Below are 110,167 nucleotides of genomic sequence, written 5' to 3' on the forward strand. Positions count from 1 at the left end.
TAAAGATATAGACGTAATGAGAATTTGAATAAAAATTCTTTAAAATTGATTTTTAGCCATATCCTGAAAACTGTTAAGCATAGAGCAAAATTGATGATTCCTACGTTTTTTTCACCCTTCAATTAGCGACATATGATAGTTTCAGCTAATTTGGAGATCTGAAATATTTTGGCTTTTTTTCCATATATATACTCAGGAAAAATCGCGATTTTTGGCCATTTTTACACTTTTCCATATAACTCTAGTTGAAACTAAGATGGCTTGATGAAAGTGTCATGATATATGTAAAAATGGATGCTAAATAACGTGGTGTAATTATTATTTCGATAATGAAACATGTTTTAAAGATATAGACGTAATGAGAATTTGAATAAAAATTCTTTAAAATTGATTTTTAGCCATATCCTGAAAACTGTTAAGCATAGAGCAAAATTGATGATTCCTACGTTTTTTTCACCCTTTAATTAGCGACATATGATAGTTTCAGCTCATTTGGAGATCTGAAATATTTTGGCTTTTTTTCCATATATATACTCAGGAAAAATCGCGATTTTTGGCCATTTTTACACTTTTCCATATAACTCTAGTCGAAACTAAGATGGCTTGATGAAAGTGTCATGATATATGTAAAAATGGATGCTAAATAACGTGGTGTAATTATTATTTCGATAATGAAACATGTTTTAAAGATATAGACGTAATGAGAATTTGAATAAAAATTCTTTAAAATTGATTTTTAGCCATATCCTGAAAACTGTTAAGCATAGAGCAAAATTGATGATTCCTACGTTTTTTTCACCCTTTAATTAGCGACATATGATAGTTTCAGCTAATTTGGAGATCTGAAATATTTTGGCTTTTTTTCAATATATATACTCAGGAAAAATCGCGATTTTTGGCCATTTTTACACTTTTCCATATAACTCTAGTTGAAACTAAGATGGCTTGATGAAAGTGTCATGATATATGTAAAAATGGATGCTAAATAACGTGGTGTAATTATTATTTCGATAATGAAACATGTTTTAAAGGTATAGACGTAATGAGAATTTGAATAAAAATTCTTTAAAATTGATTTTTAGCCATATCCTGAAAACTGTTAAGCATAGAGCAAAATTGATGATTCCTACGTTTTTTTCACCCTTTAATTAGCGACATATGATAGTTTCAGCTCATTTGGAGATCTGAAATATTTTGGCTTTTTTTCCATATATATACTCAGGAAAAATCGCGATTTTTGGCCATTTTTACACTTTTCCATATAACTCTAGTTGAAACTAAGATGGCTTGATGAAAGTGTCATGGTATATGTAAAAATGGATGCTAAATAACGTGGTGTAATTATTATTTCGATAATGAAACATGTTTTAAAGATATAGACGTAATGAGAATTTGAATAAAAATTCTTTAAAACTGATTTTTAGCCATATCCTGAAAACTGTTAAGCATAGAGCAAAATTGATGATTCCTACGTTTTTTTCACCCCTTAATTAGCGACATATGATAGTTTCAGCTCATTTGGAGATCTGAAATATTTTGGCCTTTTTTCCATATATATACTCAGGAAAAATCGCGATTTTTGGCCATTTTTACACTTTTCCTTATAACTCTTGTTGAAACTAAGATGGCTTGATGAAAGTGTCATGGTATATGTAAAAATGGATGCTAAATAACGTGGTGTAATTATTATTTCGATAATGAAACATGTTTTAAAGATAAGGACGTAATGAGAATTTGAATAAAAATTCTTTAAAACTGATTTTTAGCCATATCCTGAAAACTGTTAAGCATAGAGCAAAATTGATGATTCCTACGTTTTTTTCACCCCTTAATTAGCGACATATGATAGTTTCAGCTCATTTGGAGATCTGAAATATTTTGGCCTTTTTTCCATATATATACTCAGGAAAAATCGCGATTTTTGGCCATTTTTACACTTTTCCATATAACTCTAGTTGAAACTAAGATGGCTTGATGAAAGTGTCATGGTATATGTAAAAATGGATGCTAAATAACGTGGTGTAATTATTATTTCGATAATGAAACATGTTTTAAAGATATAGACGTAATGAGAATTTTAATAAAAATTCTTTACAACTGATTTTTAGCCATATCCTGAAAACAGTTAACTATAGAGTAAAACTGATGATTTCTACGCTTTTTTAGACCCATAATTAACGACATACGGAAGTTTCAGCTCATTTGGAGATCTGGAATATTTTGGCCTTTTTTCCATATATATAGTCAGGAAAAATCGAGATTTTTGGCCATTTTCAGGCTTTTCCATATAACTCTAGTTGAAACTAAGATGGCTTGATGAAAGTGTCATGGTATATGTAAAAATGGATGCTAAATAACGTGGTGTAATTATTATTTCGATAATGAAACATGTTTTAAAGATATAGACGTAATGAGAATTTTAATAAAAATTCTTTACAACTGATTTTTAGCCATATCCTGAAAACAGTTAACTATAGAGTAAAACTGATGATTTCTACGCTTTTTTAGACCCATAATTAACGACATACGGAAGTTTCAGCTCATTTGGAGATCTGGAATATTTTGGCCTTTTTTCCATATATATACTCAGGAAAAATCGAGATTTTTGGCCATTTTCAGGCTTTTCCATATAACTCTAGTTGAAACTAAGATGGCTTGATGAAAGTGTCATGGTATATGTAAAAATGGATGCTAAATAACGTGGTGTAATTATTATTTCGATAATGAAACATGTTTTAAAGATATAGACGTAATGAGAATTTGGATAAAAATTCTTTAGAACTGATTTTTAGCCATATCTCGAAAACAGTTAAGTATAAAGCAAAATTGATGATTTCTACGTTTTTTTCACTCCTTAATTAACGACATATGATAGCTTCAGCTCATTTGGAGATCTGAAATATTTTAGCCTTTTTTCCATATATATACTCAGGTAAAATCGCGATTTTTCGGCAATTTCAGACTTTTCCATATAACTCTAGTTGAAACTAAAATGGCTTAATGAAAGTGTCATGGTATATGTAAAATTGGATGCTAAATAACGTGGTGTAATTATTATTTCGATAATGAAACATGTTTTAAAGATATAGACGTAATGAGAATTTGAATAAAAATTCTTTAAAACTGATTTTTAGCCATATCCTGAAAATAGTTAACTATAGAGTAAAATTGATGATTTCTACGCTTTTTTAGACCCATAATTAACGACATATGGAAGTTTCAGCTCATTTGGAGATCTGAAATATTTTGGCTTTTTTTCCATATATATACTCAGGAAAAATCGCGATTTTTGGCCATTTTTACACTTTTCCTTATAACTCTTGTTCAAACTAAGATGGCTTGATGAAAGTGTCATGGTATATGTAAAAATGGATGCTAAATAACGTGGTGTAATTATTATTTCGATAATGAAACATGTTTTAAAGATATAGACGTAATGAGAATTTGAATAAAAATTCTTTAAAACTGATTTTTAGCCATATCCTGAAAACTGTTAAGCATAGAGCAAAATTGATGATTCCTACGTTTTTTTCACCCCTTAATTAGCGACATATGATAGTTTTAGCTCATTTGGAGATCTGAAATATTTTGGCTTTTTTTCCATATACTCAGCAAAAATCGCGATTTTTGGCCATTTTTACACTTTTCCTTATAACTCTTGTTCAAACTAAGATGGCTTGATGAAAGTGTCATGGTATATGTAAAAATGGATGCTAAATAACGTGGTGTAATTATTATTTCGATAATGAAACATGTTTTAAAGATATAGACGTAATGAGAATTTGAATAAAAATTCTTTAAAACTGATTTTTAGCCATATCCTGAAAACAGTTAACTATAGAGTAAAACTGATGATTTCTACGCTTTTTTAGACCCATAATTAACGACATATGGAAGTTTCAGCTCATTTGGAGATCTGAAATATTTTGGCTTTTTTTCCATATCAGGAAAAATCACGATTTTTGGCCATTTTTACACTTTTCCTTATAACTCTTGTTCAAACTAAGATGGCTTGATGAAAGTGTCATGGTATATGTAAAAATGGATGCTAAATAACGTGGTGTAATTATTATTTCGATAATGAAACATGTTTTAAAGATATAGACGTAATGAGAATTTGGATAAAAATTCTTTAAAACTGATTTTTAGCCATATCCTGAAAACAGTTAACTATAGAGTAAAACTGATGATTTCTACGTTTTTTTAGACCCATAATTAACAAAATATGGAAGTTTCAGCTCATTTGGAGATCTGAAATATTTTGGCTTTTTTTCCATATATATACTCAGGAAAAATCGCGATTTTTGGTTATTTTCAGACTTTTCCTTATAACTCTGGTTCAAACTAAGATGGCTTGATGAAAGTGTCAGGGTATATGTAAAATTGGATGCTCAACAACGTGGTGTAATTGTTATTTCGATAACGAAAGGTGTTTTGAAGATAACGACGTAATGAGAACTTGGGTAAAAATTCTTTAAAACTGATTTTTAGCCATATCTTGACAAATATTAAGTATAGAGCAAAATTGATGATTCCTACATTTTTTTCACCGTTCAATTAACGACATGTGATAGTTTCAGCTCATTTGGAAATCTGAAATATTTTGGCCCTTTTTACATATATATACTCAGGAAAAATCGCGATTTTTGACCATTTTCAGACTTTTCCTTATAACTCTGGTTCAAACTAAGATGGCTTGATGAAAGTGTCAGGGTATATGTAAAATTGGATGCTCAACAACGTGGTGTAATTGTTATTTCGATAACGAAAGATGTTTTGAAGATAACGACGTAATGAGAACTTGGGTAAAAATTCTTTAAAACTGATTTTTAGCCATATCTTGACAAATATTAAGTATAGAGCAAAATTGATGATTCCTACATTTTTTTCACCGTTCAATTAACGACATGTGATAGTTTCAGCTCATTTGGAGATCTGAAATATTTTGGCCCTTTTTACATATATATACTCAGGAAAAATCGCGATTTTTGACCATTTTCAGACTTTTCCTTATAACTCTTGTTCAAACTAAGATGGCTTGATGAAAGTGTCATGGTATATGTAAAAATGGATGCTAAATAACGTGGTGTAATTATTATTTCGATAATGAAACATGTTTTAAAGATATAGACGTAATGAGAATTTGGATAAAAATTCTTTAAAACTGATTTTTAGCCATATCCTGAAAACAGTTAACTATAGAGTAAAACTGATGATTTCTACGTTTTTTTAGACCCATAATTAACAACATATGGAAGTTTCAGCTCATTTGGAGATCTGAAATATTTTGGCCCTTTTTACATATATATATACTCAGGAAAAATCGCGATTTTTGACCATTTTCAGACTTTTCCTTATAACTCTTGTTCAAACTAAGATGGCTTGATGAAAGTGTCATGGTATATGTAAAAATGGATGCTAAATAACGTGGTGTAATTATTATTTCGATAATGAAACATGTTTTAAAGATATAGACGTAATGAGAATTTGGATAAAAATTCTTTAAAACTGATTTTTAGCCATATCCTGAAAACAGTTAACTATAGAGTAAAACTGATGATTTCTACGTTTTTTTAGACCCATAATTAACAACATATGGAAGTTTCAGCTCATTTGGAGATCTGAAATATTTTGGCCTTTTTTCCATATATATACTCAGGAAAAATCGCGATTTTTGGTTATTTTCAGACTTTTCCTTATAACTCTGGTTCAAACTAAGATGGCTTGATGAAAGTGTCAGGGTATATGTAAAATTGGATGCTCAACAACGTGGTGTAATTGTTATTTCGATAACGAAAGATGTTTTGAAGATAACGACGTAATGAGAACTTGGGTAAAAATTCTTTAAAACTGATTTTTAGCCATATCTTGACAAATATTAAGTATAGAGCAAAATTGATGATTCCTACATTTTTTTCACCGTTCAATTAACGACATGTGATAGTTTCAGCTCATTTGGAGATCTGAAATATTTTGGCCCTTTTTACATATATATACTCAGGAGAAATCGCGATTTTTGTACATGTTATTGACGTATGAAGACTTTTCCTTATAACTGTAGTTCAAACTAAGATGGCTTGACGAAAATGTCAAAACCGTTAACTATAGAGCAAAGTCGAGGATTTCTACGTTTTTCTAGTCTTGTTGTTTCTGTGGTTATTCTACATCTTTATTTTTTAGGTTTTGTTTAGGTTCTATTGCATTGTCTATATTTATTATAGTATGTTATTTAAAAATACCAATTAACATAATAAAATACGACAAAACATTTGTGGAGAATTACTTCATTCCATAAAAAAAAATCCACTCCTTTTTACAGATCCGCAGGACATTCAAATGCCAAAGTTATTCTACTTCGTTTAGAATGAAATTATTATTTGCATGTTAATAGTTTTCACTAATTATTTTCTTCCTTTTCTTTCTTAAAGTTAGTATGTGAAGGAATATGTACATCTCCATCTCATATAATATTAACTGCTCTTAGCAATTATCTCCGTCCTTTCCTTTCTCACAATTTATGCAGGTAAGGATTCATACATCTTCGTCTGACATCACGAATTGAACAAAACAGTCGAACCGTGCATTTGACTGAAAATAGTAATTACTATTTTCAGTCGGTAGTTTTTTGACTATCGACTGTTTCGACTGTTTTCAGTCGATAGTTCCCAACGCTAGTCTCTAAAAATGCTAGAGGATTAGAAAGAGTTATTATACTACCAAAATAAAAATTATTATACCACCATTCGATTCAGCGTAACATTTTCTATAATCTCTGAAATTTTCATTAACCTGCGATTATTTCATTTGAAGTAACAACGAAAAATTACTGCCACGAGATTGTTGTAGTTATTATCTTAGTTAATTATTCAGCTCTGTAATTGTCTACATCATTCAGTTTATATTATAACCCAACAATTAAATATTAGCGAAAAATCTAATAACACTTTATTTAAAGCCAAACATCAAAAAGAGAGATTGTAATAATGATACAACTACTTTAATATTTGCCTCTTCCGAGAAATAACATTAACAACTAATTTAACCAAAAGTCGTTAAAGTAAATGTACCTCTTTACCTGTTCCAGACGAAGTAATGGTATTGGAGATTGTAAAATAATTACAGTTTCCATAAAGTGGATTTCTTTGGACGAAGTGGCATTCAATATATACGGCAAAAAGGTGTTTTACGATTAGATTTTGTGAAATTTTTTGACTTGTAGCCTAGACAGTTAATGTATTGAACATGCTAATCTACCTGTAAAGGAGAAATTACACTTAACCTTATACTTATATTATAATTACCTTAATATAACTCGATAAGACTCTCTAATAAATATCGTCTACTAAATATTCATTTAACTTGTGATAGATATTTAAATAAAAGAATATTTTACCAAATTCTGGATGAAAATTAAATATTTCACATATTCAATGACAGATAATAAAATAACAATGACAGAATTGACGGAGCTGTCAACGATATTCATTTGTTCTTGTCAAATACGTATCTTTGACATTTAAATTGAATTTTAACTTAACTTCATTTTGTATTGTCATATATTATCAATAGTTTTTATTACATTTGGAACCTAAATACTTCACTAACACTAAAAAAATATTTTACCAAATTCTGGAAAAAAATTAAATAATATTTCACATAATAAGTGATAAATTACATTATTAGAACGAAAATATGAACGACATTCATTTATTCTTGTCGGATACATGTTATTGACGTATGAATTGTTTTTTGACTGTCTTATATTTTCAACGGTTTTCTTTATTTTTTAGGACTGAAACGCTTTGCTAACACCAAGAAAATACTTTACTAAACTGTGGAAAAATATTGAAACAGTACTTTACATAATAAATGGCTGCTAACTTTATTGTCGATAAAGTATTGTAATTGTTAAATGTTATTTGACGTTATAAGAGTGAAAATGTCAACGATATTCATTTGTTCTTGTCAAATACGTATCTTTGACGTTTGAATTGAATTTTAACTTAACCTCATTTAGTGTTGTCATATATTATCAATAGTTTTTATTACATTTGGAAACTAAATACTTCACTAACACTAAAAAAATATTTTACCAAATTCTGGAAAAAAAATCAAATAATATTTCACATAGTAAGTGATAAATTACATTATAAGAACGAAAATATCAACGACGTTCATTTATTCTTGTCTTATACACGTTATTGACGTATGAATTGTTTTTTGACTGTCTTATATTTTCAACGGTTTTCTTTATATTTTAGGACTGAAAAGCTTTGCTAACACCATGAAAATATTTTACTAAACTGTGGAAAATATTGAAACAGTACTTCACATAACAAATGGCTGCTAACTTTATTGTCGATAAAGTATTGTAATTGTTAAATGTTATTTGACGTTATAAGAGTGAAAATGTCAACGATATTCATTTGTTCTTGTCAAATACGTAATATTGACGTTTTTTAAGCTCGTTTTAAATACTGTTGATATTTTAAAAACTGTTTTATTACTTGTTAGATGTAAACACGATTAATTAACTCTAAAAAATTAGTTAAATGCTTCTAGACGAAAACAAAATAGAAATTCTCGTATTTAAACACCAAATATCACTATTTCAGATAATATATTAGAGACAGTCTTGACGGACAATCAAATATGACGTTTGTGTGTGTTGCATATATATTTTTAGCGTTTAGACAATGATTTAACCCTATTTTAAGATTATCTTTTAAGATTTTAACTATTTTCTTACTTGTTTCAAACAAGTACATAACAAAAATTATCGTATTTAAACAGCAAATAATATTATGGATGTCAACATAATGTCGTGACATAAATGTCAACGATATTCATCTATTGTGGTCAGATTTGACGTTCGGAATATTGTTTTTAAACTTATCGTAAAATTTCAACCGTTGTATTCATAGTTAAAAGTGAAAATGCTTACCTAACGCCACAAATTGAATTTCATATTAAAAATGGACGCTTTTTCTATTGTATGTAACGCAATTTGACCCGACCCCAGCGACCTTCTGGGTTAAGCAGGCTATGGATGACGTTCGGTTGTTTTTTTTTTAAATATGTTTCCACGGCTCTACTGTTTATTCAAAATGGCAATTAATCGACGTCTCCTTGGCCACGACATGTCCCATCATTATCGTTATTTTTCTACAGGGTAATTAAGTTGTTTGGCTCGTACGTCGTTTAGACGTTACCCAAAAAACAACGGTCAAGGTCGGAAGGGTTTCTAAATTATATTACACCGAACATATTTATATGTGTTATAGTTTTTTGATCGTAAATATATTTTTAAGTCAGATTTCTATTAGCAACTCTATCCAATAACACAGTGATCCCGCGTCATCAAAATTTATAAAATCAATATTTTGGCTGTTTTCAAATATAATTTATTTTAACGTTATGGTACTTCTACTGCATATATTATCGAAGGACTTAAACTAGAATTAATTACACAGACAATAGTTTGTAGGTTAGAGTTATTTTATTATATTTACACTGAACTCTTTTTCCACACCCCTATGAGGTGGAGTTCTATATTCTATCCAAGATGTTTAATGTGTTGCCTGCCGAAATGAAAACGTTCGTTTTAACATCAAACAATATTTTCCTACTCATTCTATTCTCATTTAATAGAAAGAGATAGAATGCCATCTGATAAGTTCGAAGATGTAACCGAATCAGGCCTCAAAAATCGTTTTGTTGTCAAATATTTGTAAAATTCTTCAAAATATTAGTGATAATAACAGGTTATAAACCGGTAAAAGTTGTTTTTGCGCTTTGCTTGTTCTAATACGTTTCAAATTGCTACTTAATATTTGTGATAATACTGAAAAAGAAATTTGCAAATGGTGGATTTGTAAACGAGTGTTAGATTGAAAATTAACAGTACAGCCAAATATATTTCGCTGTACTTTTGATGTTAAAATCAAGTGGAAGTCATGTTAAGAGGTCGAGCTAGAATAAATCCTTTGTAATTTTAAAACCGTGGTAAATTATAATAAAAATAAATAGCGTACTATCGCTAATTTTCTAGAATTTTATAACAAGTAATAAAAAACAAATCGGCTCAACTATCTGGGAGAAGTCCAACTGCACACACACGGGCAAAAGATTTATATTTTAGGTATTATTATTATATTTATACCCTTTCTTTGTCAAAACATTGTTGTTAGCATTTAAACAAAACGCAAGATTGCCATGAAACTTTGACGTGTATCATTTTAGGGTTAGGTTTAGAAAGATTCGATATATATATATATATATATATATATATATATAGAGTTTGATGTTAAGCACATTTTGTATGAAATTTAATAAATGTTACTATCGTCACTCAAATATATTAAGAGTGACATTTAATCATAAATTATTTCTATAGCTACCACTATTAAAACTGAAATTCAACGTCCATATAGTTCTCTCGCATTGTTAAATTATACGCGGACCTTTGAAATCGAAGCAGTCGTTTAAAAAAAAGACAAACGCTATGCAAGTCAAATTAAGGCGAAATTTCAAATTCAAATCGCGACGAAACGTCCGAAAAACAACAGTCGTCGGCGACCAAATACGAAATCAGGTTCAAGGCAAGATCAGGGTGCAGGTCAGCACACATTCTGAAAATTATGTGCATAAAAATCATCGAAAAATATTGTAACATCATCCATCCATACGGTAGTACATCGCACGTGTTCGTTTAATACGTAAATAATTTCGTAACAAAGCAGGGGAATCGTTTGTTTGTCAATGTGACAGACGGCTTTGACAGTATTTTTTTAGGTTAAGATTTCGTTTATTGTTAATATATAAGACCAATTCGATACATAATATTTACTAGCAAATATGTTAATGTTATGTAATGAGTAAATGATAACTTTGACAGATGACAAGTTTGACACATCTCGGTTTCATTGTATAGTCTAGTCAAAGTTTCCTTCTATATGCGTCGTCAAGATGTTTTATGTATTGCCGGTCGCAATTTGTATATTCGTTTTAGAATCAGACAATATTATCCTTTGCATTTTATTCTAGTTAAACAAAGACACAATGCTTTCTTATTAGTTCGAAAGGGTAAACAAATGAGCCTGCCAAAGTCGTCCGGTTGTCAGACGTGTGCAATATTCTTGATGAAAGCAATAGTGATAATAGGTTATAACTCTAACCTATAAACTGTTGTGACTGTATAATTAACTCTAGTTTTTAGATGTACTATAATTTCAAAATAAATTATATGTGATAACATTTTTGTTCAGTTATTTTATTTCGATTAGAATATTGTTTTATGTCAGAGCCAAACTCAAGTAAAACTCAGAGTTGATGCGGCAACATTGCGACGTTTTGACGTCACAAATTTAGATGATGTATGTACAAAATTACTTTGAATAGACTATATATTAAATGTGATATAGTTCGTTCACTAAAACGGCCAATGCATGTCACCAAAATGTATAATACAACGTTGCCGCACCAAATTTAAGTTTTCTTTAAACAGGATTCAAACTACAGTCAATTAAACAACCACAATAGTTTATAGGTTAGAGTTCTTTTATTATATTTACATTGTCATATGACAACGGTGTCGACCAGTACCAACATAAATCGCATTTTATAATTTGGTTACATGTTCGGTCGCATCGGACTTCATTTTATCTCTTTTTAACTAGAGTAATGCTAATTAGTAAAATGCAAAAGAAAAATGCTCCAAATTCAAAATGGATTTACGTTTTTATAAAGTGAATTTGGCAATACGTTCGACGGTGTTGATGACGTGCATTGTCAGTTTTATTGGAAAGACTACATGGTAATATTTATGATTTTCTCAAATTATTTAAATTTGCTAAGACGCTATTCATATTATAGAAGATACATTATAATTATTCAAAATTATTTTAAGTTATAACAAAAAAATATATTTCTGATATTTTCTTTTTTTAAGTTATTTTAAACTCTCGTTGTCATTTCTTCACTCTGCTATCAATGGTTTTTTTCGACTGTCACATTTGACATTTGTTCGAGAGCATTTTCATCACTAAAGAAGAAGCATCGCCTAGATTTTGTAACTATGACAACTGTACTTCTCTGTTCTTGTCATATGACAATTTTTGACGTTGAACGTTTGTTTCTAACCTCTTTTTAAATTAACGGAATGTTTTTAATGGTTTTATTCACCTTAGAAGAAAACTAAACAGTATATATCACATTTAAATAGCAAATTGAGAATGTTAGAAATTATCTGTCAATACAGGCAGACGTTGGTGACGCATTTTTTTAGGTTATGATATTTTTTGTCACAAAATTTACATATTTTGACAGGGTAATGATATATCGAAAAAAAAAACAACTGCATAAAACATAGATTTGAACTGTAAAATGTATAATGTTATTCTCTAGGACAGTTATGTTCTTTTATGGAATGATAGACACCCTAGGTGAGTGGAACTCCCCCGAAAACCGCAGAAGGCCGCGAAACCAACAAACGAAGAACGTACCAGTGAGTTGTCAAGGAGGCAACGACCTCGTTCGGCCGTTCGTTGAACTTTAGCCAGTGGCGTAACAAACGGCAGGGACATGGTGGGGAAGCTCTCGTGTCTTCGGCGAGCCGTTGCGGTGAAAGTGAACCAACAACTAGAAAATGGTCAATAGTGCTGGCAGAAGGCCCGCTCGGTACGCACATCAATGACAATGTACCGTTTTCTTCGAGTCCGATCATTAACTATGCATAATTATACGTTTTTTTATCCATCATTATAATTTTTCATATAGAATCGTTGCTCAGCAAGATATTTCAACAGTCAGTCGTTGAAATACGCCAAAAAATAAACATCTCTTAATAAAAATTCACAATATTGTTGGCGAATGTCTTCAAGACAAAAAGACGAATGCGCCTTAATATATTGAAAATATACCTAAACTAAATTCTGACAAATTAATCTATATTTACCTTTTCCCCATCAAAATATTTCAAAATCTTGTAGTCTTGCAAATTTTATGAACAACTATACAAAACAATTTGCTCACAATTGTTATTTTGAAATAATCATTCAATCAATTGTTATAAAATGGCGAATGCCCTTAATGAATAAAACCATTCAATAGTCAATAGCACTTTAATCTTTACATAAAATCGAAATAAAACAAATCTTGTATGTCATCATCAATCTGAGTCTGAACTGGAATCTTTTTTAGCATCATCTTTCTCTTCTTGTTCTACCTGTTTCAGCTTGGCTATCAAATTTCTGGCAGGATTCAGGGTGGTTACCTGCTCGTTGCATACAAAACACCTCATGGTTTTCTTGTACCGGCTTAAAGCGCATTTTTCACAAAAATAGTGTTTACATCTGGAACACGTAAAGAATAGTATGCTAATACACTTGAAAATATAGAAGAAACAACTTACTTTGTCACAACAGGATCGACAAAGCTCTGCCTGCATATAACGCATTTGAAAGGCAGCTCTTCTTCATCTGAATCAATCTCATACTTTTTATCCTCATCACTGTCGGCTCCATATCTATTACCATCAAAGGAGTATTAAAATATACACATATAGGTGCTCATTTGATTTTAAACAAACCTGCCTTCCTCCCATTCCCTCTCCAGTTGCCAACCATGTTTGTAATCACTCCGGTCATGCAGAAACTTACAGCTATCTCCGAAACCACAAAATCCAGTTTCTTTATAATCCTTACATATATCTGGTTGATAATCCCATCTAACTGTGGCCCTTAAGTTGGCTGGTGCCCTTATAGGACCTTTCCTTACCATCCCTTTTGAAAATCAACTGTTACAGAACACCAAGCCAGCCCTAAAAATAAACTTACCTGAACTTGCATTTCCTGCAGCTGTGTCTTTCGGTTTATAGTATTGGGCATAATTATTTAAACCCCTATAGACCTTATCATCCTCCTTGCCTTCCAGTTCCTTGTTTACCTCCAGCCTTCTTTCAAAAATAGCTTGGGCATCCCTGTCCTTTTCTGTTTCAATTTCCTAAAAGAACTTATTGTTTTCTGCAATTCATTTATTTTTATTAACCTACTAAAGTAGCTGTTGCACCCTGATCTTGAGGCCCCAAGGGCATAGCGGATTTCGTCGATTTATAACTAACCAACACCTCATCACTATCTGAACCACTGTTATTTCCATCCTGTTTTTGTTTCTTTTCTAGCCGTTTTGATAGTTGTACGTTAGGATTTGATTTAGTTTTTCTCTTTGTCGGACGCACAACAGTCTGCTGCTCTTCCTCGCTACTGGCCGCTTTATCTAAAGGGCCCAAGTAATAATTGAAATAACAATATACAGTGTTGTACCGAATCCTATTACCATCGTCTGAATTCGATTGTCTCCGTTTCCTAACAGCTTTTCCTTTAAGTGTTCGCTTTTTAAAAATAAAGTTACATCCGCTACCTTCAACAGTTTTCTCATTTTCATTCATTGCTCTTTACAATAATATATTTACAAACTTTTATTTATATGTATTACAAAGCTTCATTTAGTTTTTTTAAAGGTTATAGTGTTAATTAGGAATGTCGAAAATATTTCAATATTTTTGGCCGATATATCGATATTTTTAAAAATAAAATATTTCTTAAACATTATAATTAACCTATGAAGTTGGTGAATAGCTTTAAAGGTGTGTTAATAATAATCGTTAATAATAATAATATTTAAAAGATATCGATAATTTTTTGGCCCAATATATATTTTTCTCGGTGAACGACTTGATAAAGTTTTTAAAAACATATAATAAATTGAACTTAAAATATATCAAATATTTTATATACTTATTCGTAAAATACAAAAAAAGTTTGATCAAATATTTTCAATAATGAGAAACTGCCATACTAAAAATATTTATTCTGTGGTACAAACGATTTCGGACGATCTTAATCGAATTAATTTTATATATATTTTCAGAGATCGCAGCACCAGCAGTTGAATTTTGATATTCGCGACTGATACTAGTGTCAGTGATAACAGATTCTAAACTTATTTACTTGGTTTTCTTTCATTTTTGATTTTTAACATTTTTAGTTTCTATCATGTTAAATATTACGATGCCTAGTTGTATTAATAGTAAAAATATACCATCCCAGATGTCGTATAATCAGGTCGTATCGTAAGTACCATACATTTTGCCACCATTTTTGTAGTTAATTCGTTACAATTCATCAGTGAATAATCGCTTGCTTAAACTGTTAATTCTTCCAATTTGTTCTATACGTCATAGCATATAGGTAAAATAACGTTAACATATGTTTTATGGATTATTTTTTTTGTATCCAAGTACAGTAAGTCAACAAATGTATGTCAACAATAATGAACTGGCTTACTGTATTCCGTTTCAATGAAATTCTTGTTAGGTCGTCGTTCAAGATAAAAATAATATCGATTTACAATCGTTTTGTTTACACATCGAACGGGTACTTTTCCATTAGAATTAAGTGCTTTTAATTGATAGAAATAAACAGATAACATTGTCGTCAATGAAAAAGATATGCATCATGTGGGGTGAGGAACGAGGGGGGGACCGTGGCGAGGTTGAGGGACACGTTCTCTATTTTTATATGTTTTCCGCCTATTTTTATAGGATTCTTGCGCAGTTGGCATGCTGTCCGAGTTATACGGAGAAAGCGTGAACGTATTATGAAATTTCGCTAAAGTAAACTTTATTTGTTTATAACCTGTTATAAAGTCACGTGATATGTATTTTTTGTTGTAAATGAGGAAGAGAACTAACAAAGAAGAAAAAACTACTGTAGTGTACCGACCAGGATGCATTTGGTTTTGCTAGAAACTTTGATGTTCTAATGACTAAAACAAATAGCGCCGAGATTTTGCACGTTATTGTTTCATTTGTTTTTGATCTTTTGGGTCACGGGATTTAAGTAGACTTGATTTTGTTTTGATAAACAGTTGCCGTATTTATATTTCGTTTTTTTGGCAATAACGAGGTGGCCGAATGGTTTTTTCTCACCGAATCGGCTGTGGATATAAACACGTGCCGTCAGTTTGGGTTTTCAATTATTTCCTTGCGTCAGACCAGGTTATTTTAGTTCGATTTATCGATGCAGTCAGTCGTGGATATGAAAATCCCAGAACGGTTCGGTGTTTTTTTTTCTCGACTCCACCGTCACCGGTGCTAATTATGTCTCTCGTTTTCAGCTCGAAGAGTAGCTCCATCGCGTCCGCGGCTTCCAGCACCTCGTCCACCATGACTCGGGGTGCGGGGCCTCTGTGGTGCTCCTGATGCCCCTGGGAACCATGCCAGGGGACCACCCGGGGAGGACGGCGGCCCGGCCGTCGCCACTCCCCACCCGTCTTCCGCCCCTAAACGGTTGACGTTCATGACCGTAGGGGGCTCGAAGATAGCCGAACAGCCCTGGGACGCCGTGCTCAAGGGTGACATCCTGTTCATCAGCCCGCCGGATCGTCTGTTGGAGGGCAGCAAGGAGGCGTTTGTGGCCCTGTTGGAAGCCGCCGAAGAACAGAATTGCAACTATGTAATGATGGTAGGTGTTTGTTTAGACTTTGACTAGACAGAAATGAACGAGGTGTAGTAACATATGATTGGCTAACGAATAAAGGCTAAGCATTCATAGCTCATAACTGATGTATTAGGACATTAATGAAAATGAAGAAAGCAAAACAAAGATGATGTCAATTGTGGAATCTGGAGTCTTCTCTTGTCATTTCACATTTTTCATTTAGTAGCTTCTAACATATGACCTGAAAAGTCCTGGTCATAACAAAGAAAACGCTATTTTTTGTTTGAAATTGGCTTTATTCATCAATGTAATCTCCATCAAGAGCCATACAATCATTCCGTCGCCGCTCTTACATTTCAATACCACTTTTGTAGCATGATTTATCTATTGCCTCAAAATTATCATCATCTGAGGGGACATCAACCCTCAGATGATGATATTTTTGATTCCAGAGTGAAATGATGGATCCATGTTTCATCCATCGTCACATAACGACGCAAGAATTCCGGTTTTACGCTTAAAAATGGCCAAACGCTGCTCAAAATCATCAAAACGTTCTTGTTTTTGGTCAACAGTAAGCAAATGCGGCACCCACCTTGAATAGAGCTTTCTCATAATCAAATGCTCATGCAATATAAAACCAACACGTTCTTTTGATGTCGTTACGATGTTAGCTAACTCACGCAACTTCACTTCTCGATTACCACTTCATTTGGACGTTCTGTATCATTGGTGTCCCTACGACCACATTTTAGGTCGACAAACCAACGCTTTATTGTTGTTTCTGATGGAGCAGAGTCCTTATAACACTTTTCAAGCTATTGCTTCGTTTGAACTGTATTTTTTCCCATCAAAAAAGACTATAATTGTAAAATACGAAATTGTTTTAAATATAATAAAAGTAGTGATATTCTTAGCACAATAACTCACAAACTTATGAGTAGAATATCATTCAATTTTAACAGCTTTCTTTTGAACCTTAGTACTAACTGAAAAAGCGGTGCATGCAATAAAACTAACTCTTTTCTTACTCCAAACATGTACAATATTGTCGGCAACAGAATCAGTAAACATTTATTATATATTCAGTGATAGTAATATTGATATAAACAATGGATTCTTCTCTTGTAATTAGCACTGCTTTTGTTACATAGTCACTGATATGATATTGATATAAAATACAAATTTAACATACCCAAGCAGTGTTAGATAACGAATTACATTTTACATTATCTATCATAATGTGAGTTTTGACTGTTACCTTATTCTGGTTAATCTGGTTGATCATCACAGTTGATCACCTCTAAAATATATTAAAATTTTTATTCATATTTTAATTTTAGTTACATTTATACCAGTAATATTAGGTATACTTATATATACTCACCAATGAAACTAGTTTAGTTATAATTCTTGTATAATTCTAATACATTTATACCATATATATATATATATATATATATATATATATATATATATATATATATATATATATATATATTAACAAATTAATACAAACGTGAAACACGCATGCGCAGTTCGAGCCAATCATAAGGAACATCTCGTTCACTTGACTAATCTGGAATCTTAAATAGTTAACCGTTGTTCGTCTTTTGTTCGACAGATAATTCGAAAGAATCGTCAAGGTCATGACGAGCTCGTCAGGAGCTTTAAGTTTATCGGTTTCGACATCATGGACCCCAGGTCGCCTCTTATCCCTGCCTCCTTCAGCACGGAACCCATTACCTGTATGCTATATAACGTTAAGTAGTGTTTAGTTTTAAGGGATTATTTTATATACTTTAAATCATAAAAATTATTTCATATTAAGATCAAATCTTTTTCAAAACGTATTCATTAAAAATGTAAAAAACATAGATCTTTTTTCAGATCGGAAAACTAAAAAAAAAATAAAAAAATAAAATTAATAATCAAGCCCTGCGTTTTGGTTCTTTCTAATTTTCCAGACGTATTCCTTATCCATTTATCCACCGAAAAATTTAAGACCTTATGTAAAATTCTTCATTTGATATTAAGAGCTCTGCAAATTTGAATTCATGTAACACAGGACACTGTAGATCCTGAAAAATTGGATAAAAAACCTTTCAGATGAATTAGCTGATGAGTCTACAGTTTGTATTTACGTATTTTTTGCGATTATAAAATTACATTTAGCAGAAGTTATAACATTTTTATTTATTTTCTGTTAATTTAAAAATCAGAAAAATGGTCTTGAAATAATTTTGGTGTATTTTCCGAGATTACAAATCCAGTAGCTGGAAAGAAGAAAAATTTGAACCAAATAACAACAAGTGTTTATTAATTTGGCTATCTAATAATAAAGGTTAAATCTTTTAATCGTTTCCAGTGGTCGGAACAAAAACAAATCTGGACAAAAAAGATTTTATTAGTTTCGCTATCTAATAACAAAGATTATCTGGACGTTTTTAATCGTTTAGTATATTGTCGCCTATGTTACACGTCATTCAATTTTTATAAAATTACAAGTATTTCGTTTTCGTTATCAGGCAAATATGATTTTTCGACTTAGTTAAGAATCAGGGGAGAAGTATTGAACTACCCGGATTGTTTTTGTTATTTTCTCGATTTCTCTCCATCTACCACTGACCCAGCGGTCTAAACCAATGAGAAAGATCCTCAGTAGTAGGGATTTTTTCGGAAACACGGTATCGTCACTTGCAATACGCCGAATCCCACTTCGGTGAAGGCTAGCATCACCGTCAGCGAGTTGAGGATGTGCTCCAGTTTCAGCACTGGGTTCTGGTAGAAGAACGTGTACACCAACCCCGAGATTGTGATGCAGGTGAAGAGTACAGCGATGCCCGTCACCAAATCTACAAGAAAAAAACATAATTTCAATGTCAAGTGCGAATCAATAGTCGCATTTTCATAGCCTACTTTATCATTACAAATTTAAATGCTCTAAAATAAAGTTTAAATTACAGTGTGTGATAAATTTTTTTATTGCATAAGATGAAAAAAAATTGTCAGGCATCATTTTAAAACGTATTTATTTATTTGTATTATTAGTTTTATAAAAAAATAGTAATATATATCTACAAATAGATTTTTTTTAAATTTAATAATTACATTATTGCTAGTCGTTTCGGACTAACCTACAATTTATCTTTATGATAACTTAAATCTAGGTATATAACTAGGAGGACCCGCATCGGCCCTATCTCAGTCTCTGGTGAAATAATGTTTATACATGTCACTACTGTATTTTTTATTACAAGCACCTCACTACACAAGATCAGATGGTTTGATTCTTTTGACTCTGTATCCTGCTCTGTCTCCGACAGCTACAATCGCAGTATCATCAACAAATGTAGCCACCGTACTATTATCCAGTACCTTTACTTGTGGTACACCTACTTTAGCTTCTTTTATTGTAGAGTAAGCTTCTTCTTGTTTAACTCTAAACATTCTGGCTGTAATGTACGATTTTAGTAGATCGGTGTGTTGCTTTGGTAACATTTTATGTAGTTTATGAAAAAGGCCTTCATGCCAAACCTTATCAAAGGCTTGTGCTACATCTAAGAATATGGCTGAGCATACTTTTTTGCTTTCGTAAACACAAATAGAAAATTAATCAAAATAGCTCAGGTTTAAGTGGTTAAATATTAACTTCCTCTTGTGAGCTGTTAAATCCTCTTTCAGTACAAATCAGCAGTAATCCAAAATTTGCAATTGATATCGGCTGCCATTGTAGAGTAATAGAGCTTTTAAGTGTAAATAATATTCACACTATTACTAAGGAACGTGACATGATACAGGATCATATCAATACAGAGTATTTTTAATAATTGAATAAAGCATTTAAAACACGTAGCCTTATTTATGTTACAAAAATTATGTCACACAGTGTTTATTGCTTCTTCCGAAATAAATATAGTTCGTCCAATAAAACAGACAATGCACATCGTCAAATTTTACATTTGCATTACAACGTTGCCGCTTTCGAACTTCTGATCATCACTAATGTTTTAAAGAATTTTGGGGACCTTTGGCAATACGAACCACATGTTATTTATGTCGTTTATTTGATGGGTTCTAGCAAAAGCTCAACAAACTCTGATCTATTTAAATACCAAATTTAACAATAGGAAGATTTCACCTTTTAATGTCTCAGATAAACCGTCTTTTACTCAAGAATGTCCTTCATCATTATCCAGCCAGATATTAAAGGTCAACCATCAGAAAGATTGTATTAATAATAATATCCACTGAATAAAATTTTAATTAGTTAAAAAAAGTCGGACAAAATATAAAAACTAGTTATTTTCAATAAATACGCTCATAAAAATGAAACTATACAGACATACTGCTGGCGATAACAATATTTTACGCGTATCCTACATTATATTGTAATCGTACATGATAAAATTTAAGCAAACTAAGCTGATAATTAATCTAGTCCGTCATACAACGTTAAAAATAATACATGAAATATGAGTAATTTTATCAAGCTTTACCACATATTTGTTTAAGGGTCATACAATTACTCCTACTTTTTTCAGGAAATCCTTGACACTTGAAAATTTATGTTATTCCCCCTGTAATGTTACTACACAGACGCCGCTGTACTGAACAATTGTAATTATTTAGACTACAATATGAAAACTATTTACAAATCGGGATGATGTACGCCAGTGACATTGACAACGAAAATCCTAGTACGTATGTTTGGTTGCGGCTATATCCGAAAAGCCGCGTATTCATATAAAAAGCTAACAAGTGCGACTTACTTCGATTTTCCTCCTTGAACTTGCGATAGAGGAGGATCTTGGTCAGTTCGCAGGATATCCTGGTGAAGACGACGGCGGCGTCGCGTCCTATCATGGGCGTCGGTATGATGCTCTGGTACTTGGCGATGGTCATTATGGTCTCGCAGATGGCGAACACGGGGAAATAGAACATGTTCAGGTAGATCAGGCATTCGAACATGAGGTCCGCATCCAGGTTCATGGCGAGCGCGGTCCGCCGGACTGAGTGATGCCGCCCGGTTCCAGTTCCACGCGGGCCTATTAATAAGACGCGAATTTTATGGGATGTATTTTTAGAGTAGGCGGGTGGATGAGATGAGGTCTGTTTATGTCTCTGTTTTGGTTACGCATCGCCGAATACATTCCAGCAAGAGTTTAGTTCTTGAGACTCCCGACACTCGACGTTGTCAGCTCTCGTAAATTATACGTATATTTGAAGAATTTAGGTAAGATAAATTACCTTGGATAAACAAATTAACCTATAATTTCCTTTGAAACTCTAGTTAACCTTTTTTGGTACAATTTTGATCTCCTATAAAATATGTAATATGGAGAACAATATTTAATTTTAAAAGAAAAAAAAAAGAGAAATAAAACATTATCCAAATAACAAATATAATTCATAACTATAGTTATATATCAATATATAAACATTACAACAAACAAGGGTCCTGTTCTGGAAGATCCAAGTGTGCGCACAATAATTTGAATTTGCGACGTTGCCAGTTCTCGCAAATTATACGTATATTTGAAGAAATACGTTGGATTCACAAATTAACCCATAATTTCCCATGAACCTCAAGTTATTTTCAGAGTTTTATCTTAACAATTGGCACCCGTTTTCTTCCAAAGCAGAGAAATGTTGTTTGTTTTAAAGCTAATATAAATAATGTTCTTATCAATAGATTGCCCATGAATCACAGCATACTTGTTTGTTTTTGAATAATATTAATCATCAGTAAACAAAGAGATACAATATCTGATCTGATAATAAATAAATAACTGATATATAATATATATCAGGCTAACAAAGCATGACCAAAAGGTAATACGGGTTAGGTTTTAGGCAAAATGTTGAATTGCTAGTAATTCGGTTGAGCTAAAGACGCAGGAGGAACCGGTTAGGCCGCTGAGTCAATGCTCGATAGCAAATTTTTAATAATAGATAAAGACAACTTTTTTTAATTCGCGTTTATTAATAAAAAATAAAGTACAATACGGAGTAATCTCGTTCATTCAGTTGTTGATGGACAGGTCGAACTGTAGACTCAACAGGGCGTTGTTCGTCTCTTCGGCCGACAGCGACTGGTGAATCCTGCGAAAAAAAAGTGAACGTCAGCTTCATCATCATATACATACCAGTTTGATAATGTAGTTGATCAACAGCAACAATCATTCAACAATTAATCAGGTGGTATACTATAAAGGTAAAAAGTTATGTTCAGCTATATTCTTAGATGTGGTCTTTATTATAATATGGCTTTATTATAACATACTGAAACAACAGGAGGGAGACTGCTCTATAATAAAAGAAACTAAAGCAGGTGTAGGAGGTATATTGGGACGAGCTCTTTACCAACTCTACATATGACAGTGCGATTCTTGCTGTCAGAGACAATGGCGAAGAAACCACACGAACATTATAAGCAAGTGACAATATAAATAATTCGATCCAAACCAATATAATGGACATACGGAATTCAATTATGGGGATGTTCCGCGAAAACTAATAATATAAAGACAGTACAAGTTTTCCAGAACAAAGTTCTGGCAAGTATTGTAGACACACCCAGGTACTACAGGGCTGATTACTTACACCGAGACCGTCAGATATCACCAATCACTCAGGAAATCAAGAGATTTGCCAGGAAGCATCATCTCATGTCAATACCGAGATGTTACAACTCTCGGATAACACCAGAATAGGATACAGACCCAAAAGAATCAAATCATTTGATTGTACTGTAGTGTAGTGCTAATACTAAATTAAACATTATTACTAAGATAGGGTCGATGGGCCTTCCTAGATATATACTTAGATGTAGGTTATTGTAAAGACAAATTGGAGATTAGTTGGCAACCTCACCGTTTGATGTGTGTCTTTAAACTGTGCTCCTCACCAAAGCTGTTGGGGCAGTGCGGACAGTAATACGGCCTAAGACCCGTGTGGTTCTTCTTCAGGTGGTTGTTCAGTTCCTTGAAATCGCCATAACCTGCGGACAAAGCCCATAATTAGCTGAGTTTAGCTCGAGTGAGACGAGGACGCGTACTTTTATCGCATTTTATGCAGGGGAACTTGTTGGACCCGTGGATTTTTTTCTTGTGTTTCCGAAGCACGTCCTTGGACGAGTACATCTTGTTGCAGACGTCGCACTGCACCTTCGGCGGCCTGGAGGCCGTAGCTTGATCCGCCACGGGGCTGGGGTCGCCCAATACCCCTCCCAACTCGGGACCTTGTCCGTCCTCGGCGTACTCGAGCAGGTTGATGCCGCCATTCTGGATCTGCAGCAGAAAATCCAACGGCAACATCGCCGGTTCGGTGCCGGTGACCGTCTCCTGCTGGCGGAGGCTGTTCGCGACCTCGTCCGCTACATTCTTCAGCAGCTTGACGCCCTTCGGGGAGCTGGGCGGACGGGTGCTGTTCAGGTGGATGTTCTTCTCGTGGGCCTTCCGGATGGCCGACGTTCGGAACGTCTGCTCGCAGAAATTGCAAGCGTGCGGTCTGGCTCCTGCGAGAACAAACAAAGAGCATCAAGAAAGGGCCAGAGAAGACGGATGACAATGTAGACACCTGTATGCAAGAGCATGTGCACCTTCAGGCTAGATTTGGTGGTGAAGTTGGCGTTGCACACGTCGCAGGAGACGTTCTTCTGCGAGCCGTCATGGGTCCTCTTGTGGGACTCCAGCGTTGATTTCAGGGTGAACTTCTTCTTGCACTGGGAGCATTCGAACGGTCTTTCCCCGGTGTGGGTGCGTAGATGCCTCACCTGATTAGAAAAATACTTGAAATTTGTTCGCTTTTAAGATGTTCGTAAATATCGTCTTTGTTATTATCGGAATTTTAAGTGCATTTTTATCTACTTCCACGTGCGTCACTCTGTCCTCCAAAAATTCTATAAAACTCGTACGTAATGATCCAACAACAATTCCAACGTCAAAAATGTAGTTTTTCTTAGATATTAAAAATGATTATCATTATTTCAACTTGAAATCGATGTTGCCGGACCTGTCAACTTTTCGGAAGATCTATCTGTTCTGCCCCCAATCTGTACGAATAAAACAGTCAATGCACGTCATCAACACCGTTGAACGTATTGCCAACTTCAATTTGTAAAAACGTAAAATCCCTTTTAAATTCGGAGCATTTTTCTTTCTCATTTTCATAGATAACTTTGTTTTAGTTAAAAAGAGACATAATGAAGTCTGATGCGTCTGAACATGTAACCAAAGCGGTCTAATAGAATTTGATTTGTGTTGGTACTGGTCGACACCGTTGTCATATATTAATGTAAATATAATAGAACAACTCTAACCTACAAACTATTGTGGCTGCTTAATTAACTGTAATAACCTAACTGTGTAAAAACCTTCAGTAAATATGCATTAGATGTGCTGTAATGTCTAATAAATTATATTTTATAAGTTATATTAGTATTTTGTTGTCAATGTCAAAATAAAGTAAAAGTTAAATTTGATGTGGCAACGTTGCCTTATAAAATTTGATGACATGCATTGGCTGTTATTTTGAAAGGACAATCAAATTTTATGACGTCATAACGTCGCAATGTTGCCGTCGTTTGCCGGTTTGTAACTTCCCATTATTATTGCTGTTTCGAAGAATCTTGTAGATATTTGACAACAGTGTCGACCCGTACTAACACAAATTGAATTTTTAGGACTGATTCGGTTACGTGTTAGAACTCACCAGGCAGTATTTGTCTCATCTTAACTGGGGTAAAATATTATGTCATCTATGTCATCTATGACGTGCATTGGTTGTTTTATTGGAAAGACTATATGTTCCTAGGGGACTGCCTAGTAGCCTAGCATTTTAATTAGTCATCAAGGATATGAAGTTTTCGGTTCAGAAGCACTTAAGATAATAGAAAGGTGGGAACGCTCTGAATGTCAAGCGGTGAGATAGTCACAACATGCCCCATTGTCGAGGAGGAGTTATGGACAGGACATTGTGATGGAATTCATTGTGATGGGTGTTGAAATGTTCAATCACTTAAAAGCAAGCTGTCATCGAATAAAAATAAACTATGAAATGGAGCAAGAGATATTACATAGAAAATAAATAGAAAGTAAAGTGGTTGAGATATTTGATGAGAATTAATCGCAGAGGAATTACAGAGATAAAAATAATAGAGGATGAAATAATAATAAAAAAGACTTTTTCAATTCAAATAATGTAGAAAATGGGCGATACTCCTTCATGGAGTTATAAGACACTGATTGTGCAAGGTTAACTAGTTAATGTTGTTCTATGCGCAAAGGAACAAAAAAAAAACTAGAGATAGTAAGACAAATCGATACCAACCAAATCGGACCGCTTCTTGAAGTCCTTGAAGCAATATTTACACACATTGTCGGTAGCCAAAAGCACCTCGTCTTGTTTGTGCAGCGGCATGTACGGTCCGAGGTCGTACTTGACCGTTTCCGGTTGGTCCGATACGGCGGCGGCCGCAATTTCGGTGACAGCCGGTGCCTGAGTGATGGACGGCGCGGAGCAAGCGTGTCCTTGAAACACCGCCATGTCCGAGAACATCTTGTGACAGTTGACGCAGAAGACCTGAGCGTTCAACAGATCCACGCCGGCTTTTCCGTCTAAACGACGACAGAGATATGAGATAACATCCAATGAAGAACTTCGCCGTATCACTCACCGTCCTCGGCTATGATATTTATCGGCATGCTGTTCAGGCACATCTCCACGTCACTCAGAGGCTCGGCGACCTCTTTGTGCTGCTCGTAGCCGACGCTATTGATGACGACGTTCGGATCCACCATGGTGGGCTGCTCCTTGGCCGGTCCCACGTCGAACAAGACCGAAGCCTCCTGAGTCGCCGAGTCGAAGAGCAATGTGTCGCTCTGCAAAAGGTCCCAAAAGGTCTCCCACTGATATTAAAACAGTTTACTTGAGGACTCACCGGCAAGGCATTGTTATTTACCGTCGATTCGTTGAGCAATGGGTTGATACTCACGTAAACCAACGGATAATCTGGATTCAAATCCAGCTGGCCTTGCTCTCCGTTCGTGACCGTCAGAACCACCGGATCGGCTGTCATCGGCTCACCGACTTCGGTCGTAGCAACCTAAAACGTCAAATTTGAACTCGATTTCGAACAAAAATCAACACTCACCATTTCTTGTGATGTTTCCGGGCGACTCCCCGTGGATTTCTCGACCTTCAAACACCAAGTAACGAGAATTACAGTCTATCCCAAGTAGCAGTGAACTTACGGCATCAAGACGTATAATGTATTGAACATTGCAGTTTGTAAACTCGTTTTAATAGCAGACTATATTTTCCTTCTCATTTTATTCAAGTAAAAATGAGATACAATGCTGTCTAATTGGTTCGAAGATGTAACCGAATTAGTAAGCAAAAGAAAAAAAACCTTAGTGATAAGGCAAAACAGGCAGACGTTGTTTGTGTTGTTCAAACGCTAAATGCGGCAACATTGCAACGCGATGACGTGAGTTTACTGTTACTTTGGGCGGACTATGGGTTAGATTTGATTCTCAGACATAGACCTACCTCATCGTTCTGTGATTCGTCGGAGTTGTGAAAGTACCTAATATGGGCGCGAAGTGACAATGTCGTTTTAAAAGTTCCCTTGCAATATTGACAACAGTATAGTTTGAGGGTGTTGTGAACCGTCATGTGACGCTTCAGCATCGAAGATGTGACGAAATTCTTGCCGCATACTTGACAGGAATAGTTTCTGATATTTTTGTGATAATTCACGTGTTCCGTCAGCCGGTACTTCGTTATAAATGTCCTAGAACCGAGATGTGTATATAGGAAGCGCGCTAGCACCGATATATACCGATCATAGACTCTCGGGAATAGTCGGTTTTTTTGATGGGCATAGTCTAATTTACTTGTTTCTGTTTATATTTAACTTTCCTGTGGTTTAAGAAGAACTGCTATGATTGGAAACAAATATATATAAATGCCTGTTAATGGTAAAAACGTATCAAACCTGTATAAATTAAAATTCTCGAAAATTAGACTCCGCCCAGTGACAACCGATCATAACCGAATGCTACAGATCGGCACAAATCGACATTACAACTAATTTATATTATATATGTTATAAAATAGCTAGAAAATTTGAACATTTTTTTTTGGAATGTAGAAAAAAAACCTACTTGGTGCACAGTGGGCATTTGTGTTTTTTCTCTCCGGTGTGGTACATCATGTGTTTTTTCAAATTGATGAGTCGAGAAAAGCGTGCGTTACACGTTTTGCATTGGTACGGATTTTCTGTTGGACAAAACATTCGATCGTGGACGGTTTCTTGAACGAATGCTTCTATGATGTTCTCAGTGCTTTTGATTTCATGTTGGTGAACGCTCTTATGCTGTTGGCTCTCGGCCAATGACCCAAAAACCTTGTCGCACAACACACACATGTAACTAATATAGTTTTTCTCATCATGGGGCCTGAACAAAAGGAAATGCGATAAAATTCCATAGATGCTGCAGCGTTATCAGTGTTCTTATAACTTATAATAAGCTTACAATTAGTTTTTCATTTCCAAATGGTTTAAAGTTTAATTTTTTAGTTGCTCTATATTCCACAAATATGCCCACAACTTGGATTGTATAATACTACAGAATGTAGAATAATAGAAAAAAAAGGATAATTTGCTCAGCAACATTAATGTACTTATCGATAAAATATAAAAAATGAGCATAAAAAATTACTAAAAACATTAATAAGTTAAATGGCAGTCTTTCACTTCAAGACAGTTTAAAAGAATTCTAAGGAATTCCCCATATATACATACAACTTGTAGAAACTGGCAACACTGAGATACACTTCTTGTTTGTGAAGGCATCTAGAATCCTTCCATTAAAACAGCCAATACACGTTGTCAACAACGTCGAAGGTATTGCTAAGTTCAGTTCATAAAAACGTAAAATCCCTTTTAAACTCTGAGCATTTTTCTTTCTCATTTTCCTAATTAGCATTGTTTTAGTTAAAAAGAGACAGAACGAAATCTGATGCCTCCGAATATGCAACCAAATCGGTCTATACAATTCGATTAGTGTTGGTACTGATTGACACCATTGACATATGTTAATATAAATATAATAAACCAGCTCTAACCTACAAACTATTATGCTTGTTCAATTAACTGCAGTTTAAACCTTTCAATAAATATGTAATATACTTTTAAGCCAGTCTAGTACTATTTTAAAATTTGTGTCAGCGGCAACGTTGCTTTATAAATTTTGATGAAGCGCATTGGATATTTTATTGGAAGGACTACAGCCTATGCAATAAAACAGTGAATTCACGTCAACTAAATGTCTGAGGTCAAAACGACGTTATGTTATCGCATTTGACATTGAGTGCCAGTTCATTATGGTTTTGACATAAAATTCTAATATAAATAAAATAATGGAAAGAAATTGTTATCAAATTTTAACATTATAGTGCATCCGAATAACAATAAACGGTAATTTGAAATTTATCGAAACTTGTTTATAACATGTAATTACGAGGGTCATGTTTTATATTTCGGGAATGGGAAAAAAACAAATAGTTAAGTAGCGAATATATTTTTATTGCTTTTCAAAGTACTCGCCACTATGATCGATTCACTTTTGCATACGCTTAAACCAATTTTCAAAGTATTTATTCCATTCTGAAACACGATTTTTGGACGCTTCACAATAGCTTCTTCGGGCGACGAAAATCGTTGACCACGCAGTTTCACGGATGACAACAAAAAGAAGTCATTGGGTGCCAAATCAGGGCTGTACGGCGGATAACCCATCAATTCGATGTTTTGAGTGCTTAAATAGTCTCTTGTTTGAGCCGATGTGTGAGAGCTCTCATTGTCATGATGAAGAAGAATCCGTCATATCTTGTTTGTTTTCCTTATTTCATAGAAGACTTCTGGCAAACAAATGGTTGTGTACCAATCAGAATTTACTGTTCTACGATCCTCTAGAGGCACTGTTGCAATATGACCAGTTTTCCTGAAGAAACAGGCCACCATTTCCTTTGAAGTGCTTCGTGCGTGAACAGCTTTTGTTGGATTTGGTTCATCTTGGAACACCCATACAGTCGACTGCTGCTTACTTTCGGACTCATACGAATATATCCATGATTCGTCACCTGTCACGATTTTATAAACGTCCTTCGAAGCACCGCGATTGAATTTCTTAAGCATTTCTTTGCACCAATCGACACGAGTCTTTTTTTGAGCGATTGTCAAATTGTGTGGAATCCAACGCGAACATAACTTTCGCACAGCTAAGTGTTCATGTAAAATCGCATATATGCTGGTGGAACTAAGGCTTGGCGATGCCACAATCTCACAGTAGGTAACATGACGATCTTGCTTAATCATTTCGCACACAGCATCGATGTTTTCTGGCACAACAGCCGATTTTGGACGACCTTCGCGAAACTCGTTGGACAGCGAACTACGACCACGACTGAATTTACTAAAACAGCGATACACGGTGGTTTTTCATGGAGCTTCATCGCCAACAGTCAAATTAAGTTGATTGATGCACTATTGTTGTGATAATCCACATCGAATATCGTAAAAAATCATCGCACGAAAATGCTCACGATTCAGTTCCATTTTATTTCAAATAGCGTCCGAGCGACAAAATGTTCTGAGTACGTATATCGTCAAAAATGTCAAACTTTACGATGGAACCGTCAGATGGACTCACATGACAACAGTGTCGCCAATTCCCGAAATATAAAAAGTGACCTTCGTATTATCACTAATGTTTCGAAGAATTTTGCAAAAGTTTGACAACCAGGCGAATTTTGTGGGCTAATTATTTTTAGCTAGATTAAAAAGAAAAAGAAACTATCTGATTTCAAGATGAATTTACTATACATTCGACGTCCTGACGACGTGTTCACTGTTATTTTGAGTAGATTATAGTTTTTATTCATGTGTATGCGACACAGTTTTATAGAGGAAACTCACTTGATTTGTTCATTCGTGTCACGGTTATTGTGGGTCTTCTTGTGGTTCATTAAGGTGGATTTCAGCGAGAAGGCCTGGTTGCATTCGGTGCACTGGAAGATGGCACCGTCAAAAGTTATCCGGAAATGTTCGCCGACTTACCTTGAAAGGTTTTTCCCGAGTGTGGGTCCGTAAATGCCGGATCAGATCCGAGGGTTTCTTGAAACGACTAGAGCAGTAATTGCAGAAGTACCATCGGACGTCGCCCACCTTCCTCTGCCTTACCAGGTACCTCCTGACGCCGTCGTCCACTTCGCTCTCGGCGAGATGAACCCAGCTATCACCGGGGATGTTCTGGACGGGACTCAGAGGCACTTTCTTCTTGATTTTGGTCATGGCGTTGTTGAGCATCTTCAGGTCGTCCGTTACTCGATCGATGACGTTCTCCTGTCCCCCTTTGTTCAGGTGAACCTTGGTGACGTGACCGTTGAGCGTAGCGACCTTCTTGAAGATACAGTCGCATTGGTTGCATTTGTACATTTTCTGGTTGCCTTTGGGTGCGGTGTGAGTCTTCTCAATGTGAGCCCTGAAATTACCTGGGGAAAGAAATCTGATACCGCCTGACGAAGGGAAATGGTTTTTCCTCACCTTTTTGGGTGAACTTGGCCGGGCACAATGTACAAGAATAGGGTTTTACCCCGGTATGACTGCCCAAGTGTATAAGCAAAGTACCGTTTTGGGCAAAAGACTTATTGCACACATTACACTATAACAACAAACGAGCTTTTAAGATTAACTGGAGACTCACCGTTGAATACATTCTTACGACATAAGGTTTCTCTCCTGTATGAATTCTCTCATGCCTTTCCAATAGACAACCCTTAGGGAACATCTTCCCGCAATATTTACACTTATGGCTGGTGACCCTCGACCTGCCTTTACGTTTCCTCGACTTTTTCCCCTTCAAAATATTCTTTTTGACCTCCACATGCCGAGCAACATGTTGCTTGTGCTTCTCCATATCAGAGAAATCCAGTTTACAGTACGGACACACTAACGCATCCGACGGGTTCCTCAAAACCCTCGTAACCGCATGTATTTCCATATGTTTCAACAATTCATCCTACAAGGAAACATCAACATCACCCGGACTTAAGTCTGCTAAATAGCACTTACCTCATTTTGAAACTCCGCCTGGCATTCTTCACACGCGAAAACCTCCTCGACCTGGTGCACGATCATGTGAGACTTCAAGCTGGCCTTCCTCTGGAACTTGATGTTACAAATCGGGCAGATGTTGGTGTGACCGGGATGATGCAGGATCGAGTGGACCTTTAGGTTATTCTCAGCGTTAAAACCCACAGCGCACTTGGTACAGTTAAATTTCTTTTCCGCCTTGTGCCACTTCAAGTGTTTACGAAACAGCGAAATATTATTAAACTGTTCCTTACACTTTATACAGGAGTATGTGTTCGGACTAAGAGGTTTCTCCATTTCGATACAAGTTGTTCGATAAGAGCTAATCGTTTGGAGCTGTTGTGTCGGTGTTTCGTCATTCTTTAGTTGGTGTTCGTTAGATTGTTGGCCGTTCTGAAATTGCCGACTTAAAAATAATGTATGTTTTACTTCAGCTACTACCTGTGATTCGCAAAGCACCAGTTGATAATTTCCGTCGTCCAGCTGATGAATTATATAGTTCTGTAGCAACATCGAGTTCCCGTCATTATTTAAATCAACTTCCATGGGTAAAACGTTCGTGTTTTCCAAAACCTGGTAATTTTCGAAGGAAACGTTCCGACTTTCCAACACACTCGAAGCAATCATGGTTTTGCGCCAAAAAAATACAATAAAAATTTATATAGAGAATAGCAGAACAGTATTCAAAACTTTTTTATTTATTTACATTTCTATTTATTGTATAAAAAAACTTTAATAAACATTTGTATAATGAAAACATGTCAAACTGACAGCGACAAAATGACATTGATTTAACTCTTCTTCTTTAGATCAGTTTATTTAAATAACTGACAACAAAATTTTAACGATACTTTTTATGAGTTTTTTAATTAAAAAATAGGTATATTAAAATATTTGATATAAATATCTGCATCCCAAAAATTGAGCTTTATATTGTATTGTATGTTAGGCAACTCTCCAGACAATATTTTATTTTTCGATAGTTTTCACAGAGGTAATGGTAAAATCGTTCCACAAAATATTCCTCTGTGTTTTGTGAATCTTTCAATGGTATTTTTCAACTAGTATAAGTATTTGTAGGTAATAATAGAGTTACATTTGTTGTTTAGAGTTTTTAGGATGAAACAATCAAATAAAATGTTATATATAACTTTTTCAAACAGTTTAGTACCATTCGTTTTAAATTTGGTTTTTCTTTTTTTTTTGTCTAATTTATTTTTATTACGTTGTACGTTTCAATACCTCACTACAATACAGTAATTATGAGGAAAATAAAACAAATGTTATAATGCTCGTCATTTAATCTAGTTACAAAGGTAATAACAATTCACTACATTGTGACTAAAGTACTATTCTGTAATTATCGAGACTTGAAGGCAGCGTGGTTGTTTTTAACCTAAAAAAGTAAATTCCTGTTATTGTCGGTATTAATTCAGTAACCCTGGTAGTTGTGAATGAGAGAAATTTGTGGTTGAGGTTTAAAATATGGTAAAGCTATTTACAGCAGATGGAACACCACTTACGAAATAAAAATATTGAATGTATTTTGCCTTTTACTGATTCTTAGGCTGGGAAAACCAACTAGTTAAGGCGTTCCAACTTTGCAAAGCTTTACTCATGCCCTCCAGACTGAATGGTAGTCCTGTAACGATTATTGCTCAATACTAGTTATCGCAATCACTGTTCTTGTTTGTTAATTTGAAAGAACAACTTACTAGTACTAACGGTGGTACCGCTGACTCCAGTACATCCGGCATCTTCGGGATAATCACAAACATTCTTCACCGGATTGAAGTGTTGATTGGGTTGACAATCATGCTGATAGGCCCTTCCATTGGAACATTGACAGAACTTGGTGCAGTCGGCCAGAGGAATATAGACGGGGTACTGGCCGTCTTCAGCTGGACACTGGCTGCTTACTAGATGAAGGAAGGTGAAGATAATACGATTCGTGCAAACCTCATCGCGATATTGAAAGTCTTACATTCGCCACAGGAGTCTTCTTTTGGCGATTGCGAGCTGCTTGGTGCTGGAGCTTCGCTGGAACTTGAAGGAGCGGGCGTCGGAACGGTGGTACCGCTAACACCTGAACAGTTGGCATTTTCTGGGTAGTCGCAGACGTTCAGTACTGGATTGAAATGTAGATTGGCCGGGCAATTGTGTTGGTAAGCTACTCCATTGGAGCATTGACAGAACTTGGTGCAGTCGGCTAGAGGAATGTATACGGAGTCTGGACCATCAACAGCTGGACACTGGCTGCTTACTAGATACAGGAAGGTGGAGATAATATGTCTCATTGAACGCTTACGGTTATAATAACGTCTTACATCCATAACAAGAGTCTCCATCTGGCGATTGGGAGCTGCTAGGTGCTGGGGCGCTGGTGGTACTTGATGGAGAGGGTGTTGGGACGGTAGTACCGCTGGCACCTGAACAGTTGGCATTTTCTGGATAATCGCAGACGTTCAGTACTGGATTGAAATGTAGATTGGCCGGGCAATTGTGTTGGTAAGCTACTCCGTTGGAGCATTGACAGAACTTGGTGCAGTCGGCTAGAGGAATGTATACGGAGTCTGGACCATCAACAGCTGGACACTGGCTGCTTACTAGATGAAGGAAGGTGGAGATAATAGGTCTCATTTAAAGCTCACGGTTATAATAACGTCTTACATCCATAACAAGAGTCCCCATCTGGCGATTGGGAGCTGCTAGTTGCTGGTGCACTGGTGGTACTTGATGGAGAGGGTGCTGGGACGGTAGTGCCGCTGGCACCTGAACAGTTGGCATTTTCTGGATAGTCGCAGACGTTCAGTACTGGATTGAAATGTAGATTGGCCGGGCAATTGTGTTGGTAGGCTACTCCGTTGGAGCATTGACAGAACTTGGTGCAGTCGGCTAGAGGAATGTATACGGAGTCTGGACCATCAACAGCTGGACACTGGCTGCTTACTAGATGAAGGAAGGTGGAGATAATATGTCTCATTTAAAGCTCACGGTTATAATAACGTCTTACATCCATAACAAGAGTCCCCATCTGGCGATTGGGAGCTGCTAGGTGCTGGTGCACTGGTGGTACTTGATGGAGAGGGTGCTGGGACGGTAGTGCCGCTGGCACCTGAACAGTTGGCATTTTCTGGATAGTCGCAGACGTTCAGTACTGGATTGAAATGTAGATTGGCCGGGCAATTGTGTTGGTAGGCTACTCCGTTGGAGCATTGACAGAACTTGGTGCAGTCGGCTAGAGGAATGTATACGGAGTTTGGACCATCAACAGCTGGACACTGGCTGCTTACTAGATGAAGGAAGGTGGAGATAATATGTCTCATTTAAAGCTCACGGTTATAATAACGTCTTACATCCATAACAAGAGTCCCCATCTGGCGATTGGGAGCTGCTAGTTGCTGGTGCGCTGGTGGTACTTGATGGAGAGGGTGCTGGGACGGTAGTACCGCTGGCACCTGAACAGTTGGCATTTTCTGGATAGTCGCAGACGTTCAGTACTGGATTGAAATGTAGATTGGCCGGGCAATTGTGTTGGTAAGCTACTCCGTTGGAGCATTGACAGAACTTGGTGCAGTCGGCTAGAGGAATGTATACGGATTCTGGACCATCAACAGCTGGACACTGGCTGCTTACTAGATGAAGGAAGGTGGAGATAATATGTCTCATTTAAAGCTCACGGTTATAATAACGTCTTACATCCATAACAAGAGTCCCCATCTGGCGATTGGGAGCTGCTAGCTGCTGGTGCGCTGGTGGTACTTGATGGAGAGGGTGCTGGAACGGTAGTACCGCTGGCACCTGAACAGTTGGCATTTTCTGGATAGTCGCAGACGTTCAGTACTGGATTGAAATGTAGATTGGCCGGGCAGTTGTGCTGGTAGGCTACTCCGTTGGAGCATTGACAGAACTTGCTGCAGTCGTCCAGGGGAATGTAGACGGGATGTTGGCCGTCAACAGCTGGACACTGACTGCTCACTGGATCGATAAAATGGAACACAAGAGAATGTACACGACCCTCAATGCGATAATAATATCGGAACACTCACAGGCATCACAAGAGTCTCCTCGGTCCGGTGAGGTGCTGGGCGTCGGAGCTTGTGTGGTACTGGCAGACGGAGTCGAAGGCGAAGGACTCGGCTTCTCCGTGCCGGGACACTGAGGCTCGGAGTCGCAGGGACAGGGCGGCTCTTCCTCTCGACATTGCGACACGCAATTCGTATTCTCCGGATAATCGCACACCTCTAATTTGGCATTGAAGTACAGACCAGACGGGCATGTCTTCTGATAAGCTTGTCCGTTCGCCCCGTACCAAAATTTCGTGCAATCGGGGTCCGGGAAATAGATAACGCCGTTATAGTCCGGACAATCGCCTTCTGAAACATTTTAACAGAACAGGTTGCGATTGTGATGCAATGGCGAAGGCGCGTAGTTTTATATTCATAACAACGTCGATAATCCATCAATTATCGATTACTTCCTGTTATTGTCATTATATTTAAGAAATCTATCCGTACAGTAATAACACGAAAACAAATTAAACGATTAGGAGTGATTTGAATATTTGTTGATAAAATGGCGAAGGAATATATCTCGTCCTTATCTTCTTCACAACAGGTTTTCCAATAATAAATCGTTATATCATGATTATCTGTAATAATTATGTTGTTGTTTTTTAGTAATGGGATTATAATTCTGAGACAATTAGCGGATGCTGAAACAAAACAATTACCATGAAGCGGCGCGATCGATAACAATAAATTTTAATCTATAAGTTGAATCGATAATTTAGAACAAATTGATACTATTAACTATTATTTAACGCCCGATATCGGTTTATGTTCTTAGAAAACGCGTTTAAGATCGTTTTAGGTCTATTAATCCCTTTTCAATTTATCGTATAGGAGGCTGACGGGTTTAAATAAATAAATAAATAAAATAATTTATCGTATAGGTACGAACGGAATCGTTTTTCTTTTATTTTGTATTTAATTTAACTATCTGACACTTTTTTGTTTAAAATGTCAGTTAGACTTAGGTTTTGGACAACCCTCGGTCAAGGTTTTATTTTTTTTCTGGGCCATATAAAGTTTTGCCCGACAACTTTCATCTCTCTTTACCGTAAGACTTCTATTAACGCGCCTGTAATTTTACTTCTTTCTATTTTGTTGGTCAAACCAATTTTTCTTTTGTATAAATCAGATTTTTACGAATATTTTCCTTTAACACTTGATATCAAATACAGTCAGATTAGGTTAAAAGTCGTTATAATATAACTTTTATTTTACTCTTAGTTTAAAACCTTTAGTATTGAATTTATCTTAATATTTTAATAATTATTATTCGTATTTCTTACTATTCTATTGGTAAGAAAATAACTTCAATTTTGTATTATTATTAGAAAAACCTTATTTGTTATAGAATGCTTTCCTTTGACGTTTGATGTCAAACTCCGTATGTCATTATATTATTTACTATTAAACTACGACACTTTAATGTTGCCGGTTTTCTCTGTGGTTTATTTATTTTTTATATTTTTGAAAGAAATCAATTTTAGTTTTGTGTTTATTAATTTTTTAATTAAAACGATAATTGGCGTCGAATTATTATAATAGAAACGACAGGATAACTTCGATTTTGTTCGTATAAAACTTTTTTTATTAGTTTTTTTCTTTAGATATTTGACACAATTTATAAAATTTTGTTGTGTTTTATTATTAAGCTGGTACAAAAAACTGTTTTATATGATGCTAGTATGTTATAAATCGGTATAACAAAAAAAAACTACTTAAGGCTTGCTACGATTCGGACAAACGACAAAAAAACTTACGGGATGATTCTCCAATGGCAAGGCCTAAAAAGACCAACGCTGAAAGCAATAGCAAACCCATTGTTGTTCCTCCTCTGGTCCACTAATGGATACACTACGCAGAACACTTGACGGTTGCTACAGATCGAGGTAATTTATATGCGCAAGGGGCTCACGAGAAAAATAATAGTTAATCCACAGCCACCTATTTGCCACAAGATAATATTCCGCGAAAGCCCAACCTAATCCCGTTGGATTACTAGGTCCCTACATGTTTTGTTGTTCGAAATCTCGTAGAAAAAACGGTAGACTTTTCGTTAAGCCATTGATTAACTTCTAATTGGAGTGATTTATGCAGTAAATGTACGGGTATCGCTTAAAACAGTGACTGAAGACTGTGATGATCATATTATTTTATTTGCGATGAAATGGTGACCACGCAGGTCTTTTAAATTTTTCTCTGTATAATAAAAACAAACATCAGACAACTTCTCATGTTCTTTTTTTATTCTTAATTTGTATGTATTAACAACGAAGAAAACCAACGCATAAGAATATGTAAGTGGATTAAGTCCGGAAGCCGACAAAGATTACTCGCCGTGGAAAGCAAGATGGATATTTAAAAGATCAATTATTAAAGTACTGCCTATTAGAAATGATCGTGCAATTGATTAAAAATATGTGGTTAGCTTTTTATAACGTTTATATACTAAATTATTATTTTATTTTATTAGTATATACCAGTGGGTAGTTGAAATGCATTCTAGGAAGTGTTGTGTGCTCGGATGCACAGATAGTGAAGAAATGTATCATCGTTTTCCGTTAAAAAATTAGCCGGCGATCTTTACGACTACTGGGATTATATTTTTTCGAAAGAAAAGTTAGAGTCTTGCATGAAAGGGCATTCTCAACACTTAAAGTTATTTCGGCTGTAGTTGCAGAGGATAGTGTCTTCAGACTATTCCTGTATCTGATTTATACTGTTCTAGAAAAAGTACAAGTAGCATCATCAAAACCTACAGATTATATCATTTGACGGATGCCCGTTTCCTCAAACAGAATCAGCTAATTACCTCGGCATCCATCTCGATGGTAGATTAAATGATGTTTCCGTCACGTTAGACAAAAAGCAGAGCAGATTAGACTCAAAATCAAGCAACTGTATTGGTTAGTCGGAAGATACTCGTAACCTGACCTAAAGAGATTAGTTCGTCCATCGATCGATGGACGAACCCTTATCAGTCAATCATAAAGCCAATTTGGGCCTATGGGGTGTAAATATAGGGTTGCACCGAGATATCAAACCAACTAGTAGTCCAACGTACCCAAAACAATGTTTTACGATTAATTACTAGTACCTATCGCTAAATAATCAACGAAAAGCTGCACGATGACCTCGAAATCAAGTAGATGTACAAAGTAATCCAAGATTTCGCCTTAAAACATAAAATCATATCGCAATAATTAGACGTCTTTGAACAACATAACCTACAATTATGAGAATTTTCCATCTGACACCACATCTTTCGACGATTTGATGACTGTGCTTTACCAATTTTTCTGACTAAATATTCAGAATTACAAAAAACTTAATAAACTTTATGCTAACATATAACTAATTTAAAATATAGCCCCTTAAATTTCCTCGTTTATTTGATCGTTACAAGTTCAATTCGATTGAAGAGAATGTGGTAGATCCTTCGTATAGCCCGTCCGATAAAACAGCCGATGTATGTCGCGAAAATTCATGACATCAATATGTCGCACAACATATTTGTTTACAACGTTTTTCAGCATATAGAATTTTGCAGACATTTGACAACGTGTCCCACCAGTTCAAATCCAAATATACCCCTTCCAATAAAACAATCAATGCATGTCATCAAAATTATAAGCAAAATTAAATATAATGCAACGTTGCCGCACCAAATTTAAGTTTTCTTTTTTTTGACGCATTTATTTTCGTTGTTTTATTATAAATATTAGAATAATGCTAATTAGTACAATGAGAGTTTAAAGGGGATTTTACGTTTTTATAAACTGAAATTGGCGATGCGGTCGACGGTGTTGATGACGTGCGTTGGCTATTTTATTGGACGGACTATGTGAAGGGTATAACCACATTTTCATAAGTACTTTTAGCTGTAAACAATGCACTAAGTAATAAAAGAATAAATACACTTTTTGTATAAAAGTCATCTTAAATTAAAAAGAATCTAGTGCTATTAACTAATTAATTATATCATTGGTAATACGTATAAGAATTATATTAAATAATGTAAACTCTTAAATTCCTTTTTATTTCATCAACAGAAAACTTGTACTAGCCCTTTAACAATTGTTTTGTTGTTAGCCTTATAGAGATTATTCTAAATAAGACTTGACAAATAGATATAACCCTATTTTCTTCTTCTTGCCTCTATGAAATTAGCATTAAAAATGCACAAAAATAAAATGGATTATTCTAAAACGTCTTCCACTCGACAAAAATCATGACTAACACTCTGCAAACAAAACCTAATTACCAATAATAAAACTTTAGTCCTGTGACATGTCGAATGCACCTTAAATAAAAATATGTTTAATTATAAATATCGATAGATGCATCGTGCATAATTAATACCAGTAAATTACATTAAATCTCCATTTTTACATTATAATATTTACGGCAATCATTACTGTCGTAAACAAAATTGTAATCCTACCTAACGATGCATGTTATTGATTTATCTAAGTCTATATTTCGCAAGAGAAGACAAAAATATATCGGATATATTATATCGCAAATATAAATCTCTATAAAAAATTATCTAATAGGACAAAACAATTTTTTTAATGTTTTTTGTCAATTGTTTGAGTTGTTAACTTTTGTTAAATTGCCTGGACTTTGATCTGTCACCAGTGACAGCCCTTAGTTAAATATTAAGACAGGTGTCTTTCACCGTCATGTCAGCGTATCGTTCATGGCCCACTGCGAGATATGTATCGAAGTTCCCAAAGAATTAGCTGTAATAAAAGTTCAAGTGTTTCCGATTATGACGTTACTCACACGCTTCATAATATTATTGTTGTTTTTCCCTTATTCCGAGATTTGTTGCGAAACGTCAATCAATCTTAGAAAGATTAAGTCAATCTTTGCGAAACTGTCCCTATATAAACCGAAATGAGGAACGGTGGTTCATCATCAGTCTTCCACACATCCATCTGTTCACAGCCATAATGTACGCTATTCAAATAAGTTTGGCCCTGGTGGTGTGCCTGGCTAGCACCTACGCCTTTAGAGCACGTAAGTTTTTAAATTTCCCTATTTTCTCGTGTTTTATTCTTGATAGCCCACAAGAATTAGTGTAGATGACGCTTTAGTCGGCTGTCGATTGTAAGGTATCAAAAGTATTAAATAAAATACATATATTATAAAAAATCTAACATAACAAGCCTTAGACTATCTACTTTACATCGCATAACGTCATCTTTTTAGCCTTGTGTCCAGAAGACAACAGTATTGAAGTGTACTACCCCTCCAATGACTGCTCCAAATTCTGGCAATGCTCCAATGGTTTCCCCGTGTTGCAAGGCTGTCCGGAAGATACTCTCTTTAACTCTGACCTGAACGTCTGCGATTACCCCGAGAACGTGGTTTGTCCCAGTCCAAAACCGTAAGTTTGTCTGCATATTTTATCTTCCTCAAGATAACAATATTATAATCATTTAGACCAACCACCACAAGACGCCCTAAACCAACAAGACGTCCAAAACCAACCTTACCCACCAGAAGACCCAGACCACAATAGACGTTGTAACAATCCGACTGTATTTCCTCTATAACGATCGTCAGACTCACCTTAATCAATATTTTTAAATAAACGACAGTATGCATTAAATATTCCTTTTATTTTTATCCAAAGTTATCAACAGTGCACCAATTTTTTGGAAATATTCTTTTCATTACATAACTTAATAACTAGAGGTGGTATAAGTATTATTATACTACCATTCGATTAAACTTAAAAGTTTCTATAATACCCATAATTTTCATTAATATATCATTATTTGAAGAGAAATTACGACAAAAAAAATGAAAATAATTTTAAAAAATCCCAAATTTTCAGGACTGTCAAAATATATACATCTTTGGGTAAAAGAAACGAAAATCAACAATTAAATTGTTTGACATAAATATTTATGAATGTATAATTTAAAAACTAAAGGTTGTATACGAATTATTATACTACCATTCGATGCTGCATGAAATTATTTATAATCCCTGTAATTTTCATTAACATGTCATTATTTAAAAGGAAATGGGAACAAAAAACTTGAAAATGGTAAAAAATCGCAAATTTCACGACTTTCTGACGGAAAAAGTGCCACTCAAATAAAAATATGTAATTTGTGGTGAAAAAATCGAAAATTTATATAAAAATGTTTTAGAATTCAAAATTTCTGACATAAACTGAAACCCATTCATATTTCATCAAAACTAAAGGTAACACAAAAATTATTATAGAATCATTTGGTTCATCGTAAAATGTTTTGTAATTCCTGGAATTTTTACTAACATGTGATTATTTTAACCAAAGTTACGATAAAAAAATAGATGAAAATCACAAATTTCCATGTCTATAAACGCAAACAAAAACGATAGTTACCTTTATCAGCTTTAAAGAAAACAAAAACTTGAATTTAATTCCGGATAAAATTCCCAGCTTTCATTGGCCCGTTTGGTTTAGATTTTGAAGTGACCATGAGTTGTTTATTGAGGTTATGTCTATCTGTCATGATAAAAAGTAGTAAAGGTGGATGGTCAATCGTCAATTATTGCAGTTCTGTTTGAAATGGACGATGAAAATGGACTCTGTACGGAATGCGAGGTGTGTGGAGGAACCGATTTCTACAAGGAATCAGGCCATTACTACTGTAACGAATGTCAGACCCAATCGCAGAAAATAAGGGAACACGTATTCGAACGGGAAGACCACACCATCAATAAGAAGTCTACCAGAAAGATTCGTAAAGAGAAAGATAAACACGAGCATAAATTAACCAGCTGGGAGTGCTACAATATTATCTTGAAGGGCTTAACGGATGAATTGATCCTGTTGGGTGCCAAATCGGAATTAAAAGTTGTCGTGAAGTGTTTATGGATGAAGTACCTGCATAAATGCGAGGTTTTCAGCATTAAAAGTAACAAACCTCCAAAGTTCTCAATTTTAGGTAAGAAATATGTTATTTTAATAAGGGTTTTGAAGTATTATAATTGGTTTTGTAGGTTCCAAAAGAGATATTGATATACTTTTCAACCGAAAACCTGCCAAGAGGAAAAGATGCCCTAGCGTTACATCGTCGGTATCCAATCTGAGCATAAAACGACAAATATCATCGAAAAAACGAGCTCTTATTCATAGTCATTATGAAGAAATTTCTTTGTCGCAGCAGTCACTAACTCAGGTGGGTTTTTCGTTTTTAAAATATATACATATGGTGTAGAGTTAAGTGGTGGTTTATTTTAGAATTCCTCACTAGTGGGTGAGACTTTGTCCAGTATACCTAGTGATTCAGAAAAATCGGACACCTCGTCTAAAAGGATTATGTATAACAAGTAATGAAGCCATCAAATTGTTTTGACACTGTCTTAACAAATTTTTTTGTTTTCAGGTTCAGTAAAAAGGAAATGACGAAATTAATGTCGAAAAATCATCAGAAAGCCCACTCTATGGATACAATGGGCACACTGACCTGTCACAAGTTACTCAGGAAGGATTTCACGAATAAATTCAAAAAGGGCCCCACCGTTCTCACCATATGTACGTTATATTGTCTCCTTTATCTGGGGCTGTTGATCATCGAGGACTCCATTCAGCTGAACGATATAATCAGGTTTATCAAGGAGGGTCACCTGAGCTACGGGAATTTCCGACATTTTTTCGACGAGAACCTCAAGGACGAGTTTCTGGTGCTCCCCGCGGTGCCCCAAAACGTTTTCTGCAACCAGTACTTTCGGTTGAAAGCCGCGCGAATGGTGAAGTTCCTGGACGTGACTCGATACGTCCGCAGACCCGATTTGGTGGTCTTGTGCCGGAGGTACTGCGAAGAACTGAACTTGCCCGCCGCCGTACGGATCAGCGTGGAACGGATAATTGAGAAATCTAAGCCATTGAAGACCTTGGGTAAGACCCAGAAGGAACTGCCGAACTACGAAGGTAGGGTGCTGGGGATTATAGTGGTAGTTTTAAAATTGTTTTACGGTCTGGACGGTGTGACGGAGAAAAGGTTGTCTGCGTACGCTCGCGAGGTGAACGGGGCTGTGCCCGACGCGAACATGTTCGACTTTGAACAGTGGTTGATGTACATCCGCTGCAGGGAGATGGTGGTTCAGAAATATCACCTGATCTCTGGTCTGGACAGGCGCGATAACGTCGACGGACGGCTCTACATGAATTACATCCACAACCAGCGCATCTCGTTCAAAACCAACACCAAGTCCTTGCCGAACGAGCTGAAGGACTACCACCAGATCCTGTCCATGGTCAGAGGCGGCTGTGACGCGGAAGAAAAGTTTCCTGCCACCCTGACCCCGTTTTCTGTCTACGCCGATGTCATACTAAGACAACGCTCGTTACCGTGCCAGGATCTTTTACAAAGGAAGTTTACCGACGATTCCCTGGACTTCCTCCTGAAACCCAACAACTATCTATCGCTGCTCGACGTCCGCAGGGTTAAAAATGGCGGCGCTAACGACAACGTCATCACCGAGGAAATGCTCCATCACCACCTGGCCACGTTCTACGCTTGGAAGACCGGCAATCGCACCGTCACCGTTAAACTAAACGACGACGATGGCCCGGACCAAAACCTCCAGGAGTATCTGGACTTATTCCGCAAGGACGAGGTACGCACCATCGACGCCAAAGTCCTGCTGGATAACTGGCAAAAAGGCCACGAAAAACAGTTCAAATTGAACCGGATATTGTTACAGACTTTATCCGAAAGCGACAAGATCGCAAGACCTCGGGGGAAGGCGTCGGAACGCTATACAGAACACTTCAATCCGTACGAGCGTTACTGGCTGAACGTGGACGCCAATCCGACGAAATCGTATTACTCCAAAAGACAGGCCGATTGTCTGATAGGCAAAATGCCCCTGTCGTTAAGAACGATCTTCTTGGAGTGCGCCAGGATCGCCGAGCAAACGGTGAACGAGTTTTACACGGAACTCCTCTTGACCGAGTTATGTCTAGTCTATCCAGTAAATTTATGGGACAAGAAACAAAATAACACTCATACGGCGGCGCTGAAAGACGTGTTAAAAAGTTGCTACCATAGATGGTAAAAAAATACGCTTAATATTGTGATTACTGTACATTTTTTATACGAAATAAAATCTATTCTTGTTTAAATGACTCTTATTCAAGGATACATCAACCCTAAGTAAACAAAACTGAATTATATAACTGGTAATGATGGAAACAAAAATCCGTTTACAGATTTTCATTCGTTTAGCTTTCAATTACTGATTAAAGAAAGCGAATATATTTGTCAATAAAAAGACCGTAAAAGTTACAAGTGACATTTAAATTTGTGCGCATTTGCGGATCGTATTTATTAATTAAAATTATGCATTAATTTTTATATATTTAGTAGTAGATAGATTCTGCAGTATATATCTCATGTCATTTAAAATAAAAGGGATGATTATTTCAATCCTCTCGTCAGTTGCGCACGTCATTTAAACATAATAACGAGATATTTGATGATTTTAAATGACAATGATCGAATTCTACGCGTACGGATGACGTCATTTGCAAATATCATTGATTTGGCCAAACTGGACATTCTTATAAGTTCGTATTTAAATATTTACACTTCAAACTTCGATTGTAGGCCAAATTAACTGAAAATGATAAAATATGTTTTTAATTCTTTTGCATTTCTAGTTTTCCGTGTACTAAAGAACGGAAAAAGTAAAGAAGAAGCTTGTATATTGACAAATCGATGTAAACACTGTCAACGTCAGATATGACGTTAAACATAAACATCTTTATGTAGTTTAATGGGGGTTTTATCGTAATTTATAAGTTTCAAAGTTGTGATAATGGCGTTACGGAGTCTAACGGACGTTTTCTTCCTCATGAGGAACAATGCCATCCGCAGCAGGCAAATATACCCCGATCAGGTACTACGATTACCACTGCCTCCTACGATTTTATTAATTAATCCGATATACAAGACGGTGATTTTATCAGGATACCTCGGAGAGGATGCATCTGGTATCGCTGAACGACATGGAGGACGGCTACGCCGACAGGAACGATAACAGGATGCCGCCGGTTTGGATTGATTACCTAGAGAAAGCTCAAATGCTCCTGCCCAGACTTAAAGGGAAGATAAACGAGTTAAAATCATTGCATTCGAGGTAACGTAGAAGGTTTTTGTGTGGTGGGTCAGTGTAGAACTGTGTTGTAGACACTTGCATCGGTCTACGTTCGACGACACCCCGGAGGATGAAATCGACATTGACTTGTGCACGCAGGAAATAACGAGGATGTTTAACGAGGTGCACAGGCTCTTGCAAATCATCAAGAGTCACTCGAATGAGAACGGACTGAAAGAACAGAGACTGACAGTGAATGTGTATCGATCCCTGGCGTCAGCTCTTCAAGAATTATCACAAAATTTCAGGTAAACGTACCAAACATTGACGAAACTTTATTTTTTAAGAGATTTTTTTTAGATCGACACAAAACAGTTATCTGAAACAAATCCAATCAAGGGAGGATAGGTCCAAGCAGTATTTCGATCAAACAATTGAAATCGACCTGTTGAACAACGAGTCAGAGGAGATCGACAACTATTTCGTTAACTCCCAGCGAATGTCACAACAGCAGCTCCTCATGCTGGAAGAGGAGAATACTCGGTTTGCTCAAGAGAGAGAAAAGGAAGTCAACGCTATAGTGAAATCCATTGTCGATCTGAACGACATTTTCAAAGACCTGTCTCACATGGTGGCGGAACAAGGCACCGTTTTGGACCGGATAGATTACAATATCGAGCAGACATCGATTCAGGTGTACGAGGGATTCAAGCAACTGCAGAAGGCCGACGCGTACCAGAGGAAAAATCGAAAGATGTGTGCCATAGTCATATTGGCTTCGGTTACGATACTGTTGTTTTTCATATTGATTATAGTTAAATCCTAGTTTATGCTGTGATTCTTTTTTTAATATAATTTATGTAACATTCCCCTTGTGCGAAAAAAACTTAATATAACAAAATTATTATCGAAATAAGGACTTACTTGCCTATATAGTTTATAACAGACCAGATTTTAACTTAAGAGCAGATTAAAATACATACAATGCAAAGTGTTTTATTTCAGTAGGTACTAAAAAACAATGGAAAAAGAACACTGTCAAAACTGTTTACAAAAAATGGCATGACATCGGCGCGATTTTAGTTTAAAAGTAAATTGGTACACCTTTTCTAAATAAAACTACGCAAAAACTCAATTATGTGGTATGTGGTAACTATAAAAAATAACTTATTTTAACATTTAGAGTATAACATTTTGTTCAAACATCATAAAAGTGTGTGATTAAAGGTTCTGAAAAAAAATATGCGTACTTACGCATCGAATGGATGGTTTCTTGTCATAATTTTTCGTTATATTTAAACTGCTACATATACTTCTATTTCACATAATTAAATTCTTTATTTACTTCCGTAATAATATACATTAAACAGAGCTATACATTCGTTGCGTTCGGATATACTAGTGACAACTGTGAATTTCAAATGATAGCATAAATGAGCTGTCTAATAGCTTTATAACTAATGTGAAGGCATTTTTTCTCTAGTGATAATTAAATGTTATATATATAATTATAGAAAAATTATTCACGATTGTCAAATGTCTATAACAAATGTAAGAAAACAGCAACAGATAAAATATATAGAAGTTTTTCTTGTCAAATTATTATTGAGTTTGAAATTGAATGTCTGTTTAGGGGAATAAATAATGGGTTATATATGTCTAACTGAATATATTTTATATTAAATTGTCAAATTTCCGTTAAAAAACCATCATAAAAAGTTGTTAATTAAAAAAATAAATTTACTTGGCATATAATTTATAACAGACCATATTTTAACAATAAATTACACACAACTGCACAATTTTTAGTTTATTTGTACCTAGAAAATAGAATATTAAAAAAAAAAAACGAATACTGTGTTGCGTACTTATAAAATGTAATCATTGAAAAAAAAAATACAATATATCAGTCATAGCTTACTAGACTTAACAATTTATCATTAAAAATAAAATCACAATTCAGTAAATAAAAGGTTCTCATTAACACAAAATTAAATAAGCACTAAAAAATTGCTCTACACCTCTTTGTACATGTCCATAACGTATTTGTGATAGTCATCTTTCTTGCTCCATGTCTCCGCCGCTAGGGCATTCAGGGGACTATCAATATTTGGTTCTCCTAAGAAAGGACATCATTTAAAACAGGTAAATTAGCACAATATGCCGACGCCACCTACCTAGCAAGGCTTGTATTGATAACAAAATTGTCCTAACATCATACAGAGCCGACCACTTGTCTTTCAATATATCCAGACAAATATTTCCATTGGTGTCAACATTTGGGTGAAAACAAGGCGTGATGAATTTAACTAAAGGAGCGGTGTACGGGTACGAGTTGGGAAACTGAAAGCTAAGCTTGAATTTTAAAGTCTCGTATACTGAGTCCTTAGGGCCCATTATCGTTCCTATCCAGCGGAAGAGGTTCTCCCCTTCGGGGAAGGCCGAGATGCTCTTGTCCGGGGACATCATTAAAGTCATCAGTTCCTTGTGCAGTCTGCGAAATACCAGTGTTTAAAAGAAAAAAACTAGGGTTATAAATAATGTACCTTTTTGTCACTGCGTGGCTGTCGCTTTGTGGCCTTTTGGATATGTCGTTTTCTTTCACTATGCCGGTGGTTTGTTGTTCCAAAAAAGGGTTAATATTTTGTGCCATTGTGCTGATTAAATTTCTCGTAACTTGCGGTCTCTTTGCGATTGATTGATAATCGAAAGTCCGTTACAAAAGTCTCCTAAATGACAAATGACGGATGCTCGTTTAAATGAGCCAATCACAAGGCTCGAATTTATCGGTAGTTTGCGCTGTTTTCTGACTGGAAGAAGAATTTAGCAAATTTAAAATTTTAATTTGTAATAGAAATGCAACGACAAGCGAGATTAGGACGAGAGTTATCCAAAATAGCCAGTACCGATTCGAAAGGAATCTGTGCTTTCGGGAAAAACGACAATTTGACGGTATTGGAGGCTCAAATCACCGGACCCGAAAACACCCCTTACGAAAATGGGATATTCAAGTTGGAGATTATCGTGCCGGAACGCTATCCATTCGTACCACCTTGCGTTAAGTTTACGACGAAGATATATCATCCCAACATCGACGACAGCGGACGGATTTGTTTGGATTTGCTGAAAATGCCGCCTAAGGGAAGTTGGAAACCTACGCTGGGCATAGAGGCGCTCTTAATTGCTATAAGAATGTTACTGGAGACACCTAATCCTGACGATCCCTTAATGGTTGAGATAGCGGACGAATATCGAAGGTAATTATAGAGTTACATACGTCAACATATAACAATAAAGTTGGGTTTTGTCTAGAAACAACAAGGACTTTGTTAAAAAAGCCAAAGAATATACAGAAAAGTATGCTCAGTGATGAAACATATTATTTATTAACTATATTATTATATCTGATTATAATTACAAAGAATTTTAAGTATAAATTGTTCATAATAAATAATAAAAAATCATTTTGATGCCCTTCTAGTTTGCTCTCCGCTACCACCTTCACTAGCTTCACTCTTTATGTGAAGACTCCTCCGGTTATCTTTATTTTTTGCGGCAGTATCGGTCGCCTCTTCATCGCATTCCTCCGCGAAACTACTCCTAACTGCTTCAGTGAAAGCCTGCAAGGACTTGATAAAACACAGTTACAAAACCAAAAAATGTTACCTCCGGATATTGCGTTGACAGTTTGCCTTTAATAGCTCGTATTTTCTTGAAAATATAGTCCAGATCTTTCTTCATTTCCAACAAGAGCTGTATGTGTTTTTTGAACTCAGGACCAATAGTTTTTAGTCTAGAAGCGCTCAAGGCGTTACAGTTCGTCAACATCTCGTTGGTCTTCTCGAATCTCTGCAACCTGAAATGGTTGTCCTCCCGTGTTAATGTCGACTGGACGTATTAGAATGGTATAATTACATTTGTTTCTGGGCTCTGATCATTGTCTCGACGTCGAGTTGATCCACTATGCCCGCTAATCCCTGAACGAAAACCTCTGGGGCGGTATAATTTTGAAAACATTCGATGCTGAACTCGCTTTCCGGGGTTCCTTTAATTTCATCCATTTTTTCGTAGTGATAATGCTCAATATTTACATACTGGTAGAATATGTTGAGGTTAAAAAATCGATAACAACTTGCTACTGTCAACTAGTTGAAAAAAAGAATTACGAAAGACAGACAACAATGCGATTTGAGGTTAATGTTTTGTTTACATACAACTGAAAAAATAAACAAACGAAGTTTTCCCTGATAATGTAGGCTATTGTTGTCAAGAGGTGTGACATTCTTAAAAATCATAAATTCTAAAACAATTTAACATGGATTTTCGTTCTTTTTATATCAAAATCGAATAAATAGTTACGATTTTTGTAATTTTAATTGTTTTTGCTCTAGTTTCTATTCAAATAATAATAAGTTAATACAAATTACAGAGATTCTAGAGAGTTTTGAGATTTTTTTGGCGTTTTTAATCTTTCTGTTCTTATTTCTGTCAAATTATCGCAGATTAATTTTGATGATTTTGAATGAGAAATTAGTCTACGTTTTAGAGTTTTTCTTTTAGGGTTTAAAAAAAAACAATATTTGGTTAACGATTTATTTAATAATATAATACTGTATAAATAAAAAAATATATTTCTTTTAATAATACTCTGGGTTAGTGTAATCAATCAGTTCTAGGGGTTAGTTTAAACTTTAGGGGTTGTTCCGGTACGTAAGTGGGAGTAATCTTGTACGTCAGAGGCCCGTAGTTGAAGTTTACTTGATATTTCCTGAAAATCTACGGAAACAATATTGGATATTGATTGTTATTTGTTTTCAATGTGTCGTATTACCTTGGCCAACATGATATATAACTCTATTTCGGCGAATCGACGCCCTAAACAAGAACGACGCCCGTATCCAAACGGAAGCGACACGAAAGGGTGCGCTTTTTCTTGATTATGAGGGCATTTCGAACTGGAGTCGTGTTTTACCCACCGTTCAGGCACAAATCGTTCTGGTTCTTTGAAATAATCGTCTATATTACTTACGACTAAGTGAGGGAAGATAACGTGAGTCTGGAAAGTATGAATAGTGCCTTATCGTACAAGAAGAAAATAAGAAATAACAAGAAAATAGACTGATAGTTCTTACCCCTTTGGGCACGTGATATCCCGCGAGAACTGTGTCAGATTGGAGACATCTTCCGTTACCAATTATCACAGGATACATTCTGTTACAGAGAAAGTCGTTTTTAGATAAAATTACCGGTAGTTTTAACGTTATGTACCTTAAAGTTTCTTTGATACAGGCTTTTAAATACGGTACTTGTTCCAGGGTCTTTACATCGATCTTGGAATCGGGCCTTGGCATGGCTCTTCTCAGTTCCTCGAACAGTTTTTGTTGTTTGGCCGGGTTTTGACTCAATTGATACACCGTGGACGCCAGAGCAATGGACGTCTGGACAAATATAACCGTCACCGTGACACCCTTGGTGTTAGGATTATCCTTACCGTGTCGACGCCCACTAGCAGCAGGTCCAGGGCCAGAACGGCCGCCAGTTTAGGGTTATCAGTTTTCAGTAGCATCCTCTCCACTATCGAGATATCCTCCTCTTTGGCGTGGTCGTAGTTCTTGTACTGCATGACCTCCACGGTCTGCATGATGTACTTCAGGCACAGTCTGTCGATTCAGAGTTATATAATTTCCAATCGCGCATCGAGAAAAGCGAAAGTCGGCCTTGAACTTGGCGTCGCCTACTTGGACCGGAGCGGTACGTTATATAATTACTCTTTTTGACCCGTTAACACTATTACCCGAAGAGAGTGGTCGTTGACCGACCTGTGGCAATAGGGAGAACTTTCGGATGGATTTTTGATGGATGCTGGTAATTTAGAAGGGATTATCTAACCGCTTTATGATTTCTTGTGGGGTCATGTCGTTTTGTTTTGCAAACTATTACACATAGGAGGAGAGTGATTTACTCGTTACTTTAAGCCTCGTTTTACTTTATTTATTTTATTTAACTTTTAACATTTTATTAATTTTAACCTAACTTGTATTAGTCCTATCCTGTTTCAAGAGCGATAATATAACTTTTTGTTACCTTCAAGTATTTTGCTGTCGTTTCTATTCAAAGTTGACAAGAAGTGATTTTAAAGAATTTTAACATTAAAGAATATCAAAAATATCCACAAGAATCGTTTTGACTGATCGAAAAGTGAAGTTGCATGAGTTAGCTACCATCGTAAACATATCAAAAGAACGTGTTGGTTTGAAAAAAACAAGAACTTGAATATTATTTGAACAGTGAATATTATTTAGCGTGATTGGAGCATTTGAAGGCCGAAATTGCAAAGAAACGACCACATATATCCGCGTGGGGCTCTTGATGGAGAGCTTCTTGAGTAAAGCCAATTTTGAATAAAAAAACGCGTTTTCTTCGTTACTCCCAGGATTATTCAGCCCATGTGTTAATTTCTGTAGAGACCATCCAACACAATTGAGATTAAGATGGATGATAGCAGGAAGGACAGCGAATACTCAACACCTTATTTGAAGTTAATGATACCGAAGTGAATGTAAAGACATAGTACGTTAAAATCTTACGTCTTGAAGTCGTCCAAGGCCCCGATGTATTTCCTGAACGCCTTGTTCTGGTACACCCTCCACACGGGCATTTTGAGCTCGACCTCGGCGACGTTCCAGAAGAACGTGTTGATCGAGTCGATGATCCTCTGGGACTCGGACTCGCGCGGCAGTTCGACGTCCAGGCATCCCAGGCGGGTGTTCAGAGCCACCCTGGCGACGGCTAGAGAACGGACAACGCGGTTTCGATAGAGTCCCAACTCGAATCAGGCGAGATACTCACATTCCAAGGCCCACTTGTAGATCTCGGAGAGGAAATTGTCGGGCAGCTCGTCGTTGTGGTCCAGGGAGTGCTCCATGCTGAAAATGGTCATTGCTAATGTCATTAAGCATCACCGTTGATGGGATAAAGTCCTGGTTCGACGAACTTTTCAAGTGAGCGGCGGCAGAGTGGTCGATACCGAAGCGGGCCGAGCGTACGTTACATCACGCCGTACGTTCCAGATTTGGGGTCGTGCGATATGCGCCTATCTCGGTTTTCTGATAGGGTTTTCACAATAAACGCCGGCGTACGTTTCGATTTTAACGTCAATTAGCGGGAATCACACGCAAACACAACCGACTTTCCTTTTGTCCATGATAAATAGCCGGTCTAAATTGTTTTGATATCGTAACCGTTATATAACGACTTAGAACTGAAATAAAATCGTTTGTATAAATTAACGGTAATGCGTATCCGCAAAGGAAATGATCTGACGGCCTTAGGTCGGGTGATATTGAGGGTAGTCCAACCTTTTCCTCAATATATTGACGGTAAATTATCAATATCTACTGCAAATAAATGTCATAATAAGATTTCTTCTGTCACCGTAAAGGAGGCGTCTTTTATTTGCAATAAGTCAACATTCTTATCGTAACGTGACGTGTGAATTGCATTTGAAAATATTAACATATTGGTAACGACAAAAACAACAGCCTTCATTGATTAACACTTGTGAAGTGAAATGTCTGAAGCCAAGGGATTGCTTAACTTTCATTAATATCGAGAGCACTAGAACAAATGTTTATTATTCATTGCGTCAATCAAATTACAATTTATGTTTGTTGTCATATTTTTAAAGCTTAGCCCTTTACGAAAACGTCCTTAAGAGTATTTTTCTAAATTTAAATTATTTTCGGATATATAGTTGTTTTGATAATACCACTTAAAATAATTGAACTCTAGTTAACGAATTTCGCGGTCATACGTCAACATTTGACAATTCGTTAATTTATTTCTCTTCAGCTGTTAAAAACGTACTTTTATTTGTTGTTACAATGTTATCTAAGAATATTTAGACATTAATAAACATCTAATAAAAAATAGATAATAAATGCATAGAAATTAACTAAAATACTTCTGTAAAATAATTTAATTATAACTAACGAATTTCGCCGTTATATGTCAAGATTTGACAATTCGTTCGTTTGTTTCTCCTCAGCTACTAAAATATGTGCTTCTTACATTTTTATCTAGAAATCATGGTTTTTGCCTATTTTATTAGACTTATTATAAACTATTAGACAGATTGAGCGACATCTATGGAAAATATATATTAACCGTCATTTATAGTGGTATTTAATATCTTGACTGCATTCGTCACGTCAAAACGTGACAATTCATTCATTTGTTTCTCCCCAACTGTCAATTATATCGTTCTTTATCGCTTAAGAATTATTGACGAGGAAACCGAGCGACATTTATTGAAAAACAAAATTAGTTGTCGATGATTTACTGTCGTATATGAATGATACTTTCAACTTATATCGTTGTATTAGAGCGTCTATATCAAATCTTAACGGCGTTATTAACCCAGATAAGCGTGTGATTTTTTTTACTTTCGATTACAATTACCAAAATAAAAAAAACACTATCGTCGTTACATAAAGCGATAATCGAAGAATGCCGAAATCTCGACGCGAAGTTACAATCTGTTCGAACGAAAGTAGGTCTTTCTGTATATTAGGAAATATCGAGGAACAGATATTCCTTTGTGTTGCTCGCTGATGGCGATCGCTTGAATATTTATAAACATAATTAAAAATACACCTATAAAGGTTCATGTAACGAGTTATATAAGGTGGCGGTTATGTGTGACAGTCATGGCCTACTCGGGATTATATAATGATCTATTCGGGTCGAACCGGAGGGATACCAAAACAACTTACAGGCCGAGAAAGTCGTCGGCGATGACGTCCAGAGGTTCGACGTATTTTTTGGCCGTCGCGGGCTGCAGCAGGACCTGCTGTACCTGTTTCCTGAAGGCGTCCCACTTCGGTCCGTGCCTGGAACATCCCAAGATTATTCAATATCCCCCGGAATATTTAGTAAATCATCTCTTACACTCCGATAACGCCTTCGTTGCCGTGAAAAAAGCCCTTGTGCAGTTTCTGCTTGTAGTAATGCAGTGACGGCATGGACGGACGGTGAGGCATCGCCTCTTCCCTGCGGAACACCTTTCGAATATCATCTCCGTTGAAGACGAACAAAAGATCCGGATGCCCTTGAAGGAAACGCCATAAATACGGATGATTTGTCGAAACAAAAGAACGTTTTCCTTACCGATCAACCCGCCTACCTTGACTATACGCCCGTAGTCCTCGTACAGCGACCACATGACCTTATCCAGGTCCTGGATCTTATACTGACCTAAAAAAACGCGACACTCATTCCGACGCTACGGCCACAGTGGTCCAACTCACCGATTATCGGGGCGAATCTCCAGGCATTCCCGACGATGGGCAACTCCCGAGGTCCGGGGATGGCGCTGTACGGTTGCACGACGTCGTCCGCATCCCACAGGGTCTCGTACGCGTCCTCCGGTAGGATGTCGACGGCCGTGGAGAACGTCCGCCCTCGGGGGTTGGGACTCTGGTCAGGCGAGGTCGAGTAGGTCCGGATCTGGAGGGCGTGGATTGCGCGCGCGGGCGTGGCCTTTTGTAATAGGCGGATCACTTTGAGGGGGACGTGGCCCGACATGATGAGGACCTAAGAAATCTATTAGAGTTCCGGTTGAGTTTGTTGTAGGAGAATAAAGAGGCGTTATAGTGAGTATTTCGAGCTCTAGTCTAGCCAAAGTAGCAGTGAACTGTCAAATGTCTGCAAAATTCTTCAAATCATAAATATCTTAAACGTTGTTTTGGAATCTAATCAACAACTTCGAAAAGGAACGAGGTAATGGGCGCCCGTTCTTGCCACTAGAATGAGTTGGAGAGGTAAGTATTGATACTATTAAATATTAAGATGCTGTGGTTTTTATTGGAAATATTTTCATTGTGTTGCGGCTACACTAAATACTAGTATGGGTTCTGTAACCAAAATCTCTCAAATTAAAGAAAAACAATATAATTTTGGATACCCTGGAATCAGCAATAGCTAGGATCTAAACATGCAAGAATTTTTCAATAATATTTTATCTCTGATTTACTACATTCTTTAAGCTATTGTAAACTTGGGGAATAGTGTAGAATGTGAATCATTTGTTGTTTTTTTTATAACTACTTTCAAAACGTTGACACTAACACTGTTTTATTTAAAAAAAAATTGAACTACATACCCGGATATTAACACTGAATATATTCAAAATAAAACCGGCATCCAAGAATTCCTAAAACAACTACCTCTCTATGGCACCCCTGTTAAACGAGGAATGATAGCGCGAGTTACAGCGCCAAATTTTATAGACAGCGTGATCGGAGGACCGTAAGGAGAACCAGAACATTTTGTAACACAACCAAAGCGCGACATTTCGGAATTCCACGCGCCCCCCCGCCAACTACGAGATACTACAACCCCGTCGCGCATCTCTGTCTACCACACTTAACTCGGAAGCGAGCTCCGCGGACAATTGACGGTCGTCGGTTGTCAAGGTCGGCGTTTTGTTTTTGTTTCCTATTGAATGACGGTTGAATAATCGCGAAGACGCTCCCCAGGTCGTGTCGCAACGGCCCGAAATCGATGTGTCCCGTTCGGTTACGCCGAATTGATTGTTTTAATTAACGTTTTTCTTCAGATTTCGATTTACGACAATTATATAATGACATATGTAATACTTATGCATACAAGAAAGGACTTTGCTTAGATACTAACTAATGAAAGATAAATGTACTTAAAATCACGTAGATTTTTCTTTTCAATTAAATTTGACAGTTATGAAAGTTGACAATTAGATATTTATAACATTTATAACATAAAATTGCTTTTATTCTCTATTGAACAATCTATATTTGTAGGTTATTAGGCTTGACAGATAAAATCATTTATAACCTAACTTTTTTTATTGTATATATCTGAGGGTTATGACATTTGACACTTCAAATAATTTTACTAGGTATATTATATATGATCGTGGCATTTGACAGTTAGGGTGACTTAACCTAACCTTATTTCGCTTTAGTAATGCTTATATTTGACGGTTATGACATTTCACAGATTAAATAATTTATAACTAACTTCACTAGGTTTTTTACATATGGTTATGACATGACTTATAACTTTACTTCACCTCAGTATTGCTTATACTTGAGGGTTATGATATTTGACAGATTAAATAAATTGTAACTAACATTACTAGGTTTATTATCTATGTTTTTGACATTTGTTAATCCAACTGTTTAATAATCTGTCCTTACATTGTTTCTCTACTGTATTTGACATTTAAAGTATTACTTATATTTGAGGGTTATAATAGATGACAGATTAAATAATTTATAACCTAACTTTATTAGGTTTATTATATAAGATTATGGAATTTGACAATTACGGTGATTAATGTAACGTTAAAATTTACGGTTTATAATATTTGAGAAATTAAATAATCTATAACCTAACTTTATTAAGTGTATTATTTATGATGACTATGAAATTTGACAATTAAGGTGTTTTAATACTTGTAATACCTGATGGTTATTCTCTTTAGCTCATTTTATTTTTTTATTGTATATATTTGAAAATAATTATATTTGACAAAACCAATTATAAGGTAATTTTACTTTGATTTTGTATTGTTACTCATTTAAACGTTTGCCTACGTTTGATTTAATGACATTTGGCAATTAAAATAATTGATAAATTTACTTTGATTATTATATAATTAATACTAAGTTGAAAAAACTTCAGTTAGGCTGTTATTTTATTTTATACGTTTTAATAAACTTTGTTATATTCGAATAAGCACAGATAAAAAGTAAGTTGATGCTTTTAGAACATTAGGGATATTTAGAGAATTTATTAGATAGTTTATCTGCTATATCTTATCATGTCATTATGAGAATTTGACAACACAATCAATCTTATTGCTAAAATATTAATTCGCTTATGCTTGTCATTTGTAACTATAGATTATGTTTATCAACATTTTTTATTGACGTAACATTTTGAATTAAATAGTTAAGTGTTCGTAAAACCAGTTCACGGTATGCAATTTTCACTCTAACTATTTGAATGTCTTTAGGATTTATGGTACTTTTATGACGGTAAAAATCAATCCTTATCTCGTAGTGACTTGAAAATGTCGACACGCGTTTGTTGCTGTTTTCACTCCGGCTGCATAGCCCACTTGTGTGCGACTCGGGCCGGGCGCCGCAGTATTTTTTTGCATATTTCTCCGAGTTTAACTCGTTGAGTAACGCGAGCCGGCTTATAATTTCACATTTCGACCTGAAACATTACGTAAAAAAAATCTCCCTCCATTGTAATGATTGCTTGACGTGATGTCATTATATGGAATTGTGTCAACGTCCGTTTTTCCGAAGAGCCATCCTGTGTTGCTTGATTTATTACGCTATAATTATTGTTTTGACATTTTTGTCCGCAAAATATGAATCGTATAGTTTTTTTTTATAATTCAGCTGTCAGTTGTCACTTGATTAATTGATATAGTACAAAACAACGGAAGCCTAGTTTGTTGCTATTGTGTTTTCGATTGCGATGGATCTAATTAATAACAAATGCCGGCGCGTTGCCTCATGTTCGTGTCTCAGCTCGTTTACGATGCGCAGATTTTTTCTATTATTATGTTATTACCTCGGTAAATTGCTATTATGAAGGCGTATTACGAATAAATAGAAAATTACATAATTCTAGGTTGTAAGTCGAACTCTTTAAGAACAGGGTCAACTGTCACTGTCAAATTGTTTTATTATATATTTATTATGGTTTTTATTTATTTATTACCTTCCTTTTGTATTGCATATATACGAGAGTTATGACATTTGACCTAACCTAACTGTAATTCTTGATTCTATTGCTCTATTTATAACCTTACTTTATCTCGTTTATTTTATGATTATGACATTTGACAATTAAAGTGACTTATAACTTAACCTTACGTTGTTTTTGTGTTATTAGATAGTAGATATTTCTGGAGAATCCTGACCCTTATTCGGTAAACGATGTTGTCATCAATCCAACGTATTACAACAGCCATACTGGATTTCACCCCAAAAACTAGTAGGAGTTTTTTGTAAGGTTTAGAATTTTGTTGTTTATAGTTTATTTGTTCTTATACTGTTCATATTTTGATTATAAATGATAGGCAGGTGATAACTCGAATCTCAACAGAAACATTGGGTTAATTTGTGAATTCAAGATAATTTATTCCACTGATAACAACTGTCAACGTCGTAAACTCAAACTTTGTAGCGCATGCGGAGATTCTCCGGAACTAGACTCTTGTTATATTTGAGGGTTATGACATTTGACAACTTAACAATTATGACATTGAATGACAATTAAATTGATTTATAATCCTAGTTTGTTGTAGTATATAATTGATATTGAAATAAAACCAACAATATCATTACAGTGTATTTTTAAATAATCTTAAGTTACCTAATACGCAAAAAAAATTCTAACAGCTCGGATTACTGTTTTCGTCAGACTCGCACTTGTCTGACTTGCACTCTTGATTTCCATTTGAATCAACGCATCGACATACTCCTCTGCGACATTGGACAGTTCTGTAATTCCCATTTTCTAAACACTGCGCTTTCTCTATGGACGCCGATATTAAGTTGGCCCTGGCGCATTCTGCGGTAACAAAAATAAGAAAATAGCGCAACGAAATAGTGTTCAGACTTACTGCAATTCATGTCGGCCGCATCGTTAATTGCGACAACATAATCGCCAAGGACCTTCCCCTCGGGATTCACGCAGTATTTACTACAACACATCACAAACTATTAGAGACACGGCCGGTCACATCAAATACCTCAACATTACTGGCTGCTGTTTTGTTGGACGGGGGCATAGGTACCGTCCAGATCGCAGTTAGGAAAATCGAATCCGACCACTTTCGTATATCCCTCCGCCTCCAGCTCCTCGACCTCCTCCAGCAACTCCATATACTCCAACTCGCACGGTTTATAATACTGTCCCTTCTTGCTGAGCGTATCTGCAAACCGCGTTGTCGAAAACGAAATTTTTCCCTAAATGAAGGGCGGTAACTTACAGCACGGCAACGTCGTTTTCGATATCTCCGTCATGTTAACCAAACTTTTCGTCGGGTAGGTCGGAGCGCCATCTGCCGTGTCTACGCAGAGGCATTTCTTGTTGATGCACTGTAGGGTGTCGTAGTCGCCGTTGGCCGTGCATCGGAAATGTTGGTGGGGGCCGAGTTCTTGTCCCAACACGTCCACGGCCTCGTAGTATTTTCTGGAACAATCTGGAAGGCAAGATTTAGACGATCGAGAGATGTTCAGGTCGTACCACATGACATGTAGTCGGCTATCGAGCTGTAGGGGGCTTCGCCGAATATCCTCGTGCCGTTGGATAGGGTACAGTAACATCTACAAAGGAAGTACACGATTATTTGGGGTAAAATATGTAGGAACGACATACATTTGACCCGGAATACATTTGTATGGTCCATAAAGGCCGTCCTCATCGCAAATTTCCCTCGTTTCCATCTGTCCCAGCGTACCATCCTTTTTCCTAATATCAAAATCTAGTTGTGAATCCATGCACGGTGACGACACTACATAAAAAACTGGTTAAGTAACTTTAAACAGTCATTTATGAGTAATAATACATCTCTGACATGTTCCGTCCGTTTCTCCTTCCTCTGTTTGACAGGTCAGACCAGGACCACAGATAGTGGTGTGTTTGCTATTTGAGGGATCGCCAACACTACATTCTTCATTCTCCTCTGAAAAAAAACGCTCTTATGCCGTTTTACTTACCCTATTTCCCCCCAATTGCTCACCTAAATTGGCCAAACAATAATCGCAACAATTGCAAATATCCGGCGAAAGCATGTAGGTACCAGCATTAGTGGCATTACTTTTACATTTAGTCGGGACATCCGAACAAGTTGCGTCCTGGAAATCATTCAAAATCACTGTCCCTTTCCTTTCAGAAACTTAATAACGTACCTTACAACTAGTATCGGTGCATCGAACGTCTTCATCCCCTAAAATAACGATAAAATAACAAGAAAAAACCAACGGGAATATCACAAACGCCTTCATATTGATAATATCGCTTAAACAAAACACATAGCACTAATCCCTTCAATCAAAACTTAGATATCGATAAGATATATCATGATAAAAGGATTGAATTATCGCAATGTATTTGCGGGTTTTTCCTTGCGCGCTCAGTATGTCTTAAGACGCCACTTTATTCGAGGGAAGGAGGATTTTAGGTTATACGTCAACGTAAAATTGTATCGGTTTATTATTTTGGCTATAAACATTATCATACAAAAACTAATACACTATGGCTGCGTTTGAGGGTAAATTATTGTTAAATTGTACGTAATGTATATTTAGTTTAATAATTTGTTTACAGAATTTGGCGTTTTGCCGGAAATATCCAAAGCTATAGATGAAATGGAATGGACGTAAGCTAGTCGAGATTTGCCGTATTTAGTTTTATTTCATACGTGTTTTTTTTTTAGCTTACCTACCGATATACAAGCGGAGGGTATCCCACTTGTTTTAGGGGGTGGTGATGTCCTAATGGCAGCCGAAACTGGATCTGGTAAAACAGCAGCCTTCTGCCTTCCGATCATACAGATTGTATGGGAGACACTTAAGGACATTGAAAGCGGAAGGTCGCAAAGTTCCGTCAGCATTTGTACGTAGTGAGCTGGGTTTATTATTCCCTCGTTAACCGTACATTTCTCAGCTCCTCCTTGGACCATGTCGACCCATGACCGTGGTAATGCTCTGGCTGTGGCACCGGACGGTGTGCGGGTACAGTCCAGAGAGCAGAAGGAATGGCACGGGACCAGGTGCACCAGGGGCGTGTCCAGCGGAAAATGGGGTTTTGAGGCTATCGTGACTGATGAGGGTTTATGCCGAGTCGGTTGGTCGACCTTAACAGCCTCCTTGGATCTTGGAACTGACAAGTAATATTGTTCAACTTTTTTGTTATCGTTTAAAATTAATGATGGGAATTATTAAACATTTGAACCTTTCAATGGTTAAAATGTTGTCCAATGAAAGTAGTAATTAATATTTTGAATGAATCATTGAGAATGTGTTACACAAGTAATTTTAGGGATGGCCAAATAGGCCCAGACAAACAGATAACCCAGAATAGGCCAAAAATCGTTATATTGATATTGACATATCTTATACTCAAAACTAGTAACAAATGAAAACATTCAGAGAATTCTTTCAATGTTTCCCACCACTTTTTAATATATTTTCTTCGTAGATTTGGATATGGATTTGGTGGAACCGGTAAAAAATCAAATAACCGACAATTCGATAACTACGGCGAGGCTTTCGGAAAGAACGACACCATAACGTGCCTGCTGGATATGGATAAGGGCGAAATAAGGTTCAGGAAAAACGGTGTCGACTTGGGCGTAGCTTTCTCGAGGGTCAGCACGGACAAACCCCTGTTCCCCGCTGTTGTCTTAAAGGTCTTTATCACGTATTTTGGTTCAGTTTCATTAAATTTGAAATAAACCATTTTAGAACGCGGAGATGTCATTCAATTTCGGTGACAAGCCCTTCAAACACAGCCTACCTGATAAATACCTACCACTGGTATCGGCAGCTAAAGAACAGATCGCCATGAACACGAACGGACAAGCGGATGGATCTGGCAGTGTTGTTAAAAGTTAGTCAACCCTGATTATCCAGCGAGTATTTGTATTATTAATTTGTTTTTTCTGTTATAGTTTCGAATAACGCGCCGCAAGCCATCATAATCGAGCCTTCGAGGGAACTGGCCGAACAGACCAGCAATCAGATCAGGTTGTTCAAGAAATATATCCAAAACCCCACGCTAAGGGAGCTGCTGGTCATTGGCGGGGTGAACGTGAAGGAACAGATATCGTTCCTGCAAAACACAGGTCAGTAAACATGTGTTTTCTTTTGTTTCTTACATGATTTTATATCGACGACTTGATACGTTTAAGGAGCCGATATCATAGTGGGGACTCCTGGACGTCTAGAAGATCTTATCCAGGGAGGATATATATCCCTTACCAACTGTAGGTTCTTCGTGCTGGACGAGGCCGACGGCCTACTGAAACAAGGGTACACGGATTTGATCGAGAGGCTTCACAGACAAATGCCAAAAATCACCGCGGATGGGAAGAGGTTGCAGATGATCGTTTGCAGCGCCACCTTGCATGCTTTTGAGGTAAGATACGTTCGGTTTTGTTTCGGGAATAGTCGATTCGTCCATGTTATAAATATCATTTTATTTTCTATAACGATATTATGGTAATAATCAAGTAGTTTTCTGTCACTTTAGCTTTATTTCGGTATGTTTTGAGATTCAATTTTCCTGAAATAAGTTAAATTATGCGAGGAAATCCGGCAACACTGTACCGCATTCGTCTGATTTCGTTGATTCGAATGGAAATACCTCCGTTGATGAATGACCTACCATTTGTCCGTAGATTGATTTATTTTGAGCGATATTTAATGTTTTTACCAGTGATGTTTTTTCCCATTATGGATTTTAGTTTATTTCCGCATTTTAATTTAGTAGTGTTTTAAATTTAAATATTTGAACAGAATCTGAACTACGGCACCGAGTTAACCCGAGTGAGTCCAACATCGCCCGTAAAGGAAGGGATAACACTACCCGGAAGGGTATAATATGTAGAGCTCATAATTATATATATATTCTAGTTTGCGGCGTTGCAGATTTGCATAAATTGCATTTATCTGTGGGGATATAGTATATATCACTTTATGGGCAATTATATTAGCACACCTGGACCTCTCACAAACTTTCGACAGCGTATGGCATTTGGAATTAATCGACAAAATAAACAAATTGCTACTATGGAATTATTGTCGACAGCTGAAATCATGTATTTTCGAATGAAAATTGAGAGTCTCGCATGAAAGGGCATTCCCAACAGAATTTAAACATGACAACATTTAAAAGAGGATTTAAACCTATTTCGGCTGGAGTTTCATGGGGTAGTTTCTTGGGGCCACTCCTGTATCTGCTATATACTGCTGATATTCCAACAACAGTACTTGGAATATTTGTCGACGACACTGTTAGCATGACAAAAGATGTATCTCTGTTTAAAGCTGTAGAAAAAGTACAAGTAGAGGTCAACAAGATCTATATATAGACTAGTGACTAGAAAATATGGATTAATAGCTCCAAATCTGTCCATGTTAATTTTGCGTTGCGGCTAAATCACAAAAATTTAATTATATCACTTGACGGACGCCCGATTCCTCAAACTGAATCAGTTAAATAACTCGGAAAACATCTCGGTAGATTAAATTGGAAACATCATGTTAGACAAAAAGCAGAACAGATTAGACTTAAAGTCAAACTATACTGGTTAGTCGGAAGATACCCTCAACTTGGCTTAAAATCGAAGAGGTTGGTTTATCAGTCGATCATAAAGCCAGTTTGGACCTATAGGGTGCAAATATGGGGTTGCACGCCTTGCTTGTGTATTAATGGAAGTACAACAGAACGGTAGTAATAAATTAATGTCTAAATTATGATTGTACTAAACATATCTAATTTAAGATGGAACTAACAAAAAAATATAATTGTTTGCTGTTATCAGGTAAAAAAGATGGCCGAGAAACTTATGCATTTCCCCACGTGGGTCGACCTGAAGGGCGAGGACGCCGTCCCCGAGACCGTGCACCACGTGGTGGTGAAGGTGGATCCGCAGCGGGACAGGCAGTGGAACGGCCTGCGTCGCCATATCATGACCGACGGCGTGCATCAGCAGGACGACGTCAGGTCGGGCAACAACAGTCCCGAGACGCTCAGCGTCGCGGTCAAACTGCTGAAGGGCGAGTACGTCATCAGGGCGATCGACGAGCACAAGATGGACCGCGCCATTATCTTCTGCCGCACCAAGCTGGACTGCGACAACCTAGAGAAGTACATGAAGCAGATCGACAAGCGCCAGTACAGCTGCGTGTGCCTGCACGGGGACCGGAAGCCGGCCGAGCGCAAGGCCAACCTAGAGATGTTCAAAAAAAGCGAGGTAATTGCTATACAGCTTTATCTGTGTTATTATTGTGAACTATTGATCGCCCTATAGCCGAAATTCGACCACAATGTATTAAATTAATCATGTTTCTTTCATAATAGAGTAAAAGGACTAATTTAAAAATGATACGTTATTAAAATTTGTTTTCAGAGCATTCTCAATATAAAATCAGAAATGCATTTGATATATAACATTAATTAAAATAATAAATGTCCGTATATTAAAATATCTGCAAACTATCTCAAGAGCTAACACACCTTGACTTTTTTTTAAAGGCTTTTAATTAAATCTAATTTTCAGTAAGTTTCAATAATCAACAAAGTATATATCAAATATAAATATATATATATATATATATATATATATATATATATATATAAATATATATGATCTTTCTTTACTTTTCTGTTATAAACATAATATGTAACATGTAGGCGCATCCACCCAATTATTTATATGTCCAACAATATATTAAAACAACGAACACAATTGGATAATTTATTTTTAACAATTTAGAAAAGTGAAGGCTTTAACACCAAGTTGGTTACAAATGGACCAAATTGGGATTCAATACGCAGTAACACTATCCGTTGTAAATCATTTAAAATTAATTTGTAGGCCTGTTAATGATGTCTATGACCGATTTATTTAGAACACCACCTGCAGATGGTTTATTCTTCTGTTCACTAACCCCTTAACCATTTTAGGTCAAATTTCTAATATGTACGGATGTGGCGGCTAGAGGTCTTGACATCAGCGGCCTTCCCTTCATGATTAACGTGACCTTACCCGACGAAAAGTCCAACTACGTCCACAGAATCGGAAGAGTGGGTCGTGCTGACCGTATGGGTTTGGCCATAAGCCTGGTCAGCACAGTCCCAGAAAAGGTATCGATGTTATTCCGGTTTCATCACGTCCAGCCAACAATACCGAATGTTCTAGGTCTGGTATCACGGGGAGTGGTGTAAAAGCAGAGGCAGGAACTGCTGGAACACCAACCTAACCGACGTCCAGGGATGCTGCATTTGGTATAACGAACCACAGGTGAGTTTTAACAGCTTCTCCTTCATTCTCACCACATTTTCTTCTTTCCCGCAGTATTTGGCGGACATCGAAGAACACCTGAACATAACCATACAGCAGATCGAGCCCGACATGAAGGTACCTCACGACGAATTCGACGGCAAAGTCGTGTACGGTCAGAAACGTCAACAGATGGGTTCGGGTTACAAGAATCACACCGCCCAGATGGCTCCGGTGGTGAAGGACCTGTCAGAGTTGGAAAAACAGGCCCAGCTCATGTACTTAAAACGTCATCTGACCAAGACCGCTCGAATCGCTTAAGACCTCTCCGAAATTTAAACGTTCCTCTATTAGATCCTAACAGTGATATTTATTAATCGAATAAAGACGTTTGCTTTGTACTCAAGATGTTTTTATTTATTTCAATCTGACTTTACAACTAAATTTGATATTCCATAGCCTACTGATTCCTTCACATTAAATAAAAATAATATTTTGTTTTTTACTTGTAAATGTGTGTAAATGACAAAAGGGACATATCAATCTACTTAAATGATGGAACACATGAATAAATGATGTTTCTTAGACCTCAACAAATGATAGAAGACAATTATTTTCTCAAGGCCCACTAATATATTTATAAAAATATACACATTTTTCTTATTTATTTGTTGACATGTTAATAGGGGACTATTTACATTGTTTGGGCATTTGTTTATTGTTTCCATGGCTTTCTTAAGTGTCAGATAGAAAACTGACGTTTTCTCAAAATACCTACTTGATAGTTTTATCAAGTTTTGATTTTTTTTTCTTGAAGGCTAATGTTATTAAATGTATATTACAACTCATACCAAGAAAGAAGACAATTTTGGTTAAGAAAATAACTTTATTGGTACATTGTTTTCTGTTTATTCTGTTATAAATCATATAATAAAAAAATAAATTAAACACATCATTACATCCTTCGTTTATACCAAGAACGGGGGCTCTGCAAAAGCCCACGAATCTCTACTCCTTTAAACAGTTAAAGCTAAAACAGGAATAGTCCTGAGATTAAAAACGAAACGTTCAGTCTTGTCATTGCTGCTCCTTTTTGAGGGCGAAGTACACGTCGTGCACGCTGACGTTCAGTATGATCTTTTGGTAAACGTCGCGGCACTTCTGGTCGGTGATGATGAGCCTGCAGGCGCTCAGCTGACTCAGGGCCCTCTGGGCCACGACGCTCGACACCATCTTCAGGCCGTCCAACGCGCAACAGGACACCAGCATGCGGAACACGTCCGAGAATGTCGTCTCCTCCACGCCCGTTCTCTCAATCTGAAAGGGAAAACAAAAATCATGTCAGGTCATGGCCTACTAATTATTTTCTGCAACTTTTTGAACAAAAACTGTGTTATAATGTTGAATTAAATACTTTTGCGCAGTAGAGCCCAAAAGATTCGATAATCCCAAAAACATCCCAATGTCTACAACTCCATTCTGAAGCTGCAACACTTCTTTTGAGAACGCCCGAGTTCCATTGTCAGAAGAATCCTCCTATCTCGATCCCTTCGGCCGGAAGTTTAGGCGAAATTCCCAAATTCAATGGTCTAATCTCTCCTGAACAACATGCTGGGTCTATAAGGTTTCAGTGTCCATCTCAAATGCGACTTGCCTAGTCAGATGAAACGCCTTCCAAATTTTTCAAAACAAAATTCTCAGGAGAATAATGAATGACCCTGGTTCGTCGAGAGTAATCAATTTCAAAGATAATGACTTTACTCGAGATATAGCTCCTCTGTGGGATAATAGATAATAGACACACTCCTTATCAACAGTAAGTTAGGGAGGAGTTTGGCAGGTAGCCCAGAGGCACCCTCCACATAACCAGTTAGACTCGCTTATTCTTGCGAATCTCCGCGACCAGGTATCAGGACAAAAACAATACTAACCTCTGCTACTACCGCTTGTAGGAGGAGCTTCTGCAGCCTGGAACACCTCCGAATGGCCATAACTTGCGGCTGCGTGATCATGGCGTTCAAAGCTTGGTTGATGTGCGCTATGCTGACCTGCTGGTGTTGGTTCTCATTCTCGGCGATTTCCGCCGCCCTCCTGCAGATGTCCAGGGCTCGTCGAGCGTCGCCAGACACTGAAGCCACCTTTCTGTGAAAGACAAATGGAACTGAAACTCCTATCCCCAAAAATAATGCGATCAAAACCCGTTTACCTGGCGACGAGTTGTACCGCATCAGGATTGAAGCTCTCCGTCCCGGTCAGTCGTTTGGTAACGATCTCCATCAGCTGCTTGTGAGTGTATGCTTGGAAAGTCAGCCTGGTCAGTCCCAGACGGCTGGTCACCCGGCTCATCAAAAGCCTGAGAAGAAGAACATCGTCAGTCATCGGTCGGGCTTAATAAACGGAAGAAAATTCACCTCTCGGGAAGATCCATGGTATTGGCGATGGTGATCACAATGAGTTGATCGTTGGACTTCGTGGGCCAGTCCAGCAGGTTGTAGACCACGTCCTGTCGCTTCGTGCACAAGATGTCCAGCTGCAAAAACGAAACCCGTGAGCAAAATCACGGCGATAGACGCGTCGCGTGACGTACCTCGTCGATTAGCATCACCACGGGCGTGTGGTGCTTCTTCTTGGTGAAACGTTGCTCCAATAGGTTCTGCGCTTGTTCCCACGGGATGGTCTTGTCGGTCAATTGTTTCCAGATCTAAACGAAAATCGCAGAATTAAAAATCGGATGTTCCGCGAGCAGCGGCTCTGTGGTTGGTACCTCGACGTAAGCCTGCCTGGGCTCGGTCAGTCGCATGCCGTTCACGTTAACGTAATCGAACTTTGGTAGTTTTCTTTCCGTCTTCAATCTATCGATCACCGACGTGACGGTCGCTGTTTTACCGGTCCCGGGTACACCGGATATGTACATGCAGCTAAAATCAGTAATAATTGTTATTTTTCATAGCTAAACATCGTTACATTGTCACCAGTCCTAATGTGAAGTGTATCCCTATAGTTAAATATAACTCAAACAGAGCGGTAACACTGTATACTGATTTTTCTAACTTGTTAGCCTATAAAGTGACGTTTATTCCCCATTGATAAATACAATTCCCACAAACTGGCAACTCTGTATCACCCAGACTGCATAGTCTTATGAACGTTTAACAAAAAAAAATTGACTTACCCACCATAGCCATCTTCTAGTTTTCCTTTTAAGAAACAGTAGATATCCTGGTACTCCTTCTCGCGGCAGGGCAATGAATTCGGTACGTAAGAAACGTGTAGTTGGGTACGGGCTTTCATCAATGGAGTACTGTCTTTGGGAATCATCGTCGACCTTGATTGCATCGAAGGTGTTATTGTGCCGTCCCTAATATCGATAATAAAAGAAAACACCTTAATTTTTGAGAAATAAGAAAAGAACAAAATATAGATACCTCAATTGTTTCAAAGTACTCTTAGGTGTTTTTGGAGTAGATGTCAATTTTTTTGGGGTACTCATGGTGTTTCTTCTGGATCGCGGGGTCCTAGGAACAAATTGTTTATCGCTCTCGTTCGAATCCAGCGAGTTCACTGATGCGCTGGAGTTACTTCTGGATCGTAACACCCTACAGAGACCATTCAATAATAATAAGCACACTAAATATAGTATAAAGTATGAGTACTCCACCTTCTGGGAACATAGTCCTCCTCGCTTCTTTTAAGTGCCTCCACCATCTGTATATCATCATCCTCTGTATCATATGAGTAAGCAGCATAGGAACTTCTAGTTTTCCTTGCACTCTTCCTAACTTCTGTGTCCTCTGGCATTCCTTTTCCTGCCAATCTCCGCGATACTGGGGTGCGTTTAATGACATCCCTACAATTATGTTATAGCGAAATAAATGAATGAATAAAATGACCAAAATCCTTACTCAGTTTGCGAGTTTTTTTGATTATCTACATTTTGTTGACGTTGCCGTAAAACTGAACGACGGAAAGATTCATCTAAATTAACTTTCACCGATTTCAAGGGACTATTTGAATCACATATTCTTCTTGGAGTGCGACTGAACTATAAACAAAAATTAAACAGAGTTCGCTTAAAATAGAGCGATGGCATTACCTTGTTCTCACTTGGACTAGGAGTCTCTAAACGACGACCTCTCGCACTTCTCGGTGTTTTGACCGGTGTCTTTTGTTCATTCTTTTTCACTGGAGTTTTTATTTGTACATTATTTTTGATTGAATCACATAAACTGTCCACCGCGTCATCGGCTATTTTTCCCTTCTTCTGGGGACTGACCATTTCGCAATCATCGATCTTCTTTTGAGACCTCGTCCGTTTTTTCGGCGAAAGACTCTCCCTTTCCAACTTACGGATATTGTTCAGCGATAAATCCGTCTCGTAGTTCTCGAACGTCCTACTCTTTCGTATCCTGGTGGATGTCCTGGGCGATAACGCGTAATCATCCACATTTTGCAGCTTTTTCAGAACCACAACGGGCACTTTATTGCTTTGTGATACTTTTAATTTCACCACTAACGGATTATCATCGTCGTCGCTACTCACAATGGAGTAATTAAGAATGGCACCTTCCGGAGTTTCACCCGGCAAATCTAGAGTCATTCTATATGGTAACTAAAAGTGCCACACGAAAATAAAATAAAATTTAAATAACACAAGAAAACTTAAAATGATGGCAAACACATCTTGTCAACAATTGGCGCGAATTGGTAACTCTTCTTTTGTTCGTTCAGGCTGTAATCACCACAATATTAAATTAATTTTCGGTGAAAATATTGTTTTAAAACAAAAAAAAAAACATCTAAATACATTCGATTAATTAAAATAATTGTGTTTAAAATATCAATGATTTTTTTACAAGAATATAAATATTCGAAAATATGATTTTTGTTTAAATCTAAATAAATTATTCATAGATAATTAGTAACAATTTAATATTTTGTAAACAAATTAAAACATTCAAATGAAAACAAAATAAAATAGATAATAGAACATCAAACATCAAATGATAGCAAAATTTCGACTAAAACTAGAATTTCTTCTTTGTTCATGGAGGCTGTAATATTTTCGTAAATTAAATAAAATGTATATAAATTAACACTTCAATACGCAAATTATTATTGTTCAGGTAAAAAACATAGAAGACATCTGATTTATTAAAATAATACCGTTCAATGTTGTTATTGTTTTGTAATGTTTTTTTAGTCAACTGTCAAACAATAGGGTTATGAACATATGATTTCTGTTAAATACAAAATAGATTATTATTTATTATATTTTAATAGCAGAATTAAGTTAACATAAAATGAAGACTGAACAACTAGTTAGCAACAACGGTGATCCCATATGGGCAAATAACGTGGAATTATTACCATCTAAAGTGTGTCGTAACCGAGAAGTTATACGTAAATTTTAATTTTTGGCAATTTTAGGAATGCTTGCCAGTTATAGGCAGTTGTCAGGTAACTTCGATTTTACAAAATTTAGATAGCGGCAATAACGACCACAATTTACAAAATATGGATCTTATTATTTTGCAAGGCAACGATTACAAAATACCTTTAGATGTGCCACTAAACCTTCATACAAATAATTATATTGTCCTTAAAGATCCCATTCACGTTGATGGTGAATCAACAGGTATTTTTTTCACGTTATATTACTAAACATGGTATATAAACAGCATTTTTTTTATAGAGAAAAAGAAACTAGAACCCACCGATCTGAGTTTAAACATGACCGAATCCAGCAATTCCAGTAATCACTCAAGTATTTCACCTAAGCATTATGATAAGGAATCTTTCGAAGACATGCTGTATTTTGTATGTAATTTATGTCCATTTTTGTGTACTAAAGAACCAAAGATAAAGGAACATTTGGAGAATATACACAAGAACAAGACCTCGAGTAAAGTGGTGCAATTAAAATGTCCGGCCTGTCTCAATACTTTTTACCATAAGGCTTCGTTGAAAAGCCACTTGTTGCATGATCACTGTGTAGAAAATAACGACATAAATTTAATTGTGCAGGTGAAGTAGGTCTATTAAGGAAAACTTGGCGTAATATACTATTTTCTATAACAGGCAGTGGTATTTTATGCCAACAAAGAGAACAAAAAGAAAGAAATAAAAAAGGTCGATTCGGATGGACAAAGTTTGGAGGTGAAAGTTCAGAATGGAGTGAAAGTCGATGAAACAAAGTGTAAACTGAAGGATGCGTGTTTGGAGTCGTTCGAACCTCCCCAGAAGATTCCTCTACCCCAAGTAGATATCAGCGCTAATAGCAGTGAGAAATTAATCACGAATTTTATGAAGAAAGATCCTGTAGTAAAGTATATGAATTCACAGAAGTGCGCTTATGTTAGTTGTAAAGTTTTACTCTCAGATCCCAAGAAAATGGATTATCACATTGAGTCTCACAGCAACGAAGGATTCAGATGTCCGGAATGTCAGGTGAGGCTAATTATTACCTTGTGTTATTCCCTTTTTTAATCTTAACAGGTGTTGTCCAGGAGAAATTCATAGTCTGGAAACCGCTCACTTCCCATCTGTGGAGGATACATAAAATTGACATGGATTTGTTCACTTGCGATAAATGCGACTATAAGACCAACAGCTTGTCCAAACTGAACACTATTCATAAATTAACACATTCAAATATTAAGGCATTCCAGGTAAGTTCCTTTCAGTTGCAGGGGACCGATATTTGTTGAGACTCTGAGTGTTGCAGTGTGATGTCTGTCAAAAGTGTTTCAAGAACCAGAAACAGGTCCGCAATCACAGGCGGATTCATAGAGAGAATGCGGGCAAAGAGGAGTTGGCCTGCGAAATTTGTTCGAAGCACTTCACGGACAAAAGACGGCTTCGTAGTCATATGGACAGCGTTCATAAGAAACTGAAGCCGTTTCTGTGCAATTATTGCGGCTATAAGGGCTCCAGTAGGGCTTCGTTGAAGATGCATATACGTAGTCACACAGGTTTGTTTGTTGGCGCTTGATGTTTGTGACGTTAATTTCTGTTGTTTCTTGATGTAGGCGAAAAACCATTTTCGTGTGACCAATGTTCATATTCTACGTCCGACCACAACTCACTACGCAGACATAAACTGAGACATACCGGTCAAAAACCTTACAAGTGCTCTTATTGTTCGTACGCCTGTATTCAGAGCAGTACATATAAGGTAAATTCCCATAAACAAAATAAAAAAATATTTATAGCCGATATATGCCGAACTGCTTATTCGGGAATACTCGGCAGCATAATGTAACTGCCTTATTTTGTTTAAATATTTAGTCAATCAAAATAATAGAAAATAAAATGAAACGGAAAATTAGGCTCCACCCACCGAGAGGCGATCTTTCCCGAGCAGAACAAATCGGATATAAACAAGTGCAAATTACAAAAATTGCTCTGGGGTTTGCCCAAAATCACAGCAGATAAAATCACAAAATCTTATGATTGGTTTAATTACGCCTCTAACATTTTCCCTAAAATACTTGATATTCTATTTAATTTGGTTATATGATTTTGTGTTGTTTAATGAGACATACACTATAATTTGGTACTGTCTGGGTTATATTTTGACGTCTAAACGATTACTGAAAATTATTGTGGTGCAAAAACAAGCATTTGTCGTATAAGTGTATGCAAATGACAAATTATTTTTTCTTCCTTAGAGGTATTTTTTATTTTTAAAGAATTTGACTTTTTTTTCATTTATGTATCTCTCAAAATCTAAAATTCTTTCTGATTTGTCATCAATTATTTATTTTTTATTCATTTTTAATTTTAATTGGTTCATTTGTTTTTTTATTACTATCAACAAAATCAATCATCTTATGGCATTGAACCAATCAGACGATATGACGAATTTTTTTCCTGTCTTGTCAAAAGTCAAAAAGGAAGAATTCCACATTCTAACCCGCTTTTTTTAGGTTCACCTGAAAACAAAACACCCAGGAATGGAGAAGGATTTAATGTTTACTTGTCCGATGTGCCAGTTCAGGTCAGTGAACAAGGAAATGTACAATACGCATCTGATAACGGTACACAAAGAAAAAAGCCCGGTAGATTGAGCAAGACCGATCGTGTCAAGATCAAAATTGCTTCAAATTGTTACGTGACTTCTTTGATAAACGGCTATGAAATCTCCAGTGTCTTTTACTTGTTGCGATCGGACCAGGTGCCAGTCTGACGAACCGAACTCGGGAGAGAACGGTTGCGGGTCCGTGTGTCGACCAGATCCCTCATCGGGTCCTATAATGATGATCATTTTGCCACTGAAAGTTTTTCGGGTTAGGGCTTTCGTCAGCTATGAAAGTTTCGATTTGCGTACCTGTATTGTTTAACGTATTGACGGAAGTCCGGCCCGCTGTTGAAATAACAAAATAGTAGTGCGTACGATGGGTTTAAATTGACGTCTTCTTGATCGTCTATGTAAGTCAGTGGTATGAAGGAAGGATTGGAATATTTGCTCTCCCACCACGGGCGATTTACTTCAATGCCGACGACGGAAAGTCCTGAAAAAATGGCGTTCCCCAGTTTAACGGAATTTTACAGGATTTTACGCAAAATGTACCTGTATATTGCTGCAGAATCCATTCCAAGAGACCGCAACCACAGCCTATCGACACCACCCCTTCCATATGTTCGGTTATTAGAGCTTCTCGTAAAAATAACAAATTTTCCTCACTGGGCCAAGCCCACAGAATTTTCCGCGTATCTTCATTACTAAACTGCTCCCTTAAATCCAGTATCCTCCTCCAGTCTTTTTCACGGTGAAAATCGACGACTTTGTCCACCAGCGTTACAGCCATCGCCAGAACAACTCATAACATCGCCTCCCAACCGATATTTTTTAAATTTATTATCAGTATCTACATTTTCGCGAAGTTCCACGGTCGTAGGCAAGTCCTTAATCATAAAAATAGAACCACGAAGGTGAAAAAATAATTTACGTAACAGCCTTGAACTCGAACTTGCCAGTAGTATGACACGTGCCGATAATTGGGAAAATTTATTTTCAATTAAAAACAAACTCCGTTTAGTTGGAATAGGAAAACGCTGTAAAAATAAAAAGTAGGGCAACTAGTTATACACCCATCCGCATATTAAGTTGCATAATATAACATAAATAATTCAAAATATTATTATATTCAATTATAGAGTATTAAGAAAAATAAATTTACTTAGAAGTATCATAGCGATTATCTTTACCATTGAAATAAGGCACATTATAAGCTAAATTTTTCAATACAAACTTGGACACAAAAAGAAACGGAAAAGGGTTTTATAAAGAATAACTTTTATGTAATTGTACTTTCTTCTTTTGGGAAAATATAATGAAAGGGAATAGAAACAACGTCCATTTTCCAAGAATATTTTATTCAACACAACTTACAAATGTACAACATATCCTTAGAGACCGGTATTATTTCGATTACGCTTTTGAAAATTTATATACGAACAAGTGTTCCCCTGGAATCTTCCTCTGGATGACCAGCTTAATCTTGAACCCCTTCTCTCCCATCTTTTCCCCGATCTCGCCGATATTGTTCTCCTTCAACAACAGTAAATAACACACACCGTTGTCACTTAAAATGTCATTCAGATTGTTCAATAAACGATCGGTGACGGACCTGCCTCTGAGTCCCCCCGCGAAGGCTCTGTTCAAACCGCAACCAAAAATTTCGAGCTCTTCGGTGAGGACGTAGGGCGGATTGAAGAGGACTATGTCGAATTTGCACTTCAAGTTAGTGGTGAGGTCCATTCGTGTGCATTCGAGCGGTACCTTGTTCATTTTCGCTGTTCTGGTGGTAGCTATGCAGGCTTTGGGGTTAATATCAGTGCAAAAGTAGCAACAGGTACTTTTTAAGATTTTAGCGAGCGCGGCGATCAACACGCCACTGCCACAGCCAATTTCACAAGCCAAAGTGGGTTTGGAATTGATAATATATTTCATGTCCTTCTCCAATGCGTCTATGAACAGATGTGTATCCTCTGATGGCTCATACACATCGGGAAAGTCATTTAGGTTATATAATGGAGTTTGTAAACTCATACTGCTCCCTATATTTTTGCTTAGCACTACACTACTGTGGATCCTCGATTGTATTGTTCAGAAGCACTTTCCTCTTGACAGTCTCCTTATCAATGGACATATGAACCCTGTTCAGTCTCTCTTGGGCGCTCTATAAAAATAAAATCAGTCAAACAAAAAATACAAAAGTAAAACCACCCCTACCTGTAAAATATTCGACAACACCGTCACCCTTTGTTTGGCATTAATCAACTTCTTGAGATACACCTCTAAGTCTATCGAATGCTTCTGGTCCTCAGAAATCCGTTTCAACTCCTCGCTCAAGCCCTCGATGCACTGTCTGAGCTCTACTTGGGACAATCTTCGAAATAAACAATGTTATCGTCCACGTTAAACAAACCGAAAGTAACGGGCAACTATCGTCAAAGCAGCATACCTCGTAGCTCTGACTCGTTCGTCCAACTGATCCACCGTAGGTTTAATCAACCCCATAAGCCCCTCGGCTATCGTGTCCCTGGTAGGATTGTCGCAAAAGTTCTCGGTGTTTTCGTCCAGCGATGTTGCTGTGCTTTCTGTATCGATGTCCATTTTGTTTTGACGTTTCACGCTTCTTCTTTTTTTCGAATCATGGCGTCTGTTAGTTCCTTGGAATGAATTTAAACCAATTTGGACGTTTCCTTAAGAATTTAGCGCAGATTTCAAATCGCTGTCCTATAATTATTTCTTATATTTTTGAAGGCAAATAATTAAAAAATGTCTGGGAAGGATACAAGTTCCCTACGCCTTAAAAGGCGCCGGCGACCTACCGAAATATCTAAATCGACTCGAGACGTAGTATCCATAGATTTATACAAAAAATAAGTACTTTTATTAATTTTTGTAGACAGAATCTGAAGAAACCAGATTGTTTCTATCCTGGCTGAGCAAATATTACGAGGATTTTTCGGCGGGTGCTTTACCAGTGGTTGAGGAATTTTTGATAGAAGATAATGGAGACGCTACGTTTCTAAACTCTCAAGTTTTTTCCAGGTATTAATTCCCGTATCGGTTCTATTAAATAAATTGGTTTTAGCCGCAAGCCGCGCGGGATTCTCAGGATAAATTAAGAGTATTTTATGACCCAAAGACACTGACTGTCAAGAAATTGAACTGTATGTTGAAGAATATCAACTTAAATGTCTTCAGGGCGCTTCAGAAAACTATTAAACACTGTTCATATTTGAATGTTTTACAGTAAGAAAAGTCCCATTAAAATAAAATATTTAACTGTGGCTTTTTTATCGTCAGATTGGATTTTTGTGATTTATCAAGGGAACAGGTTGAAGTATTAGAGGAAACGTTAAAATTACAGTCCTCTATGAGGTACTTAAGCCTGCGAGGTAACCCGAGATGTAGAGATAATGCCTATCTTTTAGTTAATGTTGGATTAAAAGTATTGAACTTGAGAATGTGTCAGATAGATCAACATGGTGTGTGCTAGTGATAGCTTAGTTGATTTTATTTTTATGGTAGTTATCTTACACAGCTTTGAAGAAAGTGAGCGACGCTTTTCTGAGCTCATCTCCGGACGCTGGCTTATTGCATCTGGACTTGTCCAGCAATCAGTTATTCGACGGGAGCTGCAAATATATCGCCTCGATCCTGAGATGCGATAGAGGATTGTTGTCTTTGAATGTATCGGACTGCAAAATAACTGATAATGGTCTGGCGGAAATTCTCGAATGTTTTCGAAGGTTCGAACTCCGAGACGAAGAATTATTTCTGCGACGGAAGTTGAGATTGGAATACTACGGTATGTTGTACGGGGTAAGTGTCGCTATTAGGGTCCGATTTGTATGTTGATGAACGTGTTTTTCACAGAGCGGGATTACCTACCGGACCGATATCGAACAGCTCATCAAGACCCATCCATTTACAAGCGCCGTGGAGAGCGAAGATGGTAAACTGTATTGCGCCGGTAACAATAAATTGGAAAATCTAAATCTGGCCTGTACGGCGTCGATTTCTTGTCGTCTCGTCGCTTAACAAGTGAATTGTTGTTTTAAAGATAACGCCCTGACGGACAGGGGCATCGATTTGGTCATGAAACTGTTGTTCGAGTCGACGGCGGAGACCAGATTAACCAGGATCGGTCTGGAGGGAAACGGGGAGGGCCTTGATGCTAAAAAATCCGTAGGGGATTTGTTACGGATCGGCAGAGGCAGGCAATCGGCGGCGAGCGTGAGAAGTAAGGGCAGTTTAAGACGTAAGGTGTCCAGTGGGAGGAATCTGACCTCCAGCCTTGGTACGGGCGCTAATTAAACGTAATTTATTGTTGAAAATGATAATGCAAATATACTGATGCTATTTCTCTTAAATCTCGAATATTTCTTTAAATATCTCCCTTATATCTTTTTATAATATGAAAAAATACTAGTTTCCTCAAATTTGTTTTACTGGCATAAAAATTTCATATGCGTAGAGCACTGAAAAACTCAAATATTAGTGAAAAACCCACCGTTGCAGAATTATTAATGGATAATTAATTATATATATGTATTAATCGACTTGGCGAAAACTTTGCCTCTCGTTTTGTTAAAGTTTATATAGAGGAAGAATTTATAGGCCTAAAATGTTTGTTCTATATGCCCCACAAATAAATAAATTACAATGAAACGAAATACGCCCAAATCTAGTAACCAGGAATAGCCGTCAGGTCGTTGACATATAATATATATAAACAAATATTTTAGGCTCTATTTTTTTGTAAATTTTATTGGTATTAACTTTTAATCCATTTCAAGTTTCATCAACTGTTTCATAAAAAATGGTGCAATTTTATTTAAACATAATTTTTTCTCAAATAGGCTTCGGTTTTTATTAAATTTGTTGTTTTTCAATATATATTTTACGTCAAACATATAATAGATAAAAATTATATTAATACATAGATGAGGTAATGAAAGTATGTAGATACAGTGAAACTAAATAAGTAATTTACCTAAATGGAACACATGGGACAATTAAAAGAAATTACAAATTATTAACGGTAATTTTGTGAATATTTTAAACCGTTTATAGGTATTAGGATGTTTAACCTTTTATTAATTTTTTTTAAGTTATTTACTTTATACCATGTTCTGAAAATAATCTTACTCCTGATACTTTTTTTTATATAACGTTCAGGGATGTAGTAATTTAAACATATTACATTATTAAAACATAATGGAAATTACATTTAATTAAATGATATATAAAAAAGGTTAGAGAGTGTTTGTTTACATTTATGTTAATATACAGACATTTATTACAGTAACTAGTGGTATATATATGAAATATATTTCTGATATATTGAAAATATTGTCAAAACCAGTTTTAATGGTCTTAACATATTATTTTAAGTTATTCTCTTTAGTCTATTGGGAAACGCATGATTAAGTTTATAAATTGTGGTTGAAATTCACGTTGGAACACACTTTATTTTATTAAAATACACGTTGGAACTTTGGGGTAGCCCTTCAGGCATGTTTCAACCTTTTAGAGGAAAACGCCATATTGATTTTGTAGTGTTAATATAAAAAAGAGTTGGAATAAAATGTCGCTGTATTATAACAAACCGTTTTTTGCTAATTACTATGTATTCGACTTAATTATTTGCTATATGATGCCTTCAACTGTTTTAACAAAATCTAGATGCCGCTTCCGTTTAACGGGAAGCGTAGACGATCACCGAGCTCATATATACATTCAACTGTTTTCACTTTGTTTCGTATTCATGTATAAAACCGGACCTATGACGTTCGTTCGAAGGAGGCGACGGAAATAAAACACACAATCCCTGGTTCTGTTGGAATATAATTTAATATTTAAAAAGAAAACATACATCTACAAAATAATTTGTTAATAATGATCGAAGTCCGCGATTCAGTTGCGACGACAGACAGAAAAATATAAAAGTTCGCTTTTTAGACACTCTATTGTATGGGGGGCGGGGGGCACACGCGGAAAGAGAACGCACCGCCGCGAACCGGTGTCGGAGAGACGAGAAGTGAGGATGGGAGGGGGACGGGGCCGGGGCGCGCGTGGTGCGGTCAAACAGAGGAGCGTCGCCCGTCGTGAGCGGTAAGGAGGCGGGGCGGAGGTTCTGGGACGGGTCCCGGAAGACTGCGGCCGGTCCGGAACGGGGTTTTCTCCACCCGATTTTTTGGAAACCCCCGCGAATATTTTGGCTGGTATTTCACTTGTCGCGGGTCCTCCATCGACAGTTCTCCGCGGACATGGAGCGCGCGCGCTGCCCTCGCCGTGGGGAACACGAAAGTGTTTGCACTGACGAAGAAAACGACGGGTTTTTACGGCGCGGGGGAGCTGGGCGCGGAGAAATGACGCGAAAGGACCCGAACCTCCGGGGGCGCTCACACCGTCACAACACTCTGGTGTCTTTAGCGGTGGCGTGGCGTCGGGCGGCACTAGCTGTCGTTGCTTAGCGTGTTGTAGCGGTTGCCTAGCTTCAGGTTCGGGCCGCTCGCCGATCGCGACTGCTCCATCTGTTGGCGGTAGGACGCGGCTCTGTTCGACTGCACCATCTCGAACGAACTCTCGTTCCTGTTCCTGCAAAAAAAAAAAACAGAAGTTAGTATCCGTATATACATAGCAGGTCAATTGAAAAGTATCAGGCCCGACACATAGATGGCGCTACTATAATTAAATCCATGTTTTTTAGTTAGCCCGAACTCAAAAGAGGCTTGTATAAATTTCACATCTGTTGGATCATTAGTTTGTGAGTCAGCATTTTGAGTGAGGCAACTTTTGTTATTGTAAACAAAATGATAAAAAGGAATTTCGCGTGTTGATAAAATATTGCTTTTTGAAGGAAAAAATACAGTTGAAGCAAAAACTTGGCTTGATATCGAGTTTCAGGACACTGCCCCAGGAAAATCAACCATCATGGATTGGTATGTTAAATTTAGACGTGGTGAAATAAGCACTGAAGACGGTCCACTGTGGACGCCCAAAAGAGGTTGTTACTGACGAAAACATTTAAAAAAACCACAAAATGATTTTGAATGACCGTAAATTGAAATTGAATGAAATAGCAGACACTCTAAAGATATGAATTGAACGTGTACATGATATCATTCACGAATATGTGGGTATGGGAAAGCTCTGTGCAAAGCGGGTGCCGTCCTAGAGCTCACTTTTGACCAAAAACAATGACAAGTTGATAATTCGGAGCAGTGTTTGAAGATGACCAAGCGTAATAAACCCGAGTTTTTGCATCGATATGTGACAATGGATGAAACATGGCTCCAGCATTTTACTCTGAAGTCCAATCGACAGTCATCCGAGTGGACTGCACAGGATGAACCTGTTTTTTAAGTGAAAATGTGTGTGCAAAAAGTAACAGTAACCCTGAGGCGAGTAGAATAGAATAAGAATTACCACATATTAATTAAACATTAAAAAATGAGAGCTGAACTTTCTCTTTTTGATAAATATTTACCAAGATTATATCTTAAGGTAGAAAATAGATATCCACCATCCTCCTAAAAGTACAGATGCAAGAATAATATGAATAAATGTTGAATACCAAATATATGAAAAATACAATATTCTAAGTCAAATAAACACAACAAACTCAACAGGATAACACAAATAGTACTTCTCCTGATGTGCTCATGTGAATATAACTTTTATATGGTATTTTTTTGAAGCAATAAGACATTTAAAGCTTGGTATGATAATTTCTTTACTAGATGTATAAGAAAGACTTTACTGCATTAAATGAACTTTGCAATATCTTAAGGCACCCTTTGCTCCTTCTAATTTAATAACAAAAAATTGTTTTTACTGTTTTACTCACTTTTTTAGTTCATTGCTTTTGCTCAGGGTGGGGAAAAAATCTTCGTTATGTATGTCTGGGGCGCTTCCCTTGCCTGACCACGTTCTGGATGTCACTTGAGTTTTGTAAACTGAGCGCATTGAGGGCGGTACGTATGCTGACGCGGGTGCTTCCGATTTTTTCTCAACCGTCGGCTTCGGAGGGGGTTCCTCCACTGCTACTGTCTCTGCTTGTGCGCCCATTCTATACAAAAAGTCATTATTACCCTTTGACATACATTCAAATTCCAGTTGAACACACAAAAACGTGAAAACGACCACGTGTTTACGTGTCTTACCTGTTCCAAGGACCCGATTTCTTCTCCGAATCGTGGCCCAGCTCGTTCCCGTCCTGCTGGTCCCCAGATCCCGTCTCCTGATTCCCGGAACTGTTGTCCTGATCGGCGTTTATGGTCAAGTTGCCTATCTTCAGTCCGGAATAGTCCTTCTTCTCTTCCTCGAACTCCTTCCACTCGTCCTGATCCTGTAACCAAAAGCATTACTAATACACCGAGCACCGATGACAATGGACAATATGGTTAGATCTAACCTCAAACTTCAAATCTCTACAATACGATTACCCTTGTTTTTTTCCCGCGATCGAAACTTACTGTGACTTGAGAGGCGTTCTCATCGCCCTCCGGGACCCGTTCCTTCTTCTGTTTTTCGGTTTTCTTCGCGGTCTCGTCCAATTTCTTCGCTACCTCCTCTGTAGTCGAAAACTTTTTCGAGCTCCTATTCTTCTTGCGGTCTTTCTTTGCGAAGAAATCGTCTAAATCTGCCATGATCGCCTACTTAAATGACGGCTAGGAATCAGGAAGGAGTTCGCTTGAAGTAACGAGAACAAATAACTTGTAAAAAGAACAACTGATGTGACAAGCTGATCGAATGACATTTGTGAGTTTCGCTCTATCTGTCATTCGTGTTGACGTAGTGCTCGGTCGGTAAAAATAATTAGGTCGCGTGTTTACCCATGCTTTTCAGTATTTTAGTATTTGTTTTCTAGTCAAACATATTAATCGATTGTAATTATTTAAATTTATATTTGATTAACAGATAAAGATAATTTATCCTGTTTATATATATATATATATATATATATATATTATTTCTAACGATGTTTATACAAAATGCGATAGATGGCGGGCAAAGGTATATTTGAGGTTGTCATATTTAATTTTAAGAAATACTATTAAGATTAAATAGAATTCAAATTGACACTAGGTAAGAACATATTATAACTTTTTCCACAACCTACTTCTAAGTTATGGATAATTTGAGATTAGTTAAGTATATGTTGTAGTAATCCATGATAACTGGCAACAGGGCCATTAATGACGTCAATAGGAACATTACGTAAAATAAATTTGGGACTAGGCATTTCTTTTGTTTTTTCAGAGCAGCAGTGTAAGTGTCAGGTTTGTACGGTGTGGTTGAGGTCATCTAGTAATCTATATTTATAGCTAGTCGCTGTAGTGAATAATTAAAGTCAGTTATTGACCAGAAGACAACGCCTTTCCCCCCAAGATGAAGTCACTGCTCATCTTTTGTGCCTTAGCGATAGCATTCCAAACAGTTAAATCTCAGACAGGTAATATTGTTGTTATTAATAGCCTTAAAATAAGAAGGATCGTTCAGAATTCAATTTTACTTAGCATAACCTTCTTTAAAATCGTTGAGATGTCAAATTAGCACATCGATAATTATTTGTAACCTAATCAAATAATTAACAATTATTTTCCTAAATAAATCATCTATCAACGGATAATAATGCTTAATATTTAAGCCAGAATTCAGGGGAAAATTTTCTTATCGCTGGGCGCGTAAGATTATCTGTCGTAAAGAACTTATTCTTATTTGTTCAAATAAAATTGTCTTGTAAAACCACAATTATTTTATTATCTTTATTTACGTGAGTTCTTTATCTCGGTACTTAGGGCTTATTTTTATAGATCAATTAGATCTTTTAACGTCAGATATGTCGTAATTTTGGTCATAATCAACGTCCCAAGTGTTTGATTTACTTGTTATGTTCAAGCATTCAGAATAAATTAGTAGATTTTGGAAAAAATATATTTAGCGTCTGTTTGATAATTACGTTAGGTTGATTTTTTTATCTATTTTTTTTTTTAGCAAATATCGATGCTTTTTATACCTCGTCCGAGAACAAATTTGTTTTTTTCACCATTAAAAAGGACCTAGTGCTGACATGTAACATAAGTAAAAGCGATCCTGCCAGTGCAGCTACGGTTTCATGGTATGACCACACAACTATTTACCTGTCATGTTTTGACATAATTATTTGATGCTTAGGCAGTTCGAGGGCAAAACTCTGGATAAAGTCGACAGTCTTAAGGGAAGACATAGCGTTTCCAACCACGAATCTAATCACACAGTGACCGTGAAGGATGCCAAGTACACTGATGCCGGAAAATGGTCCTGCAGTGTCCTTATCAATGGGCAAATTGTGGATACTGAGGAAATTATTGTGGGTTGTGAGTATTTTTCCTCCTATAGCAAAATTATCACTTGGTCTTATAATTGAAGGAGGAGGCACAGCCACCTAAACATTTAAAGTCTATCTCTTAAATCCCGATGTTGCTAGATTGTTTGATGTTTAAACCACATTAAGAATGACAAAATTGACTCAAATTGAATCATATGAGTCAATATATCAGAGTCTTCAAATACTATTTTTGCAGATATCTCGATGCTACATATTGGTACTCGATATACAGTTTGTTTAATAAAACAGTGACCTCGCGCCATCTGAATTGATGACGTCAAAATTTCGCAATGTTGACGCATCAACTTTGACTTTTAGTTAGACTTTCACATACAACAAAATTATATTCTAAATATAATAATTGAACAAAAATGGTAATTTTAAATATAATTTATTTTAAGATCATAGTACAGACGTACTATATTATCGAAGGACTTAAAACTATAATTAATTATACACTTATAATAGTTTGTTACTGTTCTGTTTTCATATGTTTATATTGAATTTTCTTTTCCATACTATCTAAGAGTTAATGTTCTAGGCGTGCTTTTAAATGCGGTGGTATTTTCTGGAGCCCTAATTCATTTAATTAACAATTGTTTATCCGTTATTTAGTAATATATTTTGCTTTCATTAGGGGGCATATTTACATTTTACACTTAATTCTCTTTCCTTCGATACAGTGCTTCTTTGTAAAGTCATTTTGATATCACTGTATTTCTCTTTAGTTTGTTCTGTATACATCTTTCCAAGTCTCCAAAATCAAGTCTTCCTTGATTTTATTATAAGCTTTTAAAAATTGCATCCTTTTAAAAGCACTGTCTGGAAGTTCCATTATACCTCTTTGTGGGTTATCTTACACCATTTATATCCTATATTACCCAACAGAGTATGAAGGGATGTTCTACATCAATCAAAGAGCTGCATATTTCTATGCTTTCTACGGATTTCATGACATGACAAGATGTCATATCATATATATTGATATGACAGGCAAAACCTTAAAACGTTGGCGCTTTTTAACTAGAATAAAATGAGAAGGAAAATATTGTCTGATTCTTAAACGAATTAAAAATTGCGGCAGGCAATACACGGCAATATACAACGACATGAGTTCACTGGTATTTTAAATAGTTTTATATCAAATAAAATAATTGTGGAAAAAGTTTCCACTGAGCAATGGGATTTTCTGACCGAACCGGCAACAACGCGCACCCTTCAATTATAAGAATAAGCGTTAGAGGATAGCTGACGGTTAACGCGATTGCAGCCAACGTCGAGGTGAAGATCAAGACCGAGAACATCAACGTGGTCGAGGACGAGAAGCTGAGGATCGAGTGCAGCGTCCTGGGCAACCCCCAGCCCAAACTTTCCTGGAGGATATACAGCGGGAACTTTAACAGCACCGTCAGCGCGGACATGGAAAGGGTCACCATCGAGGATTACGTGAACGAACACGGAAACAACGTAGAGAACGGATTGTTGTTCATCTCCCCCGTGAACCTCGACGATAGGGGATATTATCATTGCGTCGGACAGAACGCCTACTGGCAAGCCGACGTGTCGGAGTCCTCCTCGACGATTAGGGTGAAGGGTAAGCACCTCGAACTACCAAAGAACCGACCACAGTGATGTCGAAATATTTCCGTAGGCAAGTACGCTCCCCTGTGGCCTTTCCTCGGTATCTGCGCCGAGGTCATTGTCCTCTGCGCCATTATCATCATCTACGAGAAGAGACGTAACAAGTCCGAGCTGGAAGAGAGCGACACGGACCAAAGTCCCGATCAGTAAGTTTTTTTACTTCATTGTCTGCCTCACTGTACCTCCCGATGTCGCTTGTTTTTTTAGGAAAAACACTCCGGATCACGGTAAAGAAGCCAATTTACGACACAGACAGTAGAAGGTACTTAACAGCTTTTTTTAACCGTTATTTTACTTAAAAACAGAAAACAAGTTATACCGAAGGGACGAGATATTTTTTTATCTATTTCATGGATAGTGCGATCGTTCCCGGCGCCTTCGCCATCCTAGTGTTATTATTTTGAGACCTATTATTTCATCCTGTATATATTAAACAGATCGAATCGTTAGTTGTTTTTAGTCTAAAGTTATCGTATATCTAGTTGTAGATGGAACGTTGTCAGCTTACCAAAAAAAAAATATTTAATTTGTTGTATTTCAATAAAAATCCTCACTAAACACAAAGTCTTGTTGTTCTTTTTGCCCTAAGGGTAATTCTGTTTACAGCCTTTGGTTTCTAAAATCCCCAGGAAATATCGATGTAAGTAAAACGAAATTGGCTGTTGTATTAGCCCAAGAAAATTGTCATAGCCAGTGTTTCTCAGTTTTTTCTTTTTTTCTTAAAACAATGTTATTAGTTTTTATTTTCAAGTTGCCTAGTTGGAGATTGAATGTTGTCAGCTTAACAACAAATTATGTTTCAATAAAAATCGTTACTAAACACTGAACCGTCTTGTTTTGTTTTTTTGCCCCCAAAGTATTTCTCTTTACAACCTTTTGTTTCTAAAATCTCCAGGCAATGTCGATGTAAGTATAACGACGCTGGCTCTTATATTAGCCCAAGAAACATTTCTAACATTTGTGTTTATAGTCAATGTTTGTTCTGAGATAAGCTTTCGGGTAATACTAATAAATATAATTTGAGATCTGTCATGTAACATAAATTTAATTTGTTTTATGAATTTAGGTAAAAACTACTTTATTATCTCGGCAATTATCGCCAAATACGTCTTAATTTTACGCGTAATTTTTTTATATATCTCAAATGTTTGATTCGTCTAGTCTAAAATAAAGTACTTCTGTATACAATTTATATTAGGTTGATTTGTTAAATTAATGAAGTAATGTTGATACAGAGCGATGTATAATTTGTTTATATCATATCATATCATTTGTTGGGAAGTTTACTCTCTAACCGAGAATTGAAAGCGTTTTAGGTCAATTACCGGGGAATATTTCTCTAATTCATTCATATTATATCATGATGTCATCTATGTTACTGTTTTTAATATGTACTGAAGAGTTTTACTAATAGCTTCACTGAACCAGATCAAATGGTTTTACTTTCTTTAGTGAAGCATTCATTCGGTTCATGAGCTTAATTAGTGATTTTTCTTGTAAGTTCTTTCTATAATTTTCCCGGTAATAGAGACAAAACATTAGCCTTTTTTTTGCGCTAATATTATTTTTAATCTCTTTTTTTAACTTCATCCAAAATTCATGGAATTTTCATTGTTTCCTGTCCAATGATGCAGGAATGATTAAGGTCATTCACTGTCTGTGGTTGAAACATTCTCTGAATATTTTTCATGTAATATGACGTTTCTATATTCTTGACTTTCATAATTTAGTTTCCGCTGATTTTAATTACAATTATTTCTTATTATATGTGAAATTTAAAATCACCCTGCTTCTTTGCTCAGTTTAAATATATTAATAGTAGGATTTATTAATTTTTTTATAAAATACAAAACCTTAGAGAATTACCCATAATCATTTGAGGTTAAGCTTGTGTATTTTTCGTAAAACGTACCGTGATATACCGTAAAACGTATTACGTGCATACCTTTAGTTGTTTCCATTCTCATCACTATGTCTCAGGAATTTTTAGCATTGCACAACATTATATATATATATATATATATATATATATATATATAATTTTTATAATTATTTTTGTTACAATCTTGCCAAGAGTACCACAATGAACCTGTTTGAAATATTCAAGTTTCATCAAGATACACAAATTCAAATAGTTTGTCTTCCTTGGTCTTACTTTACGCCTGCAAAAATTGAATTCTTCAGACAATGTCTGGAAGTTCCATTAAACCTCTCCGAGGGTGCTCTCCGCTATGCCCTGTAAGAGTTTATTAAAGGATGTCTTACGTCCTGCAAAAATCTGCATATCCCTAACTCTTTTATGTATACTTTTCAGACAGACAATTTTCTCAAAAATTATTATATTAAATTATGATTATATCAATAAAATAGTTTGTGTCCCCTCACCCACTTTGTATGTAGACGGGTTTTCTTGGGTGAATCTAACGTATTATTCTTCATTTTGTAAGCGATGTTATTTACAATACCCACACTAATATTTAGCGCGGCAGCAACCCGATGAAAAACCTTTTCAACAAAATTGTAAGGACTCATTTTATATAATATCATAGGCAAAATTTCTTCACCTAACAACCTTAGTTATTAAGCTGTTGGTAAAAATCAGTGGATTATTAATATTCTCGCGTAAAATAAAAAGGATATTTAATGCATGCTGTGGTTTATTTAAAAATATTGATTAAAATGAATCTGAGGATCGTTATAAAGGAAATACAGTCGGGTTGTTTTAAAACGCCTATTGCTCTCTGGGTCTTCTGGTAGGTAGGGTCGGTTTTGGAGGTCTCGTTGGTCTGGGGCGTCTTGTGGTGGTTGATCTAAATGATTATGATATTGTTATCTTGATGAAGATGATGAAGGTTACGCAGCCAAACTTACGGTTTTGGAGCGGGACAAACGACGCTCTCGGGATTATCGCAAACGTTCAGGTCGCTGTTAAAGAGAGTGTCGGCCGGACAGCGTTGCAACACGGGGACACCGTTGGAGCATTGCCAGAACTTGGAGCAGTCATTGGAGGGGTAGTACACTTCAATACTGTTGTCCTCTGGACACAAGGCTGAAAGAGTGGCATTATGAGATAAAGTACATAAATAGTAGGTTTTTAAAGACTTAACAGGTCAATTTTGAAAAGTCCCCGGCCTACCATAGTAAAACACATTTTTTGGCAAAATTAGTTTTTTTTATACAACATAAATACCTTCAAGGGTGATACACTTATTATAGCGACCCTCCAACTTTTCGATACCACTTTTATAGTACGATTTGTCCTTTGCTTCAAAATAGGTCTCAGTTTCGGCGACCACCTCGTCATTCGACAATAATTTCTTCCCAGCGAGCATTCTTTTGAGATCTGAGAACAGGAAATAGTCGCTGGGGGCCAGATCTGGAGAATAAGGTGGATGAGGAAGCAATTCGAAGCCCAATTCATAGGTTTTTGACACCGTGCATTGTCTTGGTGAAGCAGCACTTTCTTTTTCTTCAAATGCGGCCGTTTTTTGGCGATTTAGTCCTTCAAACGGTCCTATAACGCTATGTAATAGTCGCTGTTGATGGTCCTTCCTTTTTCAAGGTTGTCAATGAAAATTATTCCATGCGCATCCCAAATACAGACGCCATAACCTTGCCAGCCGACTGTTGCGTTTTCCCACGATTTGGAGCGGGTTCATCGCGCGCAGTCCACTCGAATGGTTCATCCATTGTCACATATCGACGCAAAAACTCGGGTTTATTACGCTTGATCATCTTCAAACACTGCTCCGAATCATCAACTCGTCGTTTTGGTCAACAGTGAGCTCGCGCGGCACTCACTTTGCACAGAGCTTTCTCATACCCAAATATTCGTGAATGATATGATGTACACGTTCAGTTGATATTTTTAGAGTGTCTGCTATTTCATTCGATTTCAATTTACGGTCATTCAAAATAATTTTGTGTATTTTTTAAATGTTTTCATCGGAAATAACTTCTTTTGGACGTCCACTGCGTTCACCGTCTTCGGTGCTCATTTCACCACGTCTAAACTTAGCATACCAATCCTTGATGGTTGATTATCCTGGGGCAGTGTCCGGACACTCGGCATCAAGCCAAGTTTTAGCTTCAACTGTATTTTTTCCCTTCAAGAAGCAATATTTTATCAACACACGAAATTCCTTTTTATCCATTTTAATCACAATAACAAAAGTTGCTTCACTCAAAATGCTATAATTCATAAACTAATGACCCGACAGCTGTTAAATTTATACACGCATCTTTGGAGGTCAAGAAGGTTGATTTATAAGACAGTTATAATTCCAATTTGGACTTATGGGGTGCAAATATGGGGTTGCACTAAAAATTTAAAACAACTAGTCATCCAACGCTGTCAAAACAAGGTTCTTCGATTGATTACCAATGCCTGTCGCTACGTAACCGACGAAGAACTGCACGATGACCTGGAAATCAAATAGATTTGCGAAGTTATCCCCAAGATTTCGCCTTGAAGCACGAAAGAAGATTATTAAATCATACTAACGTGGAAGCAATACAACTCCTGGACAGCGCGCAGGATGTCAGAAGATTGAAGCGAACGAAATCATACGAACTTATATAAAGTGTATACCTTTAGTGTAAACTATAGCTATAAGTTACTATAATTTTATAATTGAGGAATACATATTGATGTATTTTCTCGCACTCGTCTTGCTTGTAAATTAATCCAAGTTAAAATGAAATATAATAATTTAATTTATAGTTCAGTTTGTGCTAAGCGTATCTAATAAAGATGTTATTAACCTTTAACTATTTTGGCCTCAACAGAAATATTAGGTTATACGATTTTAGGTTAACTTGTGACTTGAAGATCGTTTAGTCTATTTTAATTATGTTATTTAATTATACGTATAATTTTCAACAACCGGCAACGTTGCAAACTTAAATCCTTGTGCGCATGCGAGGATACTTGTGTAGCCGATTAAAGCAGCATCTACAGTAATTCTTGTGTAATGTCAAGAAGAAAACACGAGAAAATACGAAAATTTTAAAACTTACGTGCTCTAAAGGCATAGGTAGTTGCCAGGCACACCACCAGGACCGAACTTATCTGGATAGCGTACATTATTGCTGCGAACAGATGGATCTGTGGAAGACTGATGATGAACCACCGTTCCTCATTTCGATTTATATAGGGACAGTTTCGCAATGATCTTAATCCTACGAAGATTTATTAACATTTGGCACCAAATCCCGCCTCAGCGGAATAAGGGAAAAAACAACAACAATATTATAAACCGTGTGAGTAACGTCATAATCGAAGACACGTGAACTTTATTTACAAATAATTCCTTGGGAACTTCGATGCATATCGCGTAGTGGGCCATGAACTAAATGTTGATATGACGGTTAATGACACCTGTCTTAATATTTAACTAAGGGTTGTCACTGGTGACAGATCGAAGTCCACGTAATTTAATAAGAGTTAATAAACCAAATAACTGGCATAAACACATTTAAAAAATGTGTGTTTTTTTAATTAGATTTAGTTTTTATGGATGGTAATTCTATTTACGATATTAGCAGAGATATTTTTGTCTTCTCTTGCGAAATATAGACTTAGATAAATCAATAACATGCATCGTTGGGTAGGATTACAAATTCTGTTTTCGACATTAATGACTGCCGTAAATATTATTAAGTAAAAATGGAGATTTAAAGTTATTTACTGGTATTAATTATGCACGATACGTGTATCGATATTTATAATTAAACACATTTTTGTTTAAGTTGCACTCGACGTATCCCGAATTAAAGTTTTATTATCGATTAGGTTTTGTTTGCAGAGTTTTAGTCAATGATATCTGTCGAGTGACAGACGTTTTAAGGGAACATTTTTATTTTTATGCATTTTTTAAGTTAGTTTCATGGAGGCACAAGAAGAAGAAAATAGGGTTATATTAATTTTTATTATTGGTATTATTATTATTATTATAAAATAATTAATAAAAGGCTAGTAAACTTTTTCTGTTGTGTAAATAAAATAAAATTAAGAGATAATAATATAGTCAATTAATGTTAATTAATATAATCTATTCATCAAAAATACAAGGGAATTCAGGGGTTATATTTTGAATTATTTGTATATTTATTATTTATTTATTAGTATTAAGTTTATTAGAGTAGTTAAAGTGCTATCCAATTTAGTTTTGTGTGTTTTTTTTTGAGTGTGAATCCTTAGTCACATATATTGGTAGAGCAAAGTCACCAATTCAATGGTGTCATCAATGTGTGATGGAAATCTTCCATGTTATGAGGAATTTTGTCGACAGATGTATAATTTTTTGCGATATGGCATGTAATTAATGAAGTAGTGACTATTTGTGGAGAATTATAACCGGTATTTTACTGATTTTGCGACGGCCAACTTATTTAACCTTACCGATGGTAGATTTATTCTTGTATTGTTCATATTCTGATTAGAAATAGTAGGCAGTAATGGATATCACATAGATTTGTGAATGGTGCACTTTTAATTCAAACAGATATGTGAAGACATTCCATCTAGGTATGTATTCATTCAATTTTAATTTTTGCAATTTGGATTCAAATCTATATCATATTAATTATATAGGCATAGTTGATCCTGCGTATTGTTTTATTTTCTCTTCTTCTATTCTATTTCTATTATTAATTCTCTTCAAAATTATTTTAGAACGAAAGAAAAAATTTACGAAAAAAATGTACCAAAAAACATAGGTCTCAACAAAATCTCGTAAATTCAAGATTTTTATTCAATTTTATTATGTTCTTCAGATATACGTATAAATTTCAACAATTGGCACCGTTGCAATTTCAATTTCTTGTGTTCCTGCTAAGATTCCCCATTAAATAATTCTCTTGCTCCCTATTTCTAATGGTCTAATTATTATGCGTCTTCTTAACCGTAAATCTATTTTTATTCTCCAGATTTGCCTTTGAAACGACCGTAGAGTAATATAAACTCTATGACAACGACCAAATCTATATATAAAACATATATATAGCGACTGCAACGATCCACTAGGCCACCATAAATACACCTAAAAAAATATGTATAGATATTTTTAAGGAAAAATAAAAATATAGATATACCGGCCCAACAAGATATCGCTAATCTTTTAGTATTTTAAAAAGAAGAGATATTTAATGAACCTTTAAAATTAAGTGTCGCAATGCACTAAACATTTATAATTAAATACTAATATTAGAGGTTTATTAAAAATAATTAAAATGTTTTGAATTATTTTTTACAAAATACCGAAAAATATAGATATATCGGTCAAAAAATATCCGTTAAAAGTATATTTTGAAAAATTTTCAAGATATTTAGGTTAGTTTTCTGTGCTGGTCCCAAAAAAAGAGTAGCTGGCCGCTATAAATATTCCTGTCAATTCGGACTTTTTCTATTACTTTTATCATCAGTCGTGTTCGTTGTCTGACTCACCGGAGACAGCTAACGTAAAATGGACATTTCAGGTCTAAATAACAGAGCCAACCAACTGAATCCAAATAACGTTGCTTATTGGAAATCGAGAGGATTTTCGTCAAGACCATTGGATTGGAATGGTTGTAAGTAAAATGTTTTATTTAAAGTGTTTTTGTCTTTTCAATTGATTGTTCGTAGCTTCCGGTTCAAGTTTTGATTGGGGAACACTTGTGATGACTATAGCAGAGGTTGCAGTGACGGTTTACAAATACATATGGAGAGGAGAATGAATTCTATTAACGTTTTAATAACCACGAAATATATACACATAAATATTTGTATAATACAACTTTTGTAATATTTCCCACTCTTCTTTTTTTCCACACTTTTCCCACCTTTCATCCTATCATACGTTTCATAGGGGAAATAAAAAATTATATATATAGAATATATCAATAGATTCTAACATTAAGAGATCAAAAATAATACCAAAAGGAATATATATTATATTATGTAATGTTTCTATTTATAACTCTAATATGGAGTTGCCTATATACGAACATCTGTTGGGAAATAGGAATAAAAACAAAATAGTAACAGGAAATCTGTCAAAGAAGTTGTCAATAGATAAATATTTTTATTAAATTTTTAGTGTTCGAAGACGCCAAACGATCGCATTATAAGAATGTCTGAGAATCAACAGAAAAGGTACGGAGTGTATATTCTAGTACGATCGTCGGATCGTTTAAAGTATGTTTCGGGCTTAGGGTCAGTTGGGATCCATATGTACTGTTGATAGTTTGTTGTGTTATGAGGTTGTTAAAGCGTAATTGTCGTTTTGTTTTTTTTTGTAGCGGTTCGAATAGAAATAGCTGGTTAAATTCTTGGTTAAGTGCGGCCAAAAATAAGGTAAACTATTAGCAGGTGGTGAGCGATATGGCGCTGAGACGATCTGTTTCAGAGTACGGAAGTGTTGGAGTTCGTCAAGAAGGACTTGGAGGAGTTCGGAACGGTCGTCAAGAATGAAGCCAGCAGTGTGGTGTCGTCGGCTGGAGCTGTAGTCGAGAAAACGTTAAATGTAAGGTTAAGAAAATGCATGTACCTAAAAGTCTTATGTGCCATGCTTTTAGTTGGAGTCCCCCGATTCAACTGTTAACACGGTGAAGAGGAGTTTCAGCACGTTCTTAGGTAAGTGATTCAGTAAATCGTCGCCGGAACGTACCGCGGATATTGCGATATTTTAGGTCAGATGAACACAGTTCTAAATCCCACTCCAGATGATAGCGACACGGAAATATTAATCATAGAGAACTCAGAAACTCACAGTCTCAGCAAATATCAGGTGACATGTATTAACGTTGCTTGTTACAACATTCTAATGTTTACCTCATATAGAAAGCCTTGTATGAACTACAAAAAAATCCAGAAACATATTTGTGTGATCCCGATCTGAGCCTGCAGCAACAGTACGAATGCTGGCTAGAGATCTTGGAGTCCGATCAGCTGTCTGACGATCGTATAGCCAGGCATGTAAATAGTTCAGAGGTCCTGAAGAAGCACTATGCCAAATTGGTACCAGACGTTATAGAACACCAATTGTTTTGGAAACGGTATTTGTTTAAGAAGGCTCTGTTGGAAGACGAACTGGCCAAACAGGAACAGACGGAAAGGAGAGAACAGAAGGAGAAAGAGGAGACCCTGACCCAGACACAATCCAAACAGTATGTGGAGAAAGACGAGCTTAAATGGGAGAACGGTGAGTAGATATATTCTTGCTATTAGTTTCAATTTTGAGTTTTTTTTCTGATTAATTCAGAATATTTTGCTGCTAACGTCGAGCTGACGGAGGAAGAGCAGATCGCTTTACTGGAGGAGTACGAGAAGGAACAAAAGAGAAAGTCGTTGTCTTTGAGGAAGCCGGCCGCAAAAAATTCGGACTCCAGCAAAACCGTCCAAAAAGGAGAATCGGGCAGCAGCGGCTGTAGCACGGACGACGATTGGGAGAAAATTGGCGATCTAGAAAAATAACTACGCCCCCTCTATCCTCCCTCCCTCACGCAGGCGTGTTAGATGAAAATTGTTGAATTTTGTCACGAAAAAAATGCATTTACCCTTTTAGTTCCGTTGGTTTTATACATGTTTTATTGCTACGTTGCGTACATCTTCGCCAGATTGCGATCTCATTGTGATATTGGACGGGCGAAGTGAAATCGAGATACCAGAAATCGACAGGCGGTCTGGCAACGTCGATCTTTACTTATCTGTTAACGACGATTTTTTTCTTTTGTTTTTTTTTTAATTTCGTAAAACAACCGACGGTATAGCGATCGTCAGGATTTTCTTTCTGATGGACCTTTGCGGCTTGGGCGCGCAACTATTTAAGATAGTGTTGTTTATTTTTACGTTTTTAACGCGAATGAGTAAATAAATAAATAAATTGGCCGGTACCTATTGTTCTGTACCTAGTCCACGTGTATTATTAACTATGTAAAAATATTCGTATATATATATATTGTATTTTATAATGTTCAATAATATTGGAATTATATATTAAGTGAATTGTTGTTTCTCTTTCGTTTTTTTTTTGACTGAAAATTTTACTGCGTTATTAGATGGTTGTTGTTAGAACAGTACACGTGACCTTTCATGGATGTTTTGATACATATCAGCTTTGATATGAGTTGCATTTGACTGAATTTGATTTGAGATGGGATTGAATCTGCCAATAAATTAAAGAATTATCAAGTTTTGACAGAAGCTAGGTATTAGAGAATAAAATCAGAATATGGCAGCTTTGGTGAAAGGCAAGTTTGATTCAATCGATAGTAAAAAAATTGTATTTATTATAGTTTATAAGGTTGAATAACATTAACTATATAACTATATTATTGCTCTTAACTATATTTTACGTAAGTTAATATTTTGGGCACCTGTAACTGCCACCAGATGATTAAAAACAATAAATTAGGATGTCTTGAAACATTTTATTGAGGATAAAATAGCACAGCGTGTTTCGTTCGATTGTAGGGCGTTTTTAGACACCGGCCACCGATGATATCCATTTGCGATAGCTGGGATTGGTTAGGCTCGTGTAGACTCCTGGAGCGGATATACAGGGTTTTATCGACCACGATATTATGCCCCATTGGATTCCGTTTATCACCAGGGGACCTCCTGAGTCTCCCTAGAAACCGTTACGTTGTAATTCGATGAAAGACGAGTAGGTTGCAGTAATAGATACTCACGCTACAATGTCCTTTGGTGTTGTTGATGTTCCCAGCGCATAGGTTCTGTCCCACCGAGTAGTCTTCCCCAATAGTCTGCAGGCAGTAGGCGTCGGAGAATACGGTGATTTGTACCTTTTGGAGGATGTCGGAAGGTTCGTAGGTCGACTCGTTGATCATGCCCCAACCTGTGATGAAATATTAATATAGTCTATCCAAAAAAGCAACGAACATACGTCATCAAGATGTATAATGTATTGTCTGCCACGATTTGTTATAATGACTATAGTTTATAAACCATAGATAAATAGAGATTTAACTTTATCGTAAATTTTGGGGAAATGTTTCGCGATGTCCAACATGTAGATGTCGCTACCTTTAACATATTACTTGTTTTAATCGCTATGCTAAGGGCCCCGACGGGATCTGATTAGTTCCCTTCGTTCTATGGTTTGTTTATTTGTTTTCAACGTCATTTTCAATGTGCTTTATATAGAGAACAGTGTAGTTAGCTTTTTATAACGTTTATAGATTAAATTATATTATTTTATTAGTATATACAAGGCGGTAGTTGAAATGCATTCTGCTTCTAGGAATTGTTGTGTGCTCAGATGTAGAGAAAGTGAGGAAATACATCATCGTTTTCCGTTAAAAAAGTTCCCGGCGATCTTTAAGAAATGAGTAGAAAACATTAAAACTCTTAAACTGGTTGGGTTAAACATGAAACAGATTTATGATCCGTACCGCGTGTATCATAGACTTTTTTATGGTACATATAAAATTTTCTTTGAGTATTTATGAACAATTTAGTGATGGTGAAAATAATACCATGAGCCCAGAATATGTACAAATGGAGATGGATCAGAATCAAAATGATATAGAAGGTAAACTGAAGGAGTCAGTCACATTTCTGTTCATAACTGTTACCATTAATTTCTAAACTGTCATATTTGTAGTGCCTATTTCCATCGTTTCAGGCCTACAACCAGAGCGTCCGAAGCAAGTGTCATCGACTTTTGAACAAACTCCAGAAGGTAATGGTTGTATTAATTCATCCAGTACCCCCCTTTCTGCTTTCAGATGTTCTTATAAGTCCAAACAAAGTTTTACGTCGTACATCTCAGGTATATCTTTTTAGTAAAACTTTTGAAAAAAGAAATTAATTATTATTTTTGTTTACATACAATTATGAATAAATCAGTAGACTCACAAGTTGAGACTCATTTTATAGATGCAAGACAATATCTCGTGCCCAAGGCTCCAACAAAATTGTTTTATTATATTGTCACTAGGTCTTTGAGCATCTCTTATTTTATTCGGCGATTTCGTCCCGTCGATAATATAACATTTTGCCAAATACAAACAAGTAAATATAAAACCCATTCCATTGTACATTCCATAATGATCTTTCAGATAAAATATTAAAAGCAATAACAAGGTAGGCTATATACTTTTATAGATAAATTTACATTATATATTTATATTTATTTATTTTTACATATTATATTTTTATTTATGTTTAATATATTTATTTCAGAATTTTTTTAAAATTTATATTTCACTAGCGACCCGCCCCGGCTTCGCACGGGTGCAATGTTGATACTAAATTAAATACACTACAGAAAAAATATGAACGTTGTATATAAAAACATAGCGGCCCGCTCCGACTTTGCACGGGCATAAAATATATATGCCTATGTCACTCAATGAAAACGTGATTAAAATCGATCCAGTATTTTTGGTTCATTCATTACTGCCCTTGGTCTGCACGCATTAAATTTGGAGTAAAACAATTCCTCTTCCCCTATACTTACTATGAAGATTTCCTGCTATCTTTGGAATATCTAAATTCATACAATTTTTATTACATTACACATTTTTAAACGCAAATTTTAAATTTGTAATATCTCCGAAAATATTTGTTTAATTTACATGCTGTAAGGAACCATATTGATCTATTTTAATTGCACACTGTATTTAAGGTAGTTAATTCGATAAGGATTAATGCCGTATTGCTTAAAATAGCTTCGTAAATAAGCCATTTTCTCACGTAAAAAGTAAACAATAAAAATGGTTAATGTGGGTTATCCCTAAAAGATAAACATACACCATCGCGGACTGTATTGTAGACCTTTTTATGATGTACAATACTGTAGTACATTAATTTGATTTAACTCGTAGGGTTAGGCAGCGTTTTTGCTAATTGCTAAATAAGCCTAAAAAAATAGGTTAATTTACGACATCACGTTAGAAACCTCTAAAATTAGCAATGTTGCCTTAGTATATTATGCATGTATTATACATATAAACCTTCCTCTTGAATCACTCTATTTATTGAAAAAAACCGCATCAAAATCCGTTGCGTAGTTTTAAAGATTTAAGCGCACATAGGGATATAGGGACAGAAAAGGAGACTTTGTTTTATACTATGTAGTGATTAGTCAATTAAATATGACGTCAAAGTTGTCACGTGCCAAACACTACTAATGAACCTATGGAATGTCTTCACAGTAAAATATTTTTCTTACAGGTGCCTATAATGGATATTAAAATTGACCAATCAAATTACTTGAATGGCCAATTATGGCGCCCTCTGGATGTTGGGCAAAGCAAAACTTTGCACCAGAGTCCCCTATTGACTTGCATCTCTATTACTCTGTGACTAAATGCAGCGAAATCTTCATTTAAGTATCGGCATCGTTTTAGACCGTTTGGATCGAGACAACTATTTTTTGAGAGCACTGCAGCGCTTATGCAGTGGAGACTGGTACGTTGTGAACTTTATGATGTTTAAATATTGGTTAAAAGTTACCAGCTATCCACGCCAAGCTGTTGAACGGAGTGGTGGCGTTGACTTGCGGTAGACTGACAGGTTTGATGGTGCTGGAGAAGTTCAATGGCGTGGCCAGCTGGAACAGTACGGAACCCGATTGATAACGCGTCGTGTTAGGAAACCTACTCGCCATCCTCTACCTCGACCAGCGCCAGATCGTTGATGGCGTTCAGCTCTTCGGTGTAGTTCGGGTACAGTACCGTACGGAGCGCCGGCACGCTGAAGGTGTGATTGGTGGAGAAATCGTCCAAGTCGGTATGGCCCACCCTGGCCGACGTTATGCTAGAAAAAACAATGGGAAAGGGCGTATTAGAGCTGCAATGGAGGTCGCTCGATTTGACGTAATACTTCTGGCTCAAACAGTGTCCCGCGGTGAGGATCCATTTCCTGGCTATTATGGAACCGCCGCAGACGTGTATTTCTTCGGTATCCGTATAGTACGATCTTAGGGAGGCCTACGAGGAAGTATTATGGAATGTTTGGAAGAGTGACGTTCTGATTAGTATCAGCTTTGTTTATACATAATAATGTATACATAAATATGAGTTTTATCATGTTTTGACACAAGACCAAGTCGATACATAACATACGTCGTCAAGATGTTTAATGTATTGCCCGCCGTAATTTGTAAATTCGTTTTAGAATCAGACAATATTTTCCTTCCCTATTTTATTCTAGTTAAAAAGAGACACAATGCTGCCTGATTAGTTCAAACACGTAAACGAATGAGTCTGTCAAAGTCGTCCAGTTGTCAGACGTATGCAAAATGCTTCACTTGTGATAAGAGGTTATAACTCTAATCTATAAACTATTGTGGCTGTATAATTAGCTGTGGTTTTTAGATGTACTATAATCTTAAAACAAATTATATTTGATAACATTTTTTTTCAATTATTTTATTTAGATTACAATTTTGTTATAGGTCAAAGCCAAACTTAACTAAAACACAAAGTTGATGCGGCAACATTGCGACGTTTTGATGTCACAAATTTAAATGTCGTATGTACAAAATAACTTTGAACTTGAACTTGAAATGTTAACTTTGGCAGATGACAACGGTTGACACGGTTTCATTGTATATTAAACTAGCGACCCGCCCCGGCTTCGCACGGGTGCAATGCTGATACTAAATTAAATACACTACAGAAAAAATATGAACGTTGTATATAAAAACATAGCGGCCCGCTCCGACTTTGCACGGGCATAAAATATATATGCCTATGTCACTCAATGAAAACAGTATTTTTGGTTCATTCATTACTGCCCTTGGTCTGCACGCATTAAATTTGGAGTAAAACAATTCCTCTTCCCCTATACTTACTATGAAGATTTCCTGCTATCTTTGGAATATCTAAATTCATACAATTTTTATTACATTACACATTTTTAAACGCAAATTTTAAATTTGTAATATCTCCGAAAATATTTGTTTAATTTACATGCTGTAAGGAACCATATTGATCTATATTAATTGCACACTGTATTTAAGGTACTTAATTCGATAAGGATTAATGCCGTATTGCTTAAAATAGCTTCGTAAATAAGCCATTTTCTCACGTACAAAGTAAACAATAAAAATGGTTAATGTGGGTTATCCCTAAAAGATAAACATATACCATCGCGGACTTTTTTGTAGACCTTTTTATGGTGTACAATACTGTAGTACATTAATTTGATCTAACTCGTAGGGTTAGGCAGCGTTTTTGCTAATTGCTAAATAAGCCTAAAAAAATAGGTTAATTTGCGACATCACGTTAGAAACCTCTAAAATTAGCAATGTTGCCTTAGTATATTATGCATGTATTATACATGTAAACCTTCCTCTTGAATCACTCTATCTATTGAAAAAAACCGCATCAAAATCCGTTGCGTAGTTTTAAAGATTTAAGCGCACATAGGGATATAGGGACGGAAAAGGCGACTTTGTTTTATACTATGTAGTGATGTGATATAGTCCCTCGAATACAACACATTCTGTGGGCAATGCGCGTCATCAAAATTTATAATGCAACGTTGTCGCACCAAATTGAAGTTTCCCCTTATTTTGAATCTGACAAAAAATGTTAATGTAAATAATATAATCAAACAAATATAACATTATAAAATATAATTTATTTTAACATTACAGTATATCTAATGCATATTTATTGATGGAGCTATTAACATTTAATTAAACAGCCACAATACTTTGTAGGTTAGAGTTGTTTTATTATATTTACATTAACATAGGACAACGGTGTCGACCAGTACCAACACATATCGAATTTTATAGACCGATTTGGTTACATATTCGGACGCATCAGACTTTATTCTATCTCTATTTAACTAGAGTAATGCTAATTAGTAAAATGAGGAAGAAAAATACTCCGAGTTTGAATGGGATTTTACGTTTTTATAAATTGAATTTGACAATACATTCGAGGGTGTTGATGACGTGCATTGTTTTTTTTTATTGGATGGACTATACATAATAATGTTGGTTTAACTGATTCGTTAAACGTCAAATTTGACAGATAATAAGTATGATATCAGCATTATACTATCATATAGAGGTTTAGCTTAAATAGGCGAAACAGAGGAAGTGTTTTGCGTGGTCTCGCCAATTGAGACTTGACTTTTTCGATTGGTTTGTTGGAATTGTCGCACAAAATTTGTTTTGTTCTGTTTATAACGCTATTTTTGTGTACCTGTGATATACAGTACGTTCATCATTTGTGTGACTTAATTATAACCACTATTATTTGATTATAATGTATCTTCAGTCTCAAAAGTGTTATATATCTAAGGTATGTGCGGAAAAAAGGAACGTTGTTGTCGTTGGAAGAAACAGCCCAAGGTAGCTAAATTAAGGATGTCTGTTGTTGTGAAATACAACTGGAAAGTTTGTCCTGATTTAACAGTTGTTGCTATATTACTTGGAGTACACAGAGGTTTCACAAAATATTGTTGTTTTCACTGTTTGTGGGACAGTAAAGATACCAAATACCACTATGACGTTAATGATTGACTAAAAAGAACTGACTTTACTCCCCAAGAAAATATGATTCTTTCACCCTTACATATAAAACTTGGTTTAACCAAAAATGTTGTCAAGGCAATATATAAAAATTGTAAAGGGTTTTTCTGTATTCGAAAATTGTTTTCTGTAAATTAGGTGATGCTGTGGTGAATGTTGGTGAATGTTAAAATGTTAGCATATTACTGCTGGTTTGTAATGAAAGATAATTCTACTGAGCATAAGAGGAAAAGTTAATATATGACTCATTTTTTCTATAATTAAATATTTTGATTCATTGTATGTTTGTAAATACGTATTAACAGGTCAATTGAGCCGCAGGCCTACCTTAGTAAAACACATTTTTTTGGCAAAATTAGTTTTTTTTATTCAACATAATTCCCTTCAAAGGTGATGCACTGATTATACTGATCCTACAACTTTTCGATGCCATTTTTGTAGTACGATTTGTCCTTTGCTTCAAAATAGGCCTCAGTTTCGGCGATCACCTCTTCATTCGACGAAAATTTCTTTCCCAGCGAGCATTCTTTTGAGATCAGAAAACAGGAAATAGTCGCTGAGGGCGAGATCTGGAGAATACGGTGAATGAGGAAGCAATTCGAAGCTCAATTCATGGATTTTTGCTATCGTTTTCACTGACTTGTGATACGCTGCATTGTCTTGGTGAAGCAGCACTTTCTTTTTCTTCAAATGCGGCCGTTTTTTGGCGATTTAGTCCTTCAAACGGTCCTATAACGCTATGCAATAGTCGCTGTTGATGATCCTTCCTTTTTCAAGGTAGTCAATGAAAATTATTCCATGTGCATCTCAAAATACATACCCCATAACCTACTGTTGCGTTTTCCCACGATTTGGATTTGACTTCGGGGTAAAATGATGGAGTCATGTTTTATTCATTGTCACATATCGACGCTAAAAATTCGGAATTATTACGCTTCATCATCTTATCTTCAAACACTGCTCCGAATCAACAACTCATCGTTCTTTTTGGTCAAAAGTGAGCTCGTGCGGCATTCACTTTGCACAGAGCTTTCTCATACCCAAATATTCGCGAAGGATTTGATGCACACGTTCAGTTGATATCTTCAAAGTGTTTGCTATTTCATTCAATTTCAATTTACTGTCATTCAAAATCATTTTGTGGATTTTTTTACGTTTTTTTAACGGTAACAACCTCTTTTGGGCGTCCACTGCGTTCACCGTCTTCGGTGCTCATTTCACCACGTCTAAACTTAACATACCAATCCTTGATGGTTGATTTTCTTGGGGCAGTGTCGGAAAAGTCGGCATCAAGCCAAGTTTTTGCTTTAACTGTATTTTTCCCTTCAAAAAGCAATATTAGAAAGAAATTTCCTTCATTCACAAACTAATGATCCGACAGCTGTCAAATTTATCCACGCATATCTTGAGGGTTAGGGCTAACTAAAAAGCATAAGGATTTAATTCTAGTAGCGCCATCTATGTGCCAGGCCGATGATTTTTAAAAGGATAATGTAAATAAATAAATATGATTTAAGACTTTGATACTGTTTTTATTTATAGCACTTTAATGTAACGCTACTTTAAAATGGCACGTGTTACAAAAAGCCCGTTTAAGTTTTTGCGTTCAGCAGGCACAATTTGGCAAAAAATGCCGTTTTATTTAACGTTAATGAAAAAAACAATTGCCACACAATGTTATCAGAAGCAGGTGTTCCAAAAAATAAAAGTTGTTGTTAACGCGTCAAAGGTTGTTTAATCCTCGACCTAATGTAGAATATCCGGCGATATGAAGTGGAAACTTAAGAGGAATTGTGATGAAATAAGATTTACTCGTTATCTTGATACAGATACTCGAGTGCATTTGATAATTTCTAATTTACACCGTACATTTTTTACTTCCAATGTATAACGAGAAGTAGAACGGAGGCAAGCAAGCCCTGAAGATGGCAGATCAGATTCTGCCGAAACGTCGTCGAAATCTTAAAGGGTTTTTTCAGAACAAAACTCGGATACCAACAAATATATACCTATACCGTTATAATAATTATTATAGTTTATTATTTTAATCACTAACATTATTGGTAATATTAATAGGCAATATAAATTTTATGTACTAAAATAATATTTTACGGTAATAAATCTGCTGTACGGGTTTGTTTAATCACCACATAAAATTATGTACCCTAATACGTACCATGTATGGAAATTCAGTGATATTAGCATCAGTCCCATTGACAATACGCAGAAATCCTCCATGCGCTATACCGACCAACGAAAAAAAACATCAACAATCGAAGAAATAAGACCTAGCAAAACGTTTTGAGATGATACCTGTACGGAGAAGCGCCAGTACCACTACTATCACTGTTCGATACACCAACATACTTAATAAGAATCGATGAATGTGATCCAGACGAATTCGCTGATCTTGTTTTATATGTGGCGGTCATGTCGTGTCGGTTTATTATTGCAATCTTATCAATATCTCGAGGATTCCAGTCTGGCGTGCAGGGTAATCGATGAAATGGTCGATAATCTTTAGGAGAATTAGTAGATCATAAACACTATGCATATAAGTTTGCGGAAATGTGACACTTGTGTTTTTTAAGGGGTATTGTGTTTGATCCGCGAAACTCTTATCTCTTTACGCCGGAACCGATGTTTATTGAGATCTATCCTCATATTTGTTTGTTTGTTTTTGTGATATTGATGGTTCTTCGGGGCATGATAATTGTTTACCGAAATATATTTGGATTCAACTTAAAATGTTGTCATAATTCACGTAATTTCTATTAACCTGCAATTATTGGTAAATGATAAAACATTGGTACTAAATACTATGAAACACTTTTTTTTTTATTACTCTTCGTGAGTCCACAATCTGCCCTATTGGCAATAAGTATTTCTTCTGTTTATATTATATATACATGGCATGTAGAAAATCACTTCATTAAGCAATCTTCTGTATAAAATATTATCTTAATTAATTAGTCTTATTCTAATGCTTATTCTAAACTCTATATATGTCCAGTAATCAGATCAGGTAGTGTTAAACGTTTTAGTCTACGCACTTCACTATCACGTCGCATATTTAGCTGATTAGCGAGTACATTGGGATGCACTGACACTCTTTCGAAGTACTTCACACAAACACGTTGGATTACACTCGTTATAGGTTCTAGAGGAATATCGCGTTGTATCACTTTATTTGAAATATAGTACGGAGTATCAACAATGGCACGCAACACCTTATTTTGGAACCGTTGAATGATGGATATATTAGATTTGCTAGCGGTACCCCATAGTTGAATTCCATATGTCCAAATGGGCTTGAGTATAGACTCATACAGCAATACCTTGTTATCTAATGATAACTTGGATTTGCGCCCAATGAGCCAATACATTTGATATAATTTTAGTCCTAGTTGTTTCCGTTTAGAGAGTATGTGCTTCTTCCAGGTTAGGCGTCGATCTAAATGCATACCAAGATATTTAACATGCTCTGCTTGGGGGAGTTGACGATGATTGATATTTACTGGTGGACATGTTCTTCTACGTAGGGTAAACGTTATATGCGTGGATTTTGATTCATTGGCTTTAATGCGCCATTCGATTCAGCGTAAAATTCTTCATAATGCCTGTAATTTTCATTAACCTACTGTTACTGGAATGGAAATGACAGAAAAAAATATGAAAATGGCAAAAAATCGCAAAATTTCACGACTACATATATGGAAAATGTGGAATATTTTTTTATCTCTTCGATAAAGATAAAACTCTCAGAATATAAGTATTTTGGGATGAAGGAAACGAAAATCTACAATAAATTGCATTAGGATTTATAATTGCTAAGATGCCATTGTTTGAAGTGAAGTAAAAAAAACACCATGTTAGAAATTACCTATTTTTGAATGGTGCATTTCAATAAATCAAATCTATTAAAAAAATATAGTCTATAAAAATATGTCGTTTGTATATAAAATCTAATTTTTATTCCACACTAAAAGCTCAATAGCCTTTTATAGATGACAATTCAAAATAATATTCGTAATAAAAACAACTGCTATATTAATTAAACAATTAGGGCTATAAAAGTGAGGTGTGATCTAAGACTAATCATAAAGATCAATAACATTTGGGGATTTATTATTAATAGCCCTGATTATCTTACGAGTTAGGAAAAGCACAAGTAAAGGGTACAAAGATGAGGGAAACAGAAAACAATTGAAACAAATGAAACTATGTTGAAAATTAACTGAAAATGATCTCAATTGAACTTTTAAAAACATATAATAACATTTAGGAATATTCGTTATTTAAATTAGTCTGCATTTTGATCGACGTTTGATATGAACACAACATATAGTGACAAAACGCAAACAGCTTGGGCTTAAACTAAACCAAATATGTTGATTGATAGGGTGTAAATCTAAATTACCATTAGATAACAAGGTTTTGCTGTATAAGTCGATACTTAGGCCAATTTGGACCAATGGTGTTGAACTGTGGGGTACAACTAGCAAATCTAACATAGATATCCTCCAGAGGTTCCAGAACAAAGTGTTGCGAGTCATCGTCGATGCCCCATATTACGTGTCCAACAAACTGATTCAACGTGATATCCCCTTAGAACCCATAACGAGTGTGATTCGAAATATGCGCGATGACAGTGTAGTGCATAGGCTCAAACGCAAACTACCATACGAACTCATTAATCTACATATAGAGTGGTATTTAATAATCTCTAGAATAAGTTAGAATAGTATCTAGAATAAGATTTAGATTATAAGTTGTACAGCAGAGCACTTACTGAAGTGATCTTCTACACGTCAGGATAGTTATATTATATAACCGAAAGTATATAATAATACTTCTTACCTACGGCACATTGTTAAAGTTCTAAGAGAATAATAAAAAAGATCTAGAGATTTAACAATATATATTTCAAAATCGAACGTTTTAAATCCATAGGTACTGGTAATGTTTAATTGTGTTTTCAGCAATTAACTTTTTTAGACATTAATCTGAAAATAGATACGTTGTAGATCAGATGAGTGAACAATATGGCAACAGAGCAATATGCATTCTTCCCTATGATTGCTTGACAAACAATTACTACAATGGACAAGCAGGTCCAGAAGGATATTCAAGAAAGAACTGTTTGTCTGTATGTGAAAAGGAGCCTTGTCTACACTTGAACTTTTAGTTTGGATGGACTTCATCAGAAAAAGTTGGCAAACAGTGGAATTATGAACTAGTATTAGGGGGGAAATTAACAGTTTAGCTATTGACTTGAATAATGACAGCAACTAAATGAAACTTTCGGGACTATAATCCAATGTTGACAATAATCCAGCTAAAAAAAGAAAAGCTAAAAGAGAGTATATACTTAATATAGGATAACTTTAGAAAATCGCTTTGTAGAATGTCAAAGACGTGTGTGTAATTGTTCAGAATATACATGAGAATTTAGTTAGAATATATGAGAGAATGAGTACTAACTCTTTGGCAGATATGGTAAGATGTGTGGGGCAAAAATCTCGCTACCATTTTCATTGAGTGCCATCTTGGTTATGCGACGTTTTCGTTTAGTTTCGCTTTAACTATTGTGTTGTGTTGACGTCCAAATTTTATTATGGACAAATATATGCCACAAGAACGAGCATAGTGAGAATATTTATTGAAAATAATCGTTTCATTATTGCCACTCAGCGGAAATTGCGTTAAAAATATCCTAATCGTCCAGTGCGTCGCAAAACCACAATTTACCGTTTACATGCGAATTTTCGACAGGACGGTACGCCAGCAGACATGCCTCGTTCTGGAAGACAAAGGACGTCTCATAACGCTGTAAATGTGGCTCTGGTGCGCGATAGTGTTGCAAAGTCACCAGAAACATCAATTCGAAGACGTGGTTCCCAGTTACACATTTCTGCATGAATTTTAAGGTGAATTTTGAAAACTGATTTGAAATGAATTCATCGCGGCATATTCTAGGCAGAGTGAATTACATGTGTAGATTTTTTCATTTGGTTTAATACGCCATGACCTCAGCCACAGTTTGTGTTCGGGTTTTTGAAGACCTTCATGAGATATTTAGATTTATCGTCTGCATATGTTGCCACAGTAACGCCACAGCCTGTATGTAGGAGATACAGTATCGGACCCAGTACACTTGTGTGTTCTGCATGGATAATTTATAATGTATCTTAAAACATTCCTAGACAGGCTTCAGATTCAAACAGGCATTAACTATAACAGCCCAGGTGAAATATCATCAATTCCAGGAACCTTTTCAGGATTGATGTAATGTGTGACGATTGTCTAGGGTTTTAGTTGAAGGAAACAACTGTGGACTTTCCCTAACACCAACGAGAACATCGTTTCGAAGAAAAATGTTCAAACGAACCAAACACGACGGTATTAGTCATCGAGTCAGTTCTTGGTGCGTTCTTCATGGATAATTTATAATGTATGTAAATGAGCGACGGATTTTAACAAAACTTTGGTTGATGTCCGGATTTAATATGCGGCCGGCGACGTCTTCTGGGCACGTCTCCTCGTTTACGTCTATTGAAGACGCGCACGTGGTTCCACACACAATGCGTCTCGTTGTGTCTCATCTGCGAACGGTCCGTGTTAATCGGTGGTTCACTTCTGCCCCGTTCGATTGTCTATTCCGACCGAAAACGGTCGGCAGGCCCCAGGTGGGACCGCACAAGGGGGCCCCACGGGCCGCGACGCTCTCTTTCATGGGAGGAAGCGGTGGCGGCGTCAAAGGGCACCAAACGGGACCGACTCGCGTGGTTCCGATAGTGGTGCCGTTTGAAATGCGTCGACTATCGCCAGACGACACGCACTAACTGACACGGGCTTTCTTTATTTTAATTGTCGCGTTCGGTTTCTGTGTGGTCCCCCAGGCACGAGGTCCTCTCCCGCGTTGGTTTCCCTTGGTTAAACCCAGGGGAAAATCTATTCGCCCATACGAGGGTTGCCGTTGTTCGTCAAATAAAACAGCCAATGCACTTGTTAGTGGTTGTTACCGACTAATTTGCCTAACAGGCTACCGGCCTATGCGTTTATTACCGATAATCTTGAATTTTTTTGAGAAACCATACATAAAAAAGCTAAACTATATAATAGAAAAAAGAAATATTATTCCAGAACATTAGTTTGGGTTTCGCAATATGTTAAGCATGAAACAAGATAAATATGCTTCGTTCGACTGCTTTCCTAGACATAATAAGTAAATTGAATGGTTCCCGGCCTGACACATAGATGGCGCTACTAGAATTAAATCCATATGTTTTTTTTTTAGTCAGCTCTAACCCTCAAAAGATGCGTGTATAAATTTAACAGCTGGCGGATCATTACTTTGCGAATTATAGCATTTTGAGTGAAGCAACTTTTGTTATTGTGAAAAAAATTGATAAAAAGGAATTTCGCGTGTTGATAAAATATTGCCTCTTGAAGGAAAAAGATACAGTTGAAGCAAAAACTTGGCTTGATGCCGAGTTTCCGGACATTACACCAGGAAAATCAACCATCAAGGATTGGTATGCTAAGTTTAGATATGGTGAAATGAGTACCGAAGACGGTGAACGCAGTGGACGCTCAAAAGGGGTTGTTACCGACGAAAACATTAAAAATATCCACAAAATGATTTTGAATCACCGTAAATTGAAATTGAATGAAATAGCAGACATTCTAAATATATTAACTGAACGT

General features: G+C 36.2%; 24 protein-coding genes and 2 long non-coding RNA genes across 34 annotated transcripts; 12 read left to right on the forward strand and 14 right to left on the reverse strand.

Annotated features, from left to right (window-relative positions):
- Window positions 1–13,107: 13,107 nt before the first annotated feature.
- mdlc (RING finger protein mdlc) lies at window positions 13,108–14,524 on the reverse strand. The gene is made up of 6 exons (XM_076412970.1): window positions 14,335–14,524; window positions 14,051–14,274; window positions 13,836–14,001; window positions 13,589–13,781; window positions 13,412–13,525; window positions 13,108–13,352 (listed from the first exon to the last, which is right to left on the reverse strand). Exons 1-6 carry the CDS (start codon window positions 14,444–14,446, stop codon window positions 13,169–13,171), a joined length of 993 nt encoding a protein of 330 aa, XP_076269085.1. The 5' UTR covers window positions 14,447–14,524; the 3' UTR covers window positions 13,108–13,168.
- Window positions 14,525–16,358: 1,834 nt separating this feature from the next.
- Oda (Ornithine decarboxylase antizyme) lies at window positions 16,359–18,434 on the forward strand. Its single transcript, XM_076413014.1, has 2 exons — window positions 16,359–16,523; window positions 18,124–18,434. Exons 1-2 carry the CDS (start codon window positions 16,359–16,361, stop codon window positions 18,268–18,270), a joined length of 312 nt encoding a protein of 103 aa, XP_076269129.1. The 3' UTR covers window positions 18,271–18,434.
- Window positions 18,435–18,890: 456 nt separating this feature from the next.
- LOC143201758 (uncharacterized) lies at window positions 18,891–21,552 on the reverse strand. Its single transcript, XM_076413009.1, has 2 exons — window positions 21,272–21,552; window positions 18,891–19,354 (listed from the first exon to the last, which is right to left on the reverse strand). The coding sequence occupies exons 1-2, from the start codon at window positions 21,489–21,491 to the stop codon at window positions 19,158–19,160; spliced, it is 417 nt and encodes a 138-aa protein (XP_076269124.1). The 5' UTR covers window positions 21,492–21,552; the 3' UTR covers window positions 18,891–19,157.
- An 894-nt stretch (window positions 21,553–22,446) lies between these two features.
- LOC143201696 (uncharacterized) lies at window positions 22,447–32,450 on the reverse strand. 2 transcript variants are annotated; one of them, XM_076412915.1, is made up of 16 exons: window positions 32,104–32,450; window positions 31,642–32,055; window positions 31,292–31,588; window positions 31,114–31,231; window positions 30,628–31,061; window positions 30,487–30,578; window positions 27,671–27,964; window positions 27,054–27,297; window positions 26,656–26,700; window positions 26,443–26,607; window positions 26,179–26,383; window positions 25,833–26,119; window positions 24,081–24,276; window positions 23,560–24,018; window positions 23,376–23,502; window positions 22,447–22,604 (listed from the first exon to the last, which is right to left on the reverse strand). In XM_076412915.1, exons 1-16 carry the CDS (start codon window positions 32,287–32,289, stop codon window positions 22,526–22,528), a joined length of 3,642 nt encoding a protein of 1,213 aa, XP_076269030.1. In that variant the 5' UTR covers window positions 32,290–32,450; the 3' UTR covers window positions 22,447–22,525. The 2 variants fall into 2 exon arrangements, with proteins under 2 accessions (XP_076269030.1, XP_076269029.1); XM_076412914.1 differs by having other exon boundaries at window positions 32,101–32,450.
- A 495-nt stretch (window positions 32,451–32,945) lies between these two features.
- LOC143201702 (uncharacterized) lies at window positions 32,946–37,653 on the reverse strand. 2 transcript variants are annotated; one of them, XM_076412924.1, is made up of 11 exons: window positions 37,493–37,653; window positions 35,712–36,038; window positions 35,362–35,640; window positions 35,019–35,297; window positions 34,676–34,954; window positions 34,333–34,611; window positions 33,990–34,268; window positions 33,647–33,925; window positions 33,378–33,581; window positions 33,186–33,304; window positions 32,946–33,058 (listed from the first exon to the last, which is right to left on the reverse strand). In XM_076412924.1, exons 1-10 carry the CDS (start codon window positions 37,551–37,553, stop codon window positions 33,216–33,218), a joined length of 2,355 nt encoding a protein of 784 aa, XP_076269039.1. In that variant the 5' UTR covers window positions 37,554–37,653; the 3' UTR covers window positions 32,946–33,058; window positions 33,186–33,215. The 2 variants fall into 2 exon arrangements, with proteins under 2 accessions (XP_076269039.1, XP_076269041.1); XM_076412926.1 differs by lacking the exon at window positions 33,186–33,304.
- Window positions 37,654–40,596: 2,943 nt separating this feature from the next.
- Window positions 40,597–41,352, forward strand: LOC143201761 (peritrophin-1). Its single transcript, XM_076413012.1, has 3 exons — window positions 40,597–40,757; window positions 40,950–41,127; window positions 41,184–41,352. Exons 1-3 carry the CDS (start codon window positions 40,691–40,693, stop codon window positions 41,260–41,262), a joined length of 324 nt encoding a protein of 107 aa, XP_076269127.1. The 5' UTR covers window positions 40,597–40,690; the 3' UTR covers window positions 41,263–41,352.
- Window positions 41,353–42,209: 857 nt separating this feature from the next.
- On the forward strand, window positions 42,210–44,852 carry TAF1B (TATA box-binding protein-associated factor RNA polymerase I subunit B). The gene is made up of 4 exons (XM_076412927.1): window positions 42,210–42,685; window positions 42,741–42,919; window positions 42,982–43,070; window positions 43,127–44,852. The coding sequence occupies exons 1-4, from the start codon at window positions 42,307–42,309 to the stop codon at window positions 44,799–44,801; spliced, it is 2,322 nt and encodes a 773-aa protein (XP_076269042.1). The 5' UTR covers window positions 42,210–42,306; the 3' UTR covers window positions 44,802–44,852.
- A 614-nt stretch (window positions 44,853–45,466) lies between these two features.
- Window positions 45,467–46,833, forward strand: Syx16 (Syntaxin 16). Of its 2 annotated transcripts, none has more exons than XM_076412974.1 (4): window positions 45,467–45,644; window positions 45,715–45,884; window positions 45,935–46,150; window positions 46,203–46,833. In XM_076412974.1, exons 1-4 carry the CDS (start codon window positions 45,564–45,566, stop codon window positions 46,666–46,668), a joined length of 933 nt encoding a protein of 310 aa, XP_076269089.1. In that variant the 5' UTR covers window positions 45,467–45,563; the 3' UTR covers window positions 46,669–46,833. The 2 variants fall into 2 exon arrangements, with proteins under 2 accessions (XP_076269089.1, XP_076269090.1); XM_076412975.1 differs by having other exon boundaries at window positions 45,503–45,644; window positions 45,699–45,884.
- Window positions 46,834–47,698: 865 nt separating this feature from the next.
- Window positions 47,699–48,580, reverse strand: vih (ubiquitin conjugating enzyme vih). Its single transcript, XM_076412999.1, has 3 exons — window positions 48,389–48,580; window positions 48,020–48,336; window positions 47,699–47,961 (listed from the first exon to the last, which is right to left on the reverse strand). Exons 1-3 carry the CDS (start codon window positions 48,493–48,495, stop codon window positions 47,858–47,860), a joined length of 528 nt encoding a protein of 175 aa, XP_076269114.1. The 5' UTR covers window positions 48,496–48,580; the 3' UTR covers window positions 47,699–47,857.
- A 48-nt stretch (window positions 48,581–48,628) lies between these two features.
- LOC143201756 (ubiquitin-conjugating enzyme E2 T-like) lies at window positions 48,629–49,315 on the forward strand. Its single transcript, XM_076413006.1, has 2 exons — window positions 48,629–49,099; window positions 49,155–49,315. The coding sequence occupies exons 1-2, from the start codon at window positions 48,699–48,701 to the stop codon at window positions 49,210–49,212; spliced, it is 459 nt and encodes a 152-aa protein (XP_076269121.1). The 5' UTR covers window positions 48,629–48,698; the 3' UTR covers window positions 49,213–49,315.
- On the reverse strand, window positions 49,206–49,999 carry LOC143201752 (kxDL motif-containing protein CG10681). Its single transcript, XM_076413003.1, has 3 exons — window positions 49,758–49,999; window positions 49,509–49,698; window positions 49,206–49,462 (listed from the first exon to the last, which is right to left on the reverse strand). Exons 1-3 carry the CDS (start codon window positions 49,901–49,903, stop codon window positions 49,304–49,306), a joined length of 495 nt encoding a protein of 164 aa, XP_076269118.1. The 5' UTR covers window positions 49,904–49,999; the 3' UTR covers window positions 49,206–49,303.
- A 436-nt stretch (window positions 50,000–50,435) lies between these two features.
- Window positions 50,436–56,144, reverse strand: LOC143201714 (putative cytochrome P450 49a1). 2 transcript variants are annotated; one of them, XM_076412945.1, is made up of 12 exons: window positions 56,005–56,135; window positions 55,151–55,436; window positions 55,011–55,097; window positions 54,792–54,951; window positions 54,617–54,733; window positions 52,692–52,768; window positions 52,430–52,631; window positions 51,334–51,502; window positions 51,111–51,280; window positions 50,975–51,053; window positions 50,674–50,898; window positions 50,436–50,618 (listed from the first exon to the last, which is right to left on the reverse strand). In XM_076412945.1, the coding sequence occupies exons 2-12, from the start codon at window positions 55,425–55,427 to the stop codon at window positions 50,505–50,507; spliced, it is 1,677 nt and encodes a 558-aa protein (XP_076269060.1). In that variant the 5' UTR covers window positions 55,428–55,436; window positions 56,005–56,135; the 3' UTR covers window positions 50,436–50,504. The 2 variants fall into 2 exon arrangements, with proteins under 2 accessions (XP_076269060.1, XP_076269059.1); XM_076412944.1 differs by having other exon boundaries at window positions 50,437–50,618; window positions 55,151–55,445; window positions 56,005–56,144.
- A 1,648-nt stretch (window positions 56,145–57,792) lies between these two features.
- Window positions 57,793–59,116, forward strand: LOC143201770 (uncharacterized). Its single transcript, XR_013006992.1, has 3 exons — window positions 57,793–57,862; window positions 58,797–58,911; window positions 58,984–59,116. It is a non-coding gene; the product is annotated as an uncharacterized LOC143201770 (long non-coding RNA).
- A 126-nt stretch (window positions 59,117–59,242) lies between these two features.
- Window positions 59,243–60,980, reverse strand: LOC143201725 (uncharacterized). The gene is made up of 9 exons (XM_076412959.1): window positions 60,821–60,980; window positions 60,652–60,766; window positions 60,478–60,594; window positions 60,288–60,423; window positions 60,156–60,235; window positions 59,899–60,111; window positions 59,670–59,841; window positions 59,530–59,609; window positions 59,243–59,477 (listed from the first exon to the last, which is right to left on the reverse strand). Exons 1-9 carry the CDS (start codon window positions 60,914–60,916, stop codon window positions 59,299–59,301), a joined length of 1,188 nt encoding a protein of 395 aa, XP_076269074.1. The 5' UTR covers window positions 60,917–60,980; the 3' UTR covers window positions 59,243–59,298.
- A 48-nt stretch (window positions 60,981–61,028) lies between these two features.
- Window positions 61,029–66,320, forward strand: Ddx1 (ATP-dependent RNA helicase Ddx1). The gene is made up of 12 exons (XM_076412933.1): window positions 61,029–61,182; window positions 61,239–61,290; window positions 61,348–61,526; window positions 61,578–61,800; window positions 62,112–62,322; window positions 62,378–62,522; window positions 62,584–62,757; window positions 62,824–63,050; window positions 64,459–64,890; window positions 65,604–65,783; window positions 65,839–65,940; window positions 65,995–66,320. Exons 1-12 carry the CDS (start codon window positions 61,167–61,169, stop codon window positions 66,238–66,240), a joined length of 2,187 nt encoding a protein of 728 aa, XP_076269048.1. The 5' UTR covers window positions 61,029–61,166; the 3' UTR covers window positions 66,241–66,320.
- Window positions 66,321–66,785: 465 nt separating this feature from the next.
- Orc1 (Origin recognition complex subunit 1) lies at window positions 66,786–70,616 on the reverse strand. Its single transcript, XM_076412934.1, has 11 exons — window positions 70,013–70,616; window positions 69,822–69,961; window positions 69,578–69,766; window positions 69,345–69,515; window positions 69,092–69,277; window positions 68,684–68,837; window positions 68,507–68,620; window positions 68,331–68,449; window positions 68,126–68,272; window positions 67,851–68,061; window positions 66,786–67,236 (listed from the first exon to the last, which is right to left on the reverse strand). The coding sequence occupies exons 1-11, from the start codon at window positions 70,514–70,516 to the stop codon at window positions 66,997–66,999; spliced, it is 2,175 nt and encodes a 724-aa protein (XP_076269049.1). The 5' UTR covers window positions 70,517–70,616; the 3' UTR covers window positions 66,786–66,996.
- Window positions 70,617–70,909: 293 nt separating this feature from the next.
- Window positions 70,910–74,062, forward strand: LOC143201713 (uncharacterized). 2 transcript variants are annotated; one of them, XM_076412942.1, is made up of 9 exons: window positions 70,910–71,042; window positions 71,120–71,294; window positions 71,347–71,554; window positions 71,612–71,943; window positions 71,998–72,366; window positions 72,426–72,587; window positions 72,644–72,890; window positions 72,948–73,093; window positions 73,848–74,062. In XM_076412942.1, the coding sequence occupies exons 2-9, from the start codon at window positions 71,220–71,222 to the stop codon at window positions 73,986–73,988; spliced, it is 1,680 nt and encodes a 559-aa protein (XP_076269057.1). In that variant the 5' UTR covers window positions 70,910–71,042; window positions 71,120–71,219; the 3' UTR covers window positions 73,989–74,062. The 2 variants fall into 2 exon arrangements, with proteins under 2 accessions (XP_076269057.1, XP_076269058.1); XM_076412943.1 differs by lacking the exon at window positions 70,910–71,042 and having other exon boundaries at window positions 71,148–71,296.
- On the reverse strand, window positions 73,874–74,904 carry LOC143201746 (uncharacterized). Its single transcript, XM_076412994.1, has 3 exons — window positions 74,492–74,904; window positions 74,249–74,432; window positions 73,874–74,192 (listed from the first exon to the last, which is right to left on the reverse strand). The coding sequence occupies exons 1-3, from the start codon at window positions 74,727–74,729 to the stop codon at window positions 74,021–74,023; spliced, it is 594 nt and encodes a 197-aa protein (XP_076269109.1). The 5' UTR covers window positions 74,730–74,904; the 3' UTR covers window positions 73,874–74,020.
- Window positions 74,905–75,280: 376 nt separating this feature from the next.
- LOC143201768 (methyltransferase HEMK2-like) lies at window positions 75,281–76,569 on the reverse strand. Its single transcript, XM_076413022.1, is given in 4 exon segments — window positions 75,281–76,007; window positions 76,009–76,103; window positions 76,157–76,313; window positions 76,389–76,569. Coding segments are annotated over 4 exon segments (1,059 nt in total). The 5' UTR covers window positions 76,541–76,569; the 3' UTR covers window positions 75,281–75,352.
- A 16-nt stretch (window positions 76,570–76,585) lies between these two features.
- On the forward strand, window positions 76,586–78,309 carry LOC143201724 (NACHT, LRR and PYD domains-containing protein 13). The gene is made up of 7 exons (XM_076412958.1): window positions 76,586–76,783; window positions 76,836–76,970; window positions 77,025–77,185; window positions 77,240–77,421; window positions 77,478–77,758; window positions 77,813–77,942; window positions 78,000–78,309. The coding sequence occupies exons 1-7, from the start codon at window positions 76,706–76,708 to the stop codon at window positions 78,251–78,253; spliced, it is 1,221 nt and encodes a 406-aa protein (XP_076269073.1). The 5' UTR covers window positions 76,586–76,705; the 3' UTR covers window positions 78,254–78,309.
- Window positions 78,310–79,773: 1,464 nt separating this feature from the next.
- On the reverse strand, window positions 79,774–82,708 carry LOC143201743 (protein CDV3 homolog). Its single transcript, XM_076412990.1, has 4 exons — window positions 82,420–82,708; window positions 82,108–82,292; window positions 81,792–82,013; window positions 79,774–80,539 (listed from the first exon to the last, which is right to left on the reverse strand). Exons 1-4 carry the CDS (start codon window positions 82,591–82,593, stop codon window positions 80,398–80,400), a joined length of 723 nt encoding a protein of 240 aa, XP_076269105.1. The 5' UTR covers window positions 82,594–82,708; the 3' UTR covers window positions 79,774–80,397.
- Window positions 82,709–82,939: 231 nt separating this feature from the next.
- Window positions 82,940–86,519, forward strand: Bsg (immunoglobulin domain-containing protein Bsg). 2 transcript variants are annotated; one of them, XM_076412983.1, is made up of 8 exons: window positions 82,940–83,032; window positions 83,112–83,215; window positions 83,272–83,399; window positions 83,942–84,065; window positions 84,122–84,303; window positions 85,585–85,908; window positions 85,966–86,101; window positions 86,163–86,519. In XM_076412983.1, exons 3-8 carry the CDS (start codon window positions 83,336–83,338, stop codon window positions 86,212–86,214), a joined length of 882 nt encoding a protein of 293 aa, XP_076269098.1. In that variant the 5' UTR covers window positions 82,940–83,032; window positions 83,112–83,215; window positions 83,272–83,335; the 3' UTR covers window positions 86,215–86,519. The 2 variants fall into 2 exon arrangements, with proteins under 2 accessions (XP_076269098.1, XP_076269099.1); XM_076412984.1 differs by lacking the exon at window positions 82,940–83,032 and having other exon boundaries at window positions 83,111–83,215.
- Window positions 86,520–88,594: 2,075 nt separating this feature from the next.
- LOC143201762 (peritrophin-1) lies at window positions 88,595–91,135 on the reverse strand. Its single transcript, XM_076413013.1, has 3 exons — window positions 90,975–91,135; window positions 88,827–89,004; window positions 88,595–88,765 (listed from the first exon to the last, which is right to left on the reverse strand). Exons 1-3 carry the CDS (start codon window positions 91,039–91,041, stop codon window positions 88,687–88,689), a joined length of 324 nt encoding a protein of 107 aa, XP_076269128.1. The 5' UTR covers window positions 91,042–91,135; the 3' UTR covers window positions 88,595–88,686.
- Window positions 91,136–93,363: 2,228 nt separating this feature from the next.
- On the forward strand, window positions 93,364–93,746 carry LOC143201769 (uncharacterized). Its single transcript, XR_013006991.1, has 2 exons — window positions 93,364–93,527; window positions 93,583–93,746. It is a non-coding gene; the product is annotated as an uncharacterized LOC143201769 (long non-coding RNA).
- Window positions 93,747–93,940: 194 nt separating this feature from the next.
- Window positions 93,941–95,951, forward strand: LOC143201737 (BSD domain-containing protein 1-B). Its single transcript, XM_076412976.1, has 7 exons — window positions 93,941–94,092; window positions 94,239–94,293; window positions 94,346–94,462; window positions 94,515–94,572; window positions 94,629–94,726; window positions 94,780–95,140; window positions 95,201–95,951. The coding sequence occupies exons 1-7, from the start codon at window positions 94,070–94,072 to the stop codon at window positions 95,410–95,412; spliced, it is 924 nt and encodes a 307-aa protein (XP_076269091.1). The 5' UTR covers window positions 93,941–94,069; the 3' UTR covers window positions 95,413–95,951.
- A 397-nt stretch (window positions 95,952–96,348) lies between these two features.
- On the reverse strand, window positions 96,349–104,877 carry LOC143201740 (serine protease 33). 3 transcript variants are annotated; one of them, XM_076412985.1, is made up of 7 exons: window positions 104,771–104,877; window positions 104,622–104,698; window positions 99,790–99,896; window positions 99,582–99,723; window positions 99,421–99,517; window positions 96,630–96,796; window positions 96,349–96,568 (listed from the first exon to the last, which is right to left on the reverse strand). In XM_076412985.1, exons 1-7 carry the CDS (start codon window positions 104,820–104,822, stop codon window positions 96,419–96,421), a joined length of 792 nt encoding a protein of 263 aa, XP_076269100.1. In that variant the 5' UTR covers window positions 104,823–104,877; the 3' UTR covers window positions 96,349–96,418. The 3 variants fall into 3 exon arrangements, with proteins under 3 accessions (XP_076269100.1, XP_076269101.1, XP_076269102.1); XM_076412986.1 differs by having other exon boundaries at window positions 104,634–104,698; window positions 104,771–104,873; XM_076412987.1 differs by lacking the exon at window positions 99,790–99,896 and having other exon boundaries at window positions 104,634–104,698; window positions 104,771–104,876.
- Between the last annotated feature and the right edge of the window lie 5,290 nt (window positions 104,878–110,167).

This window comes from Rhynchophorus ferrugineus, unplaced genomic scaffold (genome assembly GCF_030347505.1).
Source record: "Rhynchophorus ferrugineus isolate W39M unplaced genomic scaffold, kcgeb_rfMv2 rfM8, whole genome shotgun sequence".
Lineage (NCBI taxonomy): Eukaryota > Metazoa > Arthropoda > Insecta > Coleoptera > Curculionidae > Rhynchophorus > Rhynchophorus ferrugineus.

Excerpts from the sequence above, each read along its gene's own strand:
- mdlc (XM_076412970.1), bottom strand. The coding sequence starts at position 14,446 with ATGAATGAAAATGAGAAAACTGTTGAAGGTAGCGGATGTAACTTTATT. Across the intron at positions 13,782-13,835 it reads TGCAGGAAATGCAAGTTCAG|GGATGGTAAGGAAAGGTCCT; the intron begins GTAAGTTTATTT and ends GATTTTCAAAAG. Across the intron at positions 13,353-13,411 it reads GTCGATCCTGTTGTGACAAA|ATGTAAACACTATTTTTGTG; the intron begins GTAAGTTGTTTC and ends TACGTGTTCCAG.
- Oda (XM_076413014.1), top strand. The coding sequence starts at position 16,359 with ATGACCGTAGGGGGCTCGAAGATAGCCGAACAGCCCTGGGACGCCGTG. Across the intron at positions 16,524-18,123 it reads ATTGCAACTATGTAATGATG|ATAATTCGAAAGAATCGTCA; the intron begins GTAGGTGTTTGT and ends TTTGTTCGACAG.
- LOC143201758 (XM_076413009.1), bottom strand. The coding sequence starts at position 21,491 with ATGAACCTGGATGCGGACCTCATGTTCGAATGCCTGATCTACCTGAAC. Across the intron at positions 19,355-21,271 it reads GTTCAAGGAGGAAAATCGAA|ATTTGGTGACGGGCATCGCT; the intron begins GTAAGTCGCACT and ends TTTTTCTTGTAG.
- LOC143201696 (XM_076412914.1), bottom strand. The coding sequence starts at position 32,289 with ATGATTGCTTCGAGTGTGTTGGAAAGTCGGAACGTTTCCTTCGAAAAT. Across the intron at positions 32,056-32,100 it reads TGCTTTGCGAATCACAGGTA|AACGGCCAACAATCTAACGA; the intron begins GTAGCTGAAGTA and ends CGGCAATTTCAG. Across the intron at positions 27,298-27,670 it reads AAATGCCCACTGTGCACCAA|GACATTTATAACGAAGTACC; the intron begins GTAGGTTTTTTT and ends TCTCGGTTCTAG.
- LOC143201702 (XM_076412924.1), bottom strand. The coding sequence starts at position 37,553 with ATGGGTTTGCTATTGCTTTCAGCGTTGGTCTTTTTAGGCCTTGCCATT. Across the intron at positions 33,582-33,646 it reads AGAAGACTCCTGTGGCGAAT|TAAGCAGCCAGTGTCCAGCT; the intron begins GTAAGACTTTCA and ends TCCTTCATCTAG. Across the intron at positions 33,305-33,377 it reads CGGTACCACCGTTAGTACTA|GACTACCATTCAGTCTGGAG; the intron begins GTAAGTTGTTCT and ends TAATCGTTACAG.
- LOC143201761 (XM_076413012.1), top strand. The coding sequence starts at position 40,691 with ATGTACGCTATTCAAATAAGTTTGGCCCTGGTGGTGTGCCTGGCTAGC. Across the intron at positions 40,758-40,949 it reads CACCTACGCCTTTAGAGCAC|CCTTGTGTCCAGAAGACAAC; the intron begins GTAAGTTTTTAA and ends TCATCTTTTTAG. Across the intron at positions 41,128-41,183 it reads GTTTGTCCCAGTCCAAAACC|ACCAACCACCACAAGACGCC; the intron begins GTAAGTTTGTCT and ends ATAATCATTTAG.
- TAF1B (XM_076412927.1), top strand. The coding sequence starts at position 42,307 with ATGGACGATGAAAATGGACTCTGTACGGAATGCGAGGTGTGTGGAGGA. Across the intron at positions 42,920-42,981 it reads CGCAGCAGTCACTAACTCAG|AATTCCTCACTAGTGGGTGA; the intron begins GTGGGTTTTTCG and ends GGTTTATTTTAG. Across the intron at positions 43,071-43,126 it reads AAAAGGATTATGTATAACAA|GTTCAGTAAAAAGGAAATGA; the intron begins GTAATGAAGCCA and ends TTTTGTTTTCAG.
- Syx16 (XM_076412974.1), top strand. The coding sequence starts at position 45,564 with ATGGCGTTACGGAGTCTAACGGACGTTTTCTTCCTCATGAGGAACAAT. Across the intron at positions 45,645-45,714 it reads GGCAAATATACCCCGATCAG|GATACCTCGGAGAGGATGCA; the intron begins GTACTACGATTA and ends TGATTTTATCAG. Across the intron at positions 46,151-46,202 it reads GAATTATCACAAAATTTCAG|ATCGACACAAAACAGTTATC; the intron begins GTAAACGTACCA and ends GATTTTTTTTAG.
- vih (XM_076412999.1), bottom strand. The coding sequence starts at position 48,495 with ATGGCACAAAATATTAACCCTTTTTTGGAACAACAAACCACCGGCATA. Across the intron at positions 48,337-48,388 it reads AGCCACGCAGTGACAAAAAG|ACTGCACAAGGAACTGATGA; the intron begins GTACATTATTTA and ends GGTATTTCGCAG. Across the intron at positions 47,962-48,019 it reads ATCAATACAAGCCTTGCTAG|GAGAACCAAATATTGATAGT; the intron begins GTAGGTGGCGTC and ends GTCCTTTCTTAG.
- LOC143201756 (XM_076413006.1), top strand. The coding sequence starts at position 48,699 with ATGCAACGACAAGCGAGATTAGGACGAGAGTTATCCAAAATAGCCAGT. Across the intron at positions 49,100-49,154 it reads ATAGCGGACGAATATCGAAG|AAACAACAAGGACTTTGTTA; the intron begins GTAATTATAGAG and ends GGTTTTGTCTAG.
- LOC143201752 (XM_076413003.1), bottom strand. The coding sequence starts at position 49,903 with ATGGATGAAATTAAAGGAACCCCGGAAAGCGAGTTCAGCATCGAATGT. Across the intron at positions 49,699-49,757 it reads ATCAGAGCCCAGAAACAAAT|GTTGCAGAGATTCGAGAAGA; the intron begins GTAATTATACCA and ends CAACCATTTCAG. Across the intron at positions 49,463-49,508 it reads TGTCAACGCAATATCCGGAG|GCTTTCACTGAAGCAGTTAG; the intron begins GTAACATTTTTT and ends AAGTCCTTGCAG.
- LOC143201714 (XM_076412945.1), bottom strand. The coding sequence starts at position 55,427 with ATGTCGGGCCACGTCCCCCTCAAAGTGATCCGCCTATTACAAAAGGCC. Across the intron at positions 54,952-55,010 it reads CAAGGTAGGCGGGTTGATCG|GGCATCCGGATCTTTTGTTC; the intron begins GTAAGGAAAACG and ends GTTTCCTTCAAG. Across the intron at positions 52,769-54,616 it reads GCCGACGACTTTCTCGGCCT|CATGGAGCACTCCCTGGACC; the intron begins GTAAGTTGTTTT and ends GACCATTTTCAG.
- LOC143201725 (XM_076412959.1), bottom strand. The coding sequence starts at position 60,916 with ATGAAGGCGTTTGTGATATTCCCGTTGGTTTTTTCTTGTTATTTTATC. Across the intron at positions 60,236-60,287 it reads AAATGTATTCCGGGTCAAAT|ATGTTACTGTACCCTATCCA; the intron begins GTATGTCGTTCC and ends CTTCCTTTGTAG. Across the intron at positions 59,610-59,669 it reads GTCCAACAAAACAGCAGCCA|TAAATACTGCGTGAATCCCG; the intron begins GTAATGTTGAGG and ends GATGTGTTGTAG.
- Ddx1 (XM_076412933.1), top strand. Across the intron at positions 62,758-62,823 it reads ATCGTTCCTGCAAAACACAG|GAGCCGATATCATAGTGGGG; the intron begins GTCAGTAAACAT and ends GATACGTTTAAG. Across the intron at positions 65,784-65,838 it reads TCAGCACAGTCCCAGAAAAG|GTCTGGTATCACGGGGAGTG; the intron begins GTATCGATGTTA and ends CGAATGTTCTAG.
- Orc1 (XM_076412934.1), bottom strand. The coding sequence starts at position 70,516 with ATGACTCTAGATTTGCCGGGTGAAACTCCGGAAGGTGCCATTCTTAAT. Across the intron at positions 69,962-70,012 it reads CTAGTCCAAGTGAGAACAAG|TTCAGTCGCACTCCAAGAAG; the intron begins GTAATGCCATCG and ends TTTTGTTTATAG. Across the intron at positions 67,237-67,850 it reads TACAAGCGGTAGTAGCAGAG|ATTGAGAGAACGGGCGTGGA; the intron begins GTTAGTATTGTT and ends TTTCCCTTTCAG.
- LOC143201713 (XM_076412942.1), top strand. The coding sequence starts at position 71,220 with ATGAAGACTGAACAACTAGTTAGCAACAACGGTGATCCCATATGGGCA. Across the intron at positions 72,588-72,643 it reads CAAATATTAAGGCATTCCAG|TGTGATGTCTGTCAAAAGTG; the intron begins GTAAGTTCCTTT and ends TGAGTGTTGCAG. Across the intron at positions 72,891-72,947 it reads GCATATACGTAGTCACACAG|GCGAAAAACCATTTTCGTGT; the intron begins GTTTGTTTGTTG and ends TTCTTGATGTAG.
- LOC143201746 (XM_076412994.1), bottom strand. The coding sequence starts at position 74,729 with ATGGCTGTAACGCTGGTGGACAAAGTCGTCGATTTTCACCGTGAAAAA. Across the intron at positions 74,433-74,491 it reads GATTCTGCAGCAATATACAG|GACTTTCCGTCGTCGGCATT; the intron begins GTACATTTTGCG and ends CCATTTTTTCAG. Across the intron at positions 74,193-74,248 it reads CAATACGTTAAACAATACAG|TGGCAAAATGATCATCATTA; the intron begins GTACGCAAATCG and ends AAAAACTTTCAG.
- LOC143201724 (XM_076412958.1), top strand. The coding sequence starts at position 76,706 with ATGTCTGGGAAGGATACAAGTTCCCTACGCCTTAAAAGGCGCCGGCGA. Across the intron at positions 77,186-77,239 it reads TCATATTTGAATGTTTTACA|ATTGGATTTTTGTGATTTAT; the intron begins GTAAGAAAAGTC and ends TTTTATCGTCAG. Across the intron at positions 77,759-77,812 it reads ACTACGGTATGTTGTACGGG|AGCGGGATTACCTACCGGAC; the intron begins GTAAGTGTCGCT and ends TGTTTTTCACAG.
- LOC143201743 (XM_076412990.1), bottom strand. The coding sequence starts at position 82,593 with ATGGCAGATTTAGACGATTTCTTCGCAAAGAAAGACCGCAAGAAGAAT. Across the intron at positions 82,014-82,107 it reads AAATCGGGTCCTTGGAACAG|AATGGGCGCACAAGCAGAGA; the intron begins GTAAGACACGTA and ends CTTTTTGTATAG. Across the intron at positions 80,540-81,791 it reads AAAAGCAATGAACTAAAAAA|GAACAGGAACGAGAGTTCGT; the intron begins GTGAGTAAAACA and ends TTTTTTTTGCAG.
- Bsg (XM_076412983.1), top strand. The coding sequence starts at position 83,336 with ATGAAGTCACTGCTCATCTTTTGTGCCTTAGCGATAGCATTCCAAACA. Across the intron at positions 83,400-83,941 it reads AACAGTTAAATCTCAGACAG|CAAATATCGATGCTTTTTAT; the intron begins GTAATATTGTTG and ends TTTTTTTTTTAG. Across the intron at positions 86,102-86,162 it reads ACGGACCAAAGTCCCGATCA|GAAAAACACTCCGGATCACG; the intron begins GTAAGTTTTTTT and ends TTGTTTTTTTAG.
- LOC143201762 (XM_076413013.1), bottom strand. The coding sequence starts at position 91,041 with ATGTACGCTATCCAGATAAGTTCGGTCCTGGTGGTGTGCCTGGCAACT. Across the intron at positions 89,005-90,974 it reads TACCTATGCCTTTAGAGCAC|CCTTGTGTCCAGAGGACAAC; the intron begins GTAAGTTTTAAA and ends CCACTCTTTCAG. Across the intron at positions 88,766-88,826 it reads GTTTGTCCCGCTCCAAAACC|ATCAACCACCACAAGACGCC; the intron begins GTAAGTTTGGCT and ends ATAATCATTTAG.
- LOC143201737 (XM_076412976.1), top strand. The coding sequence starts at position 94,070 with ATGTCTGAGAATCAACAGAAAAG. Across the intron at positions 94,093-94,238 it reads TCTGAGAATCAACAGAAAAG|CGGTTCGAATAGAAATAGCT; the intron begins GTACGGAGTGTA and ends TTTTTTTTGTAG. Across the intron at positions 95,141-95,200 it reads CGAGCTTAAATGGGAGAACG|AATATTTTGCTGCTAACGTC; the intron begins GTGAGTAGATAT and ends TGATTAATTCAG.
- LOC143201740 (XM_076412985.1), bottom strand. The coding sequence starts at position 104,822 with ATGTTGGTGTATCGAACAGTGATAGTAGTGGTACTGGCGCTTCTCCGT. Across the intron at positions 99,518-99,581 it reads ACGATCTGGCGCTGGTCGAG|CTGGCCACGCCATTGAACTT; the intron begins GTAGAGGATGGC and ends GTACTGTTCCAG. Across the intron at positions 96,569-96,629 it reads ACACCAAAGGACATTGTAGC|GGAGACTCAGGAGGTCCCCT; the intron begins GTGAGTATCTAT and ends AACGGTTTCTAG.